The sequence below is a fragment of the Cnephaeus nilssonii genome, assembly GCF_951640355.1.
Source record: "Cnephaeus nilssonii genome assembly, chromosome: 13".
NCBI classification, from domain to species: domain Eukaryota; kingdom Metazoa; phylum Chordata; class Mammalia; order Chiroptera; family Vespertilionidae; genus Cnephaeus; species Cnephaeus nilssonii.
This window is the reverse complement of record NC_137084.1, coordinates 7,030,294-7,139,461: the sequence shown is the minus strand read 5'-3', so window position 1 is coordinate 7,139,461 and position 109,168 is coordinate 7,030,294. Positions and strand designations below refer to the sequence as shown.

Here is a 109,168-nt window from a genome sequence, read left to right as displayed (position 1 = left end):
CCTAGTAGTCTCCTCCCATACTACCCAGATGGGCACGTCGCAAACCTCGGACAGCGTTCACTGACTGTGAGGGCCGGGAAGCAGGGGCCAGGGCAGGCTCGGGGCTTCCTTCCTTGGGGAGAGTGTGGCCTGGCAGCCCCATCCCATCCACTGTGCCCACATGGATGGCAGGACCAGGAGGGGCCCCTAGTCCCCAGCACGGCCTTGATGGGCACAGCAGCCTGGGTTGGCACACACAGGTCAGATGGTGGCAGAGACTGGCCAGGAACAGCCCAAAGCCCAGCTATTGAATCTGCAAAACCTATTTGTGCAAAATTAAAACACAGGGCCTCTTTCTCAAAAGTTATTTATAATTTCAGGGTGGCAACAGCTGAGACGAAGTCAAGCACGGGGCCCTTTATGACTGCAGCCATGACGCTGGCCCTGCCCGCTGGCCTTTGCCCTCCCACGCGGGAGCCTGATGAAGGGCGACGCCTGCACCCAGGAGGACAGAGGCTGTCCAGGGGAGGGCCAAAGGTCGGAGTTCACTCCGTGGGGACACTCCACTCTAATGCACACATGGCACAAAAGAATGGCAGTGATCTTAAAAAAAAAAAAAAAAAAGGTTTATAAATATTTCCTCCACTGTACAAAGTTTCCCCAGCCCTGCCCCACCCATCACTGTTCACATTTCTCACGTTTTTAAAAATCCCAACTATATTTATTTTTTAAATCATAAAATATATTTTTTCTTTGTTCATATTTAAAACTATTTACAGGGGCGCAGAGAGGCCAGGGTGGCCTGGCCGAGGTCAGGACGAGTCCGTGCAGGGGGACGGCGGGGGCGGGAAGAGGTGGAAATAGCTCCTCTCCGTGGCGGGCGAAGGGGGGCAGCTGTCCTCCGCCGACAGGTACTGGCTGTGGGGTGTGGGCGGGGGTGGGTAGGGGTCTGAGTCTGAGTTCAAATCCAGGTAGTACTTGCTGGCCTTCCAGCGGCTGGCGCTGTAGTCACTGTCACACACGTCTGTGCTGCAAGGCGTTGTCGGGGGCGCTATACCTCGGATGATGTAGGGCCTGGACGGGACAAAGAAAGGGGAGTGGGATGTGATCTGAGGACCAGATGGGCACAGGGGTCCCCCAGGCATGTGGCCTCTGCACCTCCACATCCCCACCTCTAAGCAGACGTGCCTCCGCCTCCCCGGCAGGGCTCCCGGGCCCAGGCCCTAGCAAGCACTGCAGCCCCAGGCCAAAGTCACCTTTACGGAGAACAAGGCCTGCAGAGCCTACCAGGTTGACCTTGGGCAACTTACCTAACCTCTCTTAGCTTCCGCTTCTCACTGATAAAACGGGAGAATGAAGCAGCACCCATTTCAAAAGCGACTTGTGAGGGTTAAATGAGATTCTGCATAGAAAATGCTCGAAACGGCCCGATACGAGAAAAGTGCTCGACAACCATTCCCCCTTATATACGGTCACTCTGGCTTGGACTGGTCCCATCTTGAGTTAAAGAAACCTGACCCCAGAGGTGCCACCCAGCTGTCCTCCTGGAGGACATCGCCGCCCAGACACCTCCTGCGCTGAACCCTGGGACGGGCTGCCCCACGGCCTGAGTGTGCGGCTGGGACCGTGGTGTGTTTATGAGCCCCAGCTCCAGGCCACAGGGGGCTCCCAGGGGGCAGGAAGGAGGAGCCAGCACCCAAGGGCCAGCGAGGGGTGCCTGGTGCTGAGGAATGTATAGCGGGAGGATTCGCCTCACAGGACCCCAAGAGCAGAAAGGGACCCCGTAAACAGTGGGAAGGAAGAGGTATCAGAGGTGACACCCAAATCCGGGCAGAGCACGGCATGGGGTATTCCAGAGACTGAGGGGCCTGGCCTGGCTGGTGTGGATGGCACAGCCCTAGGCAGTGGCCTACGAGGCTGCTGGGGACAATGACCCTGACTGAGGCACTGGGAAGCCACTGCGGGTCCTTGAACAAGGCAGTGACCAGCAAAGAGGTGTGTCTCTCCAGACTCGGCCCGGAGTTCCCGAAACGGCCACTAGATGGCAGGTGACGCCTTGGTCAGTCTCCACTGTGCCGGTGACTCAGTGGAGAAGGCGGGGCCTCCAACACTCCAGAGCTTCTGCCAGAGCCCGCCCCCACCCACCCCATCAGGGAGTTCACTTGGGGTGAGGGGCCCAGTGCACCTGGAGCCCAGCTGGCTGAGACCACCAGGTTGAAGTCAGGAGGGTCACCCCCCACCCGACCCCAGGCCGTGACTGGCCCCTGGACACAGACCAGCACACCGGATCCCACTTCTCCTCAACATCCTCAAGTGCCCCCTTCCCACCAAGGGAGATGGGGTCTGTGACCCCAATGTAGACCACGTGGAGGATGACAGCGGGGGGGGGGGGGGGGAGGCAAGGCGGAGCACTCATGTGGATTAGCTGTGGTCCCCGGCGTCACTCCCAGGGTCCCACAGCCAGACTCCAACAGTCAGGCCACGGAGCCGGGAGCCTGGCCCCTATGCATGGATCCTCCCGGGCGGTGGGACCAGCCATGCCGAGGTCGGAATGAGTGGGAGCATTCTTCCAGGCCCCATCTACCTGTCCCAGCTTAAGAGCCACTCAGAATGTGGGATCCAGCGGGTTTCTGGCCTCAACACGCAGGCCCGGTCCTCTGGTGTGGAGGGCAGCCCGGTGAGGAGAGCCGGGAGGCAGGACTTGGGTGCATCATGTGCTCATAACCACCCTGGACCGCTCCCCAGGTCCTTCCTCCTGGGAAACGGGGCCCGGAGGAACAGCCAGCCACGCCCGCCGGGGCTGTGCAGGGACTGCGTACCTGTAGGGCCTGGCAGGGGCGGGAATGTTTGAAGAGTAGAACACGTCCACGTTGTACAAGGAGGGGTCCGTGGCGGGGGACGGCGGTGGGTTCAGGATCTGCGGAGAGCCAAGCGGGGGTCACAGAGGCCCAGTGCAGCTGTGATCCTGCCACCCGCCGCCAGGTTTCCTCCCAGAGCAGGAGGTGCGGGTCCACACTGGACCGACCGGGCGCAGCGGGCCCACACCTCCCAGGCCCCCTTGTCCGGTGAGGAACTTCCCCTGCTTGGGCCACGGTTTCCTCGTCTCTAAAATGGGGCTGAGAAGACCTGCTTCTGCCCTGACACTTGTGAGTCACCACAAGAAGTACCCAGGCCCTTGCCCTGCCCCCAGAATCAAAAGCCCAGCTGGTGGCTCAGGGGTTGAGCATTGACCCAGGAAGCAAGAGGTTGCCAGTTCGATTCCCGGTCAGGGCATGGGCTTAGTCCCCCGTAGGGGGCATGCAGGAGGCAGCCAATCAATGTTTCTCTCTCATTGATGTTTCTATTTTTCTATCCCTCTCCCTTTCTCTCTCTCTAAAAATCAATAAAAACATTTTTTTAAAAGGTAAAAACATTACTCTCTTCTTTTGGAAAATGAAGTCCATACTCTTGTATACTTGCTTATGTACACATTACTCAGCAAGAACACACAAGAACCTTGCCATGGAATGTTGCTCTAAGGGGGTTCCTGCTCGTGTTGGGGGGCGGGGGCCGTCTTCCCCCTGTGCATGCTGTTGTGCCTTTTGAATTCTGTACCATGAACATGCATTACCGATGCAAAATCGTGTCGTTAATTTAAAAATAGCTGGCTCCATGTGGTTTCTTTCTGGGGTAATGAAAATGTTCTAAAATTAACCATGGTGATGGTTACACATATCTATGAATATACTAAAAACCACTGAATTGTACAGTTTAAGTGGATGAATTGTATGGTATGTGAGATTATATATATATATATATTTAAAAAAAAAACAAAACGGTTGGGCCCTGGCCAATATGTCAGTGGTTAGAGCGTTGCCCCATGCACCAAAGGGTCATGGGTTCGATTGTCAGTCAAGGGAATGTACCTGGGTTGCAGGTTCACTCCCCACCCGATTGGGGCATGTGTGAGAGGCAAAGGGTCGATGTGTGTCTCCCACATTGATGTTTCTCTCTCTCTTTCCCCCACCCCTCGCTCCCTCCCTTCCACTCTCTTTGAAAATATCCTCAAGTGAGGATTAACAAAACAAAACAAAACAACAACAAAAAACCAGTTGGCTGGTCAGTGTCCTCTCTTGCTACCTAATAAGATCACCAGCTCCCAGCAGAGCCTGGGGCAGAGAAGGCAGTTTCCTGAGCCTCCGGTGTCTGCACGGGAGGCCAAGGGGCTGCTTCCTGGGACGAGCTCGGTCTCACAGGGGTTTCCGTGCCTCTGGCTGGCTCTGTGGGGCACGTGAGAGGCAGCGGGGAGGACGGGAGGAGTGGTGGTTAGTATTCTAACTCCAGGCTTCTGGGTCCTGCCTCCTCTGCCCCAAAATGCAGTCGGGTCCTGGAGCCTCCAGGAGACTCAGTTCCCGTCCTGCGAACCCGAGATAACACCTTCTGCTGCCCCCTCCTCCCCTTCCAGGCCTGCCAAGCTCAGGACCGATAGGGAGGAGGCAACACCCTGGACATGCGGGACACCCAGAGGGGCAGGAAGGCCCGGCCCTGGCAGGTGGGCTTGCTGGAGACCCCAGAGAAAGCTCCAGGGGCTGCCTTCACCTTAGGACCGTGGTCGGCGGACTGCGGCTCGCGAGCCACATACGGCTCTTTGGCCCCTTGAGTGTGGCTCTTCCACAAAATACCACGGCCTGGGCGAGTCTATTTTGAAGAAGTGGCGTTAGAAGAAGTTTAAGTTTAAAAAATTTGACTCTGAAAAGAAATTTCAATCGTTGTACTGTTGATATTTGGCTCTGTTGACTAATGAGTTTGTTGATATTTGGCTCTGTTGACTAAAGAGTTTGCCGACCACTGCCTTAGGACATCCCGTCACAGGAAGTCAGGTTTCAAAGAATTAAAAACAGAACCTTCAGACTCCGATGTTTCCATACACACAGGCTCACCTGTGTGCATCAAGCTCGCCAGTCACCCTGGAGCTGTGCTCTTGGAAATGAGGGTACCCCAGCCAACCTCAGGGGGAGGGTTCCCACGAGGGACCCCACAGGGGGGCTCGGACACTGTACAGTTGTTCTGCTACCAGGTGTGGCTTGGTGAGAGCCAGCCCGCCACCCCACTGGGGCTCCCGCAGCCCCAAGGAGCATTTCAGCCACAAAAGTCGCCCCACGAGTGCCTGCCCTTTAGAAAACAATCCAGCTCTTTTCTGGGAGCCAGCAAGACCTTGGTTGGAAAATAGTGTTCCTGGTGGGGATGCTGAGGGGGAGCTTGCACGGGGACCCCTGAGCACCCCATCTAGACAGAGTGCAGAAGAGAGACTCCACTCGGACAGTGAAATGCCTACCAACAACCTAGGAGGTGGGATGACGGGTGGAACTTCCGTTCTAGATTTTTGTGTGGTACCCAGATTATCCCCAATAAACGAGGCGTGCCCTTTTCTAAGCTGAAAGCAGTGTCACTGAAGAGAAACATGGCAGGCTTGTAGGGGAGGAAGAGGATTCTCTGTGGTGGAACAGCTAATTAGTCCAGGAATCCTGAGGTCCCAGAAGTGTCCCCAGCCAGCCAGGCCTCCTCCCGCCCCCACTCACCGGCGGGTACAGCGTGGCCTTGGTGCTGGAGGAGCTGCTGGACGAGGCCCCGGTGACGTGGTTCCGGTCGTAGAGGGGCACCCCGCCTCGGCCCCCCATCAGGCTCACGGAGCTCATCATGGACTTGCCGCATGAGATGCCTGCGGGGGGAGGGGACAGGGCAGGTCAGGCTGGGGTACCCCACAGACACAGTGAGCCCTCCACAGCTCCTGCCGCCCACAAGACCCAGGTCCAGGTGAGTAAGCCCGTCCCACCCAGGCCCTCTGCCCACCACCAGTGTGAGCCTCATCTGTAAAATGGGGAGACCCACAGACTCCCCCAGGGGCCACTGTGGGCCTGCGGGAGTGGACTCAGAGGGCCTCAGCACAGCGCCTGGCACAGAGAGGGCCCCGTTCTCCGGGGACTGCTGCCAGGGTGACCGAGCCACTCCCTCGGGCCTCCCGGAGCTCTGGAGAAACCCCCACCCCCACCCCCAAGCAGAATCGGGCCTCATCTGACCACCCCCACCCCCAAGCAGAATCGGGCCTCATCTGCACACAGACGCCAGGGTCCCAGCAAGGCTGGCTCTGAGCAGGGGAACAGGACAGGAGGGAGGGACCCAAGGCTGGGCAGGCACTGAGGAAGCCCAAGGTGGCCCTGGAGATGACCTCAGTGACCCTCTCGGGGCTGAGCACCGACGGATCCCACCTTCTTGGCCACACCGTGATGTGAACCATGGCCACCTGTGGCCTCTCAGGTCCCCGCGGCTGGTGGACTGCACCTCACCGGGTTTTAACTGTGCAGCCACAGCCCTAACTGCGCTCAGGACAAAACTGCTTGCTATATACCCAGTGACTCCTTTGATACTAGAGAGAAGCGAAGTACACCCCCACCCTGCCCCCGAACACTCAAGACATGCTCCACAAGAACACTAAAAGCCCTGGCTGGGTATCTCAGTGGTTAGAGCGTTGTCCTGATGCGCCAAGATGGCCAGTGCAATCCCAGGTCAGGGCACATACAAGAATCAACCAATGGATGCATAAATACGAGGAACAACAAACTGATGCTTCTCTCCCCCTTGCTCTCAAAAATGAAAAAAGATCAGTAAAAATTATTTTTAAAAAAAAAAGGAATATTGAAGGTCACACCCAAAGAGCTTGCCCCACCTCAAAGGCCAAAGGACGGGTCGTAGCTGTGAGCCTCTGCACTGAGGACTCTGATGCCAAGAAGCTCAGCAGGAGAGCCCGAGTGCTGTGATCGACTAGTGATGTCTGCCACACGCCTGCTGTGGGGCCTGGAAGCAGCATTCCTGATCCACTCACCCATATCCTGCCCAGACCACTCTCCCCACCTCTGCCCAGGGCCCTGCCCGTCTCAGCTCCTTACCTGTGAAGGGACCATGTTGTGAGGCACCCGGGGCTATGAAATTGAGGGGCACGTGAGGGGTCCCACTGACGTACTCATGCGGGAAGGGCCCGTTGGCCCCTGTGTAGCGCTGGCACACCACACGCTGGCACACAAAGTAGACCCCACCCATGACAAAGAGCGAGAGGATGATGCCGATGACGGGCCCGATGGCACTGCTGTGGGCCGGGCTTTCGTCCAAGGGCGGCTTGTTGATTTCTGCCGGAGGACAGACAGGAAGAGGGGGTCAACGTTCACTGCAAAGGAACAGGCTCCCCTGTGGGTGGATACCGTGGGCCCTGGAGGAACTGGTTCTGCCTGGGGCCAGCACTCACTGACAGAGGGCCGGAAGGAGGGGATGCTGGGGTGCTGGGGCCGGGGAGCCATGCTAACCTCAGTACCACCCACCCGCTGCCCCCCTGGCCTGCCTGGAGCGCCCTCCTTCCCCTCCTCTCCTCCCCCTCCTCCATTCAGCTAAGCTCTATGTATACCCCAAGGGCCCCTTAACAGTGACTCCCGCACAGCAGCCTCATGTTCATCCCCCTTTGTCCGAGGTTCTCCGTGACGGCTGGAAGTACACAGTTGCTCCCATGAGTCATGAGCTGGGCCAGGAGGCCCGTGGGGCTGGTTCCAGGACTGACACCAGGCAGTAGGCATGGGACAGGCAGAAGGAGCCCAGTCTCCTAGCCCATCTAGCAGTGGACTTCACCTGTGCCGAGGGGCTGGGCTAACAGGTGTGCCAGGGGCCCAGGGCCTTCACTAGCAGGGCTCACTGAGCCCCGCAGAAATCCCGTGACAGGGCCTGGACTTAGGGGGCTCAGCCCAACCCGCAATGCCAGGAGCTGGCTCGGGGCTGCCAAGGTGCACGCAGGGGTCCTCTGGGCGTCCTGAGCTGGGGAGGTGCTCCTTGGGCGCCTGAGCCATGGGGGCCTGGGAACGCTGTCTGATTCAGACAGAACAGGAACTGGAGTCTGGGCTCTAGACTCAACATGGGCACAGCTCCGGCGAGGGTAAGCCTGCTGCCTGACCGATGTCACTGGCTGAGGTGCCTGGGCAGGAGCAGGACAGTTGACACTCAGGCCAAACCTGGCACCTGCACATGCCTTCTCCCAAGGGGGCCTGCCCCTGTGCCTCTCCCAGCGGGAACACCCCTAACTCACGGTCTCCCTCTCCCCTCAGCTCAGCTGCCCAGCCTCCTCCACTCCAGGAAAGCTCCCCTGCCTGCTAGCAAGGCCAAGGAGTCCCGACCACACTGCCCCCAGTCCGCTTCTCCCTTCTGGACCCCAACTCCGAGGCAGAACCTCAGCACCGGGGGGACCCCGCCCTCCGTGGGAAGCCGGCTCACCACACATGAGCTCGTCGGAGCCGTCGATGCAGTCGGGGAAGGAGTCACACTGCTGCTTAATGAGGATGCACTGGCCGCTGGCGCAGCGGAACTGGTTGGGCAGGCAGAGGGCTGCGAGGAGGGAAGCTCGCACTCAGAGACGCCAGAGGGCGCGGGGTGGCTCCCTGCCCCGCCACCCAGGACCCAACGAAGATCTGGGTTCCAAATGTAGAGGGACAAACGGGACCCTTTCTAGGACTGGGTAGGGAGATGGCAAACCCAGTCTTCACCCTCCCCTCGATGACCCTTGTCCCAAAGCTTCTGCAATGCTGGGGTCAGGCCCGGCAGGGAAGAGACGATACTGATCAGGCTCCTTCCACGGCCCGAACAGCGCAGGGACTACCCAGTCCCTACCCCAAGGCTCTCCCAGGGTACAGGAGGTGAGCCAGCTAGAGGGTCGCCCACGAGAAGCTCTGGCTCCCTAGAGCGGGTGGGAGGGGGGGAGGGGAGGACAGGTGATGTCTCGGCAGAGCTCAACTGTGACGGCAAAGGCATCCACACAAGTGACCAACGCAGCTCACAGCCTTTCAGGGGGAGACAGGGCTGTGATGCAGGCAGGTTGGGTACCGATCGCTGCTGCCGCCTCCGTTCCTGCGCCCGACTGCTGCCGGGGAAGGAGCTAGAGCCCCACCAGGAAGGCAGCTGCCCAGGGCTCAGCCATCGGGCGTACTTGCTATCCGAACTCCCACCTGCCCTGCCCAGGTGCCCCGAGAACCACTTGGGAGGCTTCGGGAACAGAGGGTGGCGCCCGGAGCTTGCACCAGGGCTGGCTGTGAGGTAGCACGTGCACCAGAAGACACGTTTACAACGGGAAGGGGCGGGGATAGTTCCTCATGGGGCTCCTGCCATCCTCATGATCGAGGCTAAACAGTGCCGGGCGAGAGGGTACAGCTGGCTCAGTCAGTATTTAGTCACTGAGGGCCATCGGTCTCCATTGCAACTGCTCGATTTCGCTGTCCTAGCACGAGACCGAAACAAATGAGCCTGCTGTGTCCCAACCAGAGTTTATTTACCAACACAGGTGTGGTCTGGATTTAGCCTTCAGGCCAGTGTGCCAGTCCCTGGTCTACAGCCTCCACCACATTCCCAAAGCTGGAAAGACTTCACCACGGCGACTTTACAGAAACATCTAGGGGAGTGACGCTCATCACAAATGGGGGTGGCAGGCTGTGACCAGACAGCATCCGCATTATCTACGGCAGGACCCGCGGCTACGGGGGGAGGCAGTAAGCGCGGCCCTTTAAGAGCTCAGTGGCAGTCCTGGGGCCCTGGTGTTAACAACATGTGACCGGAACCTCCAAGCAGGTCCTTGGTGAAAGGAAAACTCACAGGGGAAACAGAGAGATGTTTCCCTGTCAAGGTCTAAAGGAAGATCCTGCTGGTCACAGTGGACCTGAGATGACGAAGCCCATCTCTTTGTAACTCCCGGTCCAATGGGTTGCTAGAAACTACTCAGGGGTAAGTGTTACCCACACGCAGGTCAGAGGAGGCCAGCTCCGTCTTATGGGTGGGATTTACCCAGGTGTGAACCCTGAACGTCCAGCTACTGGACGTGTCTTGGTTTCCGTAAAACTGTTGACGGAACGAAGGAAGGCGGGACTGACGCTTACACTCCGCCTTCGAGTCAAACTGCTTGGCAGGACAGGATGGGGGCAAATGGCAAGGGTGTGCACCTTTGGCCTAGAAAGTAACTTCTCTCCCTCCCAAGCTGAGGAGGACCCGGTGATTTCTCTCCTGGCAAAGGTTTTACAGAGACGCCACCCTTGTGGCCAGTCAGAGACCTAGGAGAGGGTAGGACAAGTGGCTTCGGGGGAACTGCACGGCTCCAGAAAGGAGGGGGGACAGAGCAGAGTCTGGGTAGGGCCAGATGGGGGGGAGAGGGGGGAGAGGGGCAGGGCCTTGGTGGACGGGGACTGGGGAGGGACCGGCGGGGGCGGGGCCTCACCATCACAGTCTGCCTCATCTGAGCGGTCCTGACAGTCAGCCTCACCGTCACAGCGCAGGCTCAGGTCCACGCACTGGCCCCGCGCGCAGGGAAACTGGGCGGCCGAGCACACCGGGCAGCCCTCCTCGTCGCTCTGGTCGTCGCACTCCGGGAAGCCGTCGCAGCGCCAGGCCGCGGGGATGCAGTCGATGTCCCCCGTTGCACAGGTGAACTGGTCCGGGGAGCACGTGGGAGGCTCTGGGGGGGGAGGGGGAGGGACAGAAGCACCGTCACATGCAGCCCCACCCAGTGCAATCGGTCTCCCTTGCGGGTGTGTCCTGGGCGCTGCCCCAGCCCCCGTGTAGAAGAACGGGGTGATAAATGTGAGCTAAGAGACATGCACTTTGTTGGTGTGTTTTTTCATTGTGGAGGGAGACAGGGCTGGGATGCAGGCAGGCAGAGAGGAGGGGGCTCCAGCAGAGAGAAGGGAGAGCTGCGCTCAGCCCAGGGCCGCCCCATTTCCCAGGGCTCCATCCCCATCCCCATCCCTCCTCTCCTGTGTGTGGAAAATCGCAGAAAACTAACTGAGGCCAGGAAGTTGGCCAGAATTTCATTTTAATGTTTAACAACAGCCCTCAATGCCCCTGAAACCTCAGGGAAAAGTATTCATTTCACCCAGAAACAATGCATGTGAGCCTTTCGTCATTTGGTGCCCGTGTGCCTCCCGCGTAACCGCCAGGTTCTCACCAAGCTGAGCAGGGCCTGAGGCAGGGGAGGGGACGTGAGCAAACTCAAAAAGAAGCCTGGCTGTCCCCCCTGGGCCCACCCACACAGAACACGGAACACGCCACGGGCGGCAGGAGCCTGGGTGCAAATGGCGTCTGAAAGGAGCCAGTGGCGGATGCCTGCATGCTGAGCCACCAACAAAGACCACGCACAGGAGGTGGGATCCAAGGGACCCGACAGCAGCAGATGACACGTTCTTCTCAAGCTCACGTGAAACATTTGTCAAGACAGACACATGCTGAACCATGAAACACACCTGAACTAAACTAAAAGGACAGAAATCATACAATGTCTGCTCTGAGACAACAGTGGGATTAAACTAGAAATCCGTAGCGGAAAGAGAGCTGGGAAACCCCCAATTATTAGAAGATTACACACACTTCTAAATAACACATGGATCAGAGAAGAAGCCATAGGAGAAATTTAAAAATATTTGAACTAACTGAAAATGAAAATGCAAATTATGAAAATTTGTGGCTGCAGCAAAAGCAATGCTTAGAGGGAAACTCATAGCCCTGAATGCATATATTAGAAAAGAGAGGATGACAAAGAAACAGTCTGCTTTGGAGACTGAATGCCACAGAGACTATCTACACTAATAAAAGGGAAATACGCAAATTGACCATACCTCAGTGACACCCACCAGCCAATCAGCAGTGAGTATGCAAATTAACCCAACAAAGATACCAGGTTAATTTGCATATGCAGGCACGGAGCTGGCGGGCAGGGCGGGATGCCTGGTATGAGGGGGAAGGCGGGGGGCAGAGGGAGCTACAGGAGCAGCACTCTGGCCAGAGTGGAGAAGACTGAAGGCTCCGGCCGGAGCCAAGGCCTGGGTCCCGGGTGCCGGAGGAGAACCGGTGCCGGCAGCCAGGGGCAGGAAGGCCTATTGCACAAATCTTCGTGCAACGGGCCTCTAGTGATTTTAATAAAAGAATGCAGGGCAGCAACCAGTGGGCAGAGAACTAGGTCCCAACAGAAAGTACTGAGGTCATATCTACCACCACAGGTCAGCAGGTTCTGCAGGAGCACGAGGTGGACTGGGCATGAGCACCGTGGTGTCCCGTCACCCTTGGCAATGCAGATGTGGGAGCAGCCGCCGTTGTCCCGGGCACATGGGTGGGCCGCTGCGGAGACAAAAAGGGAGGGGGTCAAGCTCTGCCTCCCACCTCAGGACTGCAGTCCAGAGGGTGGAGGGGATGAGGGCCAGGTGAGAACTCAGAAGAACTGGCACTCTCGTTGGCCAGACCCCGACAGATCCTCCCACTTAATTCCCAGTCAGTTAGGTTGCTTCCGGAGTCTGCGTCTAGTGACACTGCAGTTTGCAGATGAGGAAACACAGGCCAAAAGCAGTTACCAAACTTACCCAACATCACACCCCAGCCCATCTTCCCCAGCTCCCACTGTGCCTGCAACTGTCACGCTACTCTGCCCACCTGTCTGTCTCTCATGGTGTAGTGGGCTGAGTGGTGGCCCCCAAAAAAGGTATGTCCACCTCCTAATACCCGGAACCTGTGAATAGGACCTTATCTGGAAAAACGATCTTTGCAAATACAATCAAGTTAAGAATCTGGAGTTGAGGTTATTCTGAATTATCTAGGTAGACCTGAGTCTAACGATAAGTGTCCTTACAAGAGACGACAGAGGGACGAAGGGACAGACACCGGGGAGAAGGCCGTGTGATGGCAGAAGCAGAGATGGGAGCGATGTGGCCACAGGGAACGCCTGAAGCCACCAGAAACTAGAAGGGGCAGAGAGCCATCCCCGGGCCTGGAGAGGGAGCGGACCCCACAGACCCCTGATCCCAAACTTCTGGCCTCCAGAACTATGGGAGGCCGCCTGTCTGATGCATTAAGTCACCCGGTTTGTGGTGATTTATTACAGGGACTGCAGGATACAAATACGCAGGGGCGCTAAGGTAGCAGGTGCTGACTGTCTGGGGAGCGCGCATATTTCAATTCAACTAAAAATGCATCCACACCTGACCCAGAGGAAGAAGCCTGGGGTGGGGGGTGTGGTTGACCTCCCTCAGGTGAGAAGAAATGGCAGCCCCAGCAGTCAATACACAAGTGACAGATTCACTGTGTCAGAGGTCACACCCCGGCTCTGAGGCTCCGAGGCTCCGAGCTGGGAGTCAAGACCTCACTCAGACCCAGGCTTTGTACTTCACACTTAACTAATGAACGTGGTTGCCAACTAGGAGGTGAGCAACAGACAAGCCCAGGAGCTAAATCAGGAGCTCTGGCCTCAAATCCAAGCCCCATCGTGTTCATTAGCCAACTGACAAGGGGAGATAACACCCTTTGTGAGCCCCGCTTTCCTCAGATGCACAAAAGCACTATTGTGAAACACAGGTAAGGTGATGACGTAGTGAGCACAGGGCCTGGAAGGCAGGGCAGTCACCACGTGGCAGGGAGGGGTCCAGGGGTAGAAGCTCATCCACAAGAGGGACACCTGAGCTGAGTGAAGTGAAGAATTAGCAGAAGTTATTCAGGTGGAGAAGGAGAGGTGAGCAGACAGAGGGACTTCAGGGAGCAGGCACTGGGCCAGTGGGAGGATGAGGGGCTGGGGTAAGGCTGGTGAGCCGGCCATCCCCCAGGGCCTTGAAGGCGAGCACCTTGAAGGTGGCCATGACCCTGGGCATCACAGGACAGAGAAAGCGGTAGCCCTGCTCGGCTCGCTGTCAGCCCAGGTGTATTGACTGAATGAAGAGCGAGAAGACAGAGACACAGGTAGACACCTACACACACGCACCCTACACTGCCCTATATGGAGGGGATAGAGGAACAAGAGGTCCTGGGGTAGACAGCAGGCTGTAGCAGGCAGAATCCTACATGCTCCCCAATTTTCCACCCTAACCCCCAACACAGGGGATGCAATGAGCTGGCGCGCCCGTGGGTTTGCAGATGGAACTAAGGCTACTAGTCAGCTGACTTGAGCCAATCGCAAGGGAGACTTAAAGCTGGGCCGAATCTAACCACGGGCCCTTGAAAAGCAGAGCGGACTCTCCCGCTGGAGGAAGCAGGAGATTCGGATCTGTCCTTGAGGCAGGGAGCGGGCCTGAGGGCCAGAGGGAGGCCTCCAGGAGCCAAGCGGGAGAACAGGGCCTCAGCACCACCACTCCGCACAGCGGCCCGACCTCCTCCCGCCCCAAGGGGACCAGTGTGAGGTCACTGTGCTGTGAGCCCAGGCCCACCCTTCCCTGGGTACCCCCCACACCGCTGCCCACCCCCCACATACAGAACTCCTCCAGGCTGATGTCCTCCACGGCGTGGATGCCGGTCAGGTGGGCGACACGGCCCTGGACTCGTGTCCTCTTGTCGCCAGTGGTCTTCTCCACGCGCTCGATCATCTGCTGCTGGCGGTCAATCCAGTAGAGATGCCTGCCCAGCACGGTCAGGCCCACGGGCTGCACGATGTTGGCATCCTCCAGGGTCAGGCGGTTGGCCCCTGCAAATGGGACAAGCACCCCTGAGTGGCGGCTGACCTCGACGACAGCGCAACCCACACCTGGCTCGGGAGGATGGGGGAGGGCTGCCAGGGAGCCTGCAGGATTCCACAGTGGGGCGGGAGCTGGGGCAGATCTGAGACCAGCCCTGGACAGCCCCTGCTCCCACCTGCGACCGACCGTCTTGGGATCAGGGACACAGGACCCCTCCCTCCATCCCACCCCATCTTATGGAAGAAAAGGCCCTCAACGCATCGACTCCCACTCCTCTCCAGCCCATGGGCCTCCTGGTCTAAGGCGGCCCACCTGTGACGTGGGCACTGAGCAGAGGCCGGGGTCGGACTCCTGCCCCACCCCGTGCTGTGGGAGCCGGGGCAACTTGCTCGCCCTCTCTGAGCCTCATCTTCGGCCTCTGCCCCGCAGGGATCGTGAAACTCTTGGTGGAACTCCACGAGGTGAACGTGAAGCCCCAGCACTGTGCCCGCTCACAGCAGGTCCCTGACCACCACGCCACTACCACGGTTACTGATGACACGGGAGGCGGGCATTCCAGGGAAGGTCAGACCTGTGGCTGCCAGGGGACCCGATTCCGAGGACGCCCGCCCAGGGCACGTACCTGACAGGTCACAGCTTTCGATGCGCTTCAGGTCCCCGTCCACCCAGAAGAGCTTGCCCAGCGTGTTGTCCACCACGAGGGCCACGGGGCGGATGAGGCCCGTGGTGAAGAGGACCTCACGCTCGGTGCCGTCCAGGGCCGCGCGCTCGATCTTGGCTGTTCGGTCCTGCATGTTGGTGAAGTACAGGTACCTGTGGGAGGAGGACAGGGGGGAGACAGGTGCCATCTCCTCAGTCAGGATGCAGCTTGCAAAGCACCAGTCAGTCAGCTTCCTGTCATGTGGGTTAGGTCCCCCTCCCACCCTGGCTTTTCCCGTTGGGACCCTCAGTCTATCAGCATGTCCCAGGTGCCTCCACCCGTCAGAGAACCCGCGGGCCCACAGGGGGCGCATCAGGGGCCTTCATGGAGGGAAACAGCTCTCAGGAGGTAAAGCTGAGCCAGGAACAGCCAGCTTGTGAGGCAGTGAGTTCCCTGTGGCGGGACACATGCGAGTGAGTGGCCAGCCACCACCTGCGACGCTATGGGCGGGATTTTCGTACGGGGTTCGAGCTTGACGGGGACGGTACAAAACCTATGAGGGAGAGCTGACATCCTTCCTGTGTCTCTCAGCAAAGCCTGCACCTCCCCGCACGTGCTTCCTGGGAAAGGGGCCCCTGGGGGTCTGCTTTCCGGCTGAGGCCAGGAACGAGCTAGCGTTCCCACGTCCTGCTCTGGCTGCCGCGGCAGGGATCCATCAGAATGTCGGGGATGGAAAACCCCTCCCAGCCCCAGCGGGGAGCAGCCCCCCACATCACGGTGTCCGCCTGCCCCTCTGGCCTCGCACCCTCGCTCGGCGTTGACGGCGATGGCCCTCGGCTTGTCCCGGTCCCCTCGGAGCACCACGCCCATGGCGTCGCCGCTCAGCCTGTGGGCGTTGATGGTGTTGGTGGCCTCGCACGTCCAGAACAGCGTCCGGCTGTAGACGTCGATGCTGAGGTCGTGGGGCTGCCGGTCTGGGCTTTGGTTTGGGCTCGGAGAGGTCAGGATGAAGGGCTGTAAGACAGTGAGACAGGAACGCCGCCGGCTAAAGGCAGGGCCGCAGGGCCGAGGCCTCGGTGTCTGAGTTCAGGCTCCAACCCTCTCCGATCGGCTCTTACCCCCACGCGCACTGGAGAGTGAAACTGACGCCTACAGCAGCCTGGGGAAGAGCCCTCGCCCGTTCACCCACGCGAATTCAGCCACCCCGGCCTGCGCCGTCCCTCTCCCGGTCCTGTGCCTGCGCGCACCGAAGGGCCGCCTGACGGCTAAATCCAGGGTCACAGCCCCTTCCAAGACATCGCTCTGCTTTCTTGTTTTCTCAGACTCCGGCTTTTGGGTTAAGACCATCACCTCCTGCTGTTTTTTAAGCTGAGGGTGCCAGAACTAAGTGTAGAGAATGGAGGTGAACCTCGCACAACCCTCTCCCCTAAGGGAGAGGCCAGGGGTTCAAGGCCCAGTGAGGGTGCAGGGCCAGGTGGGGGCCAGGTGAGAGTGTTGTGGGAGCCTACAACCAGACTTGGGACACCAGTCATCAGAAAAGCCAGCTAAGAACCACACATTGTGAAACAATTGGCTGCCTGCATCCCTCCCCAGGAGACAAATTTTAATGGCTGGCCAGTTTTATAAAACCGGAACCTCAATCCTATATAATAAAAGCCTAATATGCTAAGTGTCCGACCGTTCAACCAGTCGCTATGACGCGCACTGACCACCAGGGGGCAGATGCTCCAACCGGTAGGTTAGCTTGCTACTGGCATCCACCGATGGATCAGGACTGGGCAAGATGAGCCGGACATGCCCTGGAGCCAATCTCCCGTGGTCCCTCCCTGGCCTCTAAAATATTTCTTCTAATTAATTTCCTTTCAATGTGCACAAATCTGTGCACCGGGCCTCTAGTTTTAACATAAGTAACAATACTTTGGCTAATGCAACATGTCTAACTAGAATCTTATTCAACACCACGATAACACCCCCTCCTCACCAGTACACACACCACCTCATAATGTTCATGGCCGCACTGTTCACCCAAAGGTGGGAGTGACCAGTGTCCACTGACGGATGACGAAGAAACAAAACATGGTCCCTCCCACAATGGAATATTACAAAGCCTTAAAGAGGAGGGAAATTCTAACACACACTACAGCGCAGATAAACCCTGAACACGTTATGCTCAGTGAAGTAAGCCAGACACAAAAAGACACATGCTTTCCTAAGTGTATGATGCCACTTATAAGAAGTTCTTAGAACAAATTCACAGACAGAAAGTAGGACGGTAGGTGCCAGGGGCTGGCGGGAGGGGATGGGGAATTCAGTGTGTCATGGGGGCAGCGTTTCAGGTGGAGAACACGGACAGTTCTGGAGATGACAGTGGCCATGGCCACACAGCCATGTGAACGTACTCAGTGTCACTGAACCACACACTTAAAAACTATTAAAATGGTTCTGTTATGAATTATTTACCACAGTAAAAAACTTTAAAATGAATAGGTAAGAAAACTTAGCCAAGTAGATAATAATTTAAAACATCATCTGGGGGGGGGCAGTTTGCGGGGTGCCCTAAGAAAGAATCAAAGCCAGCCGTGGCTGGTGGCTCAGTGGTTAGAGCATCCGCCTGCACACCAAAGGATCGTAGGTTCGATTCACAGTCAAGGGCATGTACCTGGGTTGCAGGTTCGACCCCCGGCCCCAGTTGGGGTGCATGTGGAAGGCAACCAATTAATGTGTCCCTCTCACATCAACGTTTCTCTCTCTCTCTCACCCCCACCCACCTCCCCCTTCCACTCCCTCTAAAAGTCAATGGAAAGAATATCTTCGGGTGAAGATTAACAAACAAACAGACAGACAAACAAAAAAGACTCACAGCCAGAGCCACCAGAGGGGGGAGGCTCAGCAAGAGACAAGGAGGGACCCATGTTTCCAAATTCAGTGAAAACCCAGAAGCTGCTCCTAAAAGGACTTGTTCTTCAAAGCCTTTCCATGCTTTCGCCCAGATTTCTAAAGGGATGCCTGGATGCGACCCTCAGGCAATTTGCACCTTGTAACAGCAGGGAAGCCACAGCCCATCCATTAACACCTCCCAAAAGGACGGCCAGGGATGCGGCACCTGCTCTGAGCAGGATGAAAGAAATCCATTCCCACCAGGCTCAGCGCCAGAGACGACGGCACAAACCTCAAAGGTGCCCTGCTAACTTCGCCTCCTTGCTGGAGGAAGTATTTTGTTGGAAGTTATGCCCAACCCACCCAGACAGCAACAGCATCCAGTTCAGGGGAGGGAACAGCAAAATCTACTTTACAGACACGAAAATCATCTGAAAATCTCCACGGACAGGAGATTTTGGTGGCCTCGCCACCACCGTTACCACAGTCTCAAGAGCTCCCCGCGGTGACACAGGCCCCTGCACGGACCACGGGACTGAGAAGGGGACGCTCAGTTCTGCGGCTTTTGTAAAAGGGTCTCCGGAAACTGGCGGAACGAGCCGAACACACGCATGGTGGCCACAGTTCCCTGCCACACGGAGACACCGGGTGAGGCCCGAGGCTGCAGTGAGCGTGTCCTTTCTGGACCGGGTCACATACCTCACACCGTCAGTCCTGCCAGGACGCGCACTTTGGAAACGCGAATGTGTTCCCACACAGGGATGCCCTGGGGGCCACTGGAGCAGAAGGTGGATTTCACATTTGCTCTCGGGCACTCTCACCCGTAAGAAGCACCCGGTGGATGCACCCAGCACGGGGCCGAGTAGGACCACACGCCCCCTCTGTCTCCCTGTGAGCCCCACATCCACACTCACTCCACCGACTCACAAAAACCCCCAGGCTGCGACCCTCCAACGCCCAAGTCCTCAGCCAACGTCAGGCCTCCATTGTGGCACTTCTGTCCTGAGCCACTGAAGCCTGCACGACAGTCCTGAATGGAGCCCGTCTTTTTTAGCGTGTCGGTGACGGAGTTTTGAGTAATGTGCCCCAGCCGCCTTTCCCCATGGCCCTGAGGTGTGTGCTGTGCGATTTTTGCCAAGCGTGGTGATTTCCAGGACGCACAGACTGCGTTATGGCAGAACTGACTACACGATTCCTCTGAAATAAGAACAACTCCAGGGTAAGCAATACCAACCTCCCTGTACAAAACCACTGTGGCAAGAAGAAATATCCCAGGCGGTTGGACACTCCCCTCCCCCAGTGATTTCAAAAACTGTAAGATCCAGTTTCTACACATAATCAGTCTCAGAGTTTCAGACCCAATAATGGCAGAATCGGGGCTCAAATAATTGTTTACCCAAAACTGTGCTTGGTGGGCACCCCCACTGCTGAGAGAAGTGGGCGGAGCCCAGAGATTCCCAGGGTGAGCTCTTCACGGACGTGCCCGCATGCCTCTGACAGACACACTTGCCTGGGTGCCATCATCCCGGGCTCGCTTGATGTTCTGGCGTCCATCCACCCAGTAGATGAACTTGTCCAGTGGGTCGTAGTCGATGGCCTTGACGTTCCTCAGCCCGTGCAGCGGCAGGATGAGGTCTGGGCTGTGCTGGTCGTCCGGGATCATCCGGCTGATGGCATTCTTCTGGCTGAACAGCAAGAAGGTGCTGGGCGCTAGGGTGAGGCAAACAGAGGGGGCACTGCAGGTCAGCATCCGGGAGCCGCAGGGAGGGTGGCGCCGCTCACCATTACGGAGGGTGGGCCTGCGTGTGGAGCCCCCAGGGGACATGGGGCCAGGCCAGAAGGCCAGAAACCTGCTTCCTGGGGTGGACCACAGGGAATTTTACCCTCCATGTTACATGTCTCGGTTTCAGTTTTTATGCGTGTACGTTATTTTAAAAATAGATATCAATTCATCTTTAAGTGATCAAGACCCAAGACGGCAGGAAGGAAGGCAATGAGTAACAAGGGCCCACCGCAAGTGTCCGTCAAGCTCGGGTGACATGCCTCCACGTGCCCAGGGAACTCCTGAGGGGCATATGGAGTGAACAGTGACCCCAGGAGGGCACGCTGCCCGGGGTGTCAGTGAGCAAAGCTGCCCAGCTGCAGGAACTGCATCGCTCGGAATGTGCAAGAGGCCACCGGTTACAGCCACTGTCAGACAGTATAGGCCTCTGCCCAGGTGTGCCAGCCACAGGCGTCCCCTCTGGGTGCTGGGTTACCTGCACCTCTGCTTCAAGGTTATGGCCCCCAGGGGGCAGGGACAACCGGCTCAAAGGGAGCCCAGGAGTGGGGGTCCCAGGCTGTGGCCCTGGCCCAGCACGCACCAGCTCAGGGTCCTCATCTACACGAGGGGATGAGGAAAGCCAGCCCTCCTGGTGCCGAGGGCTGTGTGACCTCAGGCCAGGCCCAGGCAACAGAGCTCTGCACGCTGCCCCGTGCTGCACCCGGCTCTGATGCTACAGGGGAAAGTCGCCCTCAGGCTCCCTGAAACTCACTTCTTTACCACTGACATGAGAACTTTTAAAAAGGCCTGCATAATTCAGAGCGTCCGTGTGAGGATTACACGTGTGAACGTGAGGCCGCGTGGCAAGGGGTCAAAAGCAGGGACTCTGGAGCCAACCTGCCTGCATCCAAACCGGGCTCAGACCGTACCGGCCGTGTGCCCTGCACAGGTTACCACGCATCTCTGCGCCGGGCTCCTTGCCTGTGAGACGAGGACAGTGACACTTCCCGCCCTGCAGGCTTGAGGGTTAACCAAGAGCCACAGGAAGGACTCAGAACAGGCCTGCCTCCCTGAGTGCGTGCTCTCCCCAGGGACCACGATTCCCCCTGGGATGTGCCAGCTCGGGGCTTGGCCCAGCTACTGCGTCCTCCCCCCAGCCCAGGCCGCCAGGTAACTGTGCAGTTCGTGCGCCAAGGCACCCTTCCCCTCCCTGCCCCAGAGCCAGCCTGGCCGGCCACGGGGCGCGCTGCGGGGGAGGCCAGCACTCACGGCTGCAGTTGCGGCTGCTGGGGTCCAGGGTGTAGTGGGAGGCACAGCTGCAGCGGTGGCCGCCGGGGATGGCCAGGCACAGCTGCCCGCACTGCCCGTTGCTGTGCACGCAGTCGTTGAGGCCGTCCTGGCGGGAGGAGTGGAACACCAGGATGTCCATGACAAAGTCCAGGTGGCCCTGGATGAGGGTGCGGTTCCGGCCGCTGGTCTTGTCGGCCCGCTCGATGCTGTGCAGGTTCCAGTCGGTCCAGTAGATGTAATCGCTGTACTGGGTCAGGCCGAAGGGGTGTGGGAGGTCGTCGGCAATCACGATCCGCTCCTGACCTGCGTGGGACACACGGGTGGGGCGTCAGCAGCAGCACAGCACGCCCACAGCACAGGGCGCCCTGCAGCCTGGCAGCCTGCGCCGCGGCCGGAAAGCTCGACCACTTTGGAAAACGAGCAGGATTGACTGACGTTGGAGGTGCAACACCCTGGGACCGGGCAACTCCTCTCCCGTTCACAGGAGAAACGCACGCCCACAGTGTGCGCCTGCAGCATCCGGACAAGCGTGTGGGTGGCAGCCACTGGCTGTGAGAGCCACGGGCTGGACACAAGCCAAACGCTCATCAACAGCAGAATGGAGGAAAGCCCTCCTATGCCTCAGTTTCCTCATCTATAACATGGGCGCAACCACGCCCTCCCCGGGTGACAGCAGCAGAGAGGAGGGAGGAAGCCAGAGTCTTTCCGCTGCACAGCCCCGCCCCACGACCCCACAGAGCTGACAGGACTACGCCCCTCCACCAGGACAGAGCCCAGAGTTACGTGTTCTGGGTTCAGATCCTGCCCCTAGTGCTGGGTGACTTGGAACGATGTGTTTTTCACCTAATCCCAGGGTGTTGGGTGTGGCTTGTGAGTGGTCCCAGAACAAGACCTAGCACGTAGTAGGTGCTCAGGGTGAAGACTGAGTGTGTGGCCCTGGCATCTGAGCGGCACTCTATGACCTGAGCCAAGCCCTGTGACCTCCCTGGGCCTGTTTCCCCATCAGTGAAAGCCTAAGCCGTGTGGTGCCGTGTCAAATCAGAGTGCTGGCCCAGGGCTTAGCCGGAGCCAGAAACTGTGGTCACGGGCCTCTGTCGACACGCCCACGGCACAGTGCGGAAAGGGACAGCCCTCAAGAGAGGGGACACTGCCTAACCGGTTTGGCTCAGTGGATAGAGCGTCAGCCTGCGGACTCAAGGGTCCCGGGTTCGATTCCGGTCAAGGGCATATACTTTGGTTTCGGGCACATCCCCAGTGGGGAGTATGCAGGAGGCAGCTGATTGATGTTTCTCTCTCATCGATGTTTCTAACTCTCTATCCCTCTCCCTTCCTCTCTGTAAAAAAATCAATAAAAATACATATTTTAAAAAAAATAGAGAGGGGAAGTTGGATGCCCACACCTCCTGGGGGACTCGAAGGCCAGAGGGCACAGTGCAGGGGGGCTGCGAGGTGACCGATGCTCCAGCCAAGGACACCCATCCCCGCAGGACCCCCCGGCCCTCACCCAGCATGTTGGATGACTCGATCATGTTGGTGTCCAGGTCTGTCCAGTAGAGACGCTGGTCCGCGTAGTCTATGGTGAGGTCATTGGCCCGGCCCACCTTGTCCACCAGCGTCATGCAGTTGGTCCCGTCCATGAAGGCCCGCACGATCCTTGGCTTGCCGCCCCACTCGGTCCAGTAGATGTAGCTGCAAGACACGGAGAAAGGCAGGTCGGTCTCAGATGCGCCCACACCCTCGGCCAGGCGGGGAACGCGGCCGCCACCGTCTCCTAAGCTTGGTCCTCCCCGGCCCCGAGAAAGCCACTTCCACAACATCCCTCCAGGAAGCAGGGAGGAGGCCAGACCCCCGAGCCCCTGCCACCCGCCATCCTGAGGGGCCGTCACCGTGACACCTCCTGCCGCCTGAATGCCCGCAGCAGCTCACCTGCAGGGGAAGCGTGGCCACCCCATTTACAGGCACAAACAGGGGCACAGACGAGGGGGCCAGGTAACAGGGCCACCAGGCTGGAGCGCCTTTGTCAAGGACAAATGCTAACTAATCCGGACGGGATACTGGGTGGCAGGGGAGCCAGGACGAACGTGGGCCAAGCAGGATGTAGAGAGCAGGACGCAGGTCCCGAGGCAGCAGGGCCAGGATGCACACAGCTCTGCCGCCTCCCGACCGCTCCACGAAGAGAGACCCCCGTCCTCCTCCCAGAACCAGGCACGTGGGACTTGCCCTTTGGCTAAAAGCTGGACCTCTCTGTTCTGCCGTCCCTAATGGGCATGCGGCAGGCCGGGTTTGGGGTGCTCCCTACGCATGACTGATGCCTTATGGGGTGCTCAGAACAGGAATCTCGGTGAGAGGGAGACGCCCCCTCCACCACACCCCAGCCCCAATGCCCCGGGGCAGAGCCCAGGCCTCCCACACAAAGCATGGTGTTAACCCCTGGCTAAGGGGAATCCCAGGGGCTCAAAGCCAGCTCCGAGAAGGCGGAGCCTGGTGACACGGGGCGAGGGGAAGAACAGCACTTCCTGGCCCGGCCCTGCTCTGACTGGTTGTGTGGCCTTGGGAAGGTACTCAGCTTCTCTGAGCCTGTTTCCACCTCTGTAAAATCAGGAACAAAAACACGCCCCCCCCCCCCCCCCCCGCCCCCAAAGCCTCCTGGACGCTGCAGTGAGACAACCCACGTGAAAGCGCCCCGTGCAGGGCCTGGGACAGTGGCTGCCACTCCTCCCTCGGCTCTGGGCCTCAGTTTCCCCATGAAACAAACCACATGCTCTCCGAAGGTGCAGCCAGCCCTGGCCACCTCAACGCAGGCGGCGGCCAGTGCCGCTCCAATCACAGAGAGCCAGCTGGCAGCCACGCCTCGGCCTCAGTCGTCCCCGTGCTGGCTGACACAGAGGTGGGAGGGGGACAGGGACCCACGTGCCCGACAAAAACGGTCCTTACCCCTTGGTGGGGTCCAGGGCCAGCGACCGCGGGTTGTCCAAGTCCCTCCACACGAGGACCTGCCGGAACTGCCCGTCCAGCCGGGCCACTTCGATCCTGTTGGTCCCGGTGTCCGCCCAGTAGAGGTTCTTGCCCATCCAGTCGACGGCCATGCCTTCCGGGTAGTCGAGGCCGAACTCGATCACGTGCTCCACCGAGCTCCCGTTCAGGAAGGCGCGGCTGATGGTCTGGGGGGGCGGGGCAGAGGCCACGGTTAGGAACCAGCGTTCGGGGCAGACATTTAACTATGAGCTGCTCCGCCACCTGGAGCAGCTGCTCACCACATTGGTGACCAGATCACCAACTGCAAGTTTCAAAGTAAACTGGTCAACCATAAACATTTTAAAAAAACAGTTATGTTATTTTTATATGTAATATTAGAGGCCCGGTGCACGAATTCATGCATGGGTGGGGTCGTCAGTCCACCCCGATTGGGGCCGATCGGGCCAGGCCGGCCAGGGACAGGGACCGCAGGCAGTTGGGTGGGGCTGATTGGGGCACCGATCGGGCCAGTTGGCCGCCACAGTGTGCGTCATAGTGACCAGTCGTTCTGGTCATTCCATCGTTCTGGTCGCTTGGCTTATATACATAGAGATATGTTTTATAACTATATGTTTTATATACTTATAAACCAAAATAAATTATCAGTAAATTACATATTATACATACCTCTATGTATATATGTATCATGAACCTTAAAAACAGCCATGTCTTCCACTCACTAATCCTCCTGAAATTGCACCCAAAGGAATGAACATAAATACAAAAGCTACTGGAAATACCGAAGGGGCTTTGCACGCGAGACCTTCGCCGCTGTGGATGCTGAGAGCTGGGAGAAGTGGAAGTGACCAGAAAACCCATACAATAAAGGAATGGTCATGTAACCAGGGAACAGCTGTGCAGTGGAATTTTTTACACTGTTAAAGAGTTTGTAAAAGGCTAACAAAATAAATGCCTGTTAAAATGCTAAGTGGAAAAGACCAGGAAACAGAATTCCATGCAACGTATGATTGTGAAGAAGAGAAATACTATCATAGGGGGAAAAAACCCTCAAAGGAAATACACAGAAGTGTGAGGGATGGTTAAGTTGGGTGATGGGTGGTTTTTATTTTCTTCTTTATACTTTTCTGTGTATTTCCCTCTTCCTGCAATGAACCCTGGTGACTTTTAAAGTCAGAAAAATCTTCCAGAAGCATCACATAAATGGTAGAATAGAAGACAGGTGGGCTAATCAGCTCGAGCTGTAAACACTGCACTTCGGAACAGGGGTCGGCAAACTGGTTCTGTAAAGGGGCACTAAATGTCCTAGGCTTCACGGGGCGCACGGACCTGTCCCAGGTCAACCTAGTGGCACAAAGGCAGGCGTGGGCAATCCGTAAACAAAGGGGCATCGCCCGTTCACATAAAACTCCATTTACAAGAGGAGGAGGCCAGCCCTCGGACCAGCTGCCAAGCCCTGCTTTCCTTGTACTTATCCAGGATGTTCAGACCTGCACGTGAATGAAGGGTTTGCTAAGCAAGTGCACACTGGGAGGGAGTGGGCGGGTGATGCTAAGGACAGTGTCACAGACGTCTCTCGGCTTCCCAATCGCTCTAGAAAAGCTCATTTGTGGGTCTCCTGGATCTGCTCACTGTAATCATTCATGTTCGTTTATTAAAACAGGCTCACTAATGTTTTATTGGCTTGAGTCGAGTTACAAATATTTTTAAAAATTGCCCAACCGGCGTGGGTCAGTGGTTGAGCATCAACCTATGAACCAGGAGGTTGCTGTTCAAGGCACATGCCTGGGATATGGGCTCCATTTCCAGTAGGGGGCGTGCAGGAGGCAGCTGATCAATGATTCTCTCTCATCCTTGATGTTTCTATCTCTCTCTCTCTCCCTCTCCCTTCCTCTCTCTGAAATCAAATTTTTTTAAAAAAATTAAAAGCCTCTGAGGCAGCCCCCTGCAGGCCAGGCTGTGTGCAGACACCTGGCACACTGTACCTTCAGGCTGACGTCCGTCCAATAGATGTGATTGTTGGACACGTCGAAGTCCAGCGCGGAGGCCTCCTTGACGCCCGTGAGCGGGATGGCCACGTCGTTGTTGTTGGTCTCGAGGGAGATCCTGTGGATGGTGGCCCTGCTGGTGAACACCAGGAAGGCCTCGGGGACGATGCAGGTCTTCATGTCGCTCAGCAGCTCCAGGCCGATGGGGCAGCCGCACTTGGTGGCCCGGGGTGTGAAGAAGCACAGGTGGCTGCAGCCCCCGTTCTGGTCCGCACACGGGTTGGTCCCTGGAAGGCAACACACAGGCCCCACACGTCAGCAGCCCGGCAGAGAGCGTGCCCTCGATCCACAGTCACGTGTGGCTTCATCTCCAGCAGACACACATGGGGACCCTGGGTGGAGAGAACGGGAGCCCAGGCCTCCCCTGGTGCTGGAGAGGCAGTGACGAGGGTCCCAGCGGGTCCCCGTGTGCTGACTGGCTCGGACCACACAGCGATCTGGGAGGGAGAAGCTAGTCCCATCCCTGTTTTTCGTCGAGGAAACAGAGTGTGGAGAGGTGAGAGAAGGTGACACAGTTAGGAAGCTAGGAAGCAGCTCAGTGAGAACAAGAGCCAGGAGGTCTAGCCGCCTGGCCCGAGCTCCGACCCAGGGTGGACGCAATGACGACACGAGGCCACGACAACCGTCGTCCCTCCCGGGGCCGGACTCCTGGCCTGCTGCCCGGACCGGAGCCCGAGCCCCCACTCAGAGGCTTCCTCCGATTCACAGACTCTCTTGGTGACCTCAAGAACTCAGATGTGCCCAGGACGGCCAGACACAACTCTTTTACTCACGCAGATGGTCCTCAGCACGCTCACTTATTTCTGGCCAGCCTGTTAGCCGCACTGATCTACTGGGGTGCTGTTAAAATTGGCTCTAACTTAATGTCAAGTATTTCAGCTAAAAAAAGAATGCTTTTCCCCGTCTCTCTCAGTAAATCCTGATGAGACAGAGAGAGAGAGTGGGATGAGCCTAATTTCTCAACTTTAAACCACACCCTGTGGATATATCTTCTTCTTTTTTTATCATCTCTGGGGTTTTGTTTTTTTAAACCATCACTCACAGTGGCCCCACCGCCCACATTGGGGGATGAGTGTGTTTTACGAGGTGGCTGTAAACGGGAGCGTGCAATTCCATCATTTCTGTCTCAGGAGTGCAGGTTGGGACTCAAGGCCCCCGAGATGCAGAAACAGTGGCGGCTCCCAGGTCAGCCCCCTCGGCCTCACCTCCAGGCCTTTGCTCAGCCGTCCCTTCTTCCCGCAAACCCTACTCCCCACCTGCTCCTGAAATTCCAAGCTCCAATGATCCTCCCTTGCATTTTAAAGCCAGGCATTCCTCTAACATCCCAGCTAGAGCCACCGCCTGGGAGCTAAGGGGAGTCTCACCCGCCCGACTGTAAGTACTGGAGGGCGAAGGTCCGCTGAGCGCCATGTGCAGGCGCTGTGCCAGCCACAGGGCCTCAGCTGGGAGCAGAGCCCTGCCCCATGGAGCCCGCAGCCCCCCATCCTGGCCCAGCCCACCTGGACACTACTCTGTCCGGTGTAGCTGGTGGACCTGCGCTTGGAATCCTTTTGCTAAAGAGACAAAATTGCATGAAGGGAGCTTTTTGCAAATCTTGGCGATGAGGTGGAGGCAGACTCCGGCATGAGTCCCAGCTCGGCCACCGTTAGCTGCGTGGCTTTATCCCCAACGTGAATGGGCAATATCGTAATTAGCATCTAGGGTGGCTTTGGGCACTAAGGCACACAGCAGGCGCTCAATAAGTGCTGGCCATTCTTGTAACAGTTACTGCCAGCAGCCCCAGTCCACATCTACTGCCTCGACACTATCCCCGGTCAGGACACCGCCCCATGCCCACCCACCCCTAACCACACATGCTCACCATCTCCTGCCCTGCCCAGACCGCAGTGAAGCTCCCCAGCTGGACACTTCTGCTCCCCAAAATGGGCCGCCCGTGGACCAAAGGGCAGCCGCAGCCCTGTAGCTTCTTCCGCACACCAGCTGGCACGGCAGACCCATGGCTGGAGGCGGACCAGACTCACCGACGACCTTGGCCACGTTCACGGCCTTGAGCCCCATCAGGTCGGGCAGCTGGTCGATGATGACGTCCCGGCTGGCCTTGACCTTGTGCACACGCTCGATGCTCCGACGCTGCCAGTCGGTCCAGTAGATGAAGTCCCCCAGCAGCGTGAACCCGAAAATGTGCGGCAGCTTGTCCTCCAGGAGCATCCGCCGCTTTGTCCCGTCGACGTTGATCACCTGGCGGACGGAGACACACGTCTGAACCAGCCTGGGCCTGAGCTGCCTAGAGCAGGCCGCGCCCGCCTCCACGAGCCTCTGCTCCATCTGCACCTCGCCCGGCCTCCACAGCGAGGACCAGGGCAGGGCCTCTCCTCGCAGCCCCCCTCTCTGGGCGGATGCTGTGCTGAGAGGGGCAGCGTGGTTGGGAACAGGTGAGGCCAACAGGTGGCTCCTCCCACCACGGCTGCTCAACTGGTGGTGGCTGCCCGGTACCAAGGCTGGTCTCAGCCCAGGGGTGGGCTCCACGGGAAGCAAAGCCTGCCCAGGGCAGCACAGGGAGCCCGGACCACACTCGGGACACGGCGCTGAGTTTCAGAAGTCCGAACAACCGCAGCACTGCGGGCCCTGGGCACGGTCACCCACTTATCTACTGGGGCGCTGGTAGACGAGCTTCCCGCCCGGTCAGGACCAGGTGAGGCTGAGGGCGCTCTGGTTCTGACTGAGCTGTGGCTCCAGGACGCCTCCCATCCCCGCACACCAGCGCCGGTGACTCCGAGAGGCACAAGCCGAGCCCTTCTCCTGAGTCGGTGCTGATGAAAAGCACCGACCACAAAAGCCACGGAGGAGAAAAATGCCGCCCAACACAAACACGCCGTACCCCACCGGAACACACACACCGGCTAAGGTGGGATTCTGATGACAGGGCACCGTGTCGGAGCTTCTGTTAAAAGGAAGACGATAAAAACACAACACGCACGCCGTGGGCTTTCAGGCCCCGGTGAAAGCGACACGCGAGTCGAAGCAGGTCTCGGCAGGCCTCCCTCCCGCAGACAGATGGTTTCCAGCTCATCAGAAAAGCGAACGCCCTCTGCTCGCGGGCGGCCACACCGGACAGAGCGAATGTGTGTGGAGCAGAAAGACCTGGGTCCTCTGTTGTTGGGCATTCCGGACAAAGCCGCTGGGCCACGCGGCAGGGCCAGCCGCCAGGGCCCCACCTCAGCTCTGCCCATGGCCCAGTCCCTGCATCCCAGGGATCTAAGCTTCTCCTCCTGAAACTCAACCCAGGGAACTTAACCAAGCGAAGAACTACAGCTGGGCCCCAACCTGGGGCCACTCCCTCGGACTGGAAGGCCCTGGGCCCAGGTGTGGGTCCTGAAAGCAGCTCCACGCGGGCGGCTCCGGCGAGCAGCCGGGTGCGAGCCCCAGGTTAGACCACCCCCTTGTGCCACAAACTGGGGAGTGGCCGCCTCACCTGGAAGGCAGCCTCAGGTTGTATGGATTTCCGAGCGGAACTCTGGGCGCCACTTCCTGGCCCCTCAGGGCCCCAGTACAGTTGAGCAACACGGAGCTCAGGGGCGCCGACCACCCCCGTGCCGTCGAGAATCCGAGTGTAACTTCTGACTCCTCCCAAACCTAACTACTGACAGCCGACTGCTGACTGGCAGCCTTCGCGACAACACAGTTGATTGACACTAATTTTGTATACGCATTATATTACTGCATTCTTACAATAAAGTAAGCCAAGGGAAAGAAATGTTACTAAGAAAACCTTAAGAGAAAACAAATTACTGGAAACAACCCGCGTATAAGCGGACCCAGGCAATCAAACCGAGTTGTTTAAGGGTCAGCTGTGGATGGCGGGTGATGGGCTAACTCTCTGAATCGGTCTGGGTGCGGGTTCCCGTTCTGGCCCCACAACAGGAAGGTACAAAAAGGCGATGAAAACACGCTAGGTGGGCCATGGCCAGCGTGGCTCTGTGACTGAGTGTCGACCTATAAACCAGGAGGTCACGTTTCAATTCCAGGTCAGGGCTCGAGCCTCAGTGGGGGGCGTGCAGGAGGCAGCCGATCAATGATTCTCTCTCATCACTGATGTTTCTCTCCCTCTCCCTTCCTCTCTGAAATCAATAAAAAATATTTATTTTTTTAAAAAAGAAATGTATTGTAATTATTAAATGAGGATTCTATTTGGCCAACTAACAGAGCCCAGGTCCTGGCACACACAGGGGTCGGGGGCAGGGCATGGGGGGCGGGGACAGGCTTGGCCTCTGCCAAAAAAGCTCAGGGCATCAATACTGAACCGCTTCCTGACCCGATGCTCACCGTGGGGACGGCTCACCTCAATTTTGTCCGTCTTGGCGTCTCCCCAGTAGAGCTTCCCCTCTTGCAGGTCCAGGGCCAAGCCGTTGGGCCAGCCGAGGGACGTGTTCACCAGGACGCGCCGCTCCTGCCCGTCGAGGTTGGCGCACTCAATTTTGGGGTTTTCCCCCCAGTCCGTCCAGTACATGAGGCTGGAGAAGAAGAAGCACGTGTCCGTGACAGTGTCCGTCTGTCTTGTCCCCGCTGCATCCCCAGGGCTGAGAACCGCGCCCGAGCGTCGCGTGGGAGGAGCTCGGGAAATGCCGGCCCACGGGACGGATGGGCGCCGAGCCCGTCTGCAGGACCGGGGACTCCACGGGGACAGGGTGCCCCAGGTGTGGGCCTCATGCTCGGGGCCCCTGGGCTGGAAGGACCAGCAGAGAGCAGACGCCCTGACGAGGGACCTGGGGGTTGGGGAGGCCGAGCGCCGAGAGGGAGGAAGAGGCCAAGTGGAACCTTCTCCGAAGAGCCGAGGGGCTCCCGTGTGCAAAGCCGGGGACACGTTCTCTGTGGCCCCGAGAAGCAAAAGGAGACCCTGCGGCGGCAGCTCCAGGAAGAGGGCTGAGCACTCGGACAACCTGCCTGAGCTGTGCCCGACCCTCGGACCTCACACACCCGACTCCCGGCCCCATTTCCCGGGGCCTCCGACCCAGAGCTGGGAGGGGCCTTGGAGTCTGCTCCCCCACCCCCAGCGGAGAGCAACCCCGAGCCACAGTCCCTACCCTGGGGCCGGCAGTGAGCACTCTGGCTCCTGCCCCTCACACCGGGGGGGGCTGCTCTCATCCTTGCCCATCTCCTTGGGGGACAGTCCTGCCCTTGGCAGCTGACCCAGAGCCGCATCCGTCTCCCGGCCTCACCTTGAGCAAGTCCCTTCACCTCTCTGGGCTTCAGCTTCCTCCACTGTTCAACCGCCCCCACGGGGTCAGGGGGGAGGAGAAGCTTTAACTACAGAAGCACAGAATGTGCTCAGAAGAGGCCAGCCCCTGCGTGGTGAGGGCTGCAGCGCCCGTCCCTTCGGCTGCCGTTATCAGCCCAGAGCTCACCCTGGGGGCCGGTCCATTTTGCAGACAGAGATTGAAGCCCAGCGGGGGAAATGACTCACCCCAGGTCTCCAGGGCTTTCTATACACACACACCACAGCCCGTCAGAGCTCCTCAGAGTCTGGTCCCCGGGCCGGCAGCAGAAGCATCCCTCGAGAGGGTATTAGAAACGCAAGTGCTGGGGTCCCACCCAGACCTCCTGTGTCAGAGCCCGGGGACCAGGCCCGGCCGTGTGCGTCTTAAGGAGCCCTCCTCAGGGGATTCTGACGCAGGAGGAGGTTCCAGAACTTCTGTTTATCCTGACTGCCAGCTCCCGCCAGGTGGGGAGGCCCGCCCGCCCCAGCCTCACCCCATCATCGGGTGCAGCGCGATGGCCCGGGGCTCGTCCAGGTCCTCGGACACCAGGATCTTGCGGGAGGTGCCGTTGAGGCGCGTCACCTCGATGCGGTCCGTGCCCGTGTCAGTCCAGTAGAGGTTCCGGGCCACCCAGTCGACCGCGATGCCGTCGGGGTCATTGATCTCGGTGTTGACCAGCGTCTGCGCCCCCGACCCGTCCAGGTGCGCCCTGCGGATGGCCCGCACCTCATCGTCCGTCCAGTAGACGTAGCCCTCCAGCGGGTCGTAGTCGATGGCGATGGCGTGCCGAATATCATCGACCTGCAGGACGATGTCGGTGAAGTCTGGCGTGTCCAGCGAGATCCTCCGCAGGTCCGTCCGCCGCGCCAGCAGCAGCACCTCCTCGGCCCCTGTGGGTACACGAGCAGTGGGGTGAGGCCTGCGCAGGACAAGAGACTGAGCCCGGGGTGGGCACGGCAGGGGAGGGGCTCAGCAGGTCCCCAGAGGTAACGTTAGGTAACGTTCACTAGATCTGCCTACACAGTCACCAGTTCATCCTCAAAGGAGCTCTCCAAGGCTGGCACTGTTTGTATCACCGTATGATAGAGGAGAAAACAGAGGCACAGAGAGGTCAAGCAACCAGCTGAAAGCCACACAGCCATCTGGTATCAACCGCTGCACAGCCTAAGAGCTGCCTCACCAGCCCCAACTCTAAGTCCTGCCTGGGCACTGGGCTCCAGACCCCTCTGGCGGTCCCATTGGGCCCCACCTTCTCTACATGCTCACCCTCTGTGGCTCAGCTCAAAGGCCACTTCTTCCCTGAAGCCTCCCCTACTCTGCCTACCCCACAAGGCAGCCTCATGTCCCACAACCACACCTATCATCGCAGTCTGATTCCTTCCCAGGTGGCCGCTCATGGACCAGGTGAGCGCCTGGGACAGGCGCCCCAGGCTTCCTCTTTGTCACCCAACAGAATTAACATCTGGTGCTGTCCTGGGTCCTCCAGAACTCCCAGCAGGAGGGGCACATGGAGCCTCATGTGGACTCGGGGACCCTGGGGTGCTCCCAACCCTGACCTGAACACCACCGGAGACTGCTGGGCCAGCACGTGGCCCTCACCCAGAGTCGGGCCGTCATTCACTCCTTCATTCTGGCCCTTTCTGGCCTCAAGGATCCACAGAACCAAGATAGGGCCCAGAGACCACTTCTGGCACTTTGGGGCCACTTACCTGGTTTGATGTAAGGCCCAGAACGGGGAGGGACCCCACGGAAGTCACAAGCATGACAGGATGCAGACAGGGACAGAACTGCCGGCACCTCCCTCATGCCCTGGCTCCCAGGCCCCCGGGCCCAGCCAACCGCCCGGCCTCCTCAGCGCCATTGGTGGTCGGATCTCCTGTACCTCAATGCTAGCTTCTTGCCTCCAGGGCCAAGCCCTCCAACAGGTGCCCTGCATTTGTCCGGCTTCAAGGCCCAGAGTTCATCATCTGATGCCTCCACTAGAGGGCGCACACATGCCAGCCATGGCTTCAGGAACCCAGGACCGGGAAAACTGAGCAGGCCTTGGGAAAAGGGAGGCAGCCGGAGTGCGCGACTAAGCCGGACCCTTCGGAGACCCGAGTTCAGATGTAGTTAGAGGTGTTCACGCAAGTTCAGATTCGATGTGTGTGGGAGGAAGAGGAGAAGAATTCTGAATTGCAACAGACCGTCTTCCTCTGGGCTCCATTCCCAAAAGGTTCTGTGGACATCTGACCTGTCCTTAAAGGCCCCGCTCACAGGCCTCCTCCTCCCCTAAAAGCCATTCCTGCCTCACCTCCCCAGCGCATGGGCTGACCACACTCACGCACTGTTGGCCCCTCTGCCTGGGCACCACCCTTGGGGATTCTGCCCCCTCGCTCTCCGCAGCCCCAGCACAAGGCCAGGCTCAGAGCAAGTGCCAACATCCTAGGACAAGCTGGGAGAATTCCGGGCAGGAACCTCCAGCACTGCCTCTGCTGTGTGACTGTGGGCAGGTCCCTAACCCTCTCTGGGCCTTGGTTTCCTCATTTATAGTGAAGAATCAGCCCGACCCTCTCTGGAGCCCTGATATCAAGGAGACCTTACTCCACAGAAGGTTCTGGCTTCATCTGCCATGGGAGGAGTGGGGGGTGGACGGAGCCCCCCAGGGCACGACCAGGAAGAGCCCGGTCCCAGAGGGCATCTGCAGAACTTTCCAAAGAGGGAAGGTCGGGCAGCCTCACTGTGCGAGACGTACGAGTGTACGTCAAACCGCACTTGACCTCAAGTAGCACCGCAACCACAACCCCACAGAAAAGGCTGGTCCCGAGGGAAACCGACACTTGGCCCCGAAACACACTTGGAGCCTGTTTTGCCTGTCACTGTTCCCATGATCCTCCAGACACAGTCACCTGAAAGGGCACAAACCTCACACCAACCCGACGGTGCCCCATTTTACCGACGAAGAACCGGATGCACGGAGAGGTTAGGTTCCCCGCCCAGGCACACAGCAGCGAGTGGGGAAATAAGGTCCCACCAACTCTGATCCCTGAAGTTGGCACAGGCCAGCTGCCCAGCCGGCTCGGTCACCCACCACTACTTCTGAGGGCAGCTGCCTGCAGCAGGTCCTGGACAGGTGCTGGCGCTGGGGGTGAAAAAAACGGATCAGCCCCCCTGATGTCCCTGGGGTCACAGGGCAGAGACCACCCGTGAATCAGTGCCAGGAAGGAAACTGGGGTACGGGGACAGTTGATTGAAGCTGGGGGTTTGGCCTCCAGTTCAAAGAGCTTCTGGGATTCGTGTGGTCGTGACCTTCAGCAGGTTCAGGCAGAGTGTGCCCAACGGGCACAGAGCCACCAGGGGCTACGTGTGCCCAGCCCCAGCCCTCCAGTACCAGGTCAACACAAAGCCTGGAGCACCCCCCCCCCATCAGGGAACCCCATTATCAGTGTCCCTCAGAAAAAAGCCTCGGCTGGCGGCTGGCGACTAAGGCGGTGATTAATTGCTGGGATAAATTAGTGGGTGTTAATTGACTCCAAAGGGGGGTCTCCCACACCCCATCGGCTGCAGAGCCTTTGAGGTTCTTATTTGAACTTCGCCTAGAAAATGAGAAAAATGCAGAGACCCCGATACCAGGAGGGAGTCAGGGAGGGAGCCACAGCTCAGCACGTTTGCCTGACGGTCTGAGGAGGCCCAGACCGTGCCCAGCAGGGAGGTAGCAGGGCGCTCCGTCCAGGGCCAGGCCAGTGCGGGCGCAGAGAGAGCCACTGGCCTGGGCCCTGAGGCCACTCCCCAAGGCTGCTGCCCACAGGTAATCCCCCAGGGTCGTCCGTACAAGGTCAGAGCAGCAGCCGGGCCGCGGGCCACCTGGGGGTGGGTGCAGGGCACCGTGCCGGGCGGTGAGGCGGAGGGGCCGACCCCCTCCCTGGGACCAGACACGAAGCCCGGGTGGGAGTTTGTTTAAACACCAGGGAAGTAAACTGTTTAGAAACTAACAGTTTGGCCAAATGGTTTTCCTTGGGGTTGTCTAAACAAATAGCCGGCCTCGCAGCGCTGCCAAGGAAAGTGAAACCTTCCCCTCCCTGGCTGGGCAGCAGTCCCTGGAGCCTCCTCCTTGGGGGGGGGGGGGGGGGGCCTGACCGCGCCCCTTCCTCCCTGCACGCACACACCCCGGGGCAAGAAGGCAGCACCTCGGCCTCGGGGCCGAGCACGGGCTGCCGGGCACAGGCCAGGTCGGACATGGCCTTCCTGGCAGAGGGTGTTCGAACTTGAGGGGTGGCCTGATGTCACCCCCCCACACTCCCTGCCAACATCCACCCAGGCCAAGCGCCCTCCGCCCCAGGCGCCATCCCTGTGCCAGCCTGGGATCACACAGACAAGGTGAGACACAGAGGGGGCGGCTGGAACGCACGGCCACACACTGGGGGGCTTACACCAGTGGAAACAGACTCCCTCACGGCCTGGAAGCCGGAAGTCAAACCTCAAGGTCTGGCAGGCCGTGCTCTCCGCAGGCTGCAGGAGAGGGTCCCTCCCGCCTCTTCCAGCTTCGGGTGGTCGCTGGCCATCCTGCCGCTCCAGTCCGGGGCTCGGCTCAGCTCGGCTCGCGGCTGCCTCACTCCTCTCTGCCGCCATCTGCACGCGGCCTCCTCCCCAAGTGTCTGTGTCTACGTTTCCCCCTTACAGGGTCACCAGCCATTAGGGCCCACCCCCCACCCTCCCCCAGGGTGACTATCTTCACTGGAGCATCTGAGAAGACCTTCTTTCCAAGCCGGTCACCTTCACAGGTTCCTGGGGGGACACAATCCAACCCACACCCGGTGGGGAGCAGAGTGTGAAAGGAAAGGTTTCGCAGAAGCTCCAAGGGAGGGAACTCCGGGCAAAAGCAACAGCCTGGGCAACAGCAGGAAGGCCGAGCAGCAGCCCACCTGCAGCTGGAGGGGGGCGGGGGGGGCAGGACGGGCGCTGACCTATCAACGCCCCCCATCAGGGCATCAGGCAGATCTGAGCACGGCCGGGGCCCACCGAGGGTTTGCGTTGTCACACAGGCCACAGCTCTTCCCGGACAGCTCTGGGCGCAGCCCTGTCTTCGAGGACGCCCGGTGCACACCGCACGCTGCGCACCCCGCAGGAGCCCAGCCGCAGGGCAACACGCAACCCTGAGACACGCCGGCAGAAAGCCCGTGCGAGTGTCCGCAGCGTCATGTCTGCAGCCCAGGCCCTCCTCGTCTGCAGCAGACGCCCGCACGCGCTCTCTGCAAAGGGCCAGGGAAAACGGCCCGGCTTCGCCACAGGCACCCCACACGTTCACTGCAGCCCGAAGCCGCCACGGGGAGGCGTAAGCAAAAGTGGGCAAGCGTCCTCCGTGGACACTGAATGTGAACGTCCCATCCTGTCCCACGTCACAAAACGTTCTCCTTGGGAATTTTTTTTTTTTTTTTTGCACACACGTAAAAATGTCAAAACCATTCTTAACGCCCAGGCTGCACAAAAACAGGCAGCGAGCCATCTGCCCACAGGCGGTTTGCTAACCCTCGTGTGAAAAGTACACAATTTTTCACAATGTGAGAGAGTAAGTTCTAGTGACGGGAAACCGTGTAAGAGGGAGAGCGGACTCAGGGAAATCAACCATACGCTTCCCTCCATTTTCCTGTCAACCTCGAACTGCTCCAAAATTAGAGTCTATTACTTTTTTTAATTAAAGGCAGATAAGTCCATCAGAAAGCCACCCAAACCCCAGCAATGCACAGGCGAAGACCATAAACGCAAAGTAACAGGAGAAACAGCACAGGAGGTAAACATGAAAAACGAGGAACCTCTCGGTAATGTGCAAACAGGAGAGGCCTGCGCTGCCACCTCGGGTGGAGAGAGACTTGTGGTCTCCGTGTGGGTGCCGCCTGTCCCTGCCTCCCAGGGGACCGACAGGGCACACACTCCCTGGACGGCAACACGGCTCAGGGACCCTCTCACCCAGCAAGTTTCCCCCCCACCCACCCACCCAACCCCCTCCGTGAACCCAGCCCAAGGCGCACATGGATCCCTGGTCACCGCTTCCTGGTCAGCGAGCGTCACTGCCATCTCTGCATGAAAACAGCAAAGCCCAAACCGAAGCAAAGAGCCTGTGAACAGTCTGACTGTCCCCCACACACAGCGTTAGGTGGCGGCGGGCCCTGGGCTGAGGGCGCCGCTCTGGAGCAGGCCCACGTGGGAAGCGCGCGTGAAACGGTCAGCGGGGAAGTCAGACACGACGCCACGCTGGCGATGTGAACAAACCCCGCAGAACGAGACCTGGACAAACCCCGCAGAAAAAGACGAACGAGAAACAGCAGGACACTCCGAGCAGCTCTTTCTGGGTGGCAAAGCTACGGGTGGATTTTATTTTCTCCATTATTTTTTATGGTGTTTCCCTTTCTGCAGTGAAAACACACGTGACTTTATAACAAGGAAACACCAAGGCTTTTAACACACGGGTGGGCGCACGCGGTTATCCTTCGGGGATCTGGAGGTCTAGCGGGGAGGCGGGTCGGACCCCGGCGGGTCCCCCTGGGCGACGGGGGAATGAATGACCCAGGCCTGCACGGAACTGCCGCTCGGGGACGATGTATGTGTGGCCTCCGGGTTCTGAGCGGCGTGGGAGAAAAGAGCAACAGGAGGAGGAAGGAAGGGGGCGGGGGAACCCGAAGGCCCCCCAGCCCAGGAGGAGAGCCTGCTGGCGGGCGCCCAGAGTGGGGGGCCCTGGAAGGTCCTCTCGGTGCATCTCCACACCCCAACGTGGGAACAGGGGCTTTTGTGATGAGCAGAGTAAGGACTGACCACCTCAGCCCAGACGCAAGTGGAAGGGCCCATCACCCGGCAGGCAGAGCGGACACCACCACAGGCCCCGACGAACCACTGCAGCCCAAGGTCATGGCCCAAGGACGGGCCCACCCAGAGGCCAGCACCCCCCACGCTGGGGACGGATGCAGAGAACAGCCTCCCTCCCTCACCTTCCGGACACCACTGCCGGCCTGCTCCCGGCCCCGTCTCCCTGCGGCTGCCCCACAGCGGGCAGAGCTGCCCTGGGCCACCTCCCGGGCCCGAAGCCGCGTGGAAACAGCCGGGGCCCGGCCCAGGCTGCCGTCCACTCTGCAGAGCCGAAGGCCATAAACAGCTTCACAGCAGGCAGGCGGCCGGCTTATTTTTGTTTTTCAGCAATTGATTGAGTTTCTCCACTGCCCCCCTGGGGTGAGTGGTTGGACAAAAGCTAAAACCGCAGCCCAGCATCCTGGCCCAGGAAACCGTGCCGAGTGACCGCAGGGTCACAAGGCACAGAGGAAGTGGCCGGGCCGGGCGCTGGCTCCACTGGAAACCTGAGGCCCGAGCAGCTGTCCTCCGCCGGGCCCACCCCAGGCTCCCGGAGAGGAGGCTGCAGCTGCCAGCAGTGGCAGGGGCACCGCCGGCTCAGCTCTCAAACGGGGCCGCTCCTCTGCCCAGGGGCCGGGGGCAGCCGGAGAGCGGCAAGGCCAGTGCCAGCCTGGTGACCCCCCTGCAGCCGGCCCTCCCTCCCGCCTCCAGGTGTCGGCCCCTCACGTGGTCCTCAGCCACCTGCTCTTCCCCGTCCCCTGGGGCCGCTCACCACACGGAGGCACCTGACTCCAGCCCCTTCCCCGCTTCCCCCCTGAGTGACCTGGAGCAAGCACCCTGACTCCTGCTGCCTCACAGATAAAACCCAGGTATGGATAAGGCCGCCCAGCAAGGCAGGGGGGGGGGGGGGGGTCCCCTGACAAAGCCCATGCGCCCGGCAGCCCAAGGCCACAGCCCCACCACGCGGCCCCTGCCCGTGCCACAAACACGCGCCGGGGGACCTGGCCCGCCACGCTCTGTGTGAACGAGGGGAGAGCCACACACGGAAGGCTCACGCCCCGGGCGGAGATGGGCTCGACAGAGACAGGGACACACGAGCAAAGGTGGTTTGTTGGGCAAATTAAAGGTGGGTGGCCCTGCCCTGTCAGCGCGGCTCAGTGGTTGAGCGGTGACCTAGGGACCAGGAGGTCACGGTTCGATTCCCAGTGAGGACGCATACTCGGGTTGGGGGCACGATCCCCAGTGCAGGAAGCAGCGGATCAATGATTCTCTCTCTCACCATTGATGCTTCTATCCCTCTCTCCCTCTCCCTTCCTCTCTAAAATCAATACAAATATATATACTTTTAAAAACACACCCAAAAAAAGATGGGCGGCCCTGAAACTCAGGAACGTGGGTGTGTGGGGCTCGAAAACAGTGAGTGACCTCGGTGGGGGAGAAGGCTGTGTCCCACCTCTCCGGCACGAGGCGCGGGTCTTTAAGAAGCCGTCCCAGTGCCTCTCTGAGCCAGGCACCCGTGCCGTTCCCCGAAGAGCAGGGCCGCCCCTCCCGATAATCCCCTCTGTCCTCCGTGAGATGGCCTGGCTGGGCGCATGGACACGCCCCCTGCCCTTGGGGCCCAGGCAGTGTAGGGGACGGGTGGGGTACAGACAAGCCCAGGGCCCCGAAGCGTGCCGGCCCAGCAGGCTCAAGAACAGGACTGCTATCACCCTACCCGCCCGGTGGTGGACGTCCAAACCTCGGGTCGGCTGAACCTTATGAAACTGCCACCGCTCGGGCGCAACGGTGGCGGAGCCTCAGCGGTTCACACGGCTCAATGCCAGGGCACCGCACTTCACAGTTTATAAGGCGCCCTCAGAGACATGATCGTGTTGGACCCTCAACGAGACACGAAGATTCTGCATTTCATTGGGGTGACGGCCCCTCTGTGCAGAGCCGAGGCCACACTCAGACGCCCGGATTCCCACCAAATCATGTCCCTCGGGTTAGCAAGGAGGGGAGAAGGACAGGTCCCTCCTGGCGCAGTCAGCCAGGTTGTTCCCGCGCTACAGGCACTCTTAGAGGTGACTGACCTACGTTCCCAGCACCTTCCTGGTCCTGACGTTGGTCCCATGGGAAGCCAGAACCCCTCCCTCCCTCCCGGAGGAGCCGGGGTGTCTAAACGGAGGTCTGGGGCCAAGGGGACGGGGGCTCTGGGCACAGCAAAGGCAGAGAGCCGGGCGCTCAGAGGGTGGGATGGAAGGAGCCAACAACCCACTTCTAGCGGAACAGGAGGTAACGGGTGGAAAAGACCCTCCTAGTCTCTCTCTGACGACAAGCCGGCAGCCCAAGGCATCAGCCCAGCTCCACAGGGGCGCTCTGCTCACCACCCCCAGGGCACGCGAAATCTCACAGGCAGAGGCACAGGGCCCCGCTCAGAGGAACCTAGACAGAGAACGTGCAGCCGTCACCCAATCCAGGGTGAGTCTGAGGGGCACGCGACCCGGCGGGGCGGGGCAGGTGGAGACATCCTCTGGGCAGACTGGGCTCTGCCAGGACTCGGACCCAAGAAGCCCAGAACCTGACTCTGAGGCAAGGGGAGACACCTGGGCTCGGGGCCGCCTGGGGCCAGGCTGCAGCTGGGCCGGACCGGGCAGGCTGGGAGGCAGGGCCCGCGTTGGGGTGGCCGCAGCGAGCCAGCCAGACCAGAAAGGAAAGGGCTATCGGGTCTTATCCCACAGCCAGGAGGACAGTCTTCTCCTTCCAAGAATATGGCCTGCTCTCCTCCCCTCTTTTATTCGATGTAAACGTCGGTCTTCAGGCTCAGACACAGAGAGCACGTGCTGTGTGGTTCCATTTCTAAAACATTCCGGAACAGACAACGCTAATCTGGTGCAAGAAGCCGGACCGCGGCTGTGCTGCGGGGCGGGGAGGGGGTTCTGGGCAGTGGGAAGGTTCTGTATCGGGTTCGGCGGTGGCTGCACAGGTTTATACAGCTGTCAAAGCAAATCCAACGTGCACCTAGAACCTGCACCCTTTACTGTCTGCGGGCTATGCCTCGATTTCCAACACAACACAAGTCGGTGCTCGGACTTGCCATCCCACTTCCTGGGACTGTGCAATCTCACTCTCCAGCCATTAGAAATTCACTTAGAAATTCACGGTCCGCGGCTGCGAACGGCCGCTGCCTTCCGTCTGCAGCGTCAACGCCAATCACCGCGCGGGCCACAAGGGCCTCCTTTCTTTCCCCTTTGACCTACTTCCCCGATAAGTGGCGAGACAGCCAGACGGGGAACAAATGCGCCCCTTATTCCTCAGCCCCGCGCCTCGGCTTGATCCGCCCGGACAGACAGATGGATGTGAGGCGCTCGGAGACGTCGGCCAGTTGTCAGTCTGCCCCTCAGACCCAACAGTGACGCCTCTGTTCCCCCGGCCTCGGCCGGCCACGTCCCCGCCGTCTTTCTGTTTCCTGTCCCCGCGAACATCTGCTAACACTACTCCTTGGCGAGGTGGGGCAGGCGGACCCGTAAATCACGGCGTCGGAGCCTCCCGCCTGCCCGACAGCCCGCGGTCTGGGCGGGGGACGGAGAGCCCGCCCCGGCACAGCCCGGCCACCCTGGGCGGTGAAGCCACAGGGCCCGGACGCTCCCGTGAGCCACCTACCCAGGACGTCCAGGCCCGGAGCAGGGGGTGCTCTGCCCAGAAGACCCCAGCGATGAGGAATGCGTGGGGACAAGAGTCAAAACAACAGGGGCACGTCCCACAAAGAGCCGGCCGCCGAGAGGCTGGAGCGAGGGAAGCGGCGGCCTCCTTGGACAGGGGTGGTAACTCCCAAATAAGGCCCCGCTACTGCTGTTTTTAGCCCATTCCACATAATTGGAAAAACATGGGGAAAACCAAAGCCAGCTGGGCGCCTCAGCGGGGGGAGGGGGGAGCGGCTGGAGCGGAGGGGGCGGGAGGCCGAGCGGGAGGGCGGTGGGCACTGGGATTGGGGCCCAGCCCCAAGGGGATCCTTGCATGCTGGTTTCCAGGGACAAGAGTCACTGGGTACCCCCGAGGCCCCCCTAAGCCTCTGGCAAACCTGGGGCCGCTTGGTGTGACTTCCTTCCTAGTCTCAAACCTCAGGACCCTCACCAGGGCCACTCACCAGGAGGGGCCAGGGGACCTGAGACAATGCACCCCGAGCCCAAAGGAAGGGAGTCCCGAGTCTCACACCTGGTCCACGTGGACCCCACATCCTGTCCACACAGGCATCCTGGACAGCAGCCTCTCCTCTGACCAACCCCCTGCCCCCCCCACCCCACCCCCGTGCAGAGGGGAGTCCTCTGCGCTCCCATTTCACAAGCGAGGAAACTGCAGCCAGAGGGCTGACGCGACCAGCCCCACTCCCCCGGTGCTCGGCAGCCAGAGGGCCCGCCCCCATTCCACCCTCCCCTATTAGGGGGACACTTGCACACCGCTGGGAGGCCATACCCATTTACTGGGGTCCAAGCATCACCACCACCTCAGCCCTTTTCTTGGGGAAGGCACCAACCCCCTATATAAGGCTGGCTTTCATTCACTCAAAATCAGGAAAAAATAGAATTCCCACAAATTTTCATTTCGACACCACGACGCAGACACCCGAAGCGAGAGTCCCAGGCATCTAAGTCACGCCCAAGGTCCCAGCTTCAAGTCCTGAGACATTCCTGGAATTCTGATGCACGAGGGAGCCCCCCGGGCCCCTTAACAAAAACTACCCGCATGAGTCCCCATCGGGCAAGGCGCCTGGCGGGCGCTTCTGCACAGTCCACCTTTTGGGAGGCAGTCGTGTCCACCCCCCACTCCTTCCCCAAATGCCCACATGCAGCCTGGCCCCAAACACCCCAAGTGGGCGGAGATGGCGACCAAGCCTGCAGCCAGCCACCCCTCCCTCTCCCAGAGCAGACATCACAAGCCGATCCAACACAGGGCTCGGCCAGGCATCACCAATCAACACCAGATGCAGATCCCTCTTAGTCCAGGGCCAGGCCCCAGCCGGCCCTCTCCCGGCAGCACGACTCAGCAGCAGCAAAACAGACAGAACAGAAACACCCAACAGGGAAGCAGGTTCCAATGGACGCCCACTTCCCAAAGAGCATGCCTGGACCTGCCACCTGCAGCCCCGAGGCTCAGGCACCAGCACAGAGAAGGGGACCCTTCCTTAGAAGCAGTCAGAGTCTGAGCCCTCGAAGCACCAAGTGCCTGAAAATTAAGGGGGAGAATAAGAAGGTGGGGAAATACCTCAAGCCAAGGAAAGACATGGCGCGTGGGAGAAACCAACTTAACTGGGGCGTGAACAGGTCCCATTGGGAACATGCTCTCCACCTACGTTCCCCGGGGGTTGTTATAGGACGACTACTTCCAGCGCCACGCGTCTCACCTGCCTTGCACGTCTTGCCGTTGTCCTGCAGCTGCACGCCGGTGGGGCAGGCGCACGCGTAGAAAGGCTCCCTCGGGGACAGCAGGCACAGGTGGGAGCAGCCACCATTGTCCTCCTCACACTGCGTGTGGACTGGGGAAAACGGGGCAGGGTGAGAGAAAGTTCCAGAACGGGGCCCCCCAACCTCCCATGTCCTGGGAGCCCCAGTGTGTCCCTCTGCCCCCCGACCTCCCATGTCCTGGGAGCCCCAGTGTGTCCCTCTGCCCAATCGCCATCCTCCTGAGGCATCGGGGGATCACCATGGCACCCCATCCCACCTCCCCGCTGACTCCCACCACGCCCGGCCGTCAGCCCCACCAACTCCTCCCATTTCTCCCAGCCTCCCTCACGGCCCAGGTGTGGGCATCTTTCTGCCCCGGTCCCCAATCTTCTACAAGAGGCCCTCATCTCCTTCAGGGCCCCACAAAGGACACCTCCTCCAGGAAGACCAACCTCAGCCTTCCCTGGAAGGGTCTCAGAACCTGCCTATACGGACGGTCATGACGGGGACCCCTGGAACAGCCCCCACACTAGCCCTGCAGGGGGACCCCGACCAGGCCGCTCCCCAGCCCGCCCCTGCACTCTACACACCTCCCTCTGCTCCAGCAAGCATCCCCTTTTCCCCACTAGCCTGAGGACAGGCCTCCCCCAGACCACGGGCCCCTGGGGGGAGGGGGACACCACCCCTGCCCTGCCCGCCCACCCTACTCACTGTAGGGCTGCCGCTCGGGGCTGAGCACTTGGATGTCCATGGGCGAGTAGAGAGCACGGAGGATCTCCTTACGCTTCTCCCCAGTCCTCTTGTTGCAGGCGTGGATGGAGCGGGTCTGCCAGTCGGTCCAGTACAGCGTGTCCCCCGAGAGCGTCAGGGCAAAGGGGTGCGTCAGGCTGCCCTCCACCACCTTCTGCCTGTGGGTGCGGAGGAAGACGGGTGCAGGGGCCTGCTCAAAACCCGGTCAGACCCTGGGCTTTAGGTCCACAATCCCTTGTCTGCAGATACAAAAGTCTGAAAATTGAAGGCGTTTTCTCCTCATTTAATGGCCAAACCTGTGCGTGGATGTGGGGCTATTCGTGGTCTTTTCGATTTCCCTTAGAATGAGCACTTTACATCTTGCTATAAAAATATTCGCGTGGTCGATGGCAGACGCCACCCCAGACCCTGCTCAGGGTGTGACGTCAGATGAGGTGTGTGCGCTCTATTACGGTTCTAAGTAAGAGTTCTGACGTCCTCAAGCCCCCGGGATTCAGACACAAGACCATGGGCCTGAGTTAAGGACGCCTGCCAACCTCCAGCGTGGCCTGGCCAAGGGCCTGGTGGCAGCTGGGGTGCAGTGGGGGCCCACAACTGGGCAGCCACTTACCGGAACGAGCCGTCCAGGTTGGCGCGGTGGATGAAGCTGAGCTTGGCGTCGGCCCAGTACAGCTTCTGCTCCTCCAGGTCAATGGTCAGCCCGTTGGGCCAGTAGATGTCTGAGTCCACAATGACTTTCCGGGTGCTGCCGTCCATGCCCGCCCGCTCGATTCGGGGTGTCTCACCCCAGTCTGTCCAGTACATGTACCTAAGGAGGGGGCAGGGGACAGAGGTAAGAGATCTGCTTTTTGTTTGTGTTTTCTGCCTCCACAAATGCAAACAGGAAACAGAGAGCGTGAATGAGCCCCAAAGTCTCAGCTGGCAGAGACAACCAAAGCTTAGGGCCTGGGCTATTATTACTTCCGATTGGTGTTCTAAGCAGTTAGTCATATACTATTTTTTAACCAAGTTGGATAATCAAAATATACTATTTCCGATCATTCCCATTAGCAATATATTCTGGGTACCCGATCTTTTTACTTACAGAAAATCTCCTTATTCTTTTAATGGCAATTAGTACTATAAGTTATTTAAATAACTTTGCAAAAGGTGTTTGAATTGTCTCTGATATTTTGCAACTATGACAACGCTGTAAACGAACCTCTTAAAGACAAAGACGTGTGAGATGGGATGTGATTTAGCACTAAAATGAAACACCATGGAAGAACCTTACAAGTACATTAAGCGAAAGAAGCCCATCTGAAATGGCTATACGCTGTGGGATCACATGACATTCGGTAAGAGGCAGAACGATGGAGAGAGTGCAAAGATCAGGGCACGGGGCGGGGGGGGGGGGGGGGGGGTGCTGAACGAGGGGGTTGCTAGAGGGGGGGAGGGTAACCAGGCGGAGCACGGAGGACTTGCAGGGCAGTGACACTGCTCGGCCTGATGCTACGATTAAACCTTTGTCAAGCGCACAGTATCCGCATGGGAGTACAGGAACCCTCCACCTTCCCCTCAATTTTGCTGTGAACCGAAAGCTGCTTTAAAAAGTGAAGTCTATGCCAAAACCGGTTTGGCTCAGTGGATAGAGCGTCGGCCTGCGGACTGATGGGTCCCAGGTTCGATTCCGGTCAAGGGCATGTACCTTGGTTGCGGGCACATCCCCAGTAGGGGGTGTGCAAGAGGCAGCTGATTGATGTTTCTAACTCTATCCCTCTCTTCCTCTCTGTAAAAAATCAATAAAATATATTTTTTTAAAAAAGTGAAGTCTATTAAAACAAACAACAACAGCACCATGTGCCTGGAGTGGACACTGAACTAACAGAGCAGGTGCTCCTGGGTGGGACAGAGGCGGGGAGGGGGAGGGGGGACTTGGTTTTGTTCATCCACATTCTCAAGTTTCCAGCGAGGGGCACCCACCCACACAAAACCCCCACCTCCTCAAAGGCTTCCTCACCCAATGTCCCAGCAAGTGAACGAAGACCCTATGTGTGACCCCAGGCAGCCAGGGTGACAGGTTCAAACCCACCAGCGCCCAGGGACTGTCCCAGTTTTCCAGATGGCGGGGGGGGGGGGGGGGCACCTATCTCGTCCACCCGAGTCTCTATGCAGAGAAGGGGGGACGGTGCCGGATTTGCGGAGCCCTCGCCCACTCGTGGTGCGTGAAGCTCCCCAGGTGGCATGGGCTCCCCAGTCCCCTCCCCCTGGGGTGGGCACGGATCCTGGCCGTCAGCAAATCCCATCACCCCGGGCCTCAGTGACGGCTGCAGAGACAGCGGCTCATTCACACTGGGCCGAGGGGGTGAGCTGGAACCCCAGCTGGGAAGGCAGGGACTCCCAGGAGCCACCTGTGCCATCGCCCGCGAGGGCCTGCCCACACGGAGGCGGCGGTGCCCGCGACAGACATCATGTGAGTCTGAGGACGGAGTCACCCCGTGCGCCCACGGGCTCTCTTCTGTGTGAGCTGCTTCCCTCCGTGCCGACTCGGGCGCCCCACCGCTCTCGGCCTCCCTTTCTTCAGAGGTCAAGCCGCATCCCACTTCAGCAAAGCCCGAGCTGCCAGCCCTCCCGCCCAGCGTGGTCACCGGGGAGAGCGAAATGGTGCACACACAGCTGCCACGTGCCCCCCAGGGGAGCCCTGCGGGGACCTGAGACACCCCCCTTCCGTGGGGTCATGCCGGCTTCTTGAGATGGGCCATCTCTGAGCCGGTGCCATCACCGCCTTCCTGTGAGGAGCTTGAAAAGGAGCAGGCGCTTCGTACAAAATGCACCCCCTCCTCCCTGCATGGTGGCCAAGGGCACCCCTCGGCGGTCCCCGAGCTCCCCAGCCCGGTGGGGACGGACAGGGGAGGGCACCTCTCCAAACGGCCGCCTTCTCTGTCTCCTTTGCATCTAGCGAGAACCAATGACACGGGAGCCGGAATCCCGTCCCCATGGGGCCGACGAGGAAACCGAGGCTCTGCACGGCTGGCCCGCCCCGGTCACGTGCCAGCGGCAGCTCTGGGAGCGCCGGGCGGTGCTCCGGTGAAGGCCAGATCCTGGCCATCATGTGACTCAGCCTCTGCCAGCGGCCTGGGGTGGGTGCACTTTTCCTGGCAGCCCAAGGCTCGCAGGTGCTGGCGGCCAGCTCGGCAGAGGCTCCCGCCAGCCCAGCGCAGGGGCCAGTCGCTCCCCTGCAGCCTGGAAGGGCCCGGCCCTCCTGCCGCCCGCCGTCCGCCCTCCGAGGAGGGAGCAGGAGGATAAATCTCCGAGCAATCCCCGCTCGGCCTCCCCGAGCGCTCTGCTGCGGCCAATGGGACAGGCCAGAAAACGGGAAGGCTCGGACCTCCGGGAGGAGCATAATTCACATTCCTTCCCCCGAGTTTCATAACAGAGGCCGCTGGTTTCCTTAAATGGGGAATTTGCGAGCCACTCGGTTACCAGAGACGGGCTGGCGTGGACGTGCTCTTGCAACGTCCTGAGCGCGGCCACAGGCCCGGCCAAATTCCACGGAGGAAAATCAACTTCCGAAGGACAGCAGTGCGGCCTGGGCTCTGTGCAGAGGCTGCGGTTGTGGCTGTGTTATTTTAGGGAAGGGCCGCTCTGCATTTTAAAGAGGGGGCTGGGTTTTAGCCCGACTTTATCCGGAGACCCGGAGCCACGGCAGCCCCTCGTGGTGGCACCGGCCGGGCCTTCCCCAGCACGGGGCTGCTGTCCTCCAGGGACTCAGGGCCCGAGGGTCCTCCCCACGGCCCGCTCTGCCTCCCCAACACCGCACCAAGTCCTGCTTCTGGGGTCCACGGCCCCCCAGCAGGGGGCTCTTGGTCACACACACACACACCAAGGTGCACACTGGAACTGGGGACCTTCCTTCCTGATGGCAGCCAGGGGTGCCCCCCTTCTCTGAGGGAGGACCCTCGTGGGGGACGGGGTCACGGGAGGGCACAAGGAGATGGCAGGAGCTCCAACAGGACCGGGAGGAGGCAGAGCTGCTCCTTGGCACCTGGTGCTGGAGGCCAGGACGGAGGACAAAACCCGCTGTGCCCCCTCGCAGGCAGCGTCCCGCCCCAGGACTCAGAGACCAGGATCTGCCCACGGCTCCCAGGGCCTGGCCCGGACTCCTCCCTCCTGGGCGACACGGTGCCTCGGGGGACAGAGCAGGCCGCTCAACCTCCACCACCGGCGCAGAGGATGCGGGGCCGCGGTCCAGCCCTCTCCCCTGCGTTTCCTGGCGAGTGGGGGAGACCACGGCTGTCTGCACTCCCTCGCTCATCAGACCCACTCCTGGGGCAGGGCAGGCGGGGGGGGGGGGGGGGAGTGCGGGGGGAGGCTGGGGCCTCACAGTCCTGCCCAGGACGCCCACGCAGTCAACTCTGCCCCTCGGGGCAGAGGTGGGACCTGGGGTGGATCTGGGGGAGAATTCTGAGGCAGGACCAGAAAGGATTTCAAATATTTAATGAGAATAGCCAGAGCCAGAGGCTGGCCGGCTCCCAGCGGTGGAACAGGCACAGCCTGCCTGGCCGGGAGCGTGAAGACCGCTCCCAGCCAAGCACCACGTGCCTCACCACCAAGGCCAAGCGCCTCCCAGCAACATGGCAAAAGGCTGCAGGAAGAGGAGAGAAACCTTCCCGTGGACACGAGACTGGATGTCGGGTGGGGGGGAGAGGGTTCAGAGTAACAGCAGCTAACACAGATGAAACCTCTCAGCATTCCTGGTGTTTTCTGCGTGACGTGTGACCTAGTCACACCCCTGCACAGATGGGACACGGAGGCACGGAGCAGCGCCCCCTCACCCCTGCTTCCTGTCTTTCCCTCCAACCCACAGGCAAAGTGCCAGCCAATCCCGCTGGTCCTGCCTCCACAGTTCGATCCCCAGTCAGGGCACAGGCCGGGGTTGCGGGCTCAATCCCCAGTGGGGGGGCGTGCAGGAGGCAACTGGTTAAGGATTCTCTCACCACCGGTGTTTCTCTCTCTCTCTCTCCCTCTCCCTTCTTCTCTGAAATCAATAGAAAATATATTTTAAAAGAAAAAGAAGCCGAGGCCGGTTTGGCTCAGTGGATAGAGCGTCAGCCTGCGGACTGAGGGGTCCCGGGTTCGATTCCGGTCAAGGGCATGTGCCTTGGTTGCGGGCGCATCCCCGGTGGGGGGTGTGCAGGAGGCAGCTGGTTGATGTTTCTCTCCCATCGATGTTTCTGGCTCTCTGTCCCTCTCCATTCCTCTCTGTGAAAAATCGATAATAAATAAATAAAGAAAAGAAAAAGAAAAAGCAACTTGGGCTCAAGTAAATTCTAAGGGAAATCATGACCTCACCCCACCCCACCCCACCAGGGGGAGGCCGCTGGGTTTACCCATGAGCGGGGTCCAAGGCGATCGCCCGAGGCTGGTCAAGGTCCTGCCAGAAAAGGACCTTGCGGGACGTCCCGTTGAGGTTGGCCACCTCGATGCGGTTGGTCTCCGAGTCCGTCCAGTACAGCTTCTTGCCGACCCAGTCGCAGGCCAGGCCGTCGGGCGACACCAGGCCGGAGATGACCACGTTCTGCACGGCGGCCCCCGTCTGGTTCAGGAAGGTCTGCTTGATGGCCTCTTCGCTCACGTCCGTCCAGTACACGGTCCCCTTGGAGAACTGGAAATCCACGGCGGCCGCGTCCTCCAGGCCGCTGACCACGACGGTGGACTCCAGCTTGACTCCGCCGGCGTCCACCAGCCGCACATCCCGGCGGTTGGCAAACAGCAGCAGCGGCGAGGCTGTGGGAACAGAAGCAACCCGTGAGGACCACTGGCTGGGCCGGGGCGCACAGCCTGGGGCAGGGGCTATGGCGCGGACCACCCTGGCACCCATCCAGCCCGGGCCCAAGGCCCTCCATCCTCCTTGCCGCTCCCTAAGGCGCCGCTGGGAAGGGGTCGGGCAGGCCCACACCTTGCCGCTCAGAGGCCCTTTCGATGCCGGTGCCCACAGGGTGCTGTCACAGGCCCCGGGACGTCCCCCGACCAGGGGGACCCAGCCCCAGCCCGGGAACCCCCTGTGGAAGCAGGCAGGGAGAGGGTCGTCGACGCCTCCTTCTACTCCAAACCAGCATCTCTGGTCTCAGGAGGGAGCAGGCTCCCCACGCCAGAGGTACCCCGGGTGTGACATCACCAGGGGGCCGGCCCACAGACCCGGAGTCGCCAGCCAGAAAGGAAGTGGTGGAGGGCAGTGCCCGGGGGCGCGTCGCCAGCCCCAGCGCTGGGGACAGGAGAAGAGTCCCCGAGGCGACAGGAGCGTCCGTGCCAGAGGCTGGCGGGCAGGGCGGGGCGGAGGGGAAGGGAGCTCTTAGAAGCTGCCCGAGCGAGGGCACCCAGATCCTCGCTCCGCTCTGTTCTTTCTCCCCGAACTGGAAAGACCGCATTTCCCCGCGGTTTACACTCTGGGCCGTTCAGGTGCACCCTTCAAAGGCCCAGGACGGGGTGTTTTCCTTTTTCTGTGCTTTCCCAACGGAGGGAGACTCGGGGAGGGGCGGCTCTTTCCTGCGTCGAAGACAGTTAGAAACTCACTTCCTCCGTGTTCGGAGGCACCCCTGCACGCTCCCGTCACCTGGGGAGCTCACAGCGAGGGGGGCCGCTGCGTGGGTGGCTGCCCGCCCGCCCTCCCCAGCTGGCACCCGCTGCACCTTCCCTCCAGGACCCTCCTCGGGGCCTGGGCCACCCCAGCTAACGTGGCCCCGTGCCAACGAGGGGCCGGGCGCCCCAGCTCATCCGGGAGACGGGTCCTCCTCTCCCACCGGTGGAGAAAGGCGAGGACAGGACGGACAGAGGGAGGCCGAGGCGATGCGGGTGGGAACAGGGCCAGGCGGGAGGAGGAGGAGGGGCCGGCGGGACCAGAAGGGTGTGGCGAGTGGCGTGCAGCGGGCTCGGCCTCCACCTGCGCACACACGACGGAACCGAGAGCGCCCCCCCCCCCCCCCCCCCCCCGTGTCCTCTGTTCCAGCGGGAAACAGACGGGCGGCGGCTGCCGTCGGTCAGGAGCCGTGGGCTCCGGGAACACGCACTGTGTGTGGAAAGCAGAGCGGGCACAGGGCTGGGTGTGCCCTTCACCTAAGACGGCCTCCATGGTCTCACCGAGACAGGGGCCCCGGGCAAAGACGTGAAGGGGCGAGGGAGGCCTGAGGGAGGGTCCCTGGCGGAGGGAACAGCCGGTGTGACTGTCCCAGGAGGAGCACAGGGGAGGCGGGCAGACCCGGTGCTCCATGCCTACCCCAGGGACAGGCCCGTGGGCCCAAGACCCCTCCTCTCGCAGCCCCCACAGGTCAGGGGTCGCAGCTGCGTATCTGCCAGATAAGAAGGCTCTCAGAAAGGTGCCTGGCCCCGGCCGGGCGGCTCCGTTAGTGGGAGCATCATCCTGTGCACTAGAAGGTTTCGGGTTCGATTCCCCGTCAGGACACATACGAAGGTTGGGAGTTCGATCCCTGGTTGGAGTGCGTACAGAAAACAACCAATAGATCTCTCTCTCTCTCTCTCTCTCTCTCTCTCTCTCTCTCTCTCTCTCCCCCCTCACCCCCCTTCCACTCTCTCTAAAATCAATTAAAAAACAAAACGTATCTTCAGGTGAGGATTTTAAAAAAACACACACAGGAAGGTGCCTTGACCTGCCCAAGGTCACTCCACCCAGGATGACCTCCTGACGGGTGGCCTGAACTTGGGGCAATGAGACGAAGCAATGCCATGTGCGAAGGAAGAGGAGGGGACAGGGCGAAAGCCTGAGCCGCTGGCCGGGCCACCCCCGCGCTCCAGGACCAATCCGAAGGAAGGGAAAGGTCCCAGTCACAGCATTCGCTGCAGCCTTATTGGTAATAAGAAAAAAGACAAGCAAAATATCCCCGATATCAGGATAACCAGACTGTTCTCGGTGGAACGTTGTGTCCATTAAAGCATTAAGAAAATGATGGCAGTAACGTCAGAACATGTTAAGTCAAAACACACACCCTGACTGTGGCTCTCAGCCCGGATGTACGCTGGGACCGCGGTTAAGAGAAAGTGCGATGCCCTGACCGGTGTGGCTCAGTGGATAGAGTGTCGGCCTGCGGACTGAGGGGTCCCAGGTTCGATTCCCGGTCAAGGGCATGTACCTTGGTTGCGGGCACATCCCCAGTCAGGGGTGTGCAGGAGGCAGCTGATCAATGTTTCTCTCTCATTGATGTTTCTATCTCTCTATCCCTCTCCCTTCCTCTCTGTAAAAAAATCAATAAAATACATATATTTTAAAAAAAAAAAAGAGAGAAAGTGCGAGGTGGGGGCAAAGTCTGACAAGGAGACGGGGCAAGGGAAAGATGACCTTGTTGAGTCTCCGGGCAAATATATTCTGAATGTCTGAACCCCACATTCCACTTATGTCTCTATGACGTTATCTGTACACTTTTTTTTTCCAGGGCCGTATATCACGAGGGCCAACAGACGGGGCCAGCCTCCCGGTGTGAGCTGGAAGCCAGCTCAGGGTGCCGGCTCAGAGCAGGACCGGCTCAGACCTGGGCTTCTCGGACCTCGACGACCGGTCTGTGAAATGGGGGCCATTCACCGCACCTCCACCCCGGAAACTACGGGGCTTAGACAGGACAATTCGTACAAAGGCTCCGTCTGGTCACGGCACATGTTAAGCGCTGGGTAAACACCAGCCAGGCTGCGGAGGAGGCAGCTGTAATTGATACAATGTTTCCTCCATTCGGACTCAGGTTCGAATCCCAGCCTGGGCCCCAGCGGAGAGGTCTGGAGCAAGACTTTCCATCTCCGCTAGGAGCCTCAGCCTCCTCACTTACAAAGCAGGAAGGGGGGGCTCCTCGTAAAAGGCAGTGCTGGCTGCTGTGGCAAGCGGCCCCACAGCTCCTCAAAGGTGACCCCGCAAGTCCGCGCCTCGGCCTGCCCCCGAGAGGTCCCTGAAGACAGGGACTCAGGGAAATAGACACCCGTGTTCACAGCGGCATTATTCACCATCGCCAGAAGGCGGGAACAGCCGGACGTCCGTGACGGAGGAATGGAGACACAAAACGTGCCTCGTGGAATATTACTCAGGAATGCAGTACGGACACACTGCGACATAGATGAAGCTTGAAAACATGACGCTACGTGAAGGAGCTAGCCGCGTATCATAATCATTCCGTGTCAAACTGGCCAATCCGTAAAGACAGATGGCAGATCCATGGTTGCCAGGGGCAGGGGGAGGGGGAATGAGGAGTGGCGGGCGTTTTTGGGGGCGATGGGGATGTCCTGGAATTAGGTGGAGGAGGTAGCACACAGCACAGTCGGTGCCTGTGTGAAGTGCCGCTCACGTGTTCACTTTAACATGCTGATTTTATGTTCCGTGAACTCCACCTCGATAAATAATTTTTTAAAGGCATCGCTGCGCCCCGAGCCCACCGATGGCCCCGTGACCTTCCTTCGCCCTCCTGGCTTCCCAGTCTGTTTCACAAGGCACAGATTCGTTTCCGTGACCCCGGATGTACCCAACCCCGGCTCGGCACGACCCTCAGGACACCCCCGAGCGTCCTGTGGGCTCCCTGTGCCTCCCTGGTAGTGCAGTGGGAGCAGAGGTAGGGTGGGTCTGACTTCCCAAGACCCTCGGCCAGTCAGTGCCAGAGAAAAGGCGTGCCCCCCACCTCGGCCTCTGGTGCCAGGACCCGTGACTGACTGACGTCCAGGCCCAGCCCGGCCGAGTCGGGAGTCTGACGGTGCGTCCCGGTGCCAACAGCCCCGTTTTAACCCGTGTAAGCATAGCCAGCTCTTATATATAGAATGCGTAACAGATGTGCGGGCTTCCATCCCCACGGCCTGTGTTTTACACCGTTCACATGGTTACACTAAACACAGCCCGGCTCAAGGTAACCCAATCCCCTGCTACTGCACCAAAACCAGCCACATTTTAAGAACATGCCTTATTGATATTCACCAAGCGTTACATTGCTCACTGGAGCAGGCTGGGGCCTGGACGCAAACTATGGATTCATCCGTCAGGAACGGTCCTTTGTCCCGTGCCAGCCCCGTGGGGAAGGCCGAGAAGTGGAGGACAGCGTGGGGCCACATTCAAGGAGCCTACAAGGGCTTTGTAATCTGCCCAACGCCAGGACACTGCGCGCGCGCACGCGCGCGCGCACACACACACACACGCATACATGCACACACATGCAGTTAACCACCTAAGCAAGAAGAACAGGTAGATGAGTGACATGGACAGGCGGTGCCTGGAGCCGGGGAGAGAGCGCTGTCAGAGGGCCCGGGCAGTCTTCTGGGAGGAGGCAGAGCGAGCCACGGGTGGCCCTGGCAGGCTTCCTGGAGGAGGGGAGACCGGAGCCTTCAAAGATGAACAAGACTCAGCAAATGCTGAGCATGCCCTGGCCTGACACCAAGATGCATCTATGCACTCCAGTTAATTAATTCCACTCACAACGGCTCATAAACAATTTCCTTGACGCCTAACAGCTCTGAGTTCCTTCTAGCTTGACTTTCTCAAACTGGTTATTCCCGCCCGCTACCCACCCTCCGGTACCACCTCGTGCCCCCATCCCCAGGGGCAGGAGTTCCTGCTTGCCACCTCTGCCCGGGGCCACACCTCCAGGTCTGCCTGGGTTGCTCCCACCTTCCACCTTCCCTCCGCTGTCCTTCTGTCTGCCTGTCCAGCCCTGCGCCAAAACCACGCGCCCAGGTACAAGGGCTCTGCCATCCGCCCAGCGCCTGCCCAGCCGGTCCCTCCTGATCACTCCGAGGCTGTCATGAGCCCACTACACCCCCTTATATTTTACAGCCAGCTTCCCAAATCCTACAAAATCTCTGTTGCAATTTTTTATGGCATTCCACATTATGTTTACAGTGTAAAAAAGCAACAACGACACAGCTGAGCTGGGGGTAGGGGGCAGAGAGATATACAATGTTGCTTTATCGTGTGAAAGTGGCTTCAATCGGTAATTAAATTATGGTGGGCGCCCAACAATGCAAATGTACTTAAAACCCCTGAACTGGCCCTAGCTTGTTTGGCTCACTGGATAGAGCGTCGGCCTGGGGACTGAAGGGTCCCAGGTTCGATTCCGGTCAAGGGCATGTACCTTGGTTGCAGGCACATCCCCAGTAGGAGTGCAGGAGGCAGCTGATCGATGTTTCTCTCTCATCAATGTTTCTAACTCTCTATCCCTCTCCCTTCCTCTCTGTAAAAAATCAATAAAATATAGTTTTAAAAAAATACTCCTGAACTGGACGCTTGGGTTACGATGGTAAATTTTATGTTACGTGTAACTTACCACAAGTCAAAACAATATAAATAATAAAAACAAGGTGTAGTAAGATTATAGGATATTACAAGCTACTCAATAGAATGACTTAGAACTACAGTTCCAGCCTCCATTCAGGATTTTTAAATGGCGGCTGGTCACTAAAGCACATCTACAACCATTCATTTGCGTTTTTAAACCAGTGCAGACCCATCGATTCCTAGTTCCTTAAATGGGTTCGGAGCCAGTACTCCTGTTTCCCGGCTGTGGTGAGTGATGTTTAGAAGCCGTGACCTGGGCACTGGGCGTGCTCACTGCTGCTGGGGGTCGCTCCCCCGGGTCTGCTCGGGAGACAGAGCCAGGAAACCCACCCACGGCCCGTCCGCTCCCCTCCCAGGCTCCACCTGGACAGCATCCCTAGTTGCTGAAATGTATTCACATCCCCAAGCCGATGCCAACGGGGCCGCTGCGCCACTCCTGGGCCTCGCTCAGCGCGAGGTGGAACCCGCGGCAGCGTCCTCTTCGCCGTCTGGTTAGCAACCCCCCGCCCCCCAGGTCACACGTCTGTGCCTTTTGCTGGTGATGTCACTGTGAAGCGGTGCCGTCTTGTGTTTGTAAACGTGAGAAGGGGCGACGTGCCTCGCGGGGAAATGTGTGCTGGGCGAGCGCTGTTCGGGCCTGAGTGAGAGCTGCAGGGCGTGGGTTCAGTGTTAACCAGCCAACAATATGTACTAAACAAAGCGTCTCTGAACAGAAGCGCGCACAAGGCTGTGTACTGATGGGGGATGAAGATGCTGTGGCCAGGGGCTCGCAGGAACCTAACCCCGTGCTTCCGCTGGGAGCTACGGGTCAGTGTCGGCGAACTCGGCGTTTACGGCAACTTGATAGAACGTGAGTGCCACGTATAATAAGAACTGACTATGTATATATGTGCACTTTTATACACACACCTAGACCAGTGGTCGGCAAACTCATTGGTCAACAGAGCCAAGTATCAACAGTACGACGATTGAAATTTCTTTTGAGAGCCGAAAACCGACTTCTGCGCATGGGCCACGAAGTTTCAATCGCACTGAACGTGCGCGCCCACACGTGGTATTTTGTGGAAGAGCCACACTCAAGGGGCCGAAGAGCCGCATGTGGCTCGCGAGCCGCGGTTTGCCAACCACGGACCTGTACTATTCCTCCGTGTGTGCGCGCGCTGGCGTGTGGTAACTAACATTCACGTGTTTGTGGCTGTCCTGCTGATTTTAAACATGTCCTCAGGGTACCTTCTAACCTTCCCGCTTTCTGCGCTTGTCAGTACCTCCCAAGCAGATACCTGGCTTCTGCGACTGTCTATATATTGTCTATATATTCACTTCTGCTCGATATAACCAACGCCCAGCCACTCGTGCAGCCTCTGCGGGCTGCCACCTCTCACCCGCCCACCGCACTTCTCGGACGCAGACACCCCCGGCCACATCACCACTGGCCCCTCTACACGGCACCCCTCGCCACCCACTTCATCCAACGCCAGGCGCCAACATTTCTACACGGGCGGGGAGGGAGCGGGGGAAGGGCGCTGTGGGGATCGTATGGAATCTATAGGTCCCCTTGGGAAGCGGCAGCGCTGGGACATGGTGCTCCCATCCATGGGCACCGATGCAGGTCTTCCTCCATGTCTCTCTGTATTGTTGTATTATTTTTTTGCTTACACTCTTGGCCACTATGACTTAGACATAATTCCAGGTGCTTTAAATCAAGTTCGTCGTCATTTTATAAAAACTAGCATGACGATCAAGGAGATTGAAAAATTCTCACGAACCTTATGGTAAAACATGGATCCTCCAAAGAGACTGGGCCGGGCGGGGCGTGTCCAAGGCTCCCCGGCCCCGGGCAGGAAAGTCCTATTTCCCGTCTAAGAGGAAACGCGTGAAAAACACCGCTCCGGCTAAAACGGAGACATCTGTGCGGTCCCACGAGTGCGTGCGAAGTGGCCGCCCGGCTCGCCGCGAGGGTCAGCCCCTCGGCTCCACGTGCGATGCGAGAACCGCGCACTTGGCTGCCCGGAGCAGAGCTCAGGGGCCTTAAAATGGCTGGGAACTGCACGCCAACCTTCTCGGAAAATCAGGCCTAAACTTCCCATGGAACGTTCCTAAGGAAGGTGGGAGAAGCATACACACCACACTCACTTTTTACGTGACCAATCCCTAAAGCCAGGACTCCCCCCCTCATCCCCTCCCACATTCCGTCCCCCGCACCCGGCTCAGCAGCGGCCCCTGGGGCAGCCAGGACGACCACCATTCCAGCGACAGAATCCCACGTTTATCCCAGCTCAGCCAGCGCCCGGGACACAGCTCTGCAGTTGTCCACATGTGCTAAAGCAGACTTGACATTTACGACGACAATAAAACCTTAGGTTTCCTTGAACTGAACAGATGTCCTGCCTTTTATGGAAAGCTCAGCACACTCCAACCTGCAGGCCTGAGGGGCCGAGTCAGGCGGGACCCTGATAACATCTCCAACGCCCGGATGGCGGCGCGATAGCTGAGCTGTCATAGCCTCCCGTCTAACCACGCACCTAAGGACCCACTAAGCCAGGGAACACCCCCAAATTCTCCTGGTTCCCCAACGTGGCCTCGGCCCCCCAGGCTCCCCTACATGGATCCCACCAAGACCCCAGCAGACCCCAACCTTTCCCCCTCCATGCTGTTAGCTGTTCCCACCCCCACAAACCCTCCACGGTGGCTACATCTGGCCCAGGTGACAGCCGGGGCCTCCATGAGCCTGCCCAGCTCTTCCCACCTCCCTGAACGCGCTGTATGAACTTCCCCAGACAGGACCCAGAGCCCGCCACTCCGGGCAGGGATGGCTGAGGCCACCCCAGGACCCATGCAGAGCAGGGCCCGGCTGCCAAGGGGCTTCTGGGGGAGGGCCCTGCTTCCGCCCCCGCCCCCCTGCCCCCATCCCAGGGGTCATCACGATAACGATCTGTCGATCTGTGAGCTGCTGGCACTGTGTAAACGTACTGACTACAGGCCATCGTCTGCTTCAAATCAGGGCGGATGTAGCCAAGGTGGGCACAGGACTGCACCCCGGCCCCGGGGACGGCCCACCGCCTCCTAAACCAAGGCTGCTGGGGTAGAAAGAGCTTGTACCACAACCACCGGACGGACGGGGAGTTCAGAACAGGCGACTGGACCGGCCCCTCCTGGGTGGGGCGGGCAGGGGAGGGCTGGGAAGCAGTTGGGGGAACCTTCTGGAACACTGGAAGTTCTACTCTCAATCTGGGCTAACGCAGTACGCGGGGGGTGCTGCTCTCCTGCCGTCTGTAAACGTCAGGGGCTGCAGAACAAAGGCTACCAACTCTCTCCCCAGCTCCCCAGGCCCAGCCCAGCACAGGGGCGGCACCCTGCTCCCCACTCGCCTAGCACCTACCCTCGCCTCACACCTGCCTCTTACCTGCGGGGTCCTGGTGCCTCCTTCCTGCTCCCCACCCCCGCTCTCCTCCATCCACACACCTGCCCCAGGACCCTCAGCCATCCCGGCTCCTTCTCCCCCTCCTGGCTCAGTCACCCCATTCCTGCTGTCCCCCGTCCCCCATCTCAGTCTCTCTAATCCTCTCTCTCTCTCTCACACACACACACACACACACACACTCACTCACACACACACACTCACACGGGCACACACGGCTCTATAGGAAGGCAGCAATTAACCCCGAGGCCCAGGCAGGTTTCCCGAGCAGGGACCACATTGCAAAGGTCAGGGAAGCAGGCGAGCAGGAAGCAGCCAAGGTCAGTCCGGGGGGTGGAGCAGGAAAGAAGAAATCAGTTGCAAAAGATAAAAAGAAAACCTTCGAGCACAAAGAACAGGACTTTGGCCTCCGGGCCTCCATTTCAGGGAGATGAGCTGCCCGCAGTGGGGGCTGGGCCTGGGGCAGGTGGGAGGTCCTCTGCTCCAGGAGGAGCCGGGTCAGCTGCTCTGGGAAGTCCTGGGAGACAAGCAAAGGCCCAGGACCTGAGCAGGCCCACGCTGTGCCTGCCAGAGGGACCCCTGGGTGTCCGGCGAGGCAGCCCAATGCTCCCAAAGGTCACTCTGAGGTCCTGACCCCGGCCCACGTGACCTGGGCCCCTTCCAGGAGTGACTGTGTGGCCCTCATTCCCACCCAGCAGAGGGTCACCCCTAGTACTGGGGATGACCATCAGATGGTCATTGAGTCCCCCCACCCTGCAAGTCTCAGCCACCAGCTCCTGGCCCCCAGCCCAGCACCCACACGGGACAGCACGCCCTGGGGTGGGCAGAGGGAGAAACCAGCATCTGCTGCAGGCCTGCTGCGTGCTACCCACCCTCGGGCTGCCCCAGTGGATCCTGGCAGCCCCCCAGGGAGCAGCGGTCTCATCTCACTTCCAGCGGGTGGAGATCCAGCTCTGACAGGGGACGCCGCTCACGGAGGCCACGCAGGCGGCGGGCAGGGCTGGCCGCGGGCCCCCATCCTAAGCTGGGCTTTTCCTCCTCCACCTCTCACAACGCCACATACTGCCCTTCCGATTCTAGACTCTGAACCTAGATACAGGGGAAGCAATTCTGGCGTGTCGTGACCATCGTAAAGGCTCTGAGAAGTCCTGCATGCAGTGAGGAAGCCCAGTTCACTTCCCAAATCCCAGGATTTCCATGTATCTGATCACAAAACATGGTGTCGTGTTGACCCAGGTGACACATCTCAGAAAACACCGGCCTGGAGGCAACGTGAAATGGAAAACACGGAAGTAACACTGAATAGGATGTGTCCACAGAGACCTGGCGAGGGCACCGGGAATCCCGCACGCTGGCGATGGCCACCTCCATCCCCAGCACCTCCACTCCTTTTCACAAACAAGACAGATGTCCTCGGAGGCTGGGGGCCGCCTGGGGCCACACCTCGGCGTCCCACTCCCCCCACACCACTGGCCACCTTCTGGCCACGGCCAGGAGAGGCCTGCCTTGAGGAAGGGGCTTCTTCGTTTGGTTACCGGGAGGGAAACCGTGTGCAACAAGCCAGCCCAGAGACAAAGGACCCCAAGTCTCCAGGACATGGGTCCACACAGATGAGGCAACATCCCGCCCCGCAACACAGCGCAGAACCAGGGGGTCCCCCGCTGACCAGGCCCCAGGCCCCTGAGCCCCAGAGCGGGTGCAGTCAGGTCAGACTCCAGCAAGGGAGGACAGCCCACTCGAGGGCCGTGGCCAGAGCCAAATCACCTTTCCCAAACCCAGCCCATTCACGGGGGCGGACGTCGGGGTCTGGTCACGGAACACTGCTCAGCAGAGCCTTTCCTGTGAGGGAAAGTGCTTCGCCCCGAAAGCCATTTCCCCTGCTAAGTATGTTTTAATTGGGCAAACGTATATATTTCACCGCAGCGGCCCGGCAGGTGCTGACAGAGGGGAGGGGAGCAGGGAAACGGGGGCCCAGGGGCCTGAGAGGGAAGCAAACAGGCGGCCAGGGCTCACCACAGGGCACCTCTGTCTGTCTGTCTGTCCGTCTCTCTCTCTCTCTCTCCCCCCCCCCCCTCTCTCTCTCTCTCACACACACACACACACACACACACACACACACACTGCAAGCCCTCATTTAGCAACTATGGAATGTTACGACTCAGTGATACCTAGGACCAGTTTGTAGGGAATATGACGTTTGATTTATATCCGCAAATGTGCGTTTTCTCTAATTAGAAGGTTTAGGGCAGAGCAGGGAAAAATATGTATTTCAGAGTCCCAGTTGGACTTGCCAGAAACCAGCCTGTTCCTAACATTCTTATTTTCGACAAAATATAGCATTCTGATTACATACCATTTCGGTTCAACGGCTCCCAGCCTGCCCGGCTCCCGGAAGTGGCCCAAGACCATGGCAAAGACTGAGAGAGGCGGGCCTGGGACCCAGCGCCTGGGGGCCCGCGGAGGGCGAGAGGGGAGCGGACGCTGGCGGTCCATCCTGGTGGGAGGCAAGCCCGTCGCTTTCACCCCAAACCCGGAGGCCCCACTGGGACAGGCATTCGGTTCATACAGGAGGCGGCACCACCCGCTCCAGGCCTCAGTTTCCACATCTGTCCACTGAGGAGACCGAGGTCTGGGCCCCGCAGCACACTCATTTAAATGCACTGGGGACTCTCTGGCCAATTTCCTTTAGAGGAAAGAAAACACTTTGTAATTCAAATAGCGATTCAGAGACAGGCACTGGCGCTTTGGTCTGCGGACATTTAGTGCCCCATGACCCTGAGCAAGTGCCATGGGCTCTCCCAGCCTCAGTTTCCTCATCTATGAAATGGGGGGGTGATGGCACCCTGCCTCCAGAGCGGCTGGAAGGAGCAAATGAGACAATCGACGAACATCTCTTAGAACCTGCTGAGCCCACTGTAAATGTCAATATGTATTAGCTATTTTTATCTATTAAGGCTAGATGCTCGTATCTCAAGTGTTCTGAGGCAGGAGGCACTTATGAAAAAATAAGGACTTCATTAAAGGTACGCCCCAAATAAAGTCACTCCTTAGAGATGGTGCTCAATGGTGACCAGAATAAAAACCGCCGAGTGGAAGCTTGTAGGGGTCCGTTAGCTGTCCTTGGCAGTCAACCAAGGATGCACTTCTGAGGGCCCTCTGTGTGTGTGTGTGTGTGTGTGTGTGCGCACATGCCTTCGTGTGTGCGTGCACATGCATTTGTGTGTGATCGTGTGAGCCCGCCTGTGTGCATGTGTGTGGTTCACAGCTCTCCCGCGGAGCACACACACACTTGTTCTCAAGAAAGCAGTGACAGACCAAGCAGCCAAGGAGGGCCCGAGGTACGCTGGACTCTGGGAACGCCCACTCAGTTCTACCTGGCTCTCCGGCCAACTCTGCACCCACACTGTGTCCTGGAGGCCTCCCCTTGGGCAGGGACCAGTGTTTGATGCCAGAAAGACAACAACAAGAAGCAAGGGGCCAGATCAAAGGCAGGTAGTAGGTACAGTACCAAGTCCCGGGGTACACACACGCCACGCAGATGCAAGCATTTGCCTCGAGGTCACGCAGCAAACCCAAGGATCTGAACCAAGGTGCAGGCTGCGGTGCCTCCAAGCCACCACCCTGCAAGTTGCCCCCATGGGCCAGCAGACCGCCAAGCCCCCGCCAGTCAGCGGCTCCCGGTCCGACTGGCAGAGGCTGGTGGTTTCCACCGAGGCGAGAGGAGCCCCCCCCACGTGCGCACAGAGACCTCATTGTTCTGCCTGCAGAGGAAACTGGAGAGCTGAGCTCAGTGCATTTGGAACTGGCAGAAAGGACATCTGGGAAAGGAAACACATTTCAGAAACAAACATACCTTTGTACCAGCTTTTATTTTCTTTAAGTGTTGCACAAAAACCATAATAATGAGGACGTGCCAAATTCACCATCATGCTGCAAAATCTCCTTTTTATGGGAAAATGGGGAGGCTCTGCTTTCAAATGATCCCTGTTCCTGGAGAAAAGCAGCTACCTGGGTGCCGCGGTCCGCAGGCCGCCGCCGCCGCCGCCGCCGCCGCCGGAGCCCAACACAAGGCCTCGGCCGCAGGGCGTGTCTGTCCAGCAGGCGGACAGACGGAAACCATCAGATAAAACTCGAATGTCGTCCTCTCTGTGGTTTGCTTGTGACCTCCTGCCTTCGGACCCTGCTGAAGCCTCACAGGGGCTGACGCTCCTCGGGGCACTGGCCTTCCTTGGTTCCGAGACCCCGCGCAGGGTTAGGGCTGCCGGGAATGTTCAGCACCCAGCGCCGACGACCCTGGGAGCCAAGCTCAGCGTCGGGGCTGGGGGATCGTAGGAATGAGGACTCGCCCGTAACTGGGGTTCTGCAGGGCGCTGGGGGCGCTCCTCCGGGCTGGGGACCTCCCCTTGGGCAGGGACCAGTGTTTGCTGCCGGCAGGTCTGAAAAGACGGAACAGAATTCTCCACAGAGAAACCCCGACAGGCCCCGGGTGACGCGTCCTGGGCTCCAGGGTGGGAGCTGCTCGGGACCCCACGCTGAGCAGGGCTCCCAGGAAAATCGGAGCTGGTCCTGGGTGCTGACCTTTACGGCGGCCCCCAAACCCGCACGGGGGCTCGGAACCCAGGAGCGCCGGCTCCTCAGTGACCGCAGAGACGCCGCCGGCCTCCCTGCCTCCGGGGCGGGTGTGAAGGGTAGACAGCGGGAGAGTAACCCGGCAGGCAGCAGGAGGCGGCCAACGCTGCAGGGAGAGGCCACCTGACTATCCTCTCCAGAGAGGGAGGGACCCATCCAAGCGACACAACGGCCAGGGTCCAGGTGGCAGAGGCACAGGGGCCAACAGCAGGCGGGGCTCCCCCATCACAGCCCTCACCTCTGGCGCGCACCACTGGCCGAGCGAGGGTCAGTGCGTGCTGCCCCGGACGGACGGGGCCTGTGCCTGCCTGTTCCCAGGGGCCTAGCTCTGAGCTGGTTACACTAGAGCGAGTCAGCACATACCTGCTTGAGGCTTAAATTACTCCTAGGCTAGAGGCAACACAGGAAGTCAGGAAAGCAGGCGCCTGCCCAGCCGAGAAGAGGCAGGTCCCACCTGGACGCATGGCCAGAGGGGAGGTGGGGCAGGAAGGCCGGGCGCTCAGGGCTGCATCCTCCACATTACAGCGCGACCTGGCACCCGGCCTGGAGAGCAGCGGCCCTCGCCCTGAGTATCTACTGGGTGCAGAGCCCAGTCGGCAGTCCCGGGGAAAGGCACGGACCATCCGAGGGACACCCAGCTCCCTCCTCTGCCTGCAGGGGGGAAGCTGACCGGGTGGCAAGGGGAGAGCAGGCTGCCGGATGCAAGGGGACTGGAGGGGGGGCTGCTGGTCAGCTCTCCAGAGAGGAGGCCCTGGCCCTGTGAGTCAGCCAGGCTGTTAGAAGAAAGGCAACAGGGAAAGGAGGAAGCAGGGTCCCTAATGAAGTCCTCTGAGAGGGAGGGGCAGGGGTGCATGGATGGCCTCGGGATGAAGGCGCAAAAGAGAAACGCCCGCTGCCCACACCTCGGCCGGTGGAGGCCCAAAGAGAAGTGCCCGCAGACACCTGCACCTGCTCCCCCGGCCGCAGGGCCCTGGCCGCCCCCCTGGCCTCCAGCTACAGCACAAACACCCGCTTTACTGCACAAGGGTAAAGATTGGCTCGGGCCTAGCCGGTTTGGCTCAGTGGATAGAGCGTCGGCCTGTGGACTGAAAGGTCCCAGGTTCGATTCCAGCCAAGGGCATGTACCTCGGTTGCAGGCACATCCCCAGTAGGAGGTGTGCAGGAGGCAGCTGATCGATGTTTCTCTCTCATTGATGTTTCTAACTCTCTATCCCCCTCCTTTCCTCTCTGTAAAAAATCAATAAAATATATTTTTTTTAAAAAAGATTCGCTCCGGGAGCCATCAGGCTCTGCATAGAAACTAGGCAATTAACGCTACGGGACTTGCTGCTTCTCCTTCTAATTGGAGATGGGCCCACTGTCGGAGGTGCGATGGTTTCCACCAGAACACTGTCAGCCGAGTTAAACCTGATTCCAGAGCCCCCACGGGCTCTCCCCAGAGAAGAACAGTGACGACTGCCATAACAACCCTAATAGTTCATCATTACCAAGCGCTCACCGGGCGGCCGACCCGTACTAAGTACTTTACCGCCTCGCCCCGTCGCACCCCCAGGCGTGTCTACGTGGAGGTGGGGGCACTGTGATTATACCCCAGCAGGTGAGGAAACCGAGGTCCAGAGGGTTAACTGGCCTGTCCCGGCTGCAAAGCTGCGTGGAGCCAGGAATGCGAGCCAGGCCACAACAGGTGGAGGGGCCCTGGGTTCCAGGCCTGGGGCCGGGTGGGGGCCCCGGCTGGCTGCTGGGATTCCTCTGCAGCCCCCTCAGCTGTTCACAGCAAACCTGCGGGGGGTGGGGGGAGAGCGGGGTGCAGGGCTGAGTGTGGCCTCAATCCGAGGGTGCCTGAGACAGTGGCTCTGCGCTGAGGCCGGTGCTGGGCGTGGCCGCTGAGGGAAGCACACGCCGTGCCACGTGCGCCACGGGACCCTGTGACCACGCTGGCCTGTACTACAGGCAGCAGGAGGGGGCACTTCACCCAGCGTTGCTGTCACCCGAGGACCTCAGGGATCCCGGATCAGGACCAGTTCCCCTCACATCACCATCCAGCTGCTGACACAGCCGGGGAAGCTGGGAGAAACCCTGAACCTCCCCGTGTCCCCAGCGAAAACACAACATCCCGAGATCCCAGCCGTCGGAAGAGACCTTACGTCCCTCTCGTGGTTAAAATCGAATTAGAGATTACCGGTCCAGGATCCCGGAAAAGTCGACCCTCACAGGCCCACAGGCAGGGGGTTCCCTAATACGATCCTGTAGGCACAGGGGTCCCACCTTCAGCCACATTCCATCCTGGCACGGTTTGCGGTGGGGGGCACCAGGAAGGCCTCGGTACACGAGAGGAAGCGACAGGAAGATCCGTCCGTGGGCTTGGGAACCGGGCCATGCAGGGATGCTGGAGCCGGTGAGGATGCTGGCCTGGGGAGAGCGCTGAGCGGGCCTTCCCAGCCCCTCACAGGGCCTCCCCAAAACCCTGCACACACACCCCTCCCCCGCTCGAGGCCAGCCCTGCCTGAACCCTGGAGTGGACCCGTTTCACCCTCCACATCAGTTACTCCTGCTCAGGTCCGGGTCCGCAGCCCAAGGAGGTGTACCCGCTCCTCCAGGCGCCTGAAAAGCCAATGGAAACTCGGGGGAGGGGCTGCCGGAAACCCTGCGGCAGCTCTCCCACCAGCTCCGCGGGCCACTGCGCATGTCTGGGATCCGTAAGCAGGAAAGGTTATTACTTAATATACTTTCCTTGAAAGGATAAAATCTTTTAAAAACTAGAAATGGGAGCCCAGAGGATGGAAGGTGGGTAGGGATTAAGTGGACACAGGACCTCAGGGTCAAGTGCGTTTGGGATGCACCGGTTCCTCGAAGTAAAATAAAGACCAGCTTTATCTGGAGCAGGCCCTCTCAGAGTCCGAACCTCGGAAACACGGGCTCTTACTGGGGGCGGGGGTCCCACACTCGGCCCCACACAGCAGGACAGATGTTCTTCAATCTGGGAAACAGCTGGGCTGGATTTCGGGATGGGAGGAGGGGGTGGGAGCTCAGGACACAGCAGATTTAGGGGCCAGAGGAAGTAAGGATGGGACAGATTTGTTCCGTGGACAGACAATGCCTCCAGAATCCCCAAGACAGCTACTGAGCGTCCCCCCCGCAGCCGACACCATGCCAGGGGCGGAAGGACAAGGATGGAGCCTCTGTCCCCAAGGCCCTCTCAGGCTGGGTGGGCCATGGAAGCTTCCGGACTCCGTAGATGAATCTGGCTGGAGCAACACTCACTTTGGGGAGCAGGGAGGGGGGCTCCAGCCAGCTCAAGGGCAGCAGGGGGCGGTGGGCGGAAAAGCTCCAACTCTGGACGCTGAGAAACGAGTGTCGTTTTCCGGGAAAAGGAAGAATATGATGACACTCGTTGTAGAAAAATTAATCTGGCCAGAAAGTTACATCAATGGGCAAGGGGAAGGTTCTAGAAAGAAGGAGACCACGCAGAAGCTTATGTCCTCCACTCCGAGCTTGTCTTCCACAGCAAGTACAGAGAGGGGAGGGGAGGGAGTGACAGGGGAGGCCTCTGAGCCGGGCGCTGGTGGGGAGGGAGCAGCGTGGCAGGCTTCCCAACGAGGACAGACCAGACCCGGGGGGCCTGCGCCCAGGGGGCAAAGGAAGCCCGGGCATCAGAGTCAGCTCAGTCAGGAGGACCGTGGGAGGCCAACACAGCGCCCCCACACCCGGACTCCCCCACTCAGTCTCCTTTGGAGAACCAAGTTTGCACGGAGGGAGGGGGGCACACGGGGGCGGATTTGGAGAGTTGGCTGTCCCCCACGCAAGCAGGTCTTGCTCCCAAGCCACCTTGCAGTGAGGACGCCTCCTCGCTCCCATCACCAGCTCGACTGGTACCAGGAGAGCCAGTGGAGTCTGGACGGCTCCCAGGCACAGGGCTGACATGCTCTGGCTCTGGCTCTGGCCTGGCCATGAGCTCCGGCGGCTTTGAACGCCCCATTGAGCAATTTCCTGCGAGGTTTGCGAGGTAGGTACCGCCTCCCATCTGGGCTAATGGAGGGGTGCAGGCTGGGGAAGACATGGAAGTTGCTCACATTTTGTTCTGGAATGAACGAGGGGAGGGGAGCCGTAATTCACACAGTAATTACATTTGCCTTCGGGTAGCGCTGGAATTAGTTGCATTAGCGCTTGTTTCCTGAGTAGATGTGGCTTGAGCATCCCAGCACCAACGTCACCTCCACCTCGGATTCCTTCCAGGTCCTGCCAGCCCCCGAAAATGTGAAGACCCGCCCCGTCGAGGCCATAGATGAGTTTCTGTCCACAGCCAGAGACCAGCTCGCTGGTCGGAGAGCACTTCTCAAGTCCGGCCCCCGGACACCTGTTCAATGTCACCATTGACTGTCCCCGGATCCAAAGATCAAAGGGTGGAACTCGATAGGCGGACTCTGAAGTTTATCACAAAAGGGTAAACGTACAATAAGAGTCAACACAAATCTTCTTTGGGAAGAACAATGAAGGAGGAATTGCACAACCCGTCTCAAAACATTCTGTGATGCTACATAGATTAAAACAACAGCCTGCTGCTGCCCAACAGCTCACGGAGAAGGTTCCAGAATCAACAGCCGAGCATCTATGGACACGGCACATGAAAGGGTGATTTTATTATTCTTTTTTTTCCTTCTCTTTTTTAAAATCTTTATGTTGAAAATATTATATATGTCCCATTTTTCCCCATTGACCCCCTCCAGCTCACCCCTGCCCTCCACCCCAGGCCTTCACCAGCCTATTGTCTGTGTCCAGAATTATACATATACTAGAGGCCCGGTGCATGAAAATTCATGCACTGGAAGGGGGGGGTCCCTCAGCCTGGCCTGCCCCCTCTCACAGTCCGGGAGCCCTCAGGGGTTGGAGGTGACCCGGCGATCGGGGGAAGGCAGCACCCCCATCACACCTCTGCTGCTGCCACTGCCAGCAGCGCAAGCCTTGGCCGGCCCTGGTTACCTGAGCCTCGGACGGCCCTGGGTGGCTGGGCAGCCACCATCCAAGGCTTGCCTGTGCCTCAGGCTGGCCCTGGGCAGCTGGGGGGCTGAGGGGACTGGGGGACTTCAGAGACAAGCGCACACGGAGCCTTGCCACGCGCCTGCTGACCCGGCAGGGCTGAGAGGGCTGGGCGCCGCCATCTTGTGGCTGTGGGCACCGCCTTCTTTGAGGGCATGGCAGTCAATTAGCATAGTCCCTCCTTATTGGCTGTGGGCACCACCATCTTTGAGGATGGGGCAATCAATTAGCATATTCCCTCCTTACTGGCTGTGGGTGCCAACATCTTTGCGACGGTGTGAGGGTCAATTAGCATATTCCCTCTTTATTAGATAGGATGCATATAAGGTCTTTGGTTGATTACCTCCCACCCACCCACCCTCTCCCGCCTTCCCTCTGAGATTCTGCACTCTGTTCCATGCTTCCATGTCTCTGAATCCACTCCGTTCATCAGTTTATTTTGTTACTTAGATTCCACATATGAGTGAGATCATGTGATACTTGTCTTTGATTGGTTTATTTCACTTAGCATGATACTCTCGAGGTGAAAGGGAGACATTTTAAATGAGTGGGGATAAGATGGGCCATTCTGTCGAGGTGTCGGGACCATTCCATACCCACTTACTGGTAACAGGGACAATTCAGATCCCTACCTCATACCACACATCCCCTCAAAAACCAGAGAGAATGTCTGACTATAAAGTACAAAACAGTAACAGTCCTTGGAGAAGATAAAGGAAGATGTATTTATAACCTGGGGGTAGAGAAGCCAGGCACAGATCCCAGAAGCCATAAGGAAAAAGAATGGGAGTTTGTGTTGTTATTTTTTTATAATATATTTTTACTGATTTCAGAGAGGAAGGGAGAGGGAGAGAGAGAAACCTCAATAATGAGAGAGAATCATTGATCAGCTGCCTCCTGCACACCCCCAACTGGGGGTCAAGCCTGCAACCGGGGCATGTGCCCTGACTGGGAATCGAACCGTGACCTCCTAGTTCATAGGTTGACGCTCAACCACTGAGCCACACCTGCCGGGCAAGAATGGGAGTTTTTATAACATAACACTTTTTCATGTCTTTATGATAATAAACCACGCAAAACAAGGATGGACTAGCTACAGACTGGAAGAAAAAACTGGAAAATATATATATATATAACCCAGCCAGCGTGGCTCAGTGGTTGAGTGTCGACCTATGAACAGGAGGGAGGTCAGGGTTCAATTCCCAGTCAGGGCACATACCCAGGTTGCAGGCTCAATCCCCAGTGTGGGGTGTACAGGAGACAGCCAATCAATGATTCTCTCTCATCATCGATGTTTCTATCTCTCACTCTCTTTCTGAAGTCAATGAAAATATATTTTTAAATATATATATATATATATTTATATATACATATAAAACAAAGAATTAATATCCAGACTAAATAGTTCCTACAAATCAATAAAAAAAAGATAAACAACTCAACAGAAAAATGGGCTAACAATAAGAGTAGGCAGTATGAAGAAAAACAAATACAAATGGCTGAACAGCCAGTCATAAAGAAAGTGAAAATCAAAATGTGTTATAATTTTTAACCAAAGTGATTTTAAAAAACAAAATCTGGTGATTGCCAGCATTGGCGAGGACCCGGGGAGCACGCCCCGTCATGGGTGCCCGGCAGGGTGTAAACGGCTGCACCCCTTTGGAGGCATTTGTCAGCATCTTCACAAACTTACGAATGGATCTGCTCTGACGAGGAATGTACCCCACAGAAACACTGGACCCACGTGCACTGACGTAGGTGCGTGGTGGTGTTCCCTGTGGCATGCCTTGCAATAGCCACAGAGCCTGGAAGAACTCTTCTGGGTAAAAGCGGTGACATAGGGAATGCCCTCACTATGAAAGAGCTCCTGGCTTTTAAAAAGAAGGAAGATCTAGCCCTGGCGGGATCAGCTCAGTGGTTAGAGCATCGGCCCACAGACTCTAGGATCGTGGGTTCAATTCCAGGTAAAGGACTCCTCAGTTGCAGGTTCGATTCCCCAGTCAGGGACGCATGCGGGAGGCAACCAATCAATGTGTCTCTCTCACGTCAATGTTTCTCTCTCTCTCTCTCTCTTCCTCTTCCTCCCTTTCACTCTCTCTCTAAAACAAACAAACAAACAAACAAAAAAACAAGAATGAAGATCTAGAAGATACAAAAAATGTTTACAATGTGTAAGTAAAAAAGGCAGGCTATGAAATGACAGGTACAGAGTGACTGGCTGTAGGTAAAAAATGAGTCCAAAGCAATGTAACATGTTAACATGTGTTAAAGGTCTGGTCATCTCTGAGAAGAGAATTAAAACAGGCAATAAAAAAAGGACACTCAGCCCTGGTTTGGCTCAGAGGATAGAGTGTCGGCCTGCGGACTGAAGGGTCCGGGGTTCGATTCCAGCCAAGGGCACATGCCCAGGTTGCAGGCTCAAACTGCAGTGTGGGGTGTGCAGGAGGCAGCCAATCAATGATTCTCTGTCATCATTAATGTTTCTCCCTTTCTCCCTCTCCTTTCCTCTCTGAAGTCAATGAAAATATATATATTTTTAAAAAGGACACTCACCTTTGCAGAAAGAAGTGCCATGGTAAACGTTTAAGCTGTTTATATGTACTCATGTATGCCTTGTATTTATTTTTTTTTTAATTTGTTTTTATTGATTTAAGAAAGAGAAAGGGAGAGGGATATAGAAACATCAACGTGAAAGGAACATCGATCGCCTGTCTCCTGTACACCCCCTACTGGGGATTGAGCCTGAAACCTGAGCGTGTGCCCTGACTGGGAACGGAACCAGTGACCTCTTGGTACATGGGTCCATGTTCAACCACTGAGCCACACCAGCTGGTCTTGCATTTAAACATACGTATATTTTTATAAAAGACAATGGCCAACAAGCACATGGAAAGATGTTCAGCGTGATTACTCACCAGGACCATGCAACTTGAAACCTCCATGAGGTACCATTTCACACCTGCCAGGATGGCTTGAAGCAAAAAAGGGGCAATAAGTGTTGGCCGGGACATGGAGGAGCTGGAACTCTTGGGCCTTGCTGGCAGAAACGTAAAACAGTGTGGCTGCTGTGGAGGGCAGTTTGATGGTTCCTCAAAACAGCAGACACAGAATTACCACAGGGCAGTGGTCGGCAAACCGCGGCTCGCGAGCCACATGAGGCTCTTTGGCCCCTTGAGGGTGGCTCGGCGTTAGAACCACTTCTTCAAAATAGACTCGCCCAGGCCGAAAACCGACTTCTGCGCACGGGCCACAAAGTTTCAATCGCACTGTACGTGCGCGCCCGCACGTGGTATTTTGTGGAAGAGCCACACTCAAGGGGCCAAAGAGCCGCATGTGGCTCGCGAGCCGCGGTTTGCCGACCACTGCCCTAGGGTCCAGCAAGTGCGACAGTGCAAGCAGGGACTCAAACAGACCCTGGCACACCCACGTTCACAGCAGCATTATTCACAACAGCCAAAGGCGGGAACCCACGCAAATGCCCATCGATAAATGAATGGCTACACAACGTATGCTCTCCCCATACAATGGAACATTACTCAGACATAAAGAGGAAGGGCATTCCCACACACGCTACAACTCGGGTGAACCTCGACAACATCACTAACAGAAATAAGCCGGACACAAAGGACAAACAGTGTGTGACTCCACCAATGTGTGGTACCTAGAACAGGCTCATTCAAAAACACAGGAAAGTGATGTCACCAGAGCAACCTCCCAGGGGGTCCAGGCAAGAGAGGACAGAGGGTCAGAGGACGCCTGATCTGGGCACAGACTGATCACAACCTGAGGTTCCAGTGCCTCGTGGCTGCTGGCACTTTGTGAGCTTGAGGCCCCCGCTCCCTGGGCAGGGCGAGCCCGTGGGTGCCAGCAGAGAGCTAAGTCCCCTACCAAGCGACAGTCCATCCGGGACAAATCGGAAACCAGAGGCCAGCCCGGGGGGCTGCACAGATCATGAGGCTGCTTCAGGCTCAAGTCCACGCAGAACCGATGTGGGCAAGGATGTGCCCTACTTGGCACACACCCCACACAGCTTAGGGGCACAGAGTCCCCCACTTACCCGGGGAAGGACCAACAGCCAGGCCTGCTCCCAGCTGCGGTTGGGCCTGGACTGGAGCTGCCAGCCACCCCGCAGGGCAAACCGGCACCAGAAACAGACCCCCGTCACCTTTCACTACCTCCAGGCCCCCAGCTGGGCAAGCGTGTTAGGACCTGGCTCCTGGGGCCTTCTGAAAGGAAATCTGGAGGCCGAGGGCAGGGCTCTCAAATCCTTCCACGGTGGCCTGTCTTCCCGCGACCTCCTGACACTGGCTCCCTGAACCCCGTCAGGGCCCTGCAAGGCAGAGCCAGGGTCCCCATTTTGCAAACGAGGAAACCAAAGCTGAGAGCTAGCAAACGGCTTTCCAAAACTGAGGAGAAAGCCGCGAGCAGCCAGGCCCGGAGGCGGGACCCCGGGCCGCTCCCTGTGCGAAGCAGCTGCCTCCGCGTGTCAGCACCGGGGCTGCGCTGTCCCCAGGACGCCCCACGGGACCTGTCTCCAGCAGACACCACACCACGCTCTGAGCCAACCTGTCAGCAGGCCCTGCAGGTGAGGGCTGGACACAGCCCCTGGCTCCCATCACAGCCGCCCGTTTTGGGAGCATGCGTGGCGGTTAGGAGAGGCCTCACAGGCCCAGTTTCTCTCGGGGCTCCTGTCACACTGACCAGAGACCCTCCCTGGAGGCCGGCACCGGCCCTCAGCTTGTCCCCTTGGTTCCCTTCACCATCAGCTGTCACGTCTCTGAATCAAGGCAGGAGGATCTAAGGACGAATGTGCCCAGGTCCTGGCCCAGCTTAAAGCAGCTCTCACCGTCCCAGCCCCATGCGGACACCACGGCCCCCAGCCCACACCCAACAACATCACCCGTCGGCGGGCGAGGGACGGCAAGACGTGCTCTGCCCACACAACGGGAGATCGCTCGGCCATGACAAGGAATGAGGCGCTGACATATGAACCCCGAAACCCTGACACTGAAGAGGAAAAGCCGGCAAGAAAGACCACACCGTATGATTCCATGGACACGGAAAGTCCAGGCCAGGCAACTCCATGGAGACAGATCGCGGACTGGCTGCCGAGGGAGCGGGAGGTGCTGTCTGACGGTACCGAGGCTTATTTCGGGGCGCGGAAATGTCTTGTGACTTGATAGAAATGGTGGTTATTCATACAACACTGTGATTATACTAAATGCCTCCAAATTTAAAATAATTACTTTTACGTGTACTTCATCTCAACTTAAAAAAAAAAAAAAAAGGTCCATTCAACACCTTTCACCTAGGACAGATCTGACTCCAGCCTGCGTTTCCTATCCCCCCCGACCCACCCCCTTGACCAAAGCCTTCCGGAAGCTTCCATTGCCTTCTGGCACCCATCCAGACTCTGCAGTGTGATCCGGCCTTTCTCAATGAAGAACCCCTGGTCCGTGAGGGGGAGGCCCCCGGCCCAGCTCTCTCCTAGCTCCACAGTCAGGAACAGCTGGCAGCAAAGACTGGGCCTCACCGCCCTTCTATCCTATTCTATCCCAACACTTCACACAAATGCCCAAGAGTAACACCAACCACGGTAGAAGCTGATCCAATGCTGTTCCACTGCATCCGTGGTAGGAAGCATTATTATACCCATTTTACAGAAGAGAAAACTGAGTCACACAAAGCTCCCCCTCTCCCAAAGCAAGTAGCAAGACCCTGGACCACTCAGGGTCCATGTCCTTGCTATTAACCACTCCGAGACATCCCACTTGGTGTCAGCGATAAACAAGTCAGACAGCAGACAAGACATCCAAGGTCACACACAGAAGAAAAACCCAGAGTGTATAACAACAACTTCCAAACCTTCCAGGCAAGATCAAGGCCCCTGTTATACAACAGGAGCTGCATGCGGCTCTGCCACCACCAGTCCCTCGTGGGACAGGGATGGTGCTAAGGGTTTCACATATGGCATTTAATGCTCCCAAACGCGCAGAATCGGGCGGGGGGGGGGGGGGGGAGACCAGATGAGGACATTGAACACACAGAAGCTAAGTGAGTCGTCCAAAGTCAACCAGCTGCTGAGCACATACACCAGGTTGGTCTGACCCCAGGCCCCTGCTCAGCCCCGGCGAGCCGCCCCTGCCAGCAGGAGTCGTGCATGCTGAGTCCTCACCTAACTGTACCCCCCTCCCCAACCAGTGTGCAAACTCTGCTACATGCCTGAGCAGTGAGACAGTGCGGCTGAAATTAGACGGGTTCCAAATAGGACAGGATCTCCACGGCAAGTGCTGGACCATATGGACGAACTGGGTACATTCTTGGGTCCAAACAGGAGGGTGACAGGCACGCGGGCCCCGATCTGGAAAGGACGTTTGCTGGGAAGATTCTCTCTGCGGACTCCACGCACCATTTAGTTAACGCCCACTAGCCTGTCCCTCCCAACGGCCAGGCCCTGGGCGTCTGCAGTAACCTCCCTGGGGGGTCCTGGGCAGGCCCAGCCTGCAGTGAGTGCTGTGGGGCCGGAGGGGAGCCGCCGTGGGCCATTCCCAGCAAGGGAACCAGGAGAACAAAGGCACTTCAGTGGGCTCAGAGCTTCCAATTGCAACAGGAAGCAATCAGGAAAAATAATTAGCTACCAACTTACTGGCTTCACTCTGGACACAGGCATAAATCGAGCCCAGGAATCAGGGGCATACCCCATCGGAGGCAGTCCCAGCGGTTCTGCAGATGCCGCCTGGTCCTTCCATTTTAGGCCTGGGTCACCCCGCCGGCCGCGCTCTGAAAACCTCATGCTCGTGTACTCCCTAATGGTAAAATAATCAACTCTATTTTTGCCTCACATACAACTGAGCTCCACAGATGTGATTCTTCTCCTCGGGGGCTTGAACCGCACAACGGCAGGCATTAGCCTCCAGCAACGTCACCCCAAAGGCTACAGGAAATCCAAAACTGCAACGAAGTGCAAAGCAACAGAGCCGGCTGAGAAACCCCACCTTTAAAACAAACATCTTCCCCAAAAAAATCCTTTTGCCTCCGTGATCCAGGCATTTCCGGAAAGAAAAAGAGCAGCGTTGGCCTGAACGCCCCAGATCCTGCCGTCGTTTGGTCGTCACCTTGTTTTGCTAGGACCAGACACGGCCGAGAAGCGTAAAAACACTCCCGAGAGAGTCCAATTGGGGTGAAACCGCCGACAGTCTGTAGGCTTGGACTGGGGGGGGGGGGGGGGGGGGGGCAGGAGGACTTGAGGAAACCATCCCTTCTCCGTCCCCCCAAACCTCAATGTAGGGGCCGCAGCTCTGGGAATGTGACCACAGAGCCGGGCCAGGACACCTCCCTGCAATGTCCACCCTGGAAATATTCAGGGAGACAGCTGTTTGCCTTCAAGAGGCCCAGACAAAGGAACCCAAGGTCCCCCCCCCCAAAAAAAAAAAAAGCTGCCACCAGCAAAACGGGACTCGCTGGCCATGCCCACTGGCCCTGCCACACTCCAGAAAAACAACACTCGCGTCTGAGGATAATGATTTAGGTAGCGAGAGACTTGCTTCAAAAACCACATGGCAATCTCCACATTAAAAGAACATGTGTAGCGTTTCACCGGCGCTTAGGTTGCCTAAGCCCTCCTGACCTCAACTCCACCCCTTGGGACACACCGAAAGTTGCAGAGGAAGATTCCCAGCCCTCGGTCTCCCCACGGGTGTGCACAACCGAGGCTCGAGCCCGCGGCCCCGCCACGCCGCGCTCCGGAACCCCGTCCTCCGCGGCCGCCCCACGCCGCCGGCCCCTCGGATGCCACTGTTTGGGGCCCCGGAGGCGGCCAGACGGGTCCTTGCGGCACCTGGCAGGTGTCAGTCGGTTAGAAAACCGACAGCAATACAGACGAAAGGCCAGCGCGACGGGCCAGGCCGCCCGCGCGGGTCTCAGAACTTTCTCTGCAACTTAAATCAGTTCTCGGAGCTCGCAGGCCGGCCGCGCGGCCATCGGAAACAGGCTCGCCAGAGTTCCCGGCGCAGGGCGGCCAGGCCTGTCTCCGGCCGAGAGTCCTCGCTCGGCGGCGGCCCGGGGGCCGGGGTCCCCAGGTCCCAGCGCGGCCTCGCCCGCCGGCTCCACGCGGGCGCACTGCCGAGCGCGCCCGGGGCCCGGGCAGGTGAGGGCCCGCCCGCGCCGCACCTGGCAGGGACGGCGCCGCCCGCGCACCCGGCTCGCCGCCCCGGGACGCTCGGGACCGGGCCCTGCGTCCCCGGAGGGGCCCGGACGGCGGAGACAAAGGGCCGCGCGCGGCACCCAGGCGGCGGGGGCGACGGGGGGCGGCGGGGACCCGCGGCGCGCGCCCCAACTCGTCCCCAACTTGCAAAGTCGCTACCGCGCGCCGCGCACTTGGCCGCGGGCCGGGCCGCCCGAGACGCCTGGGCTCCCAGGCCATTGTCCCCGCGCCCCGCGCCCACCTACCCGCGGCGGGGGCCAGGCTGCAGCACAGCGCGAGCAGCAGCAGAGGCGGCGGCGGCGGCGGCCGGGGCGGCGCCGCCTCCATGTTGTCCGGGGCCGGCGGGCCCGCGCCGCGCTCACTCAGGCTCCATGGCGCGGCGCGGCGGCTCCTCGCGCGGCTCCCGGCGCCTGCCGCCTCCCCCTCGGGCGCCGCGGACCAGGACGACGGGGGAGGAGGGAGGAGGAGCGGGAGCGGAAGCCGCGCCGCGTCTCCGCCCCCCGCCGCTGCCGCCGCCGCCGCCGCCGCCCGCCCGCGCCCCCCGCGCGAGCCGCGCCCTCCCGCGGGCGCCCCCCGGAGCCGGCCTGCGGCGAGGCTGCCGCTGCGCGCTGTCCCCGCGGGCCTCCCCGCGCCCCCCGCCTCCCCTGGGGCTGCCGGGGCTCCTCGGGGCGCGGGTTGGACTACGGGCTTCCACCTCGTGGGGACCGGGGGCCCCTCAAGTCCCGGAAGCAGGTGTGTCACCTGTAGGGTTGCCAAGACCTGGCCTTTACCGATGGGTAAACTGAGGCACGGGGGCGGGGCGTGGGGAGGGGTGTTGTCCGAGGCACGTGGTGAGGCAGTTTGGGGGCTGTGAGTCAGGGGCTCCCGGAACAAGGTCTGTGCGCTTTCCCACGACCGACCGCAGCCACCGCAGCCACCGCGGCGGCCCCCACCTGTTGGCACTGGTGAGGGCGCCCAGGAGGGCAGAGTACAGAGTAACAGAAGTAGCTGATGGAGAGAGGCAGGAGCTGCACGGGCTGCGACTGGAGTGGGCTTGAGGTTTTATTTTTATTTTTATTTTATTTTTTGTTGATCAGGGAGAGGAATAGAGAGGCAGAAACATCAATGATGAGAGGGAATCATTGATTGGCTGCCTCCTGCGCATTGGACTGATCCCAAAACCCAGACCTGTGCCCTTGACCAGAATTGAACCTGAGACCCTTCCGTCCATTATCCACTGAGCCAAACAGGCTAGGGCTTGAGGTGTTATTTTTAAACTAAATTCCCTCTACATGCGTTATGATACAGAGACGGAGCGCAGGCATGCTGGGCTTCCCAACATGCTTCCCGGGGGGCTAAGCGAGAAAGGCCCTGGGGTGGCAGACCCCGCCTTGGACGCATTCAACAAGCAGGCCCTGACCTTCCCCATCTCCCTGGCTCTGTCCCCACCTGACCATGGAGCTCCGCCTGGACCCTGAGGGGACAGGAGGGCCTGGGAGGGCCATGGCACAAGCTCTGGAACCCGCAGGCCCCAGTTCAAACTCTGGCTCCAGAACCAGCTGTGTGCCCTTGGGCAGGTCTAAGTATAACCTTCCCCCGACACTTTCCTTCCTTACAGAATAGGGCCAGCGGTGCCCTGCAGGTAAGCGTGAACTACCCGCAGCACACCAACAGCCTGCTCATGATGCCAGCATTCTTCATGTATTTGTGACAACTGTACAAAGCTAGGCAGAATGTCTCTGTCCTCTGGAGTTTGTATTCTAGGGAGGGAGGGAGACAAGCAAAAACAAGAAGACAGATCAATTACAACAAACAAACAAAAAGCCCCAAAACACCATTGACAGACTGTGAGGAATGCCATGAAAAATGAAGATTATTGGGCTGCAATGTCTGGGGAACTCTGACTTGGGAGGTGGGGACATTGACAAAGGAGTGAGCACTGGCAAATGGTGCAGGAAGAACAGCCAGCTGGGCCGGTATGGATCAGACCTGGATAAGGAATCGAGATGTATCCAAAGAGCAATGGGGAGCCATTGTAGGCATCTATAACAATAAAAGCGTGATATGCAAATCGACCGAACCGCAGAACAGTGGAACGACCATCCGGTCGACCTTCCGGACAAAGCCACGGCTGCGAGGGCCAAGGCAGCCGGGGCTGTGAAGGCCTACTCTTGCACGAATTTCGTGCACCAGGCCTCTAGTTTAAGCAATAAAATCCTTGCTCACACTCTAGGCCCAACCTCAGTAGCACATCCCGTCGGCTCTATTTTCAAAACCGATGCAGACTCCCTGCTCTTCTCACACCTCCACTGTCACCACCCCGGTTTGGGTCCCGTCTCACCCCCATGGGTCTCCTGCTTCCCACTTTGACCCCTTCAGTCTAATCTCACAGCAGCCAGAGTGAGCAGGTTAAAACAGATCACATCCCTCCTCTGCTCAAGAACTTTCTAAAGCTGCCGTATCAGTCAGAATAGAAGTCAAAAGCCTTATGGCACCTGCTGGGCCTTATCTGGCCATACCTCTCCCTTTACCTCTCCAGCCTCCTTATGCACCCTCCTTCCTCTCCCTCACCCTGTTCCAGACTCTGTAGCCTCCTGGCTGTTCCTCCAACACACCAGGCACATTCCTGCCTCGGGGCCTTTGCACTTGCTGGCCTCTCTTCTGGAACTCTCTTATCCCTAATTATCCACATGGTGCACTTCTTCACATCTTCATTTTCTCAGCCAGGTCTGCCCTACGCCCCTTTGAAAATTGCAAACCAGGCCCCCTCCTACACCCACCGTTCCCAGCACTGCCGGCTCCATTTCTCTGCTTTACTTGTTCCCTTTGCCCTGACTGACCTCTGACAAACTGTGTACTTGACTTTCTTCCCTCCACTAGAATGGACGCTCCAGGAGAACGGAGACTTCCATTTGTTTTGTTCCCTGTGTATCCCCTGAGCCTAGACCAAGGCCCGGCACAGAGTAGGTGCTCAATAAACGTTTGTTGAATGAATGAGTGAAGTGAAATGATCTGACTTACATTTATCAAAAGAGCACTCTGGCTATGGAGGGGGGGGGGCGGGGGGCAGGGGAAGAGAAACAAGGCTCCCAGGAGGAAAGAGGTGACTGGTTAGTAGGTGGATACCATGGTAACAGCCAGGAGAGATGGTGTTCTGGACCGGAGGCATGGGAGTTGGGGTGGCTCAGGAATGGACAGAAGGGGCTGGGTTCAGGATGCTTTAGGAAGAGCAGATGGGACTGGGGGAGGGCACTGGTTGTGGGGAGGAGGGGAAGGGGGCCCAGGGACACATGGGAGCTCGGCTAGTGGGCACATGACTCAGCTGGGCCAAAGTTCAAGCAAGCCAAGGCTCTAAATCTGAGAGGCTGAAGGCCCTGCACCCAGCTATGCAGGTGCTTAAAAGCAAAGGGAACCAAGAATATACAAAACAGATACTGGGACTCTCTTCCCAAAGAGGGAGACGGCAAGCTCGAAGCTCAGAATGGGAGAATTCAGTAAATAGAGAAGAGGCCATGTGAGTCAGGGATGACAGAGGCCGGCGGCAGCTCCTGGGGTTTCCTGTGCCAACCCTTGTGATGTCCATTGTGGAGGGACCACCAGAGACCCCCCAAGAGGGAGGGACTGTGGCCCAGGTCCCCAGGCATCAGACCATGATCCCAGCTGGCCTGACTCCACTCAGGACTTTGAGAGAGTCGTTTGCAGAGCCCAGATGAGAACTAGTCGCTGTTTTATCCTGACACCACAAGGGCAGGGATTTTTAGACTCTTCCCTGATGTCAGAAGCAACCGGAGAACGTGCTAAGCTCCCACTTCCCCGGAAGGCTGCTGGTCACAGCTCATCAGGCCGCCGGACTTCTCTTCGGCCCCCCATTTGGAAACGCTAACTCTCAATTCATTCCTCAGAGGCGGGCTCCGTCTCAGCGAGGTACGGGGGCTCAGCAGCTGTCCGATGGAATCATTTCCGGGGACAAGGGCTCCATGAGGGTCCTTTCAGGGCCCGTCAGAGGGTGCCACCTCAGCCCCGTGACACTTGGGGAAAGTGCCTCTTTGGTTTGCCTCCCGGGCTGGAACTTGCTGACTCTGGACAGTTATTCTGAGCACGAGAGCCCTCCCGCCGGCCCGGCCCGGCCCGGCCTGGCCTGTGGGCAGAGGTGTGCCTTGGGCTCCCAGCATCCCAACTCTCTGAACTGCGAGCACCCTCCCCAGGGCAGCTCGGTGAAGGAGGGCAGAGGGGATGTCCACAGACCAGCCCGTCCCTGGGCCCCCGCGGGCCTGGCCCCTGCAGCAGCACCCCCTCCGAGCAACCTGCGCCCGGAACAGGCGAGGGAAGGCGGCCACCAGTGCGTGGACTGGATTCGGGATCTCTCTGGGAGCTTCGTTGGTAGCGGGCCATGATTTCTATGGAGATGGCCGGGGTGCGAGGGACCCAGGCTGGACTTCCCCTCTGAGCCTCAGTTTCCTCGTGTGTAAAATGGGTATGACGGTATCTACCCGACTTCTCTCTGGGTGCAGATGGGAACCTCAGACAAGAGAGAAGATCTGAAAAAATGACTGACCTGAGGATGGGTGTGCCAGGCACGCCCCCGGGGTAGGCACCCACCCCACCCCCCCCCCGCCCACGTGCTCTTCTCCTCCCCAGAGTTGCCATCAGCCCTGAGTCTGTAGCCCTGAGCTGCCCCTCCTGATCACGTGGCCTGCCCCGTGACTCACATCCTGGGGGAGAAGGCCCGGGGAAACCTCCGCTGGCCCACCAGGCAGTGTTGTTTGCAATGCAGACTAAGGAGTCGACATTCAGGTTTGATTTCCCTTTTCCAACGCTGTAAAGACACCTGCAGCGGCTTGAATAGTGGCCCCTAAACAGTTACGTCCACGTCCTAATCCCGGGAACCTGTGCATGTTAACCTATTTGGACAAAGGGTCTTTGCAAGTGTAATTAAGTGAAGGGCCTTAAAATGAAGAGATCATCCTGGATTATCCCAGTGGACCCCAAATCCAGTGACAATGATCCTTAAGACAGGAAGGCAGGGCGAGATTGGAGACAGGCAGGAGGAGGAGAAAGAAGACAGAGGCAGAGGTTGGACTGATGCGGCCACAAGCCCAGGACGGCCTGGCACCCCCGGAGGCTGGAAGAGGCAGGAGGGACCCTTCCTGAGAGCCTTGAGAGGGAGCACGGCCCCACAGACAGCTTGTCCTCAAACCCTGGCCCCCAGAACCGTGAGAGAGCAAGTTCTCCTGTCGTAAGCCCGCCAGCTGGTGGTGATTTGTTCTAGTAGCCCCAGGCCACTGATACAGTCCCCAATCTTCACAGACCCCCCCCCCACCCCCACTCCCCACCTCCAGCACGGGGAAGGGAAGTGAGGTCAGAGAGGTAAGGCCTAGTCCAGGGCGTCGTCTCCAACTGGCAAAAGTGAGTGGTTGCAACAGAGACGCTGTGGCCGGTGAAGCCTAAAATAATTATTATCTGGCCCTTCACTGAAATGTTTGCCCACCCCCGTACTAGGTGGCCATGTCAGATGGGGAGGCCTCTTCTCGAGAAAATAAGACAGAGTAAGAAGGGCAGGGGGTGAGAAAGGACTCACTAGGAAAGCGACATTAGTGCAGGGACCTGGAAGAAGGCGGGAGGGAGCTTTGCAGCCAGCGGGGGAGGCCAGTGCAAAGGCCCTGAGGCACAGGGAGGGCCGGGAGGGTCCGAGCAGAGAGAGACGTGGTCAGAGAGGAGCGGGCTGGCTCCTTGGGGCCATGGAGGACACCTCCTCTGAGTGAGATGGGAGGACCATCTGGGCCCGGAGCAGAGGAGGCGTGAGCGTGGGTTTCCATGGCGCAGAACGTCTCTGCTCCTGTGTAGGAATAGACTGAAGGGTGCATTGCAGTAGTCCAAGTTCAAAATGGTGGTGACCAAGACTGCAGCCGCAGAGATGGCGAGAAGTGGTTGGATTCTGGGTCTCCCTGAGGGCAGAGAGGACGTGGAGAGGAATGTCAAGGCTGAGAAGAGAAGGTGTCCAGGATGATGTCCAAGCGTTTGACAGGAGTCACTGAGACCGAGACCTGAGAGCCAGTGTCTAAAAGGGAAGAGAGGCCAGGGTGGGGGCGGAGTCGGCCTTGAACTTGTCTAGCCCAGATCCTGTCCCATTTCCCGGTGGAGGAGGAGAGTGGTCAGGGTCTGGGGTTTAGGGAAGAGGCCTGGGCTGGGCGTAGAACATGGGATCTTCAGTTTTGGAGGCCTTTACCCTGGAGGAGCAGCTACCAAGAAAGAGGTTCGAGGGCTGCACGATGGGGCTCTCCGAGCGCCCGGGTGAGAAGGGCCAGGAGAGAGTGGGTTCCAGACGCCAGGAAAGAGAGGGAGGGGGAGGGCCAAGTGTGAGCTGCTCCAGGCAGGCGGGACGGGCTGGACCCTCATCCACTGGCCCTAGCAGGCGGCCGCCGGCCCGTGAGCAGTGTCCCATGCACCTGGCGTTTCCTGGGGACCAGGCATGAGGTGCACACGGAGTGAACACGCAGGGCTCCGCAGGGACCAGGCACAAAGCGCCTTCCCCACACCTGGCTGGGACCCTGGGCAGCCGCCAGACCTCTCCGCCCAGTCTCAAGAGCAGTGAAGCTCGTGGGTCCACTTCTGATCCCCAGAACAGCCTCCGTTCAGGAGCTGCAGTTCCAGTTTCTGTTTAATGATCAAACCCAATGATTATTCGGTCCCAGCGTTGCTGCCGGCCTCTGCTCTTCCCCCGCTGGCTGGGGCCGGAGGTGGGAGACCTAAGGACAGGAAAGCGTGGGGGTGGGATGCAGCCCCTGGGGCCCGGCCTGGGGCCCTGCAGTTTTGGGGGATTGCAAGTGTTGATTCTTCCTCCCACGGGCTCCGTCCGTGTGGACACCTTTCTCAGATGGCCTCTGATCCCGGGACACACACCTTTGACCAGTCGCCCAGGAAGCACAGCCACCTGCCCGGGTCCAAGGCTGGCCGGGTGGCGGACAGCAACAGCCTTGACCTTTAACTTCTGAGGCATGGAGCAAGCACCAGCCACACGCACTGTCCCTCTCTTACCCCCACATCCAGACCCCAGCTCCAGGGGACGTATGGCCCCCTGGTTTCCTGAAGCCCCTCTTGTCAGTGCTGAGATGGAGGGGACCACCTCAGGGCCCCTCTCTCTCACTCCACCCGCTCCCTTTTGTACTCTCAAGGTGGGCGGAGAGCTCACAGGGGTGACCACCATCAGGCTGGCCCAGAACTCAGGGGTTCCCAGGACACGGGACTGCCAGGGTGAAGACTGGGAAAGTCCCTGGCAAACAGTCTCCCTTCTGGGCCGTGCCCACCCGAGGATGTGGGCACAAAAGAGCAGAGCGGGACCCCGCTCTGTGCCTGCCACTTACAAGTGAAAAACCACTCTTCCACACATCAATGCCATTAAAAAAAAAAAAAAAGAGGAGGGATTTTTCTAGATAAAAACAGCCATAGGAGATATCCTGACTGATCTTTTTTTAAAAAAATGTTTTAAAAATAACTGCTGATATTAAGCATTGTGAATGTTTTTTTAAAGATGTGACAAGGCTACTCTGTTTACGTAAGAGCGTGCTCTCTGGAGGTCTCTTCTAAACTGTTTGATGGAGCTCCGTCATAACAGTCTGCGGTGTACTTTCAATATTTATATGTTTGGCAAATGTGGCAAAACCTTAACAAATGATAAAGCTAACTCATAAAATGATGGGTGGTCAGTGCAAAAAAAAAAGAAGAAGAAGAAGAAGAAGAAGGTTATAAACCAGCCCACAGTCTGTGGGACGCTGTGGAGTGTTCTATCTCCTAACCCAGGTGCCTCATGGAGCTTTGGGGGGCTCCTCTGAGTTCCTGTGGGAGCGCGGTGCGAGGGGAGCCCCAGCCCAGGATCTCCGGCACCTCCGCCCCGGGTTGGGGTCTGCAGTGGGAGGGCGAGCCCTCTCAAAGCCCGAGGTGGACCCTCGGATTCACTGGCACCTGCCCTGCCCTTGGCCCTCAGCCCCATCCGGTGCGCAGCGAGGCTGGGAGCCCGAGGCCGGTGCGCCTCCTGCCCGCGCCCCTCCCGGCCGGGTCACGGTGCTTCCCTGCGAGTCGATAAATCTCCGACCAAAGATCCAGGCGGGCGGGGCCGGAGCACGCGGCGCCTTTGAAGGGCCGCCCCGCCTCCCAGTCAGCGAGCTCCCTGCAGCTTTGTACCCGGACTTTGTTTCCTCCTGGCCAGGAAGGGGCGAACCCCTGGCCTCCCGCTGCGCAATCTGGGCCGGAGGCCGCAGGGCGTGTTCCTCCAAAGTCTGTGTTCTAGGTTCCCCAGGAACGCCGCGGAGTCCTCCTGACGCCCATTCTACAGAGGGGGAAACTGAGGCCCCGGGGCAGGTTGGATCTCAAGCTTGACTAAGATCCCTCAGCGAGCAAAGCGTGGAGCTGCAAGACCCCGTTATTTTATTTCCTACAACGAACGCCCGGTGTCTTTTTGGAGGGGGAAGATCAGAGTGGCTCCCGGCTGGGTCCTGCAGTGAGCCGTGCGGCCACGAGGGGGCAGCAGTATCTAGTCCTGCCAGGCTCTTCCCGGAGCGCTGCTTTCAGAGAAGAAACAGCTGTGGAAATAGGGAGGGGGGGTCTCTGAAGGTGGGCCTCGCCAGGGCCTGCACATGCCTGATGCTGTCAACATAAGATAAAAGGGAAGGACGTGGACTCCGGGGGATGCCGAATGCCGAATGCCCCAACTGCATGCCTTTGGCCAAGTTGTGGAACCTCTGGAGACCTGTTTTCTTGCTTTTTCTTGAAATATGGTTTTTAGTGATTTCAGAGAGAGGAAGAAAGAGGGAGAGAGAGATAGAAACATCAGTGATGAAAGAGAATCATTGATCGGCTGCCTCCTGCACGCCCCCCACAAGGGATCAAGCCTGCAACCTGGGCATGTGCCCTGACTGAGAATCGACCTGTGACCTCCTGGTTCATGGGTCGATGCTTAACCACTGAGCCACACAGGTCGAGCTGGAGACCTATTCTCTAATCTCTGCCAATGGGGAAAATAGTTGCCCAGCTTGGTTGTGCTGGGAATTAAAATAACCAGGTAATTAGTATAAAATATTGCCCCAGGGTTCAGAGGGCCCCAGGCTGAGTCACCAGCCCAGACAAGGGCTGGGCTTCCTGGCACCTGCCTGGGGGAAGGGTAGGGTCTGCCCTTGACTCTCACGTGCGGGGCTTGCACATCCCTGCCGGCCACTGAGCATCCATGTTGCCCCCACAGGGAGACTGTTGTCATCTCCATTTTATGAGAAGGAAACTGAGGCTCAGAGAGGCTGAGCAGGTGCCCTGGGGCCACGGGCCACAGCCTATGTCCACCTCAGAACCGGGGGCCTGGGGTTTGCACAAAGGCTCTGCCCTCTACATCCTGCACAAACCCCCACATACCACTGCCCGGGTCACCTGTGCACGGTCAGGGATATCACCCCCCCCCAATCCCTCAGCCAAGGTGGGGGCTGCTGATGACGCTTTGACAGTTGTCCTCCCCACCCCCACCCCACCCCCACCCCAGGTTTGCTGGGTCCCTGGGAAGAAGAGCTCTAGGTGGGTTTCCATTGCCAGCCTGTCCCACCCAGTCCCCAGTGGCTCGGGACCCTCAGCCGTGGGCAAGGAAGTGAATAACTGGCACAACAGTGAAACAGCAGAACACCAACAACAAAGCTCTTCAGGCCAGCCAGAGAAAAATGACAGAATGCCGACAGTGAAACAGATGGTCAAAGTGCAGAAAATACCCTCAACCTGGCATTCTAACCCGGAAAAACGAGCTTCAAGAACACTTTTCTGACAAACAAAACCAAGAGAGCAGGAAGGGAGGTGGGGTCAAGAGGACGTCTGGAGGGAGGACCTGCAGACAGAAGAGCAGCCAATGCAAAGCTCATGGGCCCAGAATGTGCCTGCCTGCTTTGTAAAAATAATAATAATAATAATAATAATAATAATAATAATTTCAAGAGCATTTTCCCATCCCATTAAATGTTACAAAACTGTTTTCTGAACTCCATGAAGAACAGGTGAGCCTCATGTTCCTCTCCCCACCCTCACCCCTCCCAAAGTAATGCGGCCATAACTCTCCTTCCCACATGGCGCTCCGTGCCACGGGGCTCATGGCAAGTCCTGGGAACCATGACCTCACTGAGGGCTGTAGTGAGGGAAGTGTCCAAGCTAATCCCAGCACAGGTGGACACGCACACACACACAGACACACAGACACATACACAGACACACACACACAGACACACACACACACACACAGAGACACGCACAGACACACAGACACAGACACACAGAGACACGTACACACACAGAGACACACACACACACACACAGGAGCTAATGCTTGGCTTTTGAGCATAAAATTAACTTGAGGATCCCAAAGAATTCTCCAAGGGTTTCATCTATTGATATGTGCCATTTCAGAAATTAAAACCAAGAAATCTTTTTTTAAAATGTTTTTATTGATTTTTTAGAGACAGAGGAAGGGATAGGGATAGAGAGATAGAAACATCAATGAGAAAGAAACATCATCAATCGGCTGCCTCCTGAACACCCTGACCGGGAAATCAAACCATGACCTCCTAGTTCGTAGGTCGACGTTCAACCACTGAGACACACTGTATGGCTTACAAAGCCTAAAATATTTACTGCCTGGTTCTTTATAGAAAATGTTTGTCAATCCCCATTCCAACTAAACGCCCTTCGTTTTGTGTTCAGAGCATAAAATGAACCTTCAGTTAATAATATCAATAAAGGGTAGAGCATGGAGGGAAGTGCTGACTTTGTTTAACCCGCGCAGGAGTATCGGTTCAGTACTCACTAGGTCAGTGCTCACACAGACTTTATTAAACAAAACTACCATAATGAGAATTGACTATGGTGAAACGGAGGCACAGAGGGTCTAGTCTAAGACTCATGGCTGCTGTCACTCAGATAAAAAGGAAGGATCAGTGGTTGAGCATGGACCTATGAACCAGGAGGTCACGGTTCAATTCCCAGTCAGGGCACATGCCCAGATTGTGGGCTCGATCCCCAGTGTGGGGCGTGTGGGAGGCAGCTGATCAATGATTCTCTCTCATCGTTGATGTTTCTACCTCTCTCTTCCTTTCCCTTCCTCTCTGAAATCAATAAAAAAATATATATATATATTTTTAAATGAAGGAGCCAGGATTTGACACCAAATAGTGTTACTCCAGAGCCCTACGTTCATATGTGGACTCTCGCGTGGCCTTACATTCAAATAACATTGTAATTCAACAACTAAGAGGACAAAGCTTTGAGTTTGTTATTGGCTATTTCTGCATAGGAAGCCTGAGATGACCTGTGACCTGAGACAGCAGCTTAAGGATTTAAGTGTGTCCTTCTCTTTAATTCATCCATTGCCATCGGAAGAAGCTGGCCCACCCTGCTTGACTCTTCAGAGACAGTATGCAGCTTCCAGGGCTGTGCTCAATAGGCACTAGGTTCCAGGTGACCCAATCTACCAAAACGGTACCAGATTCCCCTACGAAAGAATGTGTTTCCCTGTATTCTGGGCCATCTAGGCAAGATATTGCCATTGTTGCCCGAAACCCATTTTCTAGTAATATCCTGGACTGGGGTTGGCAAACATTTTTCTGTAAAGGACCAGGCAGTAAATATTTTAGACTTTGTGAGCCATAATCTAAGTGTTCAACTACTCAACTCGGCCCTTGTGGTGCAAAAGCAGCCAGATAATACCCAACCAGGTGGCATAACTGCATTCCCAATAAAACTTTATTTACAAAAGCAAATGGCTAGCAGACCCCCACTCTAGACTGTGAGCTCCTGGAGAAGGAAGGCTCAGACTAGGAGTAAAATGGTCAAGAAGGAAATGGAAACACAGTCACAGAGATCGATTTTGGAAGAAGGCAAGAGTAGAACTATAACGGGATGTTTTGGTGTATTTCCACAGGTGAAGTGAATACAGATACAGCACTTCTCTCGTTAGATCTGAGCTAGTTGGGAAAATGGAAGCAAACACACAGCAAAAAAATCTTGTCTTCACAGACCCTACCAACTGGCCTAGGTCTTAGCCAATTCCTATGCAGGGTAAGTTCTACACAATTTAAAACTATGAGGTTGAACTGGGTGGTGATGGCTCTGAATTGCTTTTCAGGTGTTCCCAGAGCTCAGAGCTGGTGAGTTCATCCTGTCTTTGTACACCTTAATTTTCTGTCTGGCTTAGTTTCCTAGCCCAGGAACCCCAGACAGGTTATAAAACTGTCTGAAAATAAAGCCTTTGGTGTACTCCCATGCGTGCAGGAAGAAGAGCTTCTATGGAAAGTAACCTCACTGGATGACCTGATCGTAAGTTTCAAACTGGGCAGGTCATGGTCCACAGTCACACCCCAGGCATAGAGCTTCTTTAGTAAACGGCTTATCTTTGGCTTAAGCAGGCTCTGTCGATTGTTCCTGGGCATCTAGGTTAGCATACCTTTGACATAAGCATAACCCTACACTCCACTTCCCCATTGTTATCCCAGTTTCTGCGTCTGTAAAATGGAGGCGAAGCAGCTCACAGTGCTACCGCAGTGATTAAATCGCCGAACCTGCAGGAAAGTCCCTGAACCAAGCACAAGGCTAGGCAAGTTGTAAGCTGCCATCGCTACTGTTACTAGTAAGACCCTTCCCTCCCCAACGCGGGCACCCAGGGGTTGGATCAAGTCTGAGAGAGGAGGGCAGGAATATGGCAGGGTCACCCCAAGTTCTCTGTAAACCATTGGGGTACATCTGATCTGACCCTGCCCCAGGCCCGGCACGCCGATCGCTGCAGCGAGGTGCCCACATCCAAGCCGGCGGAGACCCGCATTAACCACTTCCGCCAAAGACCAGTCTGGAACAGCGACTTCCGGCCCGTGGGAGACTTAGCTGGACCACCCGTGGTGGGCGGAGCCTGTAGAAACCACGCCCCTTTCTCGACTCGCATTCAGCGGCGCCAGGCACCACCTAGCGGATCCCTGTGCCGGCAGAGGCTGCCACGCCCCACCCAGGGCACGCCTCCCAGTGACGTCACTTCCTGGCGGCCGGGCGGGGCGGGGCGGACCCGGGCGGCTGTCCTGAGCGCTCCGGCTCCGGGTGGTTCTGCTCCACTGCCCGCCACGTCCCCACGCCGGACCGCGGGCGCCTCACGCCGTCCGAGGGCCGCCCGGCCGCTGCAGGCCTGCCGCGCCCGGGTAAGAGGCCTGCGCTGCCATCGGGATGCTGTGGCCACGGCTGCCGGGACGGGCTTGGGGCTGAGAGAGGGAGGTGGGGGGCTGGAGAATGAATGGGGCACGGGAGGCAGAGCAGGGCAGGAAGAGGAAACGTGAATGGGGGCAAAGAGTGCAAGGGGGTGAGGACTGGAGGTGTCCACTAAGAAATGTCCAAACCTATAAAGAATTTTATGAGTTTATTTGAGCCAAACTGATGACAATTGCTGGGAAGCAAAATCTCCAGGAGTTGAGAAAATGCTCTGGAGAAGGGCAGTTTGCAGCTTAAAGGAGACTTAAGGAGGGTCACATGAAATTCGTTGGTGGTAGATGAAGGGGGCAGGAGAAAGCAAAGTGGGGGAAATGTCTGGGATCGAATGAAAAGTAAACCGGACAGACACATGCATACTTTTACACCGGTGGGCACGGGGTAGCTAATTACCACTCACATAGACAGTATTTGGGGAACAAGATAACAATGAGGGTTCTGTGTTCTGGTTGGTGGGTGTGCCCTGAGTTGTCTGAGAAAGGAAATTGCTCTGACATTCTGTAGGTATGTTACCGTGGATGTAAAGGGAGTAGACAGGCTCACTTAAAGTAACGGGTCAAGGAAACTACAGGCCGAGGACATACCACCGCCGTAACCCACGTTTAGTTGCGGATTTTTATGTTCAGACCGTCCTGTGTGGTTACTTTCAGTTTCTGAGTTTGTAGGGCCTGCCATGCTGGCCTCCCCTGGGCTTGTCAGTTTTAGTATGGGGTCCCTTTTTCCGCCACACGGGCAAGGAATAGGGGAGAGGAAGAAACAGAAGGAGTCAGTGGGGGGCTAAGACTCCAAAGGAGTGTGGATCGGGGGACCGGAGAGGCAGGAGGCAGGGGATCGCAAACCAGAGAAGAGGCCCCGGCTGTTCCAGTTTGGGAGCAGCAGATGGGAACGTTGGGACACTCCCGTGTAGGCGGGGCACTGAAAGGTCCTCTAAGGGCAAGGATGGGCCCAGGAAGTGTCCTACCTGGGAGGGGTTGTACTTTTCCATCTACTTATCTGCCTCCTCCATGTGGGTCGTGGTGGCTGCTTAACAGTGTGTGCATTTAACTGTTAGGCTAATGGGAGGAGTCAGCATCCACCAAGCTTGCCATCAACCATAAATGTGGCACTTACAATTCTGCCTATAATGTTTTGTTTTCTCCCCAAAGGAAGCATCTCTAAAATTTCAATAAACCGGCAAGGAAAGTACTTAAAATACCGATTTTTCTGCTTATGTGCCAAACTTGCCAAGCAGGCACCTTGCGAACAAAAACTAGGCTGCCGATCAGCATTTAATTGTGATACCAAAGCTTTCAGAAACCCGGAAGCAATCAATGTAATTAAGACAGTATCCACTGCTCCAGGTCCCCGTTTGCCACAGGGACACATCCTTTGGACCACAGGACAATGTCTATATACACAAAACCATACGCCTGTGTCCGTTGGGTTCTGTTATCAAAGTTCAGCCAGGTGGCGTGTCAAGATAGGTGTCGTCGGTCCGCCCTGTGTTTGCTCTCACAGCCCCTACTCCTTGGTATATATAGTTTTTCCAGCTTGGAGTAGGGACTGGGGTCATGTCAATAAGTATTACCAGGGCCATGGAATGTGGGGTAACAGGTGTAGTCCCTTGCCAAGCCGGAGGATTCCTGTGTTGGATCTCAGGAACCTGTGTAAGCCAGAAAAAGGAATCAAGCATGTTGCAGTCTGATGTCACGTAACTTGCACGCAGCACCCTGCGTATAACAAATAGGTTCGTAAAAGAGTTTAAAACCAAGCCAAGGTTGGGAACACAAGTCATCGGAGGCAGGAGGTGTTGAGAGGCGTCACAAGGTCAAGGGCCTGAACAGGATCGGGAAGTTGACACCAAGAGCCGTCTGGGGCTCCCTTTTTTAAAAAACAAAACAAAACTGTTTTTATTGGTTTTCAAGAGGAAGGGAGAAAGAGAAACATCAATAATGAGAGAAAATCATTGATCGGCTGCCTCCTGCATGCCCCCTACTAGGGATCAAGTCCGCAACTCAGGCATGTGCCCTGACTAGGAGTCCAACTGTGACCTCCTGGTTCATAGGTCAATGCTCAACCACTGAGCCAGGCCAGCCAGGCATGGGGCTGCCTTTTTGATGGAGTGGCGCCTGGCTCGTGGGGGTACTGCCTCCTCTGCAGAACTTGTGGGAGCTGACCCCTGAAAAGGGGGAACTCCCAGCACCAGCCTAACCTCCTGTCTTCCCATCTGCCCTGGTCTCCCTCCCACTTAATACTAACTTCATTCCTTCTTGCTTATTTCCCTCTTGCCCAGGGGTCTCTTTACTTTCCATCTAGCAGAGTCTGTCTAGTCTCCAGATAAAGAGAATAACTGGCCTGACCCTCTTTTAAGGTTCACTGAAGCCTTTGCAGGGGAAACTGTTGTTTTAAATCTTGTGAATGGTTTGTCTGTTGTGAGTCAACTTCCCAGATTAGCACAGGACCCCACAAATTAATCCTGACACTTCGAGTAGGCTGTTGGAAAGCGGAGGCAGGACCATACCAGAGAGATGAAGTCACGGCACAGCAAGGGCCTGTTCTCGACTCTGCACCGCAGCCAATTCCCGGTTCCGTGGGAGTGATCCGCAGTCCCACCGGCTGGGAGTGAGCAGGCAGTGATGGATCGGGCAGAAGTTAACTGAGACTCTTGTGGAGTTTCCTGAAAGAGCCTGATGGACATGCTCCGTGTGTGCACTCGCCTTGTGTGTGTAATTGTGTGTGTGATTGTTTGTACACATGCATGGGTATGACTGCATATGTATGCATACGTATACCTGTGGCAGTGTGCACGTTTGTGTAGCTGTGTGTGAATGGATATGCAAACAGCTGCGTATACACATGAGTGTGACTGCATGCTCACATGTGTGTGCCTGTGCAAGTATGTATGTGTGTGCATAGGTGGGCATTTGTGTTAGGGAGTGGGCCCATGATGGTCCTCAGGCATCACCACTTGCTAATGGCAGCCACGGTAGGAGGTGATGAGTTCATGTCCGGAGCTTACGTGAACTGTTCAGCAATGGGAGGGTCATTTGTGCTGATTAATATCTTTGCATTGCTGTCGTATCCCTGGATTCCTCTAACGTTTTGGTTGGCTCTTAAAAAAAAAAAAATGCATCTCCTGTCATGTAAATAATAAAGTTTCTCTAAATTATAAAATCCGCGGGTGAAACTGTATCAGGTGGGCCTGGAAGCTCAAATTACTTGAAGAAAATCAGACATTGCTTTCTTTTTTTTTTTTTTTTAATATATTTTATCAATTTTAGAGAGGAAGGGAGAGGGAGAGAGAGACAGAAACATCAATGATGAGAGAGAATCATTGATTGGCTGCCTCCTGCACACCCCCTACTGGGGATTGAGCCTGCAACCCAGGCATGTGCCCTTGGCCGGAATTGAACCTGGGACCCCTTCAGTCCACAGGCTGACGCTCTATCTATTGACCCAAACCAGCTAGGGCCAGACATTGCTTTCTTTCATTGGAGCCTTTCAGAGTGTTTCCCAGAAGTGATACAAGCTTGTTAAAAAAAAATAAAAAGAGCTAAAGTAGAAAATGAAAATCACCTGTAAATCTGTTCCCCAGGGATAACCATTATGAACTTTCTGGTATACATCTTTCCAGAACGCTTGACATGTGCCTGTTTAGACAAAAACAGGATCGTGGTGTGTGTACTGTGTGTGACCTGCTTGTTTCACTTCACGTTCCACGCTGGGCATCTTCCCATGGCAATAAATAGACATTTGTGTGTTTTTTAACGGCTGCCATAGTATTTTATATACGGATGGGACCGTATTTTACATAACCATTCCGGTTTTTTACTATTATAAATAGCACCGCGATGAACATCTTCGTCGCTCTCCACGTTGTACACCTGTCCAACTGCTTCCTGAGAAGGAATTCAGGCGTAGACAGTGCTGCCCAGAAGCCGTGCCAGGGAAAGTTTTGATACATAGTCTCCTTTTCCCAGCTGACCTACTGAATGCCGCCTATTGGGTGCCTCCTTCCTCACCGACTGTTTTCCTCCTGCGTTTCCTAAGAAGTGTTTGCTCTTCTTCAAACCCTAGATGCGACAGTTACCAGGCCGGAGCATCTGCCCGTGTCCCGCAGGTTCCACAAAGCATGCCGTGGCCCGGGAGCGCTCCTCGCAGCTGCGCTCACCTGCAGAGCCAGATCTCACCTGGCAAGCGCACCGTGCCCAGCCCGCAGCCCTCCGAGCGGGAAGATGGCCCAGCCCGGGAGCTCGCCCTGAGCACCTGCCTCTGGTGAGTGTCTGAGGGCCGGGGTCACCTGCTGGGGACCCCACAGGGAGCTCGGAGGGGACTGTGCAAGCTCAGGGAGCCTCAAGGGGAAGGAAAGGCAGCCAGGCCCAGAGGCCTGACCTCCCAGTATCCAGGAGGGGCCCGGACTGTGGCTCTTCACGCCAGAGGTTCTGCCTTCTGAGGTCCTTAGGAGGGTGGACCAAAGGTGGGGACAGGTGGGGACCGTGTGGTCGTCTGCGGCCTTCACCTGTTTCTGTGACACAAACACCAGTCACCACAAAAGATTCTCGGCTTGTGTCGCCATACCGTAATACTGTGGGAGCTCCCGTGCACAGCACCTCGCTGACGCCGGGGTAAAGGCGGTGGGTGCCTCATGGCAGAAGGGGCTCTGGGAAGAGACCTGTCCCAGGACAGGAGGGAAACGGTCCCCACCTGTCCCGGGGTGAGGCGGGGAGGAGGAAATCCATCCGGCACATCGATCAGGCTGTCCCTGCATCTAGGAACCCCGAAGTTCGCTGCGCGAGCAGGGTTGTAAACTGCAGCCTGTGGGCCGGCCTGCCTGCCACCTGTCTTTGCAAACACAGTTTTAGTGGGACACAGCCACGCCCATCGTGTACAGATCCTCCACGCCTGCGTGGCGCACAAAGTCTCAAATATTTGCTGTCTAGCTCTTTACAGGAGGTGTTTGCCAGCTCTGCTCTGGAGGTTTGTAGGGAGAGGACACTGAGCCTGAGGCCTGGGGTGCATTCAGGAAGCCCTGGCACCTCATCCCAGCCCAGGGGACCCAGCTCCAGGCTCAGGCGCAGGGCCACGCATGCCCAGACGTGACTGGCTGGAGAGAGCCATCTAAATGCATTCATTTACCAAGAGCCCAGCTGCATGGCCTCGGCAGATGGGGGGTGGAGGAGCGAGTTCTTCGTGCCCGGGACCTTCACTCCGGTTCTTCCCTCTCGTGACAGTGTCTGTTTCTTCTCTCCTCTCCCCACCCCCACTTGTCTGTCAAAACAAAGAATGCCCTTGCTCTCTAGAAGACAGATGCAAACCTGCGGGTGGGAGGGCTGAGGGACCTCCCAAACCTGTGAGCCCGGGAGCCCTCGCAGACGATTCTGGAGGGCAAGTGCAGGATGAGTGAGATCAGGTCAGTGACTCCTGGGGAGGGGTCAGAAGCACCAGGGGATGTGCCGGCTTCCAGAAGAGTTTGTGCTCAGATGGGGTTTGCAGTCTTGGGGCCACCCTACAAACAGTCCCCACCGATCACAGGGGGCAGAAAGCCACCATGTGGCGGCCCCAGAAACATCCCTTTATGCTGCACGGGCTGTCTGTGGGCTGCTGGCTAAGCCAGGCTCTGCACTGGGAACAACAGGTCCTCCACGTGCCCGGGACGGGGGCGAGGGTAGTGGAGAGGCCAGTGGGGCCAGACTTTGGAGGCCGCCTGGGCCGTGTTAAGGAGCTTTGGGGTCATCTAGGGAGGGAGGGGTTTGAGCCGTGGAGGCAGGGTCAACTTTGTGGGTTGCCAGGGTCTTTGGGGCAGCTGTGGGGTGGGGGTGGGGGCAAGTGGACCAGGGCAGCGGGGATTCATTCGTGACGCTTCGCGCTGATGGGGGGACACAGAGCCTTGCCGGTCACCAGGAGCGGCCTGGCTGCAGGGCTGTGCTGGGCGAGGAGCTGGTCGGGATGTTCATTCCGTGCCCTCGGCTCCCTCCCATGATGCTCCGTGGAACTCGGGACCCGCACGGTGAGGGCCCTGTGGGGAGACCGAAGGCCTAAGGTGTCTTCAGGCAGGATTGACTTTGGAGGGCTCTTGGGAGCCCCATCCTTGTTGCCTGCCCTTCGAGTCTCACCGGCCTGCCCTCTGCCCGAATCGAGCGGCGAGTTGGGGACTAGGCATGCCCGAGTGTGGCCAGGCTGCTGCCTGGAGGACCATGTGGGACTCGGGCCGTCGGGCAGGGCTGAGGACGGGGTCAGGGACACCCGGGGCCAGCGGGACGTGAGGTGACGGGACACTTGAGGTCAGCTGGCCCCTCAGCTCCCCGTGGCACCCCTGCAGCAAGGAATCCCAGCCTGCCGGCACTTGAGAGGGACCCAGGGGGAGTGTGGGAACACCCCTGTGCACCCCAGTCCTCATCCTGGCGAGGCTTGGCCATGGTGGCATTTCCGGAAGTTTCTGCCGTCATGCTGTCTCCCGCAGGTGGACTATTTAATTAGTGGGATGTACGCTGGGTTCCTGCAACCAGTCCTCTCAGCCTGCCCCCCGTCTCGACCGTGGCGCCCCCTCACCAATTCCACAGCCTCCTGGGGCCTCGTCCCTGCCTGCCTGCATCTGCCCACCCCGCCCCTCACCTGGTGGACACCCTGTCTAGTCTAATCCCAGGTCCCACCACACTGTCCCTGGGCCCCACCCTGCTGCTGTCACCTGCTGCTTTCTCCCACTTGCCTCCCAGCAGGTGGATCCCACCCATCTTCTAGAACATGGCTCAGGTGCCACTTTCTCAGGAAACCTTCTCTGACACCCACTCCCACCCTCCCACCCGCCTGAGTTCAGTGCCTCCTCCGGGCCCTGCAGCACCTGGTCCTCCCCACCCTCACCCAGTCTCCCAGAGGACCCGCCTTCAACTTACCCTTCAAGGCCTGCCCGGCACCGTCTCCTCCCCGCTTCCTGCTCGAGTCACGCCTCCGCTCCACGTGTGCGCCAGCCGCAGTGACCTCTTTTCTGTGTCCCCCAAGACGGCAGGCTTCCTGGAGGGCACTGCGTGGCTCCCACCTTCCTGTCCTGTGGCTGCCGGCACAGGAGCAGGCCCTGGGGGTACTGGACGGTGGGGAGGGGGGCGGGTGGTGGTGGGCTAAGTGGCATCTCCGTGTGAAGGGCCTGGTCAGCCGTCCCGGGCTGCACCGAGGTGCCAGGGCCTGGTCTGTGTGCCGCGGCCACGGGAGACGCTGAGGAGGAAGACTTGGCCCATCTTGGCGGTCAGAATGCCTTGGCCCTTGCTCTGCTGCCCCCTCAAACCCTGAACACTGGGGCGGTGGGTGGGCACTTGGGGGGTTGAGACTCATCATGGAACTGGGTCAGGAAGTGCGTTAAGCCATCACACACAGACCCTGGTCAGGTCACTAACCACCGTGGCTGAGACGCGGCGCGCTCTTCCTGCCTGCCAGCCTGGTCAAGGCACGTGGCTCGGTTGGCACGCCAGGCCAGGCCAGAGCCCTGCACACGGCGCAGTACTGTACCCAGGCCAGGCCAGGCTGTGCGTCACTGACCGGGCGCCTTGTCTCGATCACAGACCCCTCGGCCACGTCGCCGGCCTCATTAGCAGCCCGAGAGCGCGGCTGGGAGCCTCGGGACCGCCGGCCCTGCTCCCGGCTCACCCACAAGATGTGGACAGCCCTGGTGCTCGCCTGCATTTCCTCCTTGTCCTTCTCCGAGAGCCGCGTGGCACCCCAGGGTCCAGGTGAGTGAGGAAGCCGGGAGATTGCTGCACAGGCCCCAGCGGCCCAGCGCACCCTGAGCCCGAGGGGTGTCTGCAAGCCCCGGCTGAGAGCGGGGAGCCCCCGCGCTCCACGGGGCCAGGCTGGGGAGGGCTGTCAGGCGGAGCTTCTGCAGGCCCAGCCAGGGTAGGGAGCCCCCAGTGGGGCCGGGCCTCAGGGCCCTGAGCGGGTCTCTGGCTTGACCCTGCAAAACCTCCTTACTTCCAGGAGCCTGGTCTTTGCTGGGGCGTTTGTCCACTCAGACCTCAGACATTTAGTGGCTGCCGCTCTGACAGGGCCTCCTAACCCACCCCCGGGCATCCCGCTTCAGAGCCTTCATGAAGCCAAGAGGTCCCTGGTGGGAATACCTGGGCGGCGGGTTATCTGCTCTGTAGCCACACGGTGTGTTTGAGGGTTTAATGAGGAGTCACGCCTGTGATGTGAGACTCACCCTGTCTGCTGTTTTGGGGATTGGATCAAAGAGCGAAGCTGTTAAGCCTTCCATGGGCTTGGGGTTCAGAGAGGGCAGAGCAGTTTTAAAACCAAAGTGCCAGCTGCCCCTGGGGTGGGCTGCAGGCCAGGCGTGGCAGCGAGGAGAGGGGGAAGCTGTGCACACCCCTCCCTGGTCTCTCTGGGCCCAGGAGACAGGCCAGCGAAGCCGCCAGCCGCCCCCTGATCGTGCCTTTTTCTCTCCTTTCTGACTTAAGTGCCCTTCGACTTCAACCAGACGCAGGCTGATTTAGTCACAAAAAACACATCCAGGGAAACGACTAACAGCATCTTTAACCAAACCTCAGAGGGCGTGACGACGCCCTCTCCTGTCACGTTGGCCAGAGAGACTTTGGGAGCCAACCACAGCTCCCCTGCAGTCACAGCAGGGCGGACACCCGGGACTGACGTGGGCGCCTCGGCAGCTGCAGTGGGTCCCGCCAACCTCACGGACTCCAGGGTGCCCACGCCGACGTCCACACAGCCCACGCCGACGTCCACACAGCCCACGCCGACGTCCACACAGCCCACACCAACGTCCACACAGCCCACGCCGACGTCCACACAGCCCACGCCGACGTCCACACAGCCCACGCCGACGTCCACACAGCCCACGCAGACGTCCACACAGCCAACCCCGGCGTCCACGGCCGCTCTCAGCACACCCCACACCCAGGCACCCAGCGATGGTATGTTGCCACCAGCAGCACCTCGGACGACGCTGGCCACCAGCACGCAGACTGCTGCCACCGCCACGGCAAATGCAGGCCGCACCCGGGGCTCACCGAGTCCCGCTGAGCACACCCCCCGCCACTCCACAGCCAGCCCCGCGCTCCCCACGAGTCCCCACGCACTTAACACATCCACACAAGGTCCCACCACCCAGCCGTCGACTGCCCGACCCGTGGCAGACACAACAAGTGGGCCCACCCCGCCCCTCGAGAACACAACCCCAGAGCCCACCCGCTCCGTGGCTTCCGTGTCCACCACAGCGGTGACAGCTGAGGGGCCGGCCGCCAGCACAGTGCCAGCTCCTGTGCCACAGGCCAGCCCCACACCTGGGATGGAGGCCACGTCCCCCACCACACCGCCACGCCCTGTTTCATCTCCAGGGGGGGCCACGGGGGCCGCCACGCCCTCCACACCGGAGCAGGTGCGGCCTGAGGCCACCGGTGGCACTGCTCCCCCCGGGCCAACCCCCGGGAGCTCAGGGGACCCCAAGATGCCAACCACGGACTCGTGCCAGCTCAGCACCCAGGGCCAGTACATGGCGGTCACCACCAGGGCCCTGCCCCTGTCCCCCGTGAACAGAGGGGAGCTGCTGGCCATGCTCTTGCTTGGGGTGGCCCTTCTCTTCGCCGTCGTGGTCCTGTTTGCGCTGCAGGCCTACGAGAACTACAAGAAGAAGGACTACACGCAGGTGGACTACCTGATCAACGGGATGTATGCGGACTCGGAGATGTGAGGCGGCCGAGCCGGCCTTCGGCTCCAGCTGGACCCTCGGGGGCTGGGCCCTCCCCTCCTTCCATGTTCCCTCTGAGACCAAACCAAGTGCTTCCAAACCCTTTGGTGCAATTCAGGAGATCCGCCAGGCGGTTAAACACATTCAATTACGGTCAGATTAATTCCACGTCACCAAAAGGCTGCTGCTTTCTTTTCACATTTATTTTTGTAAGCGATCGTGTTGATGGAGCAGGCAGTGATTGGGGTGGGTGGCATGAGGCGAGGCGGGCGGGGGGCCCTGGTGTGGGACCCTGGCAGGAATTAAAGCAAAGACCGCTTTCCCTTCAGAGCTTTCCATTCAGGCGTGTCTCCCCGTTTACGTGGCCCCGCCCACCTCGCCAAGGGGAGCCTTTGCAGATACCAGAGGCCCTGGGCTTGGCTGTGCCTGCGCCGCTTCCTTGGGCTTCGCTCTGTGCCCAGGCCTGCCCACGCTCAGCAGAGGGGTCTCTGGTGCCATGTGGAGACGCCCTTTCCTCTAACCCCCCTTCCCCTGGGCCATTAGGTGGTGAACCGTGTGGAGTTTGATTTGGGCATGAAATTGCACCCGCCGTGTGAACCGCACCTGAGCCACACGCTGTAGCCAGGTCAGCCTGGGCCTGCTGAGCCCCCACTCGCAGTGGCCCTGCACGTGCACACTCGCCTCAGGTGGTCATTGTCAGCACCTCGACCCAGGTCACCCTGGAACCTGGGGAGCCCCAGGCCCCAGTGACTGCAGGGCCCGCTCCCCTCGGCAGGACAATCGCCCTGGGTTCCTGGCTCCTACTTCCCAACACCAGTGGCCCTCAGAGCCACACTGTGTCCTTGTCGTGTACCGGCTACTGTCCTGCTTAATGTAGGGAACGCATTGCGCTCCCCACCCCCCAACCCCCGAACCCCGGGGAGATCAGCTTCCCTATTTTATTTTTTAAAAAATTATTTTTATTGATTTCAGAGAGGAAGGGAGAGAGAGATAGAAACATCAATGATGAGAGAGAATCATTGATCAGCTGCCTCTTACATACCCCCTACTGGGTATTAAGCCTGCAACCCGGGCATGTGCCCTTGACTGGAATAGAACCCGGGATCCCTCAGTCCACAGGCCAACGCTCTATCCATTGAGCCAAACTAGCTAGGACATCCCTCCCCATTTTAAAGACATGTCCACTGCGGCCCAGACGGGACAACCCACCCCTGGGGCCGCAGTCAGTAAGCCCGGCTCTCTAACTGGAGTTGACCCTTGAACAACACCGGGAGGGCTGAAGGCACCGGGCAAATCCCCACGTCACTGCACTTGGCTCTCCGCACGCAGATTCCCAGGGCGAGTCGCTCTCGGACCGCACGGCTCAGTCGCCATCGCGTGTGAGTGAGCGGCCTTTCTCTGCCCAAGGCAGCGGGAGCCGACGGGCAGCACGCAAGGCGGGGTACCCAGGCTGGGTCTGCAGCCGCTGCTCCCTGCCCAGAGCAAGCGTGCAATGTGCTGGAGCTTGGCTGCTTCACCTGTGACGTGGGGAAACGGAATAGCATCCGACATGGACCTGGGGGCGGGGGCGGGGCGGCCACTCCTGCTTCTCTACCCAGAAGCCTGAGGACGAGACGGATTTCGTCTGACCCCAGGTCCCCATCACAGAGGTCTGAGCCAGGCCTGGGTAACAGTTCCTCTCATTTAAGTTCTCCCTCCTCCAAGAAGGGATTTCAAATGGCCCAAGATAAAGACCAGGAGAGTAACTCCTAGGTGGGCTGAGATGATGTAAGAGCCAGGGATGGAGAGGACGCAGGTGGGGAGACGGGGTCAGAACTTCCACGCCGCCCTCGCCAGTCCTCAGCCCGTCTGTCCTCACTGGTCGGCCCACAGGCCCAGGGGCCCCTTCCCCGTCTCCGGCCGAGCTGTGAACAGCGGCTGAGCCCAAGCAGCCTGCGCCCTCCTGCTTCTCCCTTCCCGCCGCACACCTGAGCCCGGCTGCACAGGTGATGGCAGGTGCTGTGGTTACACTGGCCGTGGCTGGGAAGGCGGGTGGGTGTTCCAGGCCGACCTTGCCATCCTCGAGTCCTGAGCTCCAGGCCAGCTGGCAGCATTGCTCCGCGACAGGCTGCTCTGAAGGGCAGGCTCCACCCCTCGCTGTTGAGTTTCACCTGGAGCTGGAGCCCCGAACCCACGTGAGCCCCGAACCCACGTGAGCTCTGAACCCACATCAGCCCCAAATCCATGTGAGCCCTGAATCCACGTGAGCCCTGAGCCCACGTGATCCCTGAATCCACGTGAGCCCTGAACCCACGTGAGCCCTGAATCCACGTGAGCCCCGAACCCACATGAGCCCTGAACCCACGTGAGCTCTGAACCCACATCAGCCCCGAGCCCACGTGAGCCCTGAACCCTTGTGAGCCCTGAACCCATGTGAGCCCCGAATTCACGTGAGCCCCAATCCACATGAGCCCTGAACCCATGTGAGCTCTGAACCCACATCAGCCCCGAACCCACGTGAGCCCTGAATCCACGTGAGCCCTGAGCCCACATGAGCCCTGAACCCACGTGAGCCCCAAACCCACGTGAGCCCTGAATTCACGTGAGCCCTGAACCCACGTGAGCCCTGAACCCACGTGAGCCCGGGCGCAGAGGGCGTTCTCACAGACCAGGTGCCCCATTCCTTTCCGGGCAGGTAGGACAAGGGGCCCCACTGGACTGGCTCAGCTTGTGATCAGGGGCCTCTGCTGGTACCCCTACATCCAAGGAATCGGGGCATGGATGTCACAGGGCCTGCCTGTCCCTCAGCCCCAGCCAGGGACTCCCCGCGCATCGTTGCTCACCTGAGCTGGAAACCTGTGCTTCGTCCCGGAGTCCAACGGATCACCCTAAATATTCCTACGAGCAAGGCGTTCTCCTGCCCGGGGCCTGCTGCTGCCCGGAGGGGCCAGCCCGCCCCAGCGCTCTCCACCTGCAGCCAGGGACCCCTCCACACGCAAACCTGCAATTTTCCTGGCCAGTAGCCCTTCCCGGGATACAAGTCAAGCTGTGCCCAGCCTTCCAGGCCAGGGCAGACCCTTCCAGGGGGTCCCTGCCGAGTGGAGCATGAGGGCCAGCGCTGGGCTCCAGACAGCCACCGAGAGCCCCTCCACGCAGGCTGTCCAAATCTGGGGGCCACAGGTCCAAGCCCTGGGCTGTCCCCTGCCTTAGAGGCCACCAGACTGTAGTGACCAGGCAGCCGTTCCTGGCCTGCGGGAAAGTCCTGTTTAGCATTAGCTCATCGGGCACTTATTGAGCGCCCACTGTTTGCTAACCAAGTGGGGATTCAGAGATGAAGCTGCCCACCCTGCCCCCGGAGCACACGGTGTAATGGGTGGGGCACCGGGAAGATGGGAAGAAGAGGTGGGCACACAGAGGAGGCACCAGGCCCTCCTGGGAGCTCAGGGCGGGCCGCCCAGCAGAGGGGACTCAGAGCCTCTCCTCCGGGCCTGCTGCCATGCCGCTTCAGTGCCCAGAGCAAGACTGGCACACGGGAGGTGAGGGTCTACTGGGTGCATCCAAGTCCACACAAAGGCCACGGTAGAAGTGAGAGACCGGCGTGGCCCCAAGGGGGCGCTCTTCCCTTCACAGTGAGGAAACTGAGGCAGGGGAAGGCCAAGTCGCTGCCCGAGGTCATCTCCAATTGGCAGGATAGGATGCACTCCAGGTCTGTCTGTCAGTCTGTCTACAACGGTGGCACAGACAGCCTGGGGGCGTGGAGATGCCTTCTCTGGGGCCACACCCACGTTGGGCGCCCAGCAGGCGGGGCCGTTTCCTCTGGGACAGCCAGCAGCGCCCCTCCGCACCCCACTCCCTCCAGGAAAGTGCAAGGGCTCCACCTGGTGGCCGAGGCTCCTTCCAGCACCCTTCTCTCATCGTGGGTGCTGCCCGTGGCCAGAGACAGTTCTTGGGGGACTCCCTCCAGCCCAGCGCCCCTGGCACCGGACGCTCCCCGGTTCCCACGCGGGAAGAACTCGCACCTCTCAGTGCTCCTAGGCCCGGGGTCTCCTACTCTGAGACAGCGTTCTCCGGGGAATTAGGGCATTTGTGCCAGTGACTGTCTCTCCGCTTCAGGGTCCTAAAGAGCCTCAGGTGTGGGCGGGGCTGGCTCCCCACGTGAGCTTCTCCTGGGGGCAGATCTGCCTCCGAGCTCCCGGGGTTCTGGCAGAATCCGGGCTGCTGGCCCGACGAGGCTGGGGGCTCCCTCACTCTCCTCCTGGCCACGTGGCTCACTCCCTGCATGGCAGCCTGCTTCTTCAAAGCCAGCTCGGGAGAGGGTCCCCAAGCCAGATAAACATCAAGATCTTCTAAACAATTAAAGGCGTACAAGCTCAGGGGCATCAAGCACATCCACTATATTGTGCAACTATCACCACCACTCCTTCCAGAACTCTTTCCTCGTCCCAAACAGAAACTTCTCATTAGGCAACAACTCTCCATCTCCCACCCTCCCTCCCCCCCGCCCCCCTCCCTCAGTCCCGGCAAGCTCTGTGCTACTTTCTGTCTTTACGAACTGGCCCATTCAAGATAGAGTGGAAATGCAATATTTGTCCTTTCATTTCTGATTTTCATGACTTGAGTCTTTTCTTTTTTTTCCCCTCTCAGTTAATCTAACTAAAGGTTTAGCAATTTTGAAAAGATCAACAATCGGATTTAAAAATCCGTATGGAATGACAAAGGATTTAGAATAAGCAAAACAAATTTGGAAAAATACACACACACACTCCCCGGATTTTTAACGAAGATGAAAATGCAAGTCAATGAAAAGAGAAGAGTCTTTCAACAAATGCTGCTGGAACAATTGGAGATCAGAGAGAGAGAGAGAGAGAGAGAGAGAGAGAGAGAGAGAGAGAGAGAGAGAGAGAGAAAGATCCTCAACCTATACCTCACACCTTACATAACAATTAACCGAGCCTGGCTGGTGTGGCTCAGTGGTTGAGTGGAGGCACATGAGCCAGGTCAGGGCACATGCCCGGGTTTTGAGCTCTATCCCCAGTAGAGGGTGTGCAGGAGGCAGCTGATTGATGTTTCTCTCTCATCTATGTTTCTCTCTCTCTCTCCTTTTCCCTTCCTCTCTCTAAAAATCAATAAAAACATGAAAAAAAAAAAAGAAGACATAGAAACAGCAAATAAGCTCATGAGAAAATGGTTAACATCACTCATTAGTCGCTAGGGAAATGCAAATTAAAGCCACAAGATGCCCCCTTCCAGACCTAAACACTGACCGTACCAAGTGTGGCCTAGGCTGGGAAGGCGCTGGGTCTCACACACGGCTGGAATGCAGAATGGTATGGAATCTGGAAAATGATTGGGCACTTTTCAAAAATATATATATTTTTTTATTTTTATTTTTTTAAAATATATTTTATTGATTTTTTATAGAGAGGAAGGGAGAGGGATAGAGTTAGAAACATCAATGAGAGAGAAACATGGATCAGCTGCCTCCTGCACACTCCCTACTGGGGATGTGCCCGCAACCAAGGTACATGCCCTTGACCAGAATCGAACGTGGGACCCTTGAGTCCGCAGGCCGACGCTCTATCCACTGAGCCAAACCAGCTAGGGTGGCACTTTCTTATAAAATTAAAAATATGCCATTTGGTCCTAGCCGGCTTGGCTCAGTGGATAGAGCATCAGCCTGCGGACTGAAGAGTCCCAGGTTCGATTCCAGCCAAGGGCACATGCCTGAGTTGCAGGCTTGATCCCCAGTAGGGGATGTGCAGGAGGCAGCCGATCAATGATTCTCTCTCATCATTGATGTTTCTATCGCTCTCTCCTTCTCCCTTCCTTTCTGAAATCAATAAAGCAGGCGTCCTCAAACTACGGCCCGTGGGCCACATGCGGGTGTTTTTGCCGTTTTGTTTTTTTACTTCAAAATAAGATATGTGCAGTATGCATAGGAATTTGTTCATAGTGATTTTTTTTAAAACTATAGTCCGGCCCTCCAACGGTCTGAGGGACAGTGAACTGGCCCCCTGTTTAAAAAGTTTGAGGACCCCTGCAATAAAGAAATACATTTTTTAAAAGAGAAAGAGCCACATATATACAGAACTTGAAATATCTTTAAAAAATAAAAATAAAAATATGCCATTTGGCCCAGCAATCCCTCTTCTGGTTACTTACCCGAGAGAAAGGAAAACTTGCATTCGCACCAGAACCCAGACATGAGTGTTTACAGCAGCAGCATGCATGGCAGTGACGCCCTGGAAATAACGCACATGTCCTCCCGGAGAAGGGACAGGCACACGAAGTACACGCATCCAGTGAAACACCGCTCTGAGGTGTGAGAAGCCAATTACTGACACAGCCACAACGCGAAAGGCTCTCAGCGCTCAGGCTGAGTGTCACTACGCTGATGTGACATTCCAGAAAAGGACAGAGCAGAGATTTCCAGGGGCCAGGGGGTGGTTTGACTCTAAAGAGGTAGCACGAGGAAAGTTGAGACTGTTTTATATTCTCGCTGAGTTGAGGGGTACCCAAATCTATGCACATGCATAGAAGTGTGTCCACCTCACCCAATGCATCTAACTTAAAAAACGTAGCTCCACATCAGAAATAATTCTCTGTTTTGTCCAGCATTTCCTGGTGTTTGTAGCAGAGGGGTTTTCAGGGTATCTTGCCCCACCTTGTTGCCAGGGCAACATCCTGATACTTTGAACTCTTTATCTTCAGACTCTCTTCCTCCCGCCAGTCCACCAGGACTCCTCTTCCTCCAAAATCTGCCCTACCTCAGACACACCTCTCTCTAAGCCACCGACAGGGGTGATGTTGCCCCGAGTGGGCATTTGGCACCGTCTGGAGGCATTTTGGTTGTCATGGCTGGGATGGGGTGGGTAGAGACCAGGGATGCTGCTGAACATCCTGTAACACTCAGGACAGCACCCACGACAAAGAATGATTTAGCTGCAGATGTCCAGGGAGCCGAGACTGAGAGAGCCTGCCTGAGCCTCGATCCATGAACCGGCACCTTCACGCCGCAGACTCCCCTGCAGCCGTTTCAACCTGACAAAGGCCACCTGGCCTGGCCTCTCCCTCCAGCCGGCAGCCCAGGGTCCACACCTCACCCGCTCCCCAGTGAATATTCTCATCTTTTTTTTTTTTTTTTTAATATATTTTATTGACTTTTTACAGAGAGGAAGGGAGAGAGATAGAGAGCTAGAAACATCGACCAGCTGCCTCCTGCACACCCCCCACTGGGGATGTGCCCGCAACCAAGGTACATGCCCTTGACCGGAATCGAACCTGGGACCTTTCAGTCCGCAGGCCGACGCTCTATCCACTGAGCCAAACCGGTTTTGGCGAATATTCTCATCTTAGTCAAGACGTTTCTAGTGATAAGAACTGCAAGACAAATCAAAATAGGTAGGGCAACAGGAGGCTTTAATGGAACAACTCACAGGTGACATTAATTGAACACTGACATGGACGACCCTAGTCTTCGCCGTCCCCCTTTGAGGTAGGAATGATACTATCCCATTTTACAGGTGCCTTGTGGACCCCACAGGTGGGAGGGGCGGCTAGGCTGCCCCAGAATCTAGAACAGGAAACTAGAAAGACAGCAACAATTAGCTGTTCTCCCAGCCTTGTCTTCGATCTTTCTCGACCCTACTTCAGGAGACCCAGGTACCAATGGCATTTCTGACGGGTACATTCAAATCCTCTGTTCAGTTGTTTTTTTTTCAAATTAAAACCTTTCTTTGGAACAGTTTTAGATCCACAGAAAAATTGAGCAGCCGGTACAGAGAGTTCTCACATACAAGGCCTCCCCTCGCCCGCCCCCACCCCCCCATGGTTTTTCCTGTTAGTAACATCTTGTATTATTAGTGTGATACATTTGTTACACTTAAGGAACCAATACTGATACATTTTATTACCTGAATCCATAGTTATATCAAGTTTCACTCTTTGTGTTGTACCCTTCTATGTATCCATCATAATGATATTACTAGAAGCCTGGTGTACGGATTCATGCACATTGAAAGGAAATTAATTAGAAGGTGGCCTGCGGGGTGGGACTGGGTGAGATGGGCCAGATACACCCTGGAGCCAACCTCCCGCAGTCCCGCCCAGGCTGGCTGCACCTGGGGTGGTGCTGGGGCTCGAAGGGCGTCTGCGGAGTGGAGTGCGAGAGGACACTCTGCAAAGTTGTTGTTGCTCGACAGCTCCTGCGTTGAGCATCTGGCCCCTGGTGGTCAATGTGCATCATACCTACTGCCCTGCCAGTTGGCCAGTCCAGTCAGCCGGTTACTTAGCCTTTTATATATATAGATTATTAGATAGGATAGAGGCCTGGTGCATGGGTGGGGGCCAGCTGGTTTGCCCTGAAGGGTGTCCCGGATCAGGGTGGGGGTTCCCTTGGGACGTGGGGTGGCCTGGGCAAAGGGCCTGAGGTGGTTTGCAGGTTGGCCATGCCCCCCAGCGACCCAAGTGGAGGCCCTGGTATCTGGGATTTATTTATCTTCTATAATTGAAACTTTTTAGCCTTGAGCAGAGCCAAGCCTCCTGCTTGCTCCGTGGCTGCAGCCATTTTTGTTGGGATTTATTTATCTTCTATAATTGAAACTTTGTAGCCTTGAGTGGAGGCCTGGGCCTGCCAAGGTGTGCAGAAAGCTTGGCTTCCTCCATCGCCGGGGGCAACTCAAGCCTCCTGCTCTCTCCAGCTCTGTGGCCACAGCCATTTTTGTTGGGATTTATTTATCTTCTATAATTGAAACTTTGTAGCCTTGAGTAGAGGCCTGGGCCCGCCAGGGTGTGCAGAAAGCTTCGCTTCCTCCATTGCCAGGGAAACCCAAGCCTCCTGCTCGCTCCGTGGCCGCAGCCCTCTTGGTTTGGTTAATTTGCATACTCGCTCCTGATTGGCTGGTGGGTGTGGCTGGTGGGTGTAGCAGAGTGATGGTTAATTTGCATATTACTATTTTATTAGATAGGATATGGGTTATGGTATTATATGGGCTACAGTATTATATGGAGCAGTTTCAGGCCCGAGAAGTCTTCTGTGTTTGTTCTTTTAGTTTGCCATTCCCTAAATAACACATAGTTTCCTTTCTCTTCCATTTTTTGGAAAAAGTTTGTATAAGACATATTATTAGTTCCTTAAATACGTACTAGAGTTGACCATTGAAGCCATCTGAGCAAGAAGGTTTTAGTTTGTTTTATTTGGTGGTGGTGTCCTTTTGTGCGTGCCTGTGTGTGTGTGTAAATATTTTTCATAATGAATTCATTTACTCTGATAGATTTGGGGCTATTCAGGTTTTTTTTCTTTAGTCAGTTGTAGTATTTTTGTCATTTCAAGAGATATGGCCATTTTATATAACTTGTCAATTTTATTAAAATTAACTTACTTATAATATATATGTGTATGGCTTGTATACAAATAAATAAAGAATGCT

The 109,168-nt window shown here is 58.0% G+C and overlaps 2 protein-coding genes across 4 annotated transcripts; one reads left to right on the top strand and one right to left on the bottom strand.

Moving 5' to 3' along the window:
* Positions 1 to 653: 653 nt before the first annotated feature.
* LRP5 (LDL receptor related protein 5) lies at positions 654 to 77,316 on the bottom strand. 3 transcript variants are annotated; one of them, XM_079786914.1, is made up of 23 exons: positions 77,104 to 77,316; positions 49,657 to 50,053; positions 44,898 to 45,095; positions 44,249 to 44,445; positions 43,498 to 43,629; positions 31,795 to 32,191; positions 30,386 to 30,557; positions 28,068 to 28,284; positions 25,984 to 26,273; positions 23,960 to 24,186; positions 22,530 to 22,714; positions 21,005 to 21,328; positions 19,484 to 19,683; positions 15,902 to 16,110; positions 15,079 to 15,269; positions 14,255 to 14,464; positions 12,016 to 12,141; positions 10,295 to 10,486; positions 8,266 to 8,376; positions 6,903 to 7,139; positions 5,538 to 5,677; positions 2,799 to 2,896; positions 654 to 1,053 (listed from the first exon to the last, which is right to left on the bottom strand). In XM_079786914.1, the coding sequence occupies exons 1-23, from the start codon at positions 77,183 to 77,185 to the stop codon at positions 792 to 794; spliced, it is 4,794 nt and encodes a 1,597-aa protein (XP_079643040.1). In that variant the 5' UTR covers positions 77,186 to 77,316; the 3' UTR covers positions 654 to 791. The 3 variants fall into 3 exon arrangements, with proteins under 3 accessions (XP_079643040.1, XP_079643039.1, XP_079643041.1); XM_079786913.1 differs by having other exon boundaries at positions 655 to 1,053; positions 10,250 to 10,486; XM_079786915.1 differs by lacking the exons at positions 44,249 to 44,445; positions 44,898 to 45,095; positions 49,657 to 50,053; positions 77,104 to 77,316 and adding an exon at positions 43,726 to 43,783 and having other exon boundaries at positions 655 to 1,053; positions 10,250 to 10,486; positions 43,498 to 43,681.
* Positions 77,317 to 89,893: 12,577 nt separating this feature from the next.
* On the top strand, positions 89,894 to 99,929 carry LOC307110380 (uncharacterized protein C11orf24). Its single transcript, XM_079789498.1, has 4 exons — positions 89,894 to 90,033; positions 94,154 to 94,351; positions 97,627 to 97,794; positions 98,518 to 99,929. The coding sequence occupies exons 3-4, from the start codon at positions 97,719 to 97,721 to the stop codon at positions 99,762 to 99,764; spliced, it is 1,323 nt and encodes a 440-aa protein (XP_079645624.1). The 5' UTR covers positions 89,894 to 90,033; positions 94,154 to 94,351; positions 97,627 to 97,718; the 3' UTR covers positions 99,765 to 99,929.
* Positions 99,930 to 109,168: the final 9,239 nt, after the last annotated feature.

Bases quoted from the DNA above. Each gene is read 5' to 3' on its own strand.
- LOC307110380 (XM_079789498.1), top strand. From the start codon at position 97,719: ATGTGGACAGCCCTGGTGCTCGCCTGCATTTCCTCCTTGTCCTTCTCC. The intron at 97,795-98,517 runs GTGAGTGAGGAA...TTCTGACTTAAG, and splicing joins CGTGGCACCCCAGGGTCCAG to TGCCCTTCGACTTCAACCAG.
- LRP5 (XM_079786913.1), bottom strand. From the start codon at position 77,185: ATGGAGGCGGCGCCGCCCCGGCCGCCGCCGCCGCCGCCTCTGCTGCTG. The intron at 50,054-77,103 runs GTAGGTGGGCGC...CTGTTCCCACAG, and splicing joins CAGCCTGGCCCCCGCCGCGG to CCTCGCCGCTGCTGCTGTTT. The intron at 16,111-19,483 runs GCAAGTGTGTCT...ACTGTCTTACAG, and splicing joins CCCGGGATGATGGCACCCAG to CCCTTCATCCTGACCTCTCC.